The following is a 144,179-nucleotide window of genomic DNA, read 5'->3' as shown; positions in this document are numbered from 1 at the left end:
GATATTGCTGCATTACAGAGGTGCCTTGTGGAAACGACAAGGTTAACTGGCTGCTTAACTGACTGAGCCACCCAGGTGCTCAGGAGAGATTTCTCTCAGGAATCCTTGTGGGGTTTTTTTCTTTTTTTTCTTAAACAGTGTCTTAAATTTTATTTTTGTAGACAACTTGAATCAGGTAACTGACAGTAACTGATCTTATTTCACCAATTTTGTTGGCAGCTAAAAAAAACTCAGATTTATGGTTTGCCTGCAACCTCCTTACTAACCTCCTGGGTGCTGTTTGTTAACTGATTATACTCATGAGTTCAGATTGCCACTATTCTTATTTTCTCTTTTCCCTAATTTTCTCCCTTGCTTTTTTTTAATCATCATTATTATTACTATTTATCTTCATAGGATGGATTTGTAAGCAGCGTTAAATTATTTTGAAACAGGTGTGCGTATTTTAAAACATTGATGTTAACTGGGGTGCCCGGGTGGCTCAGTTGGTTGAGGATCCGCTTCCTGGTTTTGGCTTGGATCGTGATCTCAGAGGTCCTGGGATCGAGCCCTGTGCAGGGCTTCGTGCTCAGTGCAGAGTCTGCTTGAGATTCTCTCTGCCCCTCCCCCTGCTCTCACTCACACTCTCATTCTCTCTCTCTCTCTCAAATAAATAAGCTTTAAAAAAACACAACAAAAAACATTGATTAACTAACAGATGGAATATTCCTGCAACTGCACAATAATCTTAACATCTGAAACAATCCCCTATGTCACGTGGACTCCTGTTTTCATGTCCCGCATTTCTGTCTGACAAATGTCAAAAAACATTTGAAATGAAAGAACATTCGTGCATTTTAGCTTTTCAAAAAAGAAAATTGTCTTGTTCTCCATAGCATTCTACCTTTTGCCTCCCTCCACCTTTCTCCTCATTATTTTATTTATTTCTAGCTGACCCAAGGAAGATGGGTCCTTCCAAACCTTCTTCCAGCCTGGCGGGAGCCGTTGTCATGGTGGTCCTCCTGATCATAGCCGGTGCTGGCCTTGCAGCGTATTTCTTTTATAAGAAAAGACGTGTGCACTCACCTCAAGAGAGCACTTTTGAAAACACTCTCTATTTTAACAGCAGATCAAGTCCAGGAATGAGTGATATGAAAGATCTCGTGGGCAACATTGAACAGAATGAACATGCAGTCATCTAGTATCCTAATGTGATTTAGATATATTTGAATCTCATAACATTGTAACTAAAATGTTAAGGTCTTTAATGCAATGTGATTGTTTCCTTTAAAATTAGTACTGTAGTGAACTGACCTGTCCTTTTTCTTTGCCTGATTGAAGAAATAATTGCTCATGTTCTATCTGGCAAGGGATTTTCGCAGAAGAGGGATAAGGATTCTACCACTTGAAAAAAATAGCTCAGGTGAACACACAGCACAAGAATGCCTGCTTAAAATTTAAACATCACTGGTGTGTAGCCAGCGTCGACCACACGCAGGTTAGAAGAACCCCAAAGACCTACGCTTCCTAAAATAGTTTAAGGAGCTCCCAAAGAAATGTTACCTATTGAATTGTAATTCAGTAATCAGAAGACCGTTTTAAAAATCAAGTCCAAAAAACCTCAGGTGGCATGAAAATGTAGTCGCTGTTTTCTCTTACCGATCTTGATTTTTACTTCAGTATTCTAGAATTGTATTTGTACACGTGCAGAAAGAATGAGGCAGCTGATAATCTTGTTTTCGCTGAGCGGGTTTCCCAGGCTGAATCTTGCGTACGTGTTCTTTGTCCTGTTATATGTATATCAGGAACAAAAGATGTGAAATAAAAATGTAAATTTGCATAACTGGATGTACTTAGATAATGTGAAATAAACATCAAAGACAAGGTCTATTTTTAATATACGTGTATTTTGGTGATCTTGGTAAATGTTGATTTTCTTTTAAGTGTGACTTATTTATCTATTTACTTTGTACTTAAGTTTACTCTGAAAATAAACAATATGATTACTAGAGAAATTCTTTAAACCCTCCATCTATTTGGAGAAGATACATTGCTAAAACACTAGGTGATTTGCATAATTTCCCCAGATCTTCCCCTGTAACATTGATTCAAGTCAGAAGTCAACAAAGGTGCTCTTACTGAGAATTAGGTCTCTAAATAGCTTTCTCTCACTTTAATACTTAATAATTCATTTTTGCATTAAAAATGTTGCCTTAGATAAAGCTTCCTGTACATTGTGCAACACTTTGGAGGTTCCATATCTCACACAGGTACCACACTATCAGCTCATCCTTGCCTTTGGCAAGGGATTGCTCCTGGGCGGAAGTTCCTTACCGGAGGTCCCCAGTGGGACTCAGACGGTGTTAAGAGGTCTAGGAATGTCCAAAAATTGCATGCGAAATGCTGTACCAATTTGTGTTTGTGCCTTCTTTTTTTTTTTTCTGAGAAGAAAATAGCAGATTTTCAGGTAAGTCTGTAATTCAAAACAGATGAAGAAGCGGATCATTGGGTAGGAATATGATGGAGTTTCTAATAACCCAACTCAGATGAGTAACAGGTGGAAAGAGATAGGAAGTGAGAGGTAGGCAGCTGTGGAAAAGCTAGCTAAGCACCAACAATTCCCTCCCGTACCTGAAACAGTAGAAAACAAGTTGCTTTTTATTTTCTTGGTAAGAACGAAGCATATATATATATATATATATATATATATATATATATATATAGTGTATATCTAAATAGATAATTATATATATTATAGATTATATAGATACTGTATACATAGTATATAGTATATATAGATATAGATATAGATTATAGGTATATATACATATGCATAGTATATATAGTATCTATTATAGACATACAGTATATACTATAGTATATATATTATATATACTAAAATATACATATATACTATATATGTATAATATATATATTACATATAGTATATATATTCCTAATATATATATACATACTATATATTCTCTCTCTATATATCCTTTCCCTAATATATATATATATATACATATATATATATACACACACACATATTTTTTCCCTCAAGATACAAGGGAGAACTGGAAATATAAAATAAGGAGAAATACATAAGTGAGCATGTTTAAAAATTCTTTGCAAAAGTCATTATAACTCAGAGCCGCATCCTCACAGAAAATATTCTGGACTCCAAACATGTATCTCAGACTTAAATGTCTTACCTTTTCAAGGAACAGTCTGTATTTGGCAGAGTGCTGAGCATAATATTTCATGCTCACATTATCCACTCAAACATAGTTTGAGTCATAGTTAAGTCATTTGTATCTACACATGTATCCAAATACAATACTAAAATATCAAGGATATTTTGTGGGTCGGGGAGAGGCATCTAGGATGGACAAGAGCAGTTTTATACACTTTTGGTTGTTGGAGTTGAGTTGTTTCGTTTCTTAACCAGAAATTCTATCTGGTGGCTTAAGTGTTTAAGTACTCTCCTCAGTGGCTTGCTTGCTTCAGATTTGCATCAGAATCCAGCAGCTGGAAGAGTCTTAAGGATATTTCTTCCCCCAGTTGAGCTCAGACAATGTGAATAGTCTGTAACTTCAACTCTAAAATTAAAGTTGATATCTGTAGAAACTGGCAGACTCTTAATTCATTTTCAGTATTCGCTAGTGCATCTGGTTGTATATTTGCCCATTCGACCATCAGCTATTTCTGGATCATCTGTCACATGTGCCAGACATTGAGCTACCCCCTGGAGATTCAAATATGGGTAAGGAGCAGTGCCTGTCCACAAGACGTGCACAGCCTAGTGGAGGTCGAGACACAGATCATTTTATAACAATGCGGAAGATGCACTGGTAGAAATAGGCTTAAGATATTTTCTCAGCTTGGGACGCCTGGGTGGCCCAGTTGGTTAAGCGTCTGTCTTCGGCTCAGGTCATGATCGTGGGACTGAGCCCTGCCTCAGGCTCCCCACTCAGCAGGGAGTCTGCTTCTCCCTCTATCCCTCCCCTTGCTCATGCTAACTCTCTCTTACTCTCTCTCTCAATAAATAAACTCTTTAAAAATTTTTTTTCGACTTTATTGAGATGTAGTTTACATATAACTGTGTAAATTTAAGATGTACAACATAATGATTTGATATTTGTATGTATTGCAAAATGATGACCACAGTAAGGATAGGTAGCACATCCCTCACTTCACATAATTACAATTTGCAATACAAGTTGTCTAAGATATTAATGAAGCAGTGACAGATGCAGACATGGTTTCAGCAGTGCAAGAGCTGAGTTTTGTGGGTTTCAGGAGTTAATTTTGGGGGGCCCTCTTGAAGAAAGATAATACAAAGAAGTAGGTACAAAAGTGAAAATTTATTCAAAATGAAAAAAGAAATGAGAAATTACAATTTTTTTAAAGTTGGCAGCTACAACAAACATCCTAAATTCAGGACAATGATGTTTTATTTTTAATAATTAACTGCCTGATATACTTTGTATTTGTTTTCTAGGATCTACCATAACAAAATATCACAGACTGGTGGCTTAAAGAATGCAAGTTTATTTTCTCTCAGCTTTCCTACAGCTTACTGTTCTGGAGGCTGGAGTCCAAGGTCACGGTACTGGCGGTGGCGGGGCGGAGGGGTCCTCTGATGCCACACTCTCTGGCTTGCAGATGGCTGCCCACTTGCTGCCCCTTCATATAGCTGTCCCTCTGTGTGCACGAGTCCCTGGTGTCTCTGGGTGTATCCTACCTCCCCTTACAAAGATGCTGGTTAGATTGGACTAGGTATACTTTAAAGACCTTGTTTTTAACTTAATACCCTCCTTAAAGATCCTATCTCCAAATAGTCACATTCTGAAGTACTAAGGATTAGGGCTCCAACATTTGAATTTGGCAGGGGTGGGGCGGGGGCACAGTTCAGCCTATCACATACTTCAGAACACTTATTTGATTATCCCTCATGTCAGAATTTTCCAGGGAAACTGAACCAATAGAATCTATCTATCTATCTATCTATCTATCTATCTATCTATCTATCTATCTATCAATTATCTATCATCATCTATCTGTCATCTATCTTTCATTCATCTATATTTTTATCTACTTAGCTATCATCTATCGAAATGGAGAAAGATATATTTTAAGGAAAAGCCTCATGCAATTGCAAGTGCCTGGTAAATCCAAAACGTACAGGATAGGTGAGCAGGCTGAAGACCCAGGGAAGAGTTGCAGTTTGAGTCCAAAAGCAGTTTGCTGGCAGACTCGCTCAAGGAAGAAGGTCCATCTTTGTTCTATTAGGGCCTTCAACTGATTAGACAAGACTCACCCTCACTGAGGAGGGTAATGTGCTTTGCTCAAAGTCCACTGATTTAAATGTTAATCTCATCCAAAATAACTCCTTCATAGAAACATCCAGAATAATACTTGAGCAAATATCTGGGCACCATGGCCCAGCCAAGTGGACATGTAAAATTAGCCATCACACCCCTTTATACGGCAATGGTTTTGCAATATTTTTATAGAGAGAATAAAAAGATAATGCAGTCTTCAGCATGATAGAGCAAATATTTGAAAAATTCTTTGATAGTTAATAGTTTTAACTCTATAACTTGTTATTGATAATGTAGTATAAATTTTAGGACTGAGGTCAAATATGGGAAAACCTCTTGAATTTCATTCATCTATAAGCACTAATACTTCAGGGCATTTATTTTGAGTGTGTGCATATGTGTATAACGAATAATTGTAAATACCTCTGAATCTGGTGATAATCACTAATCAGTTTGTTGACATTTTTACAATGGCATATTATGAGTGCTTGGTGAGGTTGGTATTTTGTGTCAAACCTAAATCTTTTTCTAATATGTTCATATAATTCAGTTCTCTTCATTCTCATCATTAATTAAATTACCATATAACCCAAGAGTCTCTTCACTGCTTCAACTTTGAAATTAATCTCTTCCTGTTAATAAATTATTACTTTGGGAATGATCTGAAAATTTTCTTGTTCCTATTTGCATCTTGATGTCAGAATAATTTCTATTGGTTTCATTTTGCAATTTTCAAAATTTTCATTTTCAATTTCCTATTGGCTAATTTTTGCTTTGTTTCATATTCCCATTCATTTGACTTGCATTTTATTCTAATTCTTTAACAAATAAATTTTATTTTTTAAAAAATTTTATTTATTTGAGAGAGAGGGAGAGAGCACAAGAGAGCATGAGAGAGCACAAGCAGGGGGAGTGGCAGGCAGAAGGAGAAGCAGGCTCCCCAGTGAGCAGGGAGCCCATGTGGGGCTTGATCCCAGGACCCTGGGATCAGGACCTGAGCTGAAGGCAGATACTTAACTGACTGAACCACCCAGACACCACTTTAACAACTAAATTTTAAAATGACAAAATAAAGTATATTTTCTACACATCCAAATGTGCAGTCTGCCAGCACCTATACAAGAATTTCTAGTTGTTAAAAAAAAAAAAGAATTTCTAGTTGTTTTTTTGAGATGTTCCAAAAATATTTTTCCATGTTACAGGTAAAGTAGCATCTTTGATAAAGCTCTGTACCAGATTCCTAGCAAAAAAAAAAAAAAAGAGAGAGAGAGAGAGAAAGAGAAAGGAAAACCACAGAGTGTTTTTATATTGTACATGCTGCGTTACTTCACCGTCCATTTTGATTCGGCTTTGATGACAACTGAGATTTCTACTTCAATTTTTTTTTTCCCTGTGATAATTGAAGGAATTTCTGTAAACTAGCATCTGGTTTCAAATATTTTAAAAGTTGTTTCTTCTCTAAATCCACTTGCTTTGGCCCTGGGTACCTGAGGATATGCTCATACTGCTGAATAAATTCTGGTTCTCAACCAAGGCTGGACGATCTGATACAGTGAATGGTAGGTGCGTTCCCAGAAGCTGTGAGGTGGCTGATTGATGTCACAGTTTCATGAGGCTGAACCGCAGTACTCGGTTAATCCAACAGGAGTCTAAGTGCTCTGTAAAGGGATTTTGCAGAAGTAAATAAAGTCCCTAATCAGGTGACTTTAAGCTGGAGATATATCCTGTGTGGGCCTGACTTAATCAGTTAAATGATCTCTCAAATTGGGTTTAGGCTTTCCCTGGGGTGGGGGTGGGGGTTAGGGGCAAACTCCTGCTTTTAGGAAACTGTTTTGGCCCATGGAGTTCCAGCTTGCTCCTGATCTTCCCTTTCTGATGGCCTGCCTTGTGGACTTCAGACTTGCTTAGTCAGTCTGCCACGGTTACATAAGCCAATTCCTTATGTCTCTAGAGATGTTTGCCTACTATCTAGCTATCATCTATCTATCATCTATCTATCATCTATCTATCATCTATCTATCATCCATCTATCTATCATGTTAATATTTCCTACTGGTCCTCTTTCTTTGCCTGAACCCTGACTGATACCCTATTCCTATACTGACAACCACATAAATATATTATCCCATTAAACCAGCCAAATGTGTTCCAAACTCAACGTCCCTTTACCCCAATTCCCCAAAGTGCTCACAGTCACTCCCACACTACCCAACACAAGAAGGAGTTTGATGGAAGGGTGGTTGGAATAGAGAGTCTGAAATAATTAGGGTTCGAATATCTTACTTCTGCACATCTTACTTTTTTTTAAAAAGATTTTATTTATTTGAGAGAGAGAGCATGAGAGGGGAGAGGGTCAGAGGGAGAAGCAGACTCCCCGTCGAGCGGGGAGCCCGATGCGGGACTTGATCCCGGGACTCCAGGATCATGACCTGAGCCGAAGGCAGTCGCTTAACCAACTGAGCCACCCAGGCGCCCTGCACATCTTATTTTAAAAACACAACTGTGTGAAAACACGGCTAGGACCCTGTCCACTGGCTTCGAAGGGATGCGTGCAAGTGAGGGCCCCCCAAATTATGCTTCATTTGAAAGCTTCACTAGAGAACCACTCTGAATGTCAGGAGTAGTTTCTGAGAGAGGGGCCCCTGAAGAGGAGACCTGAGCACAGTCCGATAAGATGAGAGAAGACAGTTTCTCAGTGGGGAGGGGGAAGGTAGGAACAGATGCCAGACAGAGGAAATCTTGAGCAAAACCAGAGATGAGAACCCACTAGTTGCAGACAGGGAGTAAAGTGGGGTGAATGTGGTAAGGACTAGAATTTAGGGGTCACACCCTCAAACACTGACAGCAGGCAGTCTTCTGTTTGGTCCTCCCCTCGCTTCATCTGCCTTCAAAGCACCTTCTTTTTTTTTTTTTTAAGGATTTTATTTATTTATTTGACAGAACAACTGGCTTGTTGGCATAACAAAATTAGAGCCTGAAAAATCTTAATTTAGAAACCCTTGAATTATGAAGAATGTAAGGCACCTCTATTGGTGAGAATTTCTTTTCTGGTAATATCTTAGGGTAAACCTATTGCATTGGTTATAAATAGGCATCTCAATCCTGGTTGCACTTTATAATTGCCTGTGCCTCACCTCGGACCCGTAAAAGGAGAATCTGGGAGTCGCCCAACAGAACAGGGCAAACCAGCAAAAACTTCCTAGGTGACACTATGAACTGGATAATGAAGAAATAAGGTTTAAATAGTACAGGTTTGAAGGTGTTAATTACTCTTCAGCTTTCCCTAGTAGGTCAAAATTCTTGAGAACCTGAATACCGTAATAGTTCTCAAAATTAGCAGAGGGCAGTCGGTAAATTTCACAATGTATTTGCCCTTAAGATAACTTTTTGTTTTCTACTAAAAAGAAGATATAACCAAAAATAGTAATATTATAATTTGTTCTTGCATACTTCTGGTTTTTCTTAGAGAATTCATATTGTATCCAAATATCAAATAAGAAATTTTCCTTAAAACATTGTTTTTGGTAAAGCCTAAATAGATGTTGTCATAAAAATGTTTCAGGAGATTCCTTCCACTGAAACTTTTGTCCAAACTGGTGCAACACATATTTTGGCATTAGAATTTCCGTAGCATTCTATAAATAAGGTTTTTGATTTGGAAGGGCCCCTGACAGGCAGCAATTTTAAACAAAAGATGGCACTGACATTGGAAAGGCTCCCTGAGTTGGCTGGAGATCCTGGCTCTGCTGTGGGGGCTTTAAAATATTAAAGTTATTCATGGAGGCTCTGCACGATTAGATTTTGGCAAAGATCGTTGATCTCATTCAACAAGCTCTGTGGGTTGAGTGAAAACCATTTCTATCACTGCTTTCTCCTTATGGGTCTGATTACAGCTCATGTACACATAGTTCTCCCAGAGTTTGAGAGAACTCCACAGAGCAATCATGCTCTCTTTTCTGTTAGCTATTTGTTTTTGTTTTTGTTTTTTTAAGGACAGGAAAAGTTTGAGACTCCTTGGGCTTGCTCCTGATTGGGGGCTTCGGCAGAAGTTCTCAAACTGTTAGGGCATAAGAGCCACATAGTGAGTTTATTCAAAATACAGATTCCTCTGGGTTCATGGTTACGATTCCGGTTAAGTAGAGCTGGGTTGGAGTTCTGGAATCCGCCTTTCAGCCAGCATCCCGGGAGATTCTGATGGTCTCGGGCTATGATTTTGATGCACTCTACTTCGGAATCATTTTGCATCGAGATAGCATTTCCTCAAAGCTGTTAGAAATCTCACATAATCCCATAATCCGTGAGGTAAAAGCAGGATAGCCAAATAGCATGGGAGTTAACCAAATTTCAGTTTCTCCATTCTTTCTGTTAATTAACCAGGAACTGTCGATGCTAAAATCTTTTCTGCATGACTTTTCGTGAACTCCCTTATACTCTCTGCTCTCTACTGAATGTTTGCATCTCCCCACCCCAACCCCATTCGTATGTTTGAGACCTAATTCCCAATGTGATGGTCTTAGGAGGTGGGGTCTTCGGGAGGTGGTTAGGTGATGAAGGTGGAGCCCTTGTGAATGGAATTAGTGCCCTTATAAAAGAGGTCCCAAAGAGCTCCCTTGGCCCTTCCACCATGTGAGGAGACAGGTAGAAGGTGTCTGTGGATCTGGAAGCAGGTCTTCACCAGATACTGAATCTGCTGACAATTTGATCTTGGACTTCCCAGCCTCCAGAACTGTGAGAAATAAATGTTTGTTGTTTCTGGGAGCAGCCCAAATGGTCTAAGACATTCTCCCAATGGTATCCTGTGCCTATACCCCCTTTATAATTACCATTAATAAATATGTGTGAGTTGATGATTTGTCTCTCTTGTCCAGTCTTAGAATATTAACTCAGGGAAGGGAAAAGCCAGACATTATGTGGTCCTGGGCAGAACCTTAGATCCTTTCTATTTGCTACAGGAGAAAGCAAAGAAATCATCCCTAGAGAGACTCCCAGCTCATGAAAATGTCAGTTGCTGTGGGTCAGGGTTTGCTCATTAACATGAAGTACATGGAAACCTTCTAATGCTGTGACCATCAGAACTCTGTAATTTACCTTTATTTTCTTGAGAAGATGGAAAAAAACATCATCAGCTTCTTTGATAAAAATTGCAATGAATATTTCAAAGAGGATTCTGTCTCTTATTTTCCCTCAATTTTCTGGAAATCAGGAGCAGCCCTTGGCAATGAAGGTAATAGGGAGACTGATTAAGTCCCTATCATGCTAGACACAACGGCCTGCAACTGAGTAATTCCAGATGGTCCTAAAGTGTGCCTAAAGTGTGTTCTGCTGACTGCCATGTGCCACCTTAGGGGTGAATTCCAAGGACCCCCCCCCCTTGAGCTGTGGGGACAGAGGAGGAGATTTGAAATTTCTAAAAGAGAAGAAAGAAGGATGTGGGATCGATACTCTCTAGGTATCCACATCTCTGAATATGACGGTTTGCTTATCAGGCAAGATTTGACTCCCTTGAGGAAATACCGGGTTAAGAGATGAGCAAAATCTCTATGTGTTTTGTGTTATTGATCTTGGGTCTCAATAAAAAGTCCCGATTTTCTCTGGATGTGTCTGGACTTCTCTCTGGGCCTTTGTTTCCATATGTCAGTAGGCTGTAACTAGATACGGATTATGCAAGAACTGCTTTTGTCAGAAGAGTCTGCTTCCATATCCCATGTGCCCCGTCGGCTGCTGACAGCAATGGCTGGATGGTAGCCGTGCTGGAAACACCTGGACTCAAGCACCTGTGGTGTGTGTACCACAAAGCAGGTAGTGGGACTCCTGCTTTTACCATCCAGGGGGCCACACCTCACCCAGTGAGGACCCCCCAGGCCAACCTGGCAGAGCATGAAGAAGGAAGCGGATCCAGTGTGGGGCCTTCTTCACTTGAGCAGCTGACAGAGATTCTACTGCCAAGCAACAGAGAATCTGGCATAATCTCAAGAGCCTCGGCCAACTGGAACTTCAGAAACCACAGCTTTCCTCTGAGCTCCCCCTCAAGATGTGTATAGTCACTGTGCTTGTTTTGCTTCCTCCGTGTTCTTGTTTAAAAGCCAGATTTCTCCCTGGACAGGAAGCAAAATCTCAGTCTTCTGGGGTTGCCATGAGGGCAGAGAGGAACAGGGAGAACAAGTTTGGGGAGGTTAGGGCAGTATCAGGTAACCTTTCCTGAAGTCAATCTTTAGAGTATCCAAGCCACTGTGTTCTTTTGGACTGTCTTCAACTTAGCATTTTCCACAGTGCCAAGCCTCAGGATATCAAAGAACTCACAAAATATTCTCTCTCTCTCTCTCTCTCTGTCTCTCTCGTAAGCAGCAGAATGATTTAGCTAAGAGGACATTTCTGCCAACACATATCACATAGACTGAGACAATAAAAAAAAGGAAGAAAAGAAAAGAAAAGAAAAAATTAAAAAAAAGACCAAAGAGAATGAGAGTGAGTTCTTGGTGGAAAGAACACAGTCACTCCCGTTCCAAGAGTTCCTGTGATTGGCCAACTTAAGCTACTTTGGTGGCTGCCGTCACCCCTGTGGCACTCAAAAATGACTAAGACAATGGGAAACGTGGTACCTCAATGACCATAACAGGTACCACAACTGGGTAGCCAACAACATCCACAATCATGCATTTTTTAACTCTCACTTTGTTTTCTTCATTCAATGGTATTTCAGTTTCCATTGTATCTAATAGTAGTGTCCAGAAGTCAAGTGCTGTAAAGAACCACAACAGAAAAATGACAATAGTGTAAGCTACAAACTCAAAAGCTGTTGCTGGGACCTAGCCAGGGGTACATGGTCAAATAGACACACTCTGTTCTTCTGAACACACCAATCGTAACCTGACAACTTCCCCAAATATTTGACAAATCTGCAAAGGCGGTCACCCCCACACTTCTGGCAGGCCATTCTGTAGCTAGTACAGAAAGCAGAGTTACATCCGTTTGGTTGAGTGTTGAGGCCAAAACCACCATCACAGGGATGATCAACATCATCACCCATCACCCCTAAGGAGTCCTGTCTAAGACAGCAGTGATCACCACTAGGGCATGAAGAGTTGAGTCAGAAATGAAGATACCATCCATACTGACCATGGGGCTGAAGGCCACACCCAATATCACATGCACATTATGAAACCTTACAACTTTCAAGAAGGAGGTTGAGATAGTATGCAGATTACTGATGACAGAAAAATCCGGAGTTGAGGCCATTGTCGGCACTGTCTTGACAGAGCTTATAAAAATGCTAAAGAGGCCAACAACAAACTCAAGACAGCATGGATCCATTGAGTCATACATGCTTGTTGTCACAAAGCTTCCGAATGGCACTAAACAGATTTTACCCTTGGTGGCCCTTTTAATTTCTCTTGTCATATTTATCTTTAAAAGCTACAAGAAGAACTACACCCAACAAAGTGCTTAACTAATAGACTTTAGATGATTATGAAGGAATTATTGGAAGGACACTTACACAAAAAACGATTTCTGTATTAAGTGTGCTGGGAAATCTGGGGGACATTTCTCCTTCCTTTGTGATCTGTTAAGTCTGAATCAGGTATTATTTTATGCATTATTTTGATGCAATTTGAGAGAGATGCCAGATACTTAATAGATCTGTTACGAAATTAATGTATTATTAAAAGCTCTCTCCTCTTTTTGAAATTAAAAAAAAAAAAAAAGTTATGTCATGGACCAGGAAAGTGTAGTAACTCTGTCAGCATAGATGTAAGTGATCCCAAGTTCATCATGGACTTAGTTTATTGGGTCGTTTTTCAGCTTGATCACATCTAAAGAGAGAATTCTTGTGGATCTTGACTTTCTTCTCCCTTTTGATATGATGTTTATAGCCCATTCTAGTTAGAACTTCTGTGAAATGTATGGTGAGTAATTAGTTTTGTTTTTGTAAGTAGTCATTTAAAGAAAAGAAAAATAAGATCCTAGAAAAATAAGTAAGCATGAGAATGAATAAATACCACGTTCACGGCGTGCCTGGGTGGCTCAGTTGGTTAAGCATCCACCTTCAGCTCAGGTCATGATCCCAGGGTCCTGGGATCGAGTCCCGTGTCATTGGGCTCCTCCTCAATGGGGAGTCTGCTTCTTCCTCTGCCCCTCCCCCCATCCATCACTTGTGCTCTCTCTCTCTCTCTCTCTCTCTCTAATAAATAAAATCTTTTAAAAAATACCATGTTCATGCTGATAAATCTCAAATTTATATCTTTAGCCTTAACTTCTGCTTGGAACTTTTAACTTGCCTGCTTGACTGCTCTACTTGAATGTTTCATAGATAGCTCACATTTAACCAAATAGAACACAGCCTTGCCCTCACACTATTACTACTCTGATCTCCATTTTGTCAATGGCGACATGAGGTATCCAGCTGCTCGCTCTAGACAACTTGGAGCCATTCTTGCCTCACCTCTTTCCCTTGCACTCTGTATCTGTCACCAAGTCTGTTCAATTCAACTCCCCAAACAAGCTCTTGGACTTGTCCATGTTGTCCTCTTTCTACGGCAGCTCCCCAGTCTAGCCCCCATCATCTCAAAAGTAGCCTGCTCCCTGATCTCCCTGTTTCTGCTTCTGTTGTCCTCCATTTGTCCTCCACCTTGCAGCAAGTGGCTTTATTAAAATATGAGTCATATGATGTCTCTCCACAACTCAACACCTTTCAATAGCTTTTAATTTCATTTAGAAGACCGCTCAACATTCTTACCATGACCAGTAGGACCCATGTGATCTGGCCCTGGCTTGCCACATGCTCACCACCCATACTCCAGCCAACTAATCCTCTCTCAGCATTTCAGAAAGTAGAACTCTTTCACCCCAGGGACCTTCCACATATTGATCCCTCCACATGAAATGTGCTTTCTTCCCAGCTTCAAGAGCTAGAGCTATTAGACCCCTCAGGTCATTTTCATTAAGGTAGACTCCGACTCTGTTGGTCTTCAACTCAGCCTCCTGCTTGTTTCATAACACTCATAATTCTTTAATAGTTCCTTTATTTGTTTCTTTCTTTCTTCCTCCCCTTCCCAATGTAATGAAGGCAGGAACCAATGTCTAGTTTGATTCATCAGTGAATTTCTGGTGCCTTCTGCAGTCTTTGGCTCATGATGGTGTTCAATAACATTTGTTGACTCCACTGGATCAATGGAAGAATTTAAATAATAAAATAATAAAAGAGGGCATTGGGCGGAATCCAGGGGAGTGCTAAGATGAACATTGAGGTGCAGGATACAAACCTACCAGGAAATTCAAAAGAAGCAGTCAGAGAGGAAGAATTCTGCTAGAATATTCTGAAAGCCAAGCAAAGGATGCACTTCAAGAAGGAAGATAGGGGAGAGGTAGGCTCTGCCAGATGCTGCCAGATGTCAGGTGAGACATGGGTTAAAGCTGTCTGCTGGATTTAGCACTACAAGAATCATTTGTGACCTTGGCAAGAGCAGTTTCAAGAAGACTGGTGAAGGAGAAGAGACTTCAGGCACAAGTTGCTGGAAGGAAAGATTTCAGTACAAGTATAGGAAAGGACCTAGGAGAGAGGGAAAATGTAAGAGCCAGCAATGAGACTATGATTAATGGAATACAGCCTTCCTGGCATCCACTTCTGTGGAACCCAAAGCCCAGGTGGAAGAAAGAAGAGACTTCTCTAGAGTCGCAGTGAAAGTCACCTGGGGGGCTTTTAAAAGTATCAATGTCTTTGGCCCTACTCTAATCCAATTAAATCAGATCTGTAGGGATGGGGTCTAGATAAGATATTTTTATAAAGCATCCAGGCTCTTCCAATGAATGTGCAGACCATAGTTGAGAAATGCCAGTTTAAATAACTGTTTTTACCTTTCTTTCCTCCTTTTGTGTGTTGAAATAGCACTTGCAGTTGGGGGTAGTTTCTTTGCTGGGCAAACACTAAGTTGGGGTAGTTGACTGGTGTCAGCAGGAAGGGGTGAAGAAGTTAGTGGGCACCTTTACCTTTACCCAGTCAAATTGCTTTAAATCATGCATACATTCATTATAAAATGTGGTAGAATACACATAAAATTTGCCACTGTCATCATTTTTATGTGTGTAGTTCAGTAGTCAGTATATTTACATTGTTGTGGAACGAATCTCCAAAACTCTTTTATCTTGCAAAACTAAGACTCTATACCTGTTAAATAACTTTCCATTCCCCTAACCCTCAGCCCCAGGAAACTACCATGCTACTTTCTGACTCCATGAATTTGACTTCTCTACGTAGCTCATATAAGTGAAATCATTCACATTTGCTCTTTTGTGACTGCCTTATTTCATTTAGCATAATGTTCTCAAGGTTCATCCATACTGTAGCATGTGTCAGAATTCCTTTCCTTTTTTTTTTTTTTAAGATTTTGTTTATTTGAGAGAGAGAGAGAGAGAGCACGAGTGGGAGGGAGGGGAAGAGGGAGAAGCAGACTCCATGCTGAGTGCAGAGCCTGACACAGGGCTCGATCCCAGGACCCTGACACCATGACCTAGCCAAAGGCAGATGCTTAATCCACTGAGCCACCCAGGCGCCCCAGAATTCCTTTCCTTTTAAAGGCTGAAAAATATTCCATTGTATGTATAGACCATATTTTGTTTATCCATTCATTGGTCTTTTGATGCTTGGTTGCTTCTACTCTTGGGGATTGTAAATAATGCTGCTATTAGCATGGGTGTACAAGTATCTCTTCAAGACCCTGCTTTTAATTCTTTTGAGTAGTGCCCAGAAGTGGAATTGCTGGATCATATGGTAATTCTATTTTTAATTTGTTGAGGAACTGCCATACTCTTTTCCACAGTGACTATAGCATTTTTTATTTCCACCAACAGGGCGTAACAGGTCTAATTTCTTCACATCCTTGCCTACACTGTTTTCTGTTATTTATTTTTTGTTAGTAGCTACCTAAAAGGTGTGAGGTGGTTACATCATTCATTTTTACTTTCGCTAATTTTTTATTTTTTATTTTTTTAAAGATTTACTTATTTGAGAGAGAGAGCATGCATGAGTGGGGGGAGGGGCAGAGGGAGAGAATCTTCAAGGAGACTCCCTGCTGAGCAGAGAATCTCATGGGGGCTCAATCTCATGACCCTGAGATCATGACCTGAGCTAAAACCAAGAGTCAGACACTTAACCAACTAAGCCGCCCAGGTGTCCCAAATTTGCTTTTTTTTTTTTTAAAGATTCAGATCTTTCTTTCTTTCTTTCTTTCTTTCTTTCTTTGAGAAAGAGGGAATATGCCTGAGAGTGAGGAGGGGAGGGGCAGAGAGAGAGAGAGAATCCCAAGTAGACTCAATGCTTAGCACGGAGCCCAAAATGGGGCTCGATCCTATGACCCTGAGATCATGACCTGAGCCAAGATCAAGAGTGAGACACCTGGGGCGCCTGGGTGGCTCAGTTGGTTGGGCATCTGCCTTCAGCTCAGGTCATGATCCCGGAGTCCTGGGGTCAAGCCCAGGGTCAGGCTCCCTGCTCTGCCAGGAGTCTTCTTCTCTGCCCCTCACCCCACTCATGCTCTCTCTCTCTCACTCTCTCACTCTCTCAAATAAATAAATAAAATCTTAAAAAAAAAAAAAGAGAGTGAGACACTTAACCAACGGAGCCACCCAGGTGCCCCTACTTTTGCTATTTTTGAGAACTTCTTCAGTCAGGCTATAGTGGGTACTATTGGATTTTTCAATGGATCTCCACCCTGGGGGAGACTAGGATTGGGTAAACTGGACTTCAGCAAGGCCCTGACTCTCCTTTCCTTGTAGAAGTTTTTGACACCTTGAAAATACAGAAAACCTTACAGTTACAAATCATGTCCTCCAGTCAGGTTCTTCCTCTCTTGAGAAGACATGCGCACACAGGCTTGTCTAAAGTTTTCTGTCACTCTGAATCCCGGAGAGGTGTGAGGAGGGCAGATTCCATTTCCCAGTGCTGCTTGTTTCTGGGCAAATCTGTGCTGCTCATTTTATGTAAGATCAAGATAGACAGAGGCTTACAAAGCATGCGAGGGAATAGATAAACCAAGCCGTTGACCCCTTTCTCTGGCCCCATCTATAGAGGACAATGTTAGGCTGGGAGAGAAAATCATGATGTCTGCTGAGCTCAGGGGTGGAGGCTTTAAAAATGTATATATTTGTCAAGAATCTATGTACTTTACTATTACTCTATTATACCCGTGTTGACTTCAGCAAGCAGGACACACTTGATGAAAAAAAAATGGAAAGAAAATGTTAAGTTTGTGTTATGAAAGTTTTCATACCCAAGAGAGTTGAGAGTGTGGCACCTGATTGTACCAGATTTCTGCTTAGATTACAGAAATGTGAACCCCAGTGCCATTCAGGATCTAACTTTTGTTACAAGAGGTAGAGTTGCCCTTGCCTTTCTCAGAGAAGCCTGCACAGGCTAAGCCATTAGACCAAGGAAGTGCTTGAAGGCTTTTGTCTGCTAATGAGCCAGAATAAGCTGTGACTCCCCATGGGGTCACTTCAGAAGTCTTATTTATATGTCACCTGAGGAAACCTTGAGACTTGAAACTAGATGGCAATTTGTGCTCAGTGATAATCATTTTGTTCAAGGGCATTTCCTACCTCTCTGCTTCACTTGATTTCACACAGACCTCTCTATTTTACTAGTGTTCAAGTCTACTTGCCTTTTTTTGGCCCTCATGGAGCCCACACGGGATAAGAGATTCCCACAGAACACGCTGTATGTATCATAGTACTTACCCTGCTGCATGCTGTTGGACTGTTGGCCAGGCTTTTTACCGACAAACTGTGATTGTGGGCAGGGATCATGCTCCATTCATCATTGTCTCACCAGCATACGGTGATGTAGGCATGCTCAATAAATATCTGAGTATGATACGATGTAAATATGCAAATAACACCTAGTGCTCATTGAGCATTTCCTATGTGCCATGTACAATCATTGATTGTATTAGTATTTAATTTAATTGTATTAGTATTTAGGTGAACCCTCACAACAGCTCTATGAAGGAAAGTTTCTATTCTTATCCTCTCATCACTGAGAAAACAGATAGAAAGTTTAGGAAAGTCACAGAAGGTCACACAGCTAGCAAGTGGCTGAACCAAAAATGGAGCCGGGGCAGTTGGGCCCTTGAGTCAGTAAGCTGACTTTGAAAGAAATCAAAAAGGAAAGGAAGTAGGGAAAACAAGGACTTTTATCTGTCTGAACTCCCTTCCTGGGCAAGACAGAGCACACAGGTCACCAAAGGTGGACGAGGTCAGGCTGGAATGGAACTGGCCATGAGGCAGTTTCTGGGGAAAAAGCAAAGAGAAGGCCATCAACAACCCAAAGTCATCAGCAGCAAGGCAGTATTCACCAGAGACAGCCACCCAGAGCAGAGGGTCTTAGTGGTGGGGGTGCAAGGCAAGTGGGCTTCCCAGCTCCACCCACTCTTCCTTCTCCAGGATATCACTCTTCCCCCGGGCCATTGGAGTAGGGTGTGATATCAAGGATTTCAAGTTGAATTGCCAATATCAGCACTGAGAATGACCAGTCAGGTAATTCACTGTATTTGTTACATTTATCATCATCCTCGTGAATAAAGAGATAATGCATATACAGGTACTCAAAAGATTCAAGAGGATGGGGAACGCCCGCACCACCCACCCCTACAACCCTATCCCTCAGCCACTGGCAACCACAGTTGGACGTTTCTTGTATATTCTTCTAGAAATCAACCATATATATATAGAGAGAGCGAGAGAGAGGTGTGAGAAGGGCAGATTCCATATGTATGTATATACACACACACACACACACAAATACATATACACACACATACACACATGTTTATATATGCACAGCATTTCTCTGGAAGAATATATAAGAAACTTTTAAAAGTTGTATATATACACACACACATATATATGTCTATATATAGGAGTATCTACTCATCCATTTTCATCCTCCTAAGGTTTTCTTCCTTTTTTTTTTCCACACTGCTGTCCCTTCTCTGTTGTCTTTATTAGATGAGTTATGCTTCTTTTTTTTTATTGTCATTATAATGGAGTTTGGAGAGGCGCTCTGAGATAAACACACACCACGTGTAACTAGAAGTCTTGTTAAAAGGTTTTGGAGCACAGGTGGAGACGACAGGCCCAGCATTGGGCAGTCACAGATGATCTATGGGAAGCTGGGTCAACTCAAAGAAGAAAGCAATCCAACAAAATCCTGGTTTTAATAATAATAACAGTAATGTTCATTTGACATTATCAGCGCTAGGTAATGTACTTCACACGGTCTCTCTCATTTAATCCTCACATAAAATAGGTACTAAATCATCATCTGCATTTCAGAGATAAGAACACTGAAGCTTACAAAGATCCAGTAAACCGGCCAAGGTTGTAAATCTTATGAATGACAGAGCCCAGGATTTAAACTGACATCTGCCTGAAACCTTTCTCTTAACTCTCTTAAACATAGACTCTTCTGGCTAAATCTTGACCACCATGAATAGATTGGCTCATACTTTAGTTTTATGAATGAATGAACGTCCGGGAGAACAGGATGTGCTGAGTGCGGTTTTCCAGGGTCTGTCGTTCTCTTCAAATGGCATCTGACAAATAAGAAGAGTATTATCTTAGGAACTGGTTGATGAGAACCAGTTTTAATTCTACTCGAAGGCATCCCAGCTATGAGTTCTGAAGCCATCCCAAAGCACCCTACGCCTCCAGTATTCCCCTGGACTAGCCTTAATCTTTTTACACTCTCTTAAACTCCAAAGTCAAAAGAAGTTCAAATTGGACATGCTATGTAGTTTCAAAGAGAAGCTGAGTCTCCAGAAGTTCTTAATATAACAGGAAGCTGGGTTTCAATAATATTATATTGATATGATAGTTAATATCATATGTCAACTTGACAGGACCATGAGTTGCCCAGGTAATTGGTTACACATAATTTCTGGAAGCGTCTGTGAGGGTGTTTCTGGATGAAATTAGCATTTGAATCAGTTGACCGAGTAAAGCAGATGGCCCATCTTAATGTGGGTAGGGCTCACGTAGCCAGGTAAGGGCCTGAAGAGAAAAAGGTGAAGGGAGAATTCATTCTCTCTGTTTGAGGATTTCTGAGCTAGGACATCAGTCTTCTTCTGCCTTTGGACTTGGGCTAGAACTTATACCATCAGCTCTCCCGGTTCTAAAGCCTTTGGACTAGATGTCTTGGGACCTCTCAGCTTCCATAATCACATGAGCCAAGTCCTTAACAATCAATGAATCAATATCTAGCTAGCTAGCTAGCTAGCTATATCTATCCATCATTTATCTAAACTTTATCTAATTATCTCCTACCGGCTCTGTTTCTCTGGAGAAAGTGACTAATCTAATTGGATGGGTGGTCCCCAAAATACAGTGAATAGGGCCACTGCACTGCACATCTCTGGGGGGCCCCATTCACCTCATGGACTATGTGAATGATACTAAGTCAAGTTGAGACTTCTACTCTCATGAATCCAGGGCCCTTTACCAGCAGCCATGAGACCCCAACGAGGCTTCTCCTTATAATATAGAAACGCCCTCCCGTTCCAGGAAGGTCGAATCTAGGTATTTGCAATATACCCTTCACAGTAGGAATCCCGGGACATAGCAGTTATTTGAACAAAGGTGCTCAGTTCAGCAAGCAAGGCCCAGACATTAGCTGGAGTTTTTTGGTTTTTTTCCTTCATTTCATCTATAGAAGAGGAGGATTGTTAAGTAGAAAAAGAGATCAGAGCATGGGTCCCCATGATAACATTTTCTCCTTTCAGCACCTTATTATCTTGACCATGACTTTTTCTTTTTCAGTGGTTGAGCTACTTTCTTTTTAAACTAGTCCTCTCCTTCCCCAGCAGCAGGTCTCCTGATCACATCCATTTTCTTTTATCCATACAGGGATCACACAGTTCTAATCTACTTTTCCTCCTCTGGCTCATTCATTCAATTATTTATTGACTCATTCATCAGATATTTTTCAGCATCCACTATAGGCAATGTACTTTGTGTGAAAACCGGGATACAGCAGGGACAGGAAGACATAGTCCTTGCTCCTAGGGACCTTGGGGGAGTGTAGGAAAGACAGGATTTAAATAAATGATTTCATTATTGAAGCAAGTATAATGGAAGAAACTTACAGGAAGCCATGAAGGTACGTATTGCGGTCAGAGAAGTCTTGAGAAAGTTAAAAAGGACAGAATGAGTCAGAGTTCAGGGTAATTGCTAATTGGAGGGCCGAGGTGTGGGCAGGGAAGAGCGTGTGGGGAGAAAGTACAGAGGTGAGAAGGTATAGAGTGAGCAAGGTGGAAGGCCACTGCTTGGAGTGATCCTGCCCCATTTCTTAGCTCCCAGTCTTTACAAACACCTAGTTGAGATGATCTTTTTATTTTCCTTTAAATTCTCCAAAGTTTAATTAAAAAGGAGACCCCTGGATGGAGTTATTTTTCTCATTGGATGTAGTTCACTAAAAATGAAGTCCCTAATCAGAACGGAGAGATTCCTCCACCCCCACACACAACACAGGACGTACCCTGAACCACTTTGTAGTATTGTTGTTTGGGGCTGGGCTGAGGTCTCCCAGCAGAAATGAGGAGCGGGGAGATCAGAGAGTGTAGATCGTTGTATTTCACACGAGCTAGAACAGGAACTTGCACATAGCAGGTTCTAAACAGGTGCTGGCTGAACTGAATTATTATGTGTGGATTTCAAGGTTTCCTGGAAATTATCTCTGGAAAATTTACTATTAAGGGAACCATTTTTCTCAGTAAATGGTAAGGACAACTTCCGTTTTCTAACATTAATTCTTCTGGGATTATTTCTCCCAAACAACCGCTCTATTTCCTGTCCTATTCTGAACCAGAAGCTGGAATTTCAGTGCCCCTTTGCCCCAGGGGTTTTGCACAGAGATGATGAGATAAACATAGACATCACCACAGTGTGAGACAAGTAGGATAAAAGCGAAGTACCACCAGGCACCGGTGATGATGAGGATTCTACTACTACGGCATGGGAATCACGGGGGGCTTTTAAAAGAAAGTGGTGTCTGAGCTGGGTCTGAGGAAAAGCGACACAAACAAAAGGAACAAAGATTTGGCAGTGGAAGGGAGAGAGGGCCATTTCCACCTGAGAAAAATAGCATGAATACTAGAACCTGGAGAAGCTCCGGATAAGAGACGTGAAGGAAAGTGGCCTGGAGAAGGAGCTGAAGAAAGAGAGGCCGGAGATGGACTGTTCATGGAATTATTACTGTAGAGCTTGCAGAATAATTGCAGAGTGATGACAGTCCATTAATTGAACTCACATACCAAAATGCCATAAAGGCAGGTGATAGCCCCATCTTAAAAACGAGGAGGCTCAAAGGGCCCATACCATATCCTACGTGGGGCCAGCATTCTTTCCCCCAGGTCTGTCTGATTCCTATTATCACCACAGCCTGCTTTAAAGAGCTCTAAAACCATCGCAGCTGGAGGTTTGAAAAAGTATTTCAAAGAGCCCTCAGCTGGTGTGGAGTTCCACAAACAATAAAAAATACTTTCCAAATCACAATTATCACTCTTCTCAGATTTATATATTAGGATTCCCTCCTTTAAAAGAAGCATTTTGATGCTAAAACAAATAAATGAATTAGAGAAGGAAAACTATTGATGTATTCTAATCGTCTTTTTAAAATGATGATTTTTCCCCCCCTGTTGGGCAAAATTACACATATTTATTACAAAAAATGTAGAAAACATTAAAAAAAAGAAGGAAAAATCACCTATATTGCTACCAATGGAATTACCCATCCGTTGACACCAACATCTTAATCTTAAAAGCAGGCTAAAGTGTTAAATCACGATTTTGCCACTTTTCTAAAAATATTCTAGAAACTTCAGTGGTTTTGGTTTGTGGAGCAAAAAATATGTTCGAGGGTTATGTACCTGAGGAACTATTACTAATTTATATTAATATTCTTGCCATGAATATATTTGACATAGTTATGATCTCTGTAACATTTTACACAAATGTGTAAAAATAACTTTTTCTTATTACACAATGTGCCTAATAACTGGATAAATACTGGAAAGATTTCTTTCCATCCTGAGAATAAAACCCACCAAATAATAATCACCAAACAATTTATTTTGTAGAATTCTTGTGAATGCCATTAGTTAATACAAACAGTGTTGAATTATTCTTTCTGGCAATAGTTGAGTTCAAAAAAAAATTTTAAATTGTCATTAACTTAAAGGCTATTCAAAAGATAGAAATTTCAGCATATCACTAATTCTGAAATACCCATCCGTTGACACCAACATCTTAATCTTAAAAGCAGGCTAAAATGTTAAATCAGGATTTTGCCACTTTTCTAAAAATATTCTAGAGACTTCAGTGGTTTTGGTTTGTGGAGTAAAAAATATGTCCGAGGGTTATGTACCTTAATATCCTTTCATCTCAAATTATAAAGGATTAGTTCTTCATTTGAGGAACAAGCAAAGAAGACATTAAATTAAAAAGGGACACATTTCCAGTGTGTTAGACTGGCGCTGAAGATTCTGAATAAATATTAGATGTTGAATATATCCTTTGTCATATTTGTGGCTAACCCCAGGAGGGCTTGAAAACAAGTGAAGCTGGGGTGTGGCTGGAAGATGGAGAAAGATGTTGTAAGACGTTCTACCCTCTCCACTTCCCCAGAAAAGAGTACGGGTGAAAAATACAGCCTTTTGGATGTGAACTCTTGTAATTCCCCATGCTTCTCCCGTTGACACTTTATGTATGCTCCCCAGGGCTCCCCAGCTCCTGGTATTCACCTCCTTCTGGTGCCCCTCCCAGTGTGGGTGGGACACGTGACTCCCTTCTGAAGGGTGAAATAGGAAATATCCCTCTGTGATTCGAAGTCATAAGATGGCCAACAGTTGTGTGAGTCTGAAAGGCCCTCCTTCAACCCGCAAGTCTTCCAGAGAAACCCCATCATTGCCCGACATCCAGGCTGCAGCCTGATGAAGCTCCGAATCGCAGAGCACACGGGGGCCGTGCCTGATGCACAGAAACCGTGAGATCATAGAGACTCTTAATCTCAGGAAACAAACTGAGGGTTGCTGGGCGGGGGGGCGGTGGAGGGGTGAGGTGGGAGGGAGGGGGTGGCTGGGTGATAGACATTGGGGAGGGTATGTGCTATGGTGAGCGCTGTGAATTGTGTAAGACTGATGAATCACAGACCTGTACCCCTGAAACAAATAATACATTATATGTTAATAATAAAAAAAAATGTGTCCTGTTTAGAGCCTTGATTTGTGTGACTCTGGTATGCAGAAATAGGTGACTAATACACCTATTTACACAGTGATTCACCCACAGTGAGTCAGAAACTCCTTATGAAATTAAGTGGTCAGCGGCCCTCTTCAAACCCACTCTCCATTTCCATTAGCTTTTTCCCTGTCTGCAAATGTCACTTCCAGAAACAGAAGATGACAAGACAGATGATTGTCTAAAGGGGTACCAGCATGTGCATGTGAACCTGAACAGAACAAATGAACAGAAGCTTTGGCGAAATGGACCTCACAGGGGTCAGGGCTTGAAACTGCAGGGACAGGCCGCCAGGCTTCCTGCAGTGACTTGGAGGAGAACTTTAGTGTTTAGGCGCCTTCCTCTGTCTTCCTGCTGCTCCGACTTGAGTGGGGAGGCCCTTGGCTTCCTGCTCCCTAGGTCACTGGGGCCACGTTCAGTGTCACTTCTGCCTTCCAGACAGGATGCTCCCTTCGGCATCCCCAGCAGACTCCTGCTCACATTCACCTCAGATCTGGGTCACACACCTCACTTCTAATGAGTCTGGAACAAAGTGAGGGGTTTTCGTTGGGTACTCTGTTGCCTTGAATAGATGGAAGGAGGAAGGACGGACATGGGGTAGACATTCTAGCAAAGTTCTGCCACTTAAAGCTTTGTTCTCACAGAAAGAACCACGGAAAGACAGAAAAAAGGAAGAGAGGAAATAAAAACAGCAGAAACTAAGGACATGGGAAACAAGCTATAAATGGGGATTCATCAAAGCCAAATGGGAAGGTGAATTTTTAAAATGACTAATAAAATAGATTCATTTCCAGCAAGACTGACACAAGATAATGAGTAAAAATGATGAGTTTTAAAGTCATGCATATAACATAATCCAAATTAGGTTAAAATAATAAAAAGAGATACATTAAAAGGTAACATATAATACAGAGAGCACCTTCTTTTTTTATATATACTCTTAGGTATTTTCTATAGCTTTTTTAAATTAGTGATCATAGATGGGTTTTATAAAGAGAAGAGAAATATCGTTTGAAAGTTGCACATAATAAAATGTATGTTTTATTTATTTTTACTATCAGCTTCCAAATCAAAGATGGCTTAAAGGTCTAAGTTCAAAACAATTGATGTGTTCTAATTGTTTTTTTTTTAAAGATTTTATTTATTTATTTGACAGAGAGAGACACAGCGAGAGAGGGAACACAAGCAGGGGGAGTGGGAGAGGGAGAAGCAGGCTTCCCGCTGAGCAGCGAGCCCGATGCGGGGCTCCATCCCAGGACCCCGGGATCATGACCTGAGCCGAAGGCAGACGCTTAACGACTGAGCCACCCAGGCACCCCAACATGTTCTAATTGTTATTAATACAGTGATGTTGGTAATGTCACAGAATCAGAAGATGTGCAAGATAGTCCCTACCCCTTAGGGACTGCCATCTCAGCGGAATATTCTGCTTTTCCTCTGATAAATCGTTTAGAGAACACATAGCATTTGTTTCAAATGCCTGGTAGGTAGTCCTGTTAAGTATTACACAGGAGTAGAGCCCAAGGTTCTGCTTACATTCTTTCTGCCTCTGAGAGTTTTTGGACTGAAAGGTTTTGGGGAAGAATCGAAAAATCAGAACGTAGCAGATTATTTCCTTGTTGATGGGCTCTCACCTGATTCATTTGTGCATCCCACCCACCCCATGCTGTGCTGTAAAAAAGTTTGCACTTACAAATAAAACCAAGGGAACTCATAGCACCAACTTCGATATGGATAGGCCTGGATTTCTGGTGATACCTACCAGCTGTGTGACACTGGGTATTTCTGAAATGGACAGTGAGAAGTTCATTAGGTTCTATTGATATAACAGGAGAAAATATACATGAAGTTGCTTAGCATAGTGCCTAGGCATAGAAGACACTCAAAAAGTGTTAATGAACATTTATTATTATTATTATTTAGAGAGGTTAGTGTCTTGGAAAAGAGGGAAGAAGACCATGTAAAGGGGCACATGGGGAGAAACTGGGGCCAGAGGCAGCTCAGAACGGTAGGACCTCCTATTCCTGCCAGAGCTGGCCCCACAGCGGGTAGGCTGGATGCTGAAGAAGCGCACATACATCCCTCCACCAAAGACAAAGCCTCCTTTCCTCAGGAAATTTCCTGGAAAATTGGTGAAATAAATATAGAAATCCATGATAACTATGGAAGTGAATGATGATCCCTAAAGTTGTACAATGCCGAATATGCAGAACTATACAGGGCAGCCCTGAACTGGACCCACCAGATGGCTCTATCCTGGTTTCAGTCTTTGACGTTGCTGCCATTTATTTTAGCTTTCCTGGTGGGCCCCTTTAAATTCTTTCTAGCTCAAGGCAGGGTACACATATAAAGACATTATAAGACCTGTAGAAGTTTGAAACACAGGCCATACCAAAAGACAAAGAATCGGAACTGAAGGAAAGACTGGTCGGTCCCACCTTCTCTCTCACCTCTCGTCCGCTACGCCTTCCCGTGAGAGCACGAAGTGTCTGTATATTAAGACATACTGCATCAGATGAGCGTGGTCCCAAATGGGGCTAAATGCCTTGTAACTATCAATCAGGAGTAAATTAGCTCCTTCTTCGTGCAGGGGGCTAGCTAACATCTGAAACTCATTACCCCTAGAGGTTGGTTTGGTTTGCAGATACAAGCATGTTTAAGAAAGGCTGGTTTCAGGCAGGCTGCGCACCAGCAGTTAAAGTTACAACCCAGAGTCAGGCCCAGAAAGTGACGCCACCAGGTTCTGCTAAGTGTTCTGTTCCCTTATGACTCCTACTTTTTTCCTGCCGGCCCTCTATGGCTTGGCCGGACTTGGACCCTACATCCTGGGCTTCTGCCTGCCCCACCTGAAGGCCACCTCACCAGGGACAGGGACAGGACCGTGGCTGGTGGCTGACTGTGGGGTGCAGCAAGCCCTGGGGGCAAACAGAGCAGGCTCTGCCATGTGACATTGGTAGACAGTTCACAGGTTTGGGGGGTGTCGTGCGGCTGTGCGTAGGCTGGGGCAGGTGGTGGGAGCAGCTGAGAGTTCCTGCAGGAGGTAATGGCCTCGGGCCCTATTAGGAGGGAATCTGTAGCCATGCGGAGCCGGAGACTAGAAAACAGGCCTTCCGGGGTGGACATCGGCACAGAGGAATCGGGAAAAGTTCCCAGAGTCTCAGAAGGGCCACTGTCCTGGGGCCCCAGGTTAGAGTAAATCAAGATCCGGCCCTGCTGCACCCCACAGGTCATGCAGTAAAGACTTGGTTAGGGAGGACAGATTTCAGAACCTGCCAATTAGGGCAGGGCCGGGAAGCCAGGGCTTAATTCCAGAAACAAAGTCAAGCGGAGGTACTGAAATGTACCACATGACAGGAGCACTGGGTAATATGCTCAGTAGGTTTTGGACAACTTTGCTTTAGACACCTCCCAACCGATTCCTGAGACAGATAAGGCAGAGGTGGTCCCCCCGGGGGTGGGGGAGTGGTCACAGGCGATGAGCCTGAGCTGCAGAGAGCTTTCTCCATGCTCCTCTGCCCCAGCCCACTCCCTTCTCTGACCTGATTTGGGGCCCTAGCAGGGGAGCCCTGACCTGCTCCTCACTCCTCTCTCTGCTGGACTAATGATTTTTTTTTTTAAAGATTTTATTGATTTATCAGAAAGAGAGAGAGAGCACAAGCAGGGGGAGTGGCAGGCAGAGGGAGAAGCAGGCTCCCTGCTGAGCAAGGAGCCCGATGTGGGGCTCAATCCCAGGACCCTGGGATCATGACCTGAGCCGAAGGCAGACGCCCAACGATTGAGCCCCCTAGGCGCCCCTGGACTAATGATTCTGAGCACTGACTCCGCTCAGCTCACCAGAGAGCTCAGGATAAACATGCCAGGTCCCTTCCCTTGTCAGTTTAGGTGAATCCACGTGCTGTGATGTGTCATTGAAGAGAAGCTGGGCATTTCTGGGAGCTTTTGCCTCCCCTGTTCCTATGAGTGTTACAGCATTCTCTTAGGTTGTCTCCCACTGTTGCTCCCAGTTTTCACATTGTTAATGACAGAGAAGACGGATTCTCCCAACCGCTTTCTCTTTTCATTTCCTCCGCCCCCCACGCCAAGCCCCACTCCCTCCACACCCCCTCACCCCAATCCGGGAATTGAACTCAGAACCCGGTCCCTTCCCTGCATCCTTCAGCATCACTTTGTCTTTCACGTACCATGTGCCATGTACACGCACTCTGTCCATTTTGAAATCGTGTGTTTGAACTTCTCTTACCTCCTCCACAATTTAGCACTTTGTTCTCTCAGTCATTGTTTCCCTAATAATGTGTTGGGGTTTCACAGGGCCTTGCGGGCCTTACATAATCGCTTCTACCGCAGACTCTGGGATCAGAATATATTTGCTAATTCAAGTTCCCCACTTCCATTCACTTCCTTCCCAGGTAAGAACTTTATGCCTCCAACAAAATACTTTTCTTCTTGTTTGAAGACCTCTTTTTACAGATTTTCAAATGCCTTAAGTCTTTTAAACCTCTGCACCTTATATAATTAAGGCTTTAAAGAGCTTATCTTCTCAACAAAACTTTGGCTTGAGCATGGCGAAAACAGTTACAGAATCAACTGGAAAGGAAAAAAAAAATCTTGATCTAACTCTAAAGCCTTTCCATTCTGCAAGGTGAAATCCTTTGACCTAGATCTGTCCCTTAAAAGGCAAGTGACTATAAGAAATTCTAAGATTTTCTCAGACTTTTAAGAGCATTGGTAAATATTGATATAAAAAGTCAGGTTCATTAGCCACTTTTATTTGATTTTCCTGAAAACCTGCCAGACAGAAAGATCTCGTTGTTACCCCCAGAGCAGCTCTCTCCATAGCAACTGAAAACTTCTCTGGGTTGAAATAATCCTCTCCAGCTTCCAGGGCACAGTCAAGGAATTTTAAAAACAGAGGACTTTGTAACCACAAAATACTCTCTGAGATTTAAAAGGCCACGGAGCTCCAGATAAATAATCATTTATCTTTCTTCTAACGGTAAGCACCGCGTTTAGAAATGTTTGTCTCATCTTCTGTCATTTTCCAAATGCTAACATAAGAATCTTAAACTCTCTCTCTCTCTTTTCTTAACTGTAAAAGTAATCCCAATATCTCTGTTACTACCCCCACAGTCATCATTAGCTCATCTCTGGGCCAAGATGTGACATGAGATGCTGTTAACATTTTGCATTCCTTGAGCAATCGGTTGAAGAGATTAATTTTTTTGCAGAAAGTTGATTGGCTCTCAAGTTGTCCTTCATGCCTTCAGTGACCATTGAGTATGTGGATTTATCATGGCTCTTGTGATCTTGAAACCCTCGGGCTTTTCTTTTTTTCTTTTTTTTTTTTATTTATTTATTCATGAGAGACAGAGGGAGAGAGAGAGAGAGAAGCAGAGGGAGAAGCAGGCTCCCAAGGAGCAGGGAGCCCGATGTGGGACTCGATCCCAGGACCCTGGGATCATGACCTGAGCTGAAGGCAGACGCTTAACCATCTGAGCCACCCAGGCGCCCTAACCCTCGGGCTTTTCTGATAGTTCGTCCTGGTAATAAACAAAAAACTAAAAAATGACCAGTGTTCTCTGGGCATGACTGTTTTCTTCTAGTGCCCTTCCTTAACCAAACCGTCTCATTCCATGTGATATGGGTAATTTATTGAAATGTATTTTCTGTTTATTTTCATCTACTTACTTGAGCGATGAGGACCACCCAGCCCTGGGAGTTCTACTTTAGGATGGGATAAAGAGAGAGTATTTCCTGCCTGGGTCCTAGACTGGTACCACCTTGCAGGGTGAACAGAGAAACTTCTTCTTCCTAATTCTGCTCCTCTGGTGAGTTTAGAGAGAGGCAACCCCACAAACTTCTTGGCTGTTCTACAGTTTGCAAAGTCCACAGCCCTGAGCACAATCCCACAAACTTCTTGGCTGTTCTGCAGTTTGCAGTGTCCAGAGCGCTGAGAGTTGCCCGCTGTTTGTGGTTATAAATGACCTACAGACGCCCCGCTGTTCAGAACCCGCTTGCCATTGCAAATCAGCTTAGCCACCCCATTAATGAATCCTTTCAAAGACGGTGCTGGCGCAATAATTAAAGCCTTTCCTTTTCCCCTTTAAAAGTCCTCCGATTACAAGTTGACACCGACAGCAAGCCACCCAACTCCATCACACACCGACTGGAGGTAAAGGAAGGGTGGAAATGAGCTTCTGGACAAAGCTACCAGTATTGGGGGTGCCATTGTTCCTTGTCCTCGGCCTTGTTCCCGCTACTGAGACGGAAAGATCCTCCACCCAGGCTAGCGGCGGCACCTGGAGCCCCGGCCACCTGATGGAAGTACTAGGAGCTCTGTCTGCTGGTAACCCCCCACCCCTGAACCATTCGCGAAGCCTCATCAAAACATTGCTGGAGAAAACTGGCTGCCCACGGAGGACAAACAGAATGCAAGGAGACTGCAGTCTGGTTAGTGCAATAGGATATGGGATCAGGTACCAGGGCGGGTTCAAAAAAGAGTGATGGCTTCTCTAGCCCTTTACTTCAGTAAAGCAAACTCGAAATGCAGTTTCCACGTGGGCGGGGCGGGGCGGTGTAATACGCCCACTGCTAGGGTGCTGCCAGTCACTCAGGGTCCTCCCGCGAGCAATTCAAAACAGGGAGAATTTTCATTGGCTAAAATGGCAATGCTTAGGGAAGCCTTTCTGCAACCCTCCAGCATGTTGGGAGGTATTTAGTTGCAAGTGTGAACTTTTAGTTCTCTTTTCATGTGTGTGTGTGGTTGTGGAGCACTTGTGCATCACTGGTTAGATGCTATTATTTTTTTCGGGAGCAGAGGGATAGTAATAGGATATTTGTCTAGCACTGAATTTTTCTTAAGTACTTTATCCTGGTGTGTTCTAGTATGTTGCATAGTGGGTCGTTCATGAACTGGATAATCATCCTCTTAAAAATGACACATCTGAGGGGAGCCTGCATGGCACCTTCCGTTAAGCCTCCGTTTCTTGGTTTCAGCTCAGGTTGCGATCTCGGGGTCATTGGATCGAGCCCCGCGTCAGGCTCTGTGCTGAGTGCGAGTCTGCTGGAGGTTCTCTCTCCCTCTCCCTCTGTCTGCTCGTGCTCTCTCCCTCTCAAATGAATAAATAAATCTTTGAAAAAGAATGACACATCTGGTCTGGCGGAGCTAAAATGAGGCCTGTGGCTGGTGGGCCCGACTCCCAGCTTTGCCTTGGTCTGCCCCCACGGCTCTCAAACCCTGTCCACACCTCAGCATTGCATGGGCAGCTTTCACCGAATACCGCGCGTTCCGCCTTCTTCCTTCCTCCATAGAAGAGATTTAATTTGCTTGGGATGGAATTTTTATAAAATTCCTCCGCAGACCGCTTTCGTGTAAAATCCACATTAACATAAAGTCAGCATCTAACTAAAATCAGAAAGTCTCCATGGGGGAGGGGGGCGAGCCCATATTGTCAGAGGAAAGCAAACAAGAACAAGCAAAAACACTATTCACCATCCCTTTCCTGATTGACGAGATTTTTTTTCAGAATGAACCTACAATTAAATAAATAAATAAAGACATAAACAAATAAATAAATAAATAAGCAAGCAAATAACTGCCTCCAGAAAAAGAAAAGAAAAGAAAAATTGGCAGACTTTCTCAATCATGCTTAGTTCTAGAGGAAACATTTCCTGGCCAAGTGTTTTGTTTTTTGTTTTTTTTTGTGAGTGTTTTTGTTTTTGATTTTGTTTTTCATGACAGAAGGATCTTACTAATAGAATTTTTTTCTCTGCTCTGTGCAAACAGTACATAATTCGATAATTAGTGAAATTCCCAAAGGCTCCCAGAGAAAACATGTGTTATAATAGGCAACTCATCTGTAATGACATCAATTTATATATATAGCAACATAAGACTTCCCCACGGAACTAACTCGGAGTCATATCTTATTAATGTCCTCTGAGAATTTGCTTCAGGGAAATGTTCTCCTCTAATGACATCAAGTGCCTTATTAAGGCCGGTTGAATATTAGTCTAGCTAGGGCAAATGTAAACATGCAAAATTATTCTGGTTTTTTGGGGGGGGGCGAGGTTGTTTTGCACTTTTAGTTTTCTGTGACATTATCAAGCGTTTGGCCAATTTAGCTTCTGTTTGAGCTATTTCTTTTCTTAGGAAGTGAAACACTTGTCTTTAATAGCCCTCTTGTTGCTGCTATTTCTCAGTGGAAAAGACAGGTTAAAAAGAAGGGGGGGGCAAATTTCCACTTCACCTGCTCAGAGGGCTTCACTTCACCTGAGTCCCCCATAAGCAAGGATCCCATGAAATCTCTCCTTGTCATTCGTAAAAAAGCCGGGGAGAAACAGTGTCCTATTGGTTTGACAAACAACTGCATTCTGGCACAAACCACAGCTCTTCTGCTGGTTGTTGAATCTCTTAATGTCTTTTTAGGGACTTTGTCCATTTAGAGGCAGGATTTGTATTAGAAATTCTGTGGTAAATAAACTCTTTCTTTAAAAAAAAGGAAATTCTATAGTGAAAAGAGGGCAAGGGAGTAAGTTCATATCCCTAAATGTCTGGGGAAAAAAGAGGGAAGTGGGTGTTTTAAATTTGTGGGGAGAAAAAATGTTCCCAATTTTACTTCAGGTTTAGGTAAAAACTGAATGAGTGTGTGTGTTGTGTGTGTGTGTGTGTGTGTGTGTTTAAATCAATCTGCAGTATCTGAAAGCACTGTGCATTTAAAAATAAATCCATTCAAGCTTTAGCCTTTGAAAATGGATAGTCTTGAGCTTTTTTTCTTTTTTTATAAGAAGGGTTAAAATGGAATTTTAATGAATTTAATGAGGGATTAAGTAACTCTAAGAGAATAAATTCCACTTCAGTTTTGGTGGGAACCATGACCCTACATGGGTTCCAGACGTGGTGAAGGGATAAGAACCTGGTGTCTGGGGTCAGCCAGCACTGGGCTCAAATCCTTGTTCTGGTAGCTTCTAGCTGTTAGGACATGTTGAACCTCAGCTCCCTCATCCATAAGACTCCAGGGCTGGTTCTCTCCTCAGGGAGCTGTGTGTGAGGACCACATGGCCATGTGTGAACAAGCTGGGGCATGACAGCTCAAGCTCTCTCTGTGCCCTCACATTTCCTGTATATCATGGACATGACCAACCCCTTTTCCCAGGGACCCTGGAGCGGTGCTGCTGAGAAATAAGATATTCCTCAGCATCCCCCTCCTGCCCTGCCCCCAGACTCCCTACCCCCCACTCTCCCAGGAGCTTGGGGGTTTTTATCCAAGATCTCTAGAAGATTCTCAGACACCTTCAAGGTAGAGAACCACTGCTTTAAGGTCCTGCATTTAATTCAACCCCCCCCCTTGTCATTTCTGTCACAAGATAAACAGGGGACAGCTCAAACTTTATCTTAACTTGTTGATCTAACAGGTTTTTCTTATCTCAGGAAGACTTATCTCTGTCAGAAATGCCACAGAATCTGCTACAGACCCACAAAAAGCCAGTGCCTGCCATTAGCCAACAACCTTCCAACTCTTGGTTTGGCAGGAAAAGGAAGAAATATAATTTCCTTCTTATAGTCAATTATAAGACACCCCCCCCCAAAAAAAGACCTTATAAAAATCTAAGAACTTGAAAAAGGCCAGTGGATTTATCCATAACCCAGAATCGAATTTAAACATCTTTGGATCTAAAATCTTTAAAGTTTGTCTACAAAGGTGACAGTTGCCCTATTAATGCAGAAGAAAGATTTCCTACTGCTTTTTGTCGCTGGGGCTCTTCTAGCATTAGTGGTGAACGAAACTGAATGAGGCAGCTGGGGAAGGCGATCTGATTTGACTCTAGGAATCCAGAATCTGTGTCCCCCCCCCCCCCCCGCCCCCGCTCCAAATCTTATGCCTCCACCTGACAAGATTAAAGGGAAAATCAATGGATTATTCCTGAATGAGTCCATTCTTCTTTAACAAAGAATCACTTCACCAGAGTTAGCGACTTGAATGGATCTCGATGCCTAGGGGGTGGAAGTATTTGCAAAATTGTGCTAGACATCCTCTCCCAAACACAACCCAAGCCACTGCTAAAAGCTCTAGCCACTGAAACAAATGTAGTGATGATGAATTGGAAAGTCCAGTCCCCCACCCACCCCCATAGTGCTTTCTGTCCTGTCAATGTCTGTTAGTTCTTCTGATGTTCCTGACAGTAGACTTTCCTCAAGCCACTGCCTTCCATACGAAGGTAACTTCTTGCAAGTCAAATATCATTAAAAGGCACAAAGTTTTCAGCCCACAGTCATTTGATTCCCAACTGAGCTTTATTCAAGCAAGCTCCAGAAAATTGAAGCAAGGTTTAGGTAACTTCTGTCCATTCAAGATGAGAGAAATCTCATTCGTCATTCAAAATGAGATGCTCTGCAACTATTTAAACATTTTCAGTCAGAAATCAATTTACTTTCCACGTTCTACGCTTTTCACAAACCGTATCTTACCTTATTTTCTGCTGCTCCAGGCCACATCCCTCCTATTCCAATCCTAGTGAGGTACATTGAAAAGGAACCACAAATGGAGAGGTGTCTCAGGCACCTCGGATGGGATGAAGGGTGGCCACGTACTCTGCTGTGTGCTGTCAACCAAACCCTGGCCACATGTGCCTGGTCTGGTGGCCTCGTGGAAGTCCCATTTCTTGTCCTACTGGCACTTTTTTCCGACCTACCTAGCCCTCCTCAAACAACCTGAACAGCACTTGACAGTTCGTCAGCAGGAACTCATTCAATCTTCTCATTGTACGATGTTCTCATTGATTTATATTCGAGCCTTACCCATCCCTTGGTCTCCTTTTTTTTTTTTTTAAGATTTTATTTATTTGAGAGAGAGAGAGAGAATGAGCACAAGCAGGGGAAGGAGCAGAGGGAGAGGGAGAAGCAGGCTCCCCACTGAGCAGGGAGCCTGATATGGGGCTCGATCCCAGCACCCCGGGATCATGACCTGAGCTGAAGGCAGACACTCAACCGACTGAGCCACCCAGGCGCCCCCAATCCCTTGGTCTCCTAACTGACCTCTTTTTCTATCAAACAGGAGAGAGAGAAAATTACTGGTTGAAGGGGCTGCACATTAAGTACATAGGTGGGTCTACAGCTTATGTTCTTCGTGGCACAAAACAAATGAATAAGAGAATAAAACCTATCATTTGCAGAGGAGGAATTAAGATTGGGCAACCACTATTAGCTTCGTGTCCTTAGGTACATTACTTACCCTTTCTTTGACTTGGTTTTCACATATGCTATAGATATACCTTCCTTATAGAAGGAAGACATAACTCGTGATGGATTCTGTGCATTATCCCTGCATACTGCACAGAAATGTACCCATTATTCACTATGTGTTAAATAATTGGGTTATTGGTATTCTTAGTGCTTAACAGTACACAGAAGTATTTGGTGGGTTATCAAATAAGCTGAGGACATTTTGTTTTTCCATTTAAAATCATGGAATAATATTCTTACCATCAAAAAATTCATTATCTGACATTTTTTCCAGAACAAATTAGATTTGTTTTTCTAAAAGATTTTATCTATTTATTTGACAGAGAGAGAGAGTACAAGCTGAGGGGAGAGGCAGAGGCAGAGGGAGAAGCAGAATCCCCGCTTAGCAGGGATCCCAACGCAGGGCTCGATCGCAAGACCCTGGGATCATGATCTGAGCTGAAGGCAGACGCTTAACCGACTGAGCCACCCAGGCGTCCCACCAATTAGATTTAGGTACTGAGGAATGCTTGAATACCTAAGGTGCTTGACACTGTCCTGGGCACATGGCTTCCAATAAAGGATAGCTGATTATTACCAATAGTTTGGTTTTAGGAGGTTATATGTTATTACAAAGAATGGCTTGATTACACTTTTGTTTCAACTGATTCACCTCCTTGAGTCTTGGCATCAGTCCTGCCAACAGCTACCAACCCATGAACTTTTCTTGTGGGCTAATCAAGAACCAGAAAAGGGCTGGGTTGGTTTCGGTGGTGGAGCTTAATAGTCACGTTGAGTTGGTCTCGTTGGGAAGCCTGTTTGCTGAGTTCTTCTTATCCCAGCGCAGTTGAGTTGGGGAGTGAACGGAATCTGTAGGGCTTGTGAAGAATGTGATGAATGCTTTGCTTTAGAGACAGATGACATGTTTCTTCCTGACTCAGACGGTATGTCCCAGATGTTAGCCAGTGGGACGCACAGCACGCATGGAATTAGGACGCCTGGAGCTTCCACCTCAGAGAATAGATTAAAAGATATTCTAGTACCTTGTCCCACAGTGGGAAAAAAATCCCTCTGGGGGGCTCGGGACAGGCATCCCTCCATGCCTTCACTCTGAGGCTGAGGCTGTGCAGTGCGCTGCTCTGGGATCCTAGGAGAATTCTTAGGAGCACCTCACTGTCTTTGAAGCAAGGCAGCTCCTGTCTTGTCAGGAGAGCTTCTGTTCCACAACCCTGTGTGTATCTTTTTTTCTCATTGTCCCATCACGTTACCCAAAACACCTTCTGCCACGCAAACTTCCCAGATGAGCCGAGCCAGGCGTCAGGGCCGTGGGTGTGAAACAAAGAAAGCATCGTGGAAGTATTTTTAGCAATTATCTTAGGTAGGGTAAAGGTGAGGCAGATGGTGTTCATTCATTCCATTTCACGCCTCAGAAGCACTAGGCATTGTGCTCGATGCGGAGGATAGAACTGCGCACAGACAAAACTTGGTCCTAATGGATCACTTCTTCTCAAGGGAAGAGAGAAAACAAACATGGAGAGCAAGCAATTTTAGAATACTAGTGCCACGAAGAAAATAAACCTGCTTTATGCCGGAGCTGTCCCTAGCCCCTTGTGACTGTTGGGCACTTGATACATGGCTCGTCTGAATTGAGACACAGTGGGAGGTGCAAAGTACACACCAGATTTTGAAGACTTAGCCTGACAAAAAGAATGTCAAATGGCTCCTAAATAATTTTTAAAAAATTTTGATGACATGTCGAAGTGATCCTATGTTGCATGTATGTTTTAATAAGGTACATTATTAGATAAGTTATTAAAATTAATTTCACTTTCCAAAATGTGGCTCCTGGAAAATTTAAAGTGATGTGTGGCTCACCTCTGTGGCTGGGGTCCTGTTTCCATCGAACAGCGCCACACTGGAGAACATGGGGCAAGGGTTGGGACTTCCTACTTTGGATAGGGTGTTTGGGAAGGCATCCCCGAGGGGGTGTCACTTTAAGCTAGATCTGAGAAATGAGGGGGAGGAAGACCTGGAAGGTGGTGGGAAGGAGCTTGGTGGGACTGATGGAAAATCACAGGGGCAGAAAGTTAAAGAGTGGTGGGGCGAGGCTAAAGGGAAGGAAGGGAAGGAGGTAGGCAAGAACCAGACTAATGAGAAAATTGTGTAAAGCTTGGATTTCATTCTAAATGCAATGGGGCATTCCTTTAAAAAGCCAAAGAGTCAACTGGTTTTACTCCAGGCAGCATATGGACAACCGGAGATAGAAGGACTACTCTCAGGGAATAAGGGCTCCCCAGGAGGGTATCATTGATGTATAAAAGTCCAACCTGCACTCTCTTATTAGAAGCTGACTACTGGGGCTGCCCACTTTCCCCTCGTATTCAAAAAATAATAAGCAGGGGAGGATCGATGGTCGTTAGCGTTCTAGGACTATTTGCTAAGCTTTGTTTCTACTTGTGTGCTATTTTGTGTTTTTGGAACAGTGCTTTGAACCAGATGCCCTGTTACTAATAGCTGGAGGAGATTTTGAGGAGCAGCTCCGAGAGGAAGTGGTCCAGAGAGTTTCTCTTCTCCTCCTCTATTACATTATTCATCAGGAAGAGATCTGTTCTTCCAAGCTCAACATGAGTAATAAAGAGTATAAATTTTACCTACACAGCCTCCTCAGCCTCAGGCAGGACGAAGACTCCTATTTCCTTTCACAGAACGAGACAGAAGATATCTTGACACTCACCAGGCAGTACTTTGACACTTCTAGAAGCCAGGTAAGAAGGGCCAAGGTGCCAACTGGCTTTGCTGCTAAGATACAGTCTCCGAGCCTTGTTCCCTGTCACTTATTTATCCCTAGGACAGCCAAGGACTTTCAAGAGAGGTATTTGTGAGTTTTAGCTATGGGATGTTAAGTGATGTCATTTAAAACTCTGAGTATAAAAGGGGGAGATGGGATGACTAATTATTGTAAAATGAGTTCCAGCCAGAAGGTGGGTGGGTGGGTGGGTGGGTGGGCAGGAAAGCCAGGTGACGGGGCAACTCTCTTCTCCTGAACACGAAAGTGAGTGAGTCACGGCTCCTGATCAGTCTCCAAGGACTGACCCACGTAGGGGAGGGCATCATGCCTATTTGCCTTGCTGTCTGGCCAGGGGAAAAGAAGGCGGGGCCATTTGAGAGAGAGGAATTTATCATTAGTTACCTCACTGGAGAAACAGCTTGCAAAAGTATTATTCATGACCGTCAGCACAGACAATATCCCTTCTGCAGCTTTTGATTCGTGCTGCTTCGGTTCAAGGGGTCTCTGGAAGTGGTTTTCTCCCCTCAGGGCTCCCACTGTGAGGAACCAGGTGTCTGGTCTCTTCTGGCCTTCCTTACTGTTCCAGCAAAAGCTGGCCTTTCAATTACCTTTATTAGCTTTGCAGTGGGAAGTCTGAGTGGATGAAGTGCTCTGAACATTAAAAAAAAAAAAAAACAAAGAAGTTTTTTAAGCCACATTTTCTTAAAGAATCGAGCAGCCGCCCATGCATTTTGAAGAGTGTTGTGAATCATTTTTTTTTCTCTTGAATTTTTCATTGACATGTGTCTTTGAGCTGCTGTAACAAAAATACCATAGACTGAGTGGCTTCTACACAAGAGAAATTTCTTTCTCACAGTTTTGGAGTCGGGTGAGAGCCCCCCCATCCTGGTTTACAAGAGACTATCTCCCCGCATGGTAGAAGGGATAATGGAGTGCCCTGGGATCTCTCTTATAAGGGCACCAATCCCATTCATGTTGGCTTCACCCCCATGACCCAATCACCGCCCAAAGGCCCCACCTCGTAATACCAGCAGAGTAGGTGGTAGGATTTCAACGTATCAGTTTGGATGGTGGGTGGAGGGGGACACAAACATTCAGTCTATAGTGATGTGTATAGGTGTGTTTGATTTTTTGACCGCAATTCTGGGTCCTGGGAGCCCCGAGGTACCTGTGCAATCATGCTGTGGCCTAATGACCAGCAAATACGTCCTCCCATTTGCCGTAAAAACGTTTAATTTCTCTTGTGATTGGCACACAGATGGAAAGACTCTTTCCGAAGGACTGTGTGGGCATCACTCTGGTAACTCTCATCTCATGAATCTCAAAATAGGGCCATATTTTTGTTTCCACTTCCAATTGAGAAAATGGTTTCCTTTCTAGAATTCAGTTTCTGCTTAAATAAGGAAAGAGGCCCACATATAATTTCGTCGGTGCAACATCTATACAAGATCGGTTCATATTAGCCACTAGGATTTTAGTCATCCCATCTGTTGCTGCCTTTTGATGCAGATTAAGTGAGAATGAGAACCCAGCACTCAAAAGCAGATGGTGTGTATATGTTCAACGCAGATTTCTGGTTATCCAACACATACTGCAAAGACCTGGGCTTCCAAGTGTATGTGAGATTAAACATTCCTAGAGCAGAATAAAATAATTCAATATTATGGGTAGGCCTACTTTCTCCTTTTATTCATTCAAGAAGAATTAAGAGCTCTTGTTGGGTTGTAACTCTTGCTAGGCCTTAGACCAGTTGTCTCCTGGAGGATGGCACTGTCATCCTTTAGCCCATTTATTTGGGCTGGAATTCCCTTAGGAATCCTTAGTCAGTCAATCCAGACTTTTACAGGAGGCCAGTTGGCCTCTCACTGGAGGATGCCGCTCTCTCCAACTAGAGAGTGTGAGGTCACAGAAGGTGCTGGTAGACCAGGCCTACCACCACCAGCATCTCTAGGTCTTGGTCTGCACAGGATTCAGCCTCAATAGGTGAAGCCACTAAGAGCTGCTCCGGGTAGGCCTTCACCAGCTCAACAGAAACAGCTCTACACCCGAGTACGCTAACCCAGCCACCCTCCCTGGTGGCCCAGAATGTACATATCCCTCCATTCCTTCATTCTCTTTTGTCCAACTATTGTTTAGCTCCTTGACTCAACCTCTTGCTCCCAGTGCTCTCTGCTCTTTCCACTGTTGGCTATTACCGTGATAAATAGGGATCAGTATAGACTTCTCCACTAACTCCGACTCTTATATGGAGGAATGGTGGATGGTATTACCGTCCTACAGTTGATAAATCCAGAAACCTGAGCCATTTTTAACTCTTCAGACTCCTTCACATTTTCTTCCAAGTCCTTTGTAATATTCCTCAAATACATCCACTTCTTTCCATCTCCAGTGCTACCATCTGAGGTCAAGAAATACCTTGGGTTAATCAATAACTTCTTATTCTTTTTTTTTCTTTTTTTTCATTTTTTTTAAGATCTTATTTTTCTTATTTTTCTTTTTTTTATTATGTTATGTTAATCACCATACATCATTAGTTTTTGATGTAGTGTTCCATGATTCATTGTTTGCGTATAACACCCAGTGCTCCACGCAGTACGTGCTCTCTTTAATCAATAACTTCTTAACTATACTCCTGCTTTTAAATTCTAGCCCTGGAAATTTATTCACTACTTTGCCACCAGAGTGATATATTTCTATAACATACCTTATTGTATTATCCTTTTTTTTTATAACATTAATGGCTCCTCTGGAGCCTTTAGGGGAAAAGTTTTCATAACGCTGAGTATAAGCCTCTTGCCACCTTCTCCAGCCTACTGTCTGTCAGATGCACAACTAGACACTGGGTCCAACAATAGTAATGCTAAGATTAGCTAACTCTGTCCTATGTACCAGCTACTATATTAAGAATTTTTCATGCATTAGCTCATCTAATCTTAATAACCTTTGTGGTGGGCAGCATTGTCCTTTTTTACCGATAAAGAACATGAAGGTTAACAAAGTTAATCATTTTGCCCGAGGTCACGCAGTTACAAATAGCAGAGATAATATTAAAGTCTTATCTGTCTATCCCAAGCACTATGCCGTGGCACTTGCTTTGATGATATGAAAGTCCAGTAACGCCCCATCCTGTGTTTCCATTTATTTCTATATACAAGAGGAAGAGTATTGAAAAGCATACGCTGTGGAGTCAGATCTGAGTGCGCACTGGGACTCCGTTACTGGTCTGGTGATCTGTGTAAAGGGTATCCACTGCACAGAGCTCTGGGAGAATGACAGAGCATAATATAATGGACTTAGCATAGTGTCTGGCACATAATACGCACTCAATAAATGTTTAAATGAGTGAATGGATATACTAGTGGAATGCAAAGCAAGATTCTTGCCTTTCAGATGCCCATAATTTAATTGAAGAAAATTGATGTGCAAATGGAAAAGATCCTATGTCTGATGGGAGTTCAAAGAACACAGACTGTGCTAGCTTTGATTTGCACTTAGCACACATTGAACTTGAGACTAAAGGCAGGGGTGAAAAGAGAAGTTTTCTGTGCTGACACAAGGCACCAGAGCCAATGTGAAGTCAAGGTTGGGAATATAGATTTGGAAGTCATTACACTGCAGGCTCTTCTTAAAGCTGGAGAGAAACAATTCACCAACTGGAAGGTCGTGAGCAGTAAGAGCAAAGGATCTTCTTGGAGAAAACACATCTCTGAGGGAGTAATGAGAAAGGTTAGGTAGATAAGGACCAAAACGATGGGAGTTAGAAGGTCCAGCGTCAGGGCGAATAAAAGAAACAAGAATTTTCCAAACAATTCTGAGATTAGAGAATGACGGTATTCATGTTCCTACAAACAATTCAGACCTCTTTAAGGTAAAGAACTATTTCTTGTGTTTTGGGGAAATCCTAGCGATATTTTAAACCAAATAACTTCAGAGGTTCAAACTTTTCTTTTGACTGTGTATCTGATTTCAGTGTATGGAAACCAAAATGCTGCAGGAAAAATCTGGAATAGTGAGCAGTGACGGTGCTGATGAAAATACACTTCCTCAGTTGGCGGCGACAATCATCGCTTTGTCCCTCCAAGGTGTTTGTCTGGGGCAAAGGAATTTGCCTTCCCCAGACTATTTTACAGAATATATTTTCAGTTTTTTGAATAGTTCAAATACTCTCCACCTCTCGGGTAAGGATGCTTTTCATGAATTTAACTCCCAAGTCATACCTACTAAATGAATTGTGCCCAAAAGAAAGACTGATGCTTTTTGATGACTAAATTTGTTCGGGTATGTTCTAAACACCATTTTATCTTACCGTGTAGTAAGACAGCTCAGACCTTTTCAAGGCAAACATGTTATTGTCTCTATGTGGCGATGAGGCAAAAATAGGGACTTGGATCATTTGATGGTGGTATTGTGGATTCAGAGCCAAGGGAGAGATTTTTACGACCTGCTCTAAGTACTAATGAACACTTTTCGACTTAGTACATAGCCCTGAGCCAGGGGTCACAAAATATTGCATAAGAATGATGAAATAGTATGCCAAATGGTGCAAGAACCTTGGTTATGTTTGCTTGTAACTATAACAGTAAACTATTTAATTTTAAATAAAAGTCATGTGAACTATCCTTTCTGGCTACATTCATGACTGCCAGCTTTTTGGAACTCCAAGGTAAAATGGGATGCTGGGAATGGAATCAGAATGTTTGTTTTGCACACTTCTTTGTCCTTGACAAGACATTAAAAATGAAATGAATTTTAATTTTTTGGTAAGATTTATTTATTTTAGAAAGAGCGAAAGAGTGAGGGGGGAGGGGCAGAGGGAGAGAGAGAATGTCAAGGAGACTCCCTGCTGAATGTGGAGCTGACTCGGGGCTTGATCCCACAATCCATGAGATCATGACCAACTGAGCCATCCAGGTGCCCCGGAAACGACATTTTTAAAAATCTGTATCAAATTTGTACACCAAGGGCTCCAGGAGTGTCGCATAAGAGCTGGTGCTGCTCCTGACGCACTTCCTCTTGCGAAGTCACAACATAAAGGGATGTGACTTTACCAAGGGACCAACAACACCCGTGATCTGGATAAACCCCCCCAAGTCTGAAGGGATCGAGAGCTGGAGCCATACAATTCAGTGTTAAACTTTCCCTGGACCTATTTGCCCAACAATTTGAATGACAGATGTGGTTTTCTATGTATATTCCATTGTATATACATACCACATCTCCTTTACCCATCCGTCTATCAATGGACACTTGGGCTGTTTCCATGATGTGGCTATTGTAAATAATGCTACAATAAACATAGGGGTGCATATAACCTTCTGAATTAATGTTTTCATATTCTTTGGGTAAATATCCAGTAGAGTTACAGGATTATATAGTGGTTCTATTTTTAGTTTTTTGAGGAATCTCCATACTGTTTTCCACAGTGGCTGCACCCATCTGCATTCCTAGCAACAGTGCCCAATGGCTCCCTTTTCCTCCACATCCTTGCTAACATTTGTTGTTCCTTGTGTTTTGATTTTAGCCATTCTGACGGGTGTGAGGTGCTATCTCATTGTGGTTTTCACTTATGTTTTCCTGATGTCAGTGATGTTGAGCATCTTTTCATGTGTCTGCTGGCCATCTGGATGTCTTCTTTGGAGAAATATTTGTTTCTTTTTCCCATTTTTAATTGGATTATTTGATCTTTTCGTGTCAAGTTGTATAAATTCTTTATATATTTTGGACACTAATCCTTTATTGGATTTTCATTTCCGAATATCTTCTCCTACTCAGTAGGTTGTCTTCTAGTTTTTTTGATGGTTTCTTTAGCTGTGTGGGAGCTTTTTATTGTGATGTAGTCCCAATAGTTTATTTTTGCTTTTCTTTCCCTTGCCTCAGGAGACATTTCTAGAAAAATATTGCTATGGCCTATGTCAGAGAAATGACTACCTATGCTCTCTTTTAGGATTTTTATGATTTTAGATCCCACATTTATGTCCTTAATCCATTTTTAGTTTACTTCTGTGTATGATATAAGAAAGTGGTCCAGTTTCATTCTTTTGCATATAACTGTCAAGTTTTCCCAAGACCATTTGTTGGGGAGACTTTTTCCCATTGCATATTCTTACCTTCTTTGTTGAAGATTAATTGACCATATAATCATGGGTTTATTTCTGGGCTTTCTAATCTGTTCTATTGATCTATGTGTCTATTTTAGTGCCAGTACCATACTTCTTCGATTATTGCCACTTTGTAAGTATAACTTGAAATCTGGAATTGTGATACCTCCAGTTTTTTCTTTTTCAAGATTATTTTGGCTATTTGGGGTCTTTTGTGGTTCCATACAAATTTTAGGATTTCTTGTTCCAGTTCTGTGAAAAATGCTGTTGGTATTTTGATAAGGATTGCATTAAATCTGTAAATTGCTTTGGATAGTACAGACATTTCAACAATATTTATTCTTCCAATCCATGAGCATGGAATATCTTTCCATTTGTTTGTGTCATCTTCGATTTCTTTCACCAGTGTTTTATACTTTTCAGAATACAGATCTTTTACCTCCTTGGTTAAATTTATTCCTAGGTATTCTATTATTTTTGGTGTAATTTAAATGGGACTATTTTCTTAATTTCTTTTTCTGCTCTTTGATTTTTAGTGTATAGAAATGCAACAGATTTCTGTGTATTGATTTTGTATCCTGCAACCTTACTGAATTCTTTTATCAGTTCTAGTAGTTTTTTGGAGGAGTCTTTCGAGATTCTATATATAGTGTCATCTCATCTGCAAATAGTGGAAGTTTTACCTCTTCCTTACCAATTTGGATGCCTTTTATTCCTTTTTCTTGTCTGATAGTTGTGGCTAGGACTGCCAGTACTATGTTGAATAGAAGTGGTGAGAGTGGATATCCTTATCTTGTTCTTGACCTGAGAGGAAAAGCTCTCAGTTTTTCCCCATTGAGGATGATGTAAACTGTGGGTTTTTTATATAGGGTCTTTATTATGTTGAGGTATGTTCCCTCTAAATCTACTTTGTTGAGGGTTTTTATCATGAGTGGATGTTGTACTTTGTCAAATGCTTTTTCTGCATCTATTGAAAAGATTGTATGGTTTTTATCCTTTCTCTTGTCGATATGATATATCATACTGATTGCTTTGCAAATATTGAACAACCCTTGCATAACAGAAATAAATGCCACTTGATCATGATAAATGATTTTTTTAGAGATTTATTTATTTGACAGAGTGGGGGAGGGGCAGAGGAAGAGGGAGAGAATCTCAAGCAGACTCCCCACTGAGCATGGAGCCTGATGTAGGTGTCAATCTCACAACCCTGAGATCATGATCTGAGCGAAGACCAAGAGTCAGATGCTCAACCAACTAAGCCACCCAGTGTCCCAGTAAATGGTTTTCTAATGTATTGTTGGAATCAGCGCGCTAATATTTTGTTGAGGATTTTTGTATCTATATTCATCAGAGATAATGGCCTGTAGTTCTCTCTCTCTCTCTCTCTCTCTCTTTTTTTTTTTTTTTTTTTGGTGTCTTTATCTGGCTTTGGTATCAAGGTAATGCTGGCCTCATAGAATATATTTGGAAGTTTTCCTTCCTCTTCTAGTTTCTGGAATAGTTTGTGAAGAATAGATATTAACTCTTCTTTAAATGTTTGGTAGAATTCACCTGTGAAGTCGTCTGGTCCTACACTTTTATTTGTTGGAAGTTTTGTTTTGTTTTGCTGTGTTTTGTTTTGGGGGGTAAGGGCAGAGGGAGAGGGAGAGGGAGAGAGAATATTAAGCAGGGTCCATGCCCAGCATGGAGCCTGGTGTGAGGCTTGATCCCATAACCCTTGAGATCATGATCTGAGTGGAAATCAAGAGTTGGATGCTTAACTGACTGAGCCACCCAGGCACCCTGGAAGTTTTTTGATTACTGATTTGATTTCAGTGCTAGTAATCAATCTGTTCAAATTTTCTATTTCTTCCTGATTCCATTTTGTAGGTTATATGTTTCCAGGAATTTATCCATTTTTTTCTAGGTTGTCCAGTGTGTTGCCATATGATTTTTTATAGTATTCTCTTCTAATCCTTCATATTTTTGTGGTGTCAGTTGTTATTTCTCCTCTTTCATTTCTGATTTTTTTGAGTCTTCTCTTTTTTTTTCCAAGAGTCTCACTGAAGGTTTAGCAGTTTTGTTGATCTTTTCAAAGAACCAGCTTCTAGTTTCATTGATCTGTTCTATTGGTGTTTTTATTTTCTATTTTATTTCTGCCTTAATCTTTGTTATTTCCTTCCTTCTCCTGGTTTTGGGTTTTGTTTATTCTTCTTTTTCTTGCTCTTTTAGGTGTAAGATTTGGTTATTTACTTGAGATTTTTCATGCTTCTTGAGGTAGGCCTGTATTGCTATAAAATTCCCTCTTAGAACAGCTTTTGCTACACCTCCAAAATTTTAGACTGTTCTGTTTTCATTTTCATTTCTCTGCACGTACTTTTTTATTTCTTCCCTGATTTCTTGGTTGATCCATTCATTGTTTAATCTCCATGCATTTGTGCTCTTTCCAGATTTTTTCTTGTGGTTGATCTCTAGTTTCATAACGTTATGTTCAGAAAATATGCATGGTATGACTTCTATCTTTTTGAATTTGTTGAGACTTCTTTAGTGTTTATATGTAACCCATTCTAGAGAATGTTCCATGTGCACTTGCAAAGAATATATATTCTGCTATTTTAAGATGGAATATTCTGAATATATGTTAGATCCTGCTGGTTCAGTGTATCAATCAAAGTCACTATTTCCTTGTTGATTTTTGTTTGGATCATCTGTCCATTTATGTAAGTGGGGTGTTACAGTTCCCTACTATTTTTGTATTACTATCAATTACTTTCTTTATGTTTGTTATTAACAGTTTTATGTATTTGGATGCTCCCATGTTGGGTGCATAAATATTTACAACTGTTATATCATCTTGTTGGATTGCCCCCTTAATGATTTTATAGTGTCCTTCTTTGTCTCTTGTCACAGTCTCTGTTTTGAAGTCATTTTATCTGATATAAGTATTACTACCCTGGCTTTCTTTTTTAATCCTTGTGCATGATAAATGCTTCTCCATTCCTTCACTTTCAATCTGCATGTGTCTTTAGGGCTGAAATGAATCTCTTACAGGCAGCATATAGATGTGTCTCACTTTTTCATTCATTCTGTCATCCTGTCTTTTGATTGGAGCATTTAGCCCATTTACACTCAAAGTAATTATTGATCGGTATGTATTTATTGCCATTTTTTTTTTACTCATTTTATGGTTATTTTTGTAGTTCTTTTCTGTTCCTCTTTTCTCTTACTCTCTTTTGTCTTGATTAGTTGGCTCTCTTTAGCAATATACTTGGATTCCTTTCTCTTTATTCTTTGCATATCTATTACTGATTTTTGATTTGTGGTTACTGTTCAGCTTGTAAATAACATGTTCTATACATAGCAGTTTATATTAATTTGATGGTTGCCCAAGTTTTAACCGATTCTTTACTCCTCTCCCTGCCCCCACATTTTAGTATATGGTGTCCTTTATATCCTTTTATTTTGTGAGTCCTTTGATTTTCATAGATACATTTATTTTTATTGCTTTTATGCTTCCTATTTTTCTTGCTCTTCCTTATGGTCCTTTCCTTGCCATGCAAAGGAAACATTTCTTGTAGGGCTGGTTTAGTGATCATGGGTTCCTTTAATTTTTGTTTGTTTGGGAAACTCTTTATCTCTCTTTCTATTCTGAATGATAACCTTGCTGGATAGAGTATTCTTGGTTGCAGTTTTTTTTTTTTCTTTCAGCACTTTGAATATGTAGTGCCACTTTCTTCTGGCCTGCAAAGTTTCTGCTGAAAAATCAGCTAAAATCCTTATGGGGTTTTTCTTATATGTAGCTGTTATCTTTTTTCTTGCTGCTCTTAAAATTCTTTTTATCACTACTTGTTGCCATTTTAATTACTATATGTCTTTGTGTGGACCTCCTTGAGTTGATTTTGCTGGGGGTTCCTTGTGCCTTCTGGGTCTAGATTTCTTTTCCCTTCCCCAGATTTGAGAATTTTTCAGCTGTTATCTCACCATCATTTCTGAAGAATTGTTTTGTTGGATATAAAATTTTTGATTGACAGTTTTTTCTTTTAGCACTTTGAGTATACCATTCCACTACTTTCTGGTCTCTGTTATTCAGATGGGAAGTCAGGTACTATTTGTATTGTTGGTTCCTTGCATTTGATAAGTCATTTTTCTGTTGCTGCTTTCAAGATTTATTTTTTTCTTTGACTTTCATCAATTTTGCCTCAATGTGTCTGGGTGTGGATCTTTTTATATTTATCCTACTTGATGTCTGCTAAACTTTTTGAACATGTAAATTAAGGTTTTACATCAAATTTGGATAATTTTGACATTATTTCTTCCAATATTTTTTCTACATGTTTCTCTTCTGTGATTGTCATTACATATACGTTGGTATACTTGCTATTGTCCCATAGGTCTCTGAATTTGTTCTTTTTTAAATCTTTTTCTCCCTCACTCTTCAGACTGGATTATTTCTATTAATCTATCTCCATTTTCAGTAAATCTTCCTTTTACTATTTCAAATATGCTGTTGAACTCCTCTAGTGATTTTTTCATTTCACTTATTGTAGTCAACATCAAAATTTCCATTTGGACACTTATATAATTTTGAATTTCTTATTTCTCCTATTTGTTGACTTATTATTGTCACACTTTAATTCTTTAAATATGATTTCCTTTAGTTCCTTTAGCCCACTTTTAATTAGCTGCTTTGAAGTCTTTTTCTGTTAAATCCAACATCTGGGAATACTCAGAGACCTATTTATTGACTGCTTTCTTCCCTGATTTTGGGCCCCACATTCCCATTTTTTTGCAAGTCTTATAATTTTTTTTTCACTGAAAGTCAGTTATTTAAAATGAAACATAGAAGTAATTTTTCTTGTCATTAATGATAACATTCAGGAAAATACCAGAGACATTGTCTTCACAAGCAAGAAGATGGATAAATCCAAATAAATTCACCATTATATTTAATTATTCTCTGTATCAATCAATTTAAAGCCTAGAGCTCTACTAAGGGAAACTAAACTGTAATCTATAAACTGGCAACCATACCATGGTAGCATTAGAAAACAAAGTCAGCGGGGTGCCTGGGTGGCTCAGTTGGTTAAGCAACTGCCTTCGGCTCGGGTCATGATCTCAGGGTCCTGGGATCGAGCCCTGCATCAGGCTCCCTGCTCCACGGGAAGCCTGCTTTTCCCTCTCCCACTCCCCCTGCTTGTGTTCCCTCTCTTGCTGTCTCTCTGTCAAGTAAATAAATAAAATCTTAAAAAAAAAAAAGTCAGCTTGTCTCTACAATCTCAGATCCCTTTTATTTCCTTTCTGGTTTCTGCCTAAACAAACCCTTAAAAGGAAAATAATTTTATTTACATAATCAAATTAAAGTTATCGTTAATCTACTAAGGATGTATATAGTACCTCAAGGAAATAAATTTCCTAGGGATTAGGCCAGTTCTATCTTTTGTTTGCATTTTTATATGGACCATCTAGAAAAAGAAATAGTTGGCTCAAGAGAAGGTATCTCTTGGGAGGAATTGCCCATTGTATCATCCCTAGGAGATAAAAATGGTAGGAACATCTTTGTAAGGCTGATTTAGCTCCAAAGCTTAGTCAAAATCTTGTGAGACAATCAATATTCACATGAAGTATAAGTGTTCTTTTATTATTGTCCAGAGTAACATCTTGACTTTTCATTAGAACCAAATTTATCTAGCAAAATATCTATGCTGTGGCCATAAGAAATTGTGATTATCCTGAGATTGACTTATCTTTATTCTATGTGACGCCAGATTTTGTGTGAAATTTCTAGAACTAGACCAACTCCTCAACATTCTCTGGACCAAAAGTACCTGTATCAGAAAAGATAAAATCCATCAACTTCAAAGGAAACAGAACAACCTATCAATCTATGATTGGGGCTACCCTAATCTATCCATGGGCCAAGAGTCAGATGATGGTTCAGCTTCCTGGGATGAGGTATGGTCGTTATTCTTATACCACCAGTTGCTACTGTCAAAGTTGTGGAAGTTCTATAAGAGTTGTGGAAAATTTAAAGGATAATGTGTATTTCCTTAAATGTAAAAATATTCTATTTCTACAGTGGTCATGGTTTTTTTTCTTCTACAAATAGATCTCTGTAGACATAAACATGAGGCCAAGACATGTAGGAAAAACATATAGTGTATGTGTGTGTGTATATATATTTTATATATATATATATAATATATATATATGACTCTTTCCGCCCTTGTGTCTGTATTAAATGCACAAATAATTAATTCAGCAAACATACTGAGCATTTACTACCTGCCAGTCACCGTCATGGCCATTAGGGATACAGTGCTGAACAAAAATATGCACAATTCCTTTGGTGCTTACAGGGTAGTAGGAGTATACAAACATTACATATATACTTACAATGACGGATGAATGCTTTAAACGTAGATTAGGTTATGAAGAGATTACTTTGACCTGCGAGTAACAGACAAATATTTGTATAGTAGGTAGCACTGAGAAGTTTTTTGAGAAAAGGTGATATATGAACTTATAAACATATTTATATCCATTATTACCTAAAGTTGTACTCCAAAGTACATTCACTAGTCTATCTTAATGCTCTTTGAAAAGGAGTGCTGTGGTCAAATTGGTTTGGGAAATACTAGAAATGCATATTACTCTGTAGCTTATTAAGTTATCTGGGGAGGTCCTTTAGCAAATAAACTTCTTTAATCTTATTGAATCCAGCATTTCTCAAAACTTGACTACAGAATTCTTCCCAGCCCTAACCATTTAAAATCCTGATAAATTGATGTTTCACAAACATGGCTTATGTTTATTGAGTATATACTATGTATTAGAGCACTGTTTCACCTGCATTGCCTCATTTAATTATTATCACAACTATATGAGGTTAGGGTATATTACTCCATACTACAGATGAAGAAATCAAGACATGGAACTAATAAATAATTGCTTCAGCTCACAGAAACTAGGATATACACATAGGTTGTCTAAAAACATACTCTGTGCTGGTAACAGCTGTGCTATTGTTTGGGAAATGTTGATTTAAATAAAACTATTTTTGTTATTTGTATCTTAGGTGAGCAAGGTATAGTCAGTACCTTAAAAGGGCCAAATCCCTTACAGATTCTTAACAATGCAGAATGTTGTTCCTTTGAGTTATATATACATGACTGGGCGGTATCATATATTCCCTCCAACCCTCCGAAGTTTGTATCTCTTAATCCCCTTCATCTATTCTGCCCACCCCCCACCCCAAACCCTCCCCTCGGGGAGCCACTAGTTGGTTCTCCATATTTACGAGTCTGTTTCTCTTCGTTGTTGTTGTTTGCTTGTTTTGCTTTTTAGACAAAAACAGATTATTAAAATATTAGATATTTTTAAAAGTAAATTTCTGTTACTTCTGCTGTATATGTGATATATATGTGAGATATATATATATATATAAGATATAAAGACATGTATGAAAGTTGATTCTTTCAAACTCATGCTAATTGTATTCAACACAAAGTGAAGAGAGCTGATGCCTATGTTAATCTTTGTTTGCCAGGTCTTCTTAGATGCTTCTTCAGGGCTGGCTTATAGAAGGGAGCAAATTTGCCTAATGAGACCTTATCTTCATAAAGAATGAAAATTGTTTCTTAAAATTTGGGAACTACCTACTTAAGGCATGTGACTTCCAAGAACAGTAATAGTCATTTCCTGTGCTAACAATGCAAATGGTTCTTCTCTGTCCCAATATGTCACTGTCCTTGTGACTCTTGATAGGACCCTAAGATAGACCAGATCTGAAGATCCTGCTTATGTTATTTAGACCAGTGGTTCTCAAACCAGTGTTGTACCTGGGAACTTCTTGGAAATGCAAATTCTCAGGTCCCACCCCAGCACCTGCTGAATCATAAACTCTGAGAGTAGAGCCCAGCACTCTGTCTTTTAACAAGCCCTCCAAGTGATTCTCAAAACTGAAGTTCATGAACCACTGCTTTAGAATGTTTGTAAAGTTATCATAGAAGTCTGATGACATCAAAACAAGGATACACATAATTTGAAGTTTTATGCAAAGGAATAAAGATATTTTAAAGGCTATTGGCTGGATAATCTAAATTTTCATTCTAGTTTGTTCTTTATTAAAAATATTGGGGTTTCAGATATATAGAATATAATGAATCACCATTAAGGACATTTGTGTTAGTGATTTCAGAAGAAATTTAAAACAAACAAATGACCTAAATAACACAGGAACAGCAAATAAAGATCAAGGGCACAGAAGCTTTTAATAGAATATCCTTACTCTAGGAGAAGGTAGTCTAAGACCAGAACGATTCAATTTCTTGGCAGTGAACTGGTGAAAGATGCATAGCATTCTGTTCATGTTTGTCTCTGCACTGTTTTACTTACCAGTCAAGCACTTTTCAATGAGAATGTTTATTACAAAGGATTCATCATCAAAAGTTTGTTGCCAGTTTCCCTTTGTTGTTGTCAGGATATTTAATGGTGAAGTAATTATATTCCATTAGTAACAAATGGTACAAAAGAGAATATTGTCTTTGGCACAAATTATTTTGACAAAGGGAAAAAGACAAACCCAGGTTTAGCTTTCTGTCGTTGCTTTTTGTAGTAGAAACCTTTTGGAGTTTTGCCCAGTCCTTTTCTGAGAAATTCCTTCCTCACTCACAGGCGTGAGGCTGGCAGCCGTGTCTGAACAATCTGATCCCACCTCCTATCTCGTGGGCAAAACTGATTGAACCAGAGGGACGTCTGACCCCAGAGAGCCCATCTGTGGCTTTGCTGAAGCAATCAGATCTCTGTCGGGACTTGCAGACTCCACTCAATCTTGGGTTTGTGGGCTGAGAGGTCACTTCAGAGTTGGGGCTTATATGACCTTGTGTTTACTAAAGGAGAGAACACTGGACCGCGAAAGGAAATAGATACATGCAGCAGGAAACAGAAAGGAGAAAATACTTGGCCCCAAACAGACAGAGTCAGAAACATCTTTGGTTCTGATTTTTCTAGCTTCAAGTTGAGTTCCTCTTGAAGTGTGGCTGCCTTTTCAAACTCAGAGATCCTTAGCATCCTTCCAATACAAACTCCTCTTGGTTCTCACTGATTTGAGTGGATTCTCTTCCCTGCAACCAAATCTTCCCTGATCAAGATAAAACATTTTTTATTCATGGACTCATCCCCCCAAAAATGTCTGTTGGGAAAACCCAGCAAATACGTCATCATTTTCTGATCAGCAATGTGCCTTTGTTAAAAATCCCTACATTCCCCCACAGAGCAAATCACACAAGCCTTGTAAAGTACTGGTTTCTTCAACTACCATATTGATTGTGACTACAGCTCACAAATACGTCGCCCTAGGGTTTGATTTCACCATTTGTGCTGCTGGAACTATATACACATTAAAACTTTTAAATGCCATTTTTGATACACACAGTCAGCCCCGAACACTCCCGAGATGCACAAATTTCCTTGTGGCAATGTTGAGAGACCTGTTGCCTTTGTTGTTTACGAATAACCCTTACCTCTCATGAACATGTCTATACAGCATAGAAAAACAGCAAAGGAATCATAATGATTTCAATTGTTTTGGTGGAGAAGGGAGGTCGGTTACAAAGGTGTCCGTATTATTTAGTGTTTACACACATGCTGGTTGACACAGCATTCACTTTTTTTTAAAAGATTTTATTTATTTATTTGAGAGAGAGAATGAGAGAGAGAGAGAGAGCATGAGAGGGGGGAGGGTCAGAGGGAGAAGCAGACTCCCCGCTGAGCAGGGAGCCCGATGTGGGACTCGATCCCGGGACTCCAGGATCATGACCTGAGCCGAAGGCAGTCGCTTAACCAACTGAGCCACCCGGGTGCCCAGCATTCACTTTTTAAAAACATTAACTTTTGCTTTTGAAAATACACGTTGCCCACACAGGCTTAGCCAATCAGAGAATATTAAAGACAACGATCTCATTACCTCAGAGCTCCTGTTTATCATATGAAATCTTGACTCTTGAGACAAAGCCATCCCCACTGAAAAGCAAAAAAAAAAAAAAAGAAAGCATCAAGGTTGCCTTAGACTGCTGGTTAGAAAACCATTCGACACATTGTAAAATACAGTGCATGTTTTCAGGAAAGAAAAAAAGGGTGCAAAACTCATTCTAATCATACTCAAAGCAAAAGTGAGGTGCAGCTGACTTTGATCAGAGGTTTAAAATAGGGGCGCCTGGGTGGCTCAGTCGGTTAAGTGTCTACCTTCAGCTCAGGTCATGATCCCAGGGTCCTGGGATCGAGTCCCACATCAGGCTCCTTGCTTGGCAGAGAGCCTGCTTCTCCCTCTGCCTGCTCTGCCGGCCGCTCCCCCTGCTTGTGCACTCTCTCTCTGACAGAGGTTTAAAATAATCCTTGGAAATTATGATTGCAGGGGAAAACAGGCACGAGTGGCTTCTTGTGTCCTTTTTAGCCATTTGGTTTGGCTCTGACTTCTCAGGAACGGCAACTGATGGAAAATTTGTTTGCTGGAATTACTAACCATGTTTTCCCCACGCAGTCTTGCTTCTCTGCGGGGCAGCTGGTGGAGATATTTCTACAGAACAGTCTTTCACCCATTTCCAAGGAAGACTTCAAACGAATGAGTCCTGGAATCGTCCAGCAATTACTCAGCTGCTCTTGTCAGCTGCCTGAGGACCAACAAGCAAAGCTGCTACCAACCACTCTGGAGAGTAAGTGGTGGTGCTTCCTGGAGAAAGTTAGTGCACACAGTGTAGTAACAATAGTGACCGTAGGATATGTATTCTATATACCAGGCACTGTTCTCAGCATTTTACATTTCTCAACTCGTTCAGTCCTCCCAACAACACTATGAGCTAGACACTATTATTATCCCCATTTTACAGATACAGGAACAGGCACCTAGAAGCCAAGTGACTTGCCCAAGGACACACAGCTGGTAAGTGACGGAGTTGGGATGTAAACCCCGGCAAGTGGGCCCCAGTGTCGTTGTTTTCAGCCACTGTGCTACGTTACCTTTCACTGAATATTTCCTATTTTGCATGTAAGTCACAGAAATTGATTTTATCCTCCCTGTATGACTCAGTCATGGACCAACTTCAAAGTTCCTAGTTGAGAAGTGGCAGGGTATAAGAGAAGGAAGATGAGCGATGGAATCAGAGATGCCAAGTTGAGTCGTGCCTTCTGGCCCCAGCCAGCTCAGTCATCTTAAGCCCTCTCTTTATTTCCCCAAGGCTGGCTTTTATTTTTTTTCCTGCACGGTAGGAAAACAGTGATATCACACAGCTCTCCAGCCTTTCACACATCATGACACACGTTAAAAAAACAAAGGCATGCTGGGGTAAACCAAAGAGCTCCTCTGGGGTGGAAGTGGCCATGGGGGGAGTTGTCAGCCTCCCGACCAGGCTGACCCCCCGGGAAGTGAAGGCTGGATATTTGCACTCCCCTATAACCCACTGAATCACCACAGTAGGTGAGCTCCAGTATCAGGCTTCACAGGGTAGCTGTAAGTTTCAAACGGGATAATGTGGACAAAAATGGGTTCTGTCACTTAAAGCACTGTATATTTAAAAGAAAAAGAAATCGTGGCCAAAAACATCCAGGATGAATAGCAAAAATGTGACAGTTAACACATGCACGCTGTAAATATTGCCAGTGATCAGAGGGCCTTATGTAGGCTTTTTCGGAGCATTTTTCTTTCTATCTGAGATAGTCTTGCAATGTCCATCAGGGATGAACTGTCCAGCACTTCTAACACACTGTGAATTCTGCAGCATCAAGTGGCTCATTTGAAGATTTTATGTGAACAAAGACCTGCCAGAACCAAATATCTAAGACTCCATATTCACTGAAAGGAAAAAAGCTTCATTAAACCTGAACAATGAAATAATTCAGCACCTGGTGGTCAGCGTTTGCTCAGAAATGGAGAAGGGGAACAGACCATGGCACCTAGGAGCCTCCATGAGCATATTTACATGCCCACCCCCGGACACTGTATCTGTTACATGTGGGTCCCTGCAAAATGGCTTTCTGAGCTGAAAATCTGTGAGAAATGCTTGTCTTTCTAATGAAGAGCTAGACCTCCCCTGGGGAATGGTCTTCCTGAGAACAATTCAGAGAAATCACACTTACCAGAGAACCCATTCCTGCGCTCAATTTAAAAAATGTTGCATTGTGTCACTTAAGGGGAAAGGCATAAATAACAGAAAATGTGGGATGAAGACAGAGGCTGGGGAGATGTTAGGAAGAGAAAGTGTTTTGCGTGCTAGAACCTGACCCTTAAGCACCACCTGCGCATGGGTTTCCAGGAAAGAGTGTTACGGCCCCGTATAAATTAGATTTCAGACTTGTTCAAGGGAGCTGCTCAAGAATGGCTAGGAATTTAATGACTAGGTCAAGTTCTATTGTAAGGATGTATAAATGTACATCTATATAGAACCCGTCTGCAAGCTGCCTGACTCCAGTCAAGATGCCATGACACTTCTGTGAGGACCTAGGGGGATTAGCAGAGTCCTGTGGCCACGAATGTCAGATTTTATGGTTTTCAGGCTGTCTTCGCCTCACGATCAGGTGAAATCTGATTCACAGAGGACCTGAACAGATTTCTCAGCTCTCAAGTTAGAAAGGGTCCTTTCCCCTCCAATACCATACTGTAGTTGCCTTTTAGGACAGAGGGGAGAGGAGTTAGAAGAATCAAAGGGCTGCAAATTTTCCTTTTGCCTGGGAAATGCCACACCCTAGTTTATCCTTGTGAATTCTCGACATTTCCTGAGGTTTTGTAGCTCTCATAAAAATGTGGCAACTTTGAACTTCACTAGACGTCCTTGGAGTGTCTGTAATTTATATATGCAGTGAGAAGACTGACATTCCCATATAGAGTCTATCTTTGGAAGAGTGGGGTATGAACCTTGGGTTAGTATCTCCAGGGATGTATTTATAACATAGGTATTTTTATTAGGTCGGAACAAAATAAAACCTCTGAGTGTATGTCTGTTCCAAACCATTTTTATTATTTAAAAATTTTTTTAATTGTGGTAAAAAATTGAAATTGAGATGAAATTTAATCATTCTTAAGTGTATAGTTCAGCAGTACTTTCACATTATTGTGCAATAAATTTCTAGAACTTTTTCATATTGCAAAACTGTAACTCTGTGTGCATTAAACAACTGTCTTATAGAGATTCCCTAGACGTGAAGGGGTGGGGTAAGAGTGGGAAAATTAAAATTGGAAAGTTTTTTGCTTCTTTTGAGTACACTGCCAACTCTATTTTAATATTAGACTCCTGTATAATTTAGAACTTATAATTCAATAAAAGTCTTCTTAAAAACAAGACTATTACTATGTTACCAGCTAGTATCATTAATACGACCTAACGTCGGGGTGAACCTTCCAGAAAAGTACAAGAATGATCAAAATAGGATATTTTCTATTTTAACTAATTTTAAGATGGATGTTTCTCAAAATCTACCATAGGCTTTAATTAGTATGATAACTGGGTTGTTTGATTTAACTTATTATCTGTAGTCACTAATGATGGTTTAATTTTGTAGTTACCTTCCTTCATTGTTTCCACATCAATTTGCTGTGGCTTATTAGTAATTTCTAAATAAGTAGAAGACAGAGTATTTGCTCTGAATATTTGCAACCAAAGGGAAGTGGTGGCCTGGAAAACTCTTTATCCCCAAATCATTTATACGGTTGACCCTTGAACAAAGGTTTGAATGGCACAAGTCCACTTATATGCAGATTTTTTAATCTATAATACCGTACTGTAAATGTATTTTCTCTTATGATTTTCTTTTCTTTCCTTTTAAATTTTTATTTTAAGTAGGCTCCATGCCCCACATGGGGCTTGAACTCATGACCCTGAGATCAAGAGTCGCATGCTCAACCACCTGAGCCAAGCCAGGCACCCCTCTTACGATTTTCTTAATGACATTTTCTTTCCTCTAGCTTAACATTGTTCAAGGGTCAACTTTACTTGACCCTGAAAGCCATTTTTTCCCCTCTTTTTTCATCTTTTCTCTTTCCTTCTTTGCTTCTTCTTCCCTCATACATATTTGCTTTTGTTTGAATAATCTTAAAAATTGCACTTCCTGAATATTTTTTGAAAATTTAGAAACCTAGAAACATGGGATAAATTTAGGCGTTCTAAAAAATGATTGTGATAATTTAAAACGTGGGCTGTCCAAATTCATATTATCAACTGTTACACATTCATTGATCAGTTCTTACTACTACAAGCACTCATCTTAGGCACTGATGAGTTACGAATAATTTTGAGAATTTTTGAAAGAAAGTACTCACCTTCTACAGAAGCATAGGTCTTTGATGGCCCCACACCATGTGCCCCCTCTATACTCTGCTTCCTTGACTTCAGAAGGTTTAAATGGGATTAGAAGGAAATCATTACCGGTATATGGCAGCCGATGTTGTGGTTTAACGTGAGCGAAGTTCATTTCTTTGGCGGTGGGAGGTAAGCTATGTCCTTGCTTGCCGTGGTGATTTCCGTAAGGGGTAGTTGGGATCACTTCAAAGCAACAAGGTTAATGGTGAAAGTCTTTTCATTCTTTTCCTTAAAAATGAAGACCTTTTACACACTCGACCACTCATAGAACAATACCATATCCCCATCAGATGTATTGTAAGATGGGTTTTTCTGGCATTTTCTCTGGCTGGGGTACCACTAGCAGATGAGGAGCTCTGACTGCTTCGCACTCTCCGTTTGGCTTAGAATATGGCTACAGCACGGCGGCCGTGGCCTTGCTCACACTGGGCTCCATGCTCGGGACGACGCTGATTCTGTTCCACAGCTGTGAGGAGACCTACAAGCTGATTTTACAGCTCTTTGTGGGGCTGGCCGTCGGGACACTTTCTGGTGATGCTCTGCTCCACCTTATCCCTCAGGTAACACTGTTCTGTTTTCCATGGAGCGTTTCTAGTTTCCATTTCCATCGAGTCACTGGCCATGTCGATACACAATGTCACAGTGACTCGGCCAGTGTCCTTGGAAATAAGTATCATTTCCCCAAAGCACTTAAAGGGGAAAAGAGAGAACCAGTCCTTAGGTTCACATGTTATTCTTATTTTTTAAATAAACCAAAAAAGGTAAACAGATGCAGATTCCTATTAAGAGAAATTCAGGAAGTAGCCACTAATTATCTGTTAAATAAAAATGAATGGGCTGTAAGATGTTGTGCTGCGTTTTCTCCAGTTGGTCCCCAACGCTCCTCAGACCCTTTCTCTGTCCTCTGCTCTATTTTTTTTTTTTCCTGCCCCAGAAGATTGCACCTCCTCAGCTTGGTCACGGGCTGAATTGTTGTTTGCCAATGGGAGGCACAACAGAAGAGCCAGGGTGGGAGGAGAGAGGGGCAGGCGTGTTTCTTCCCCATGCCCTCCTGGCTCTACACTTGTTCTAGAAGTCGCTGATTACCTACAGCACTACAGCTCCCGTGGGAGGACTCCTCCCCGACTCCACCTCCCACTGAGCTGCAGAAATATTACTTCCAACCTTTGCCCTTTCGGCCCTAAGAGTGAGAATGGTTTCCTGGAGTTGCTAGCTTCTGGGCATCTCATTAGCCCTTGCTCCTCCTCTTGCTGCCCGCACCTCTGTCATCACACCATCAAGAAGCTCTCTTCATTGGAACCATCAAAATGTACTCCTTTTTTTGCCTCATAACATCTAGATTTTCCATAAGAAAAATGTAAGCACCAGGAAGCTGGCTCTTTGCTGAATTCCTCTGAGGCTCTTTATTTGTCAGAAGTGAAAGGACAAAGACCTGAGATGCAAGTGTTCAGGCAGAAGGGGCTCCAGAGGAGGTTATTTCTTCCCTCTGAAATCTCTCAGGATGGAGAATGATGGGCAAATGAGCCCCCCTCTTGCAAAGCCGGAGATGTTAAAAATTTCCACAAGCCTCTGGCAATTTCCTACAGGGTCACTCTTGTTGCTCAAAGGCTCAATAATTATTAGATGTTCTGAAAATCACAAAGTGAGCATTGGAAAATGAAACAAACCATTATTTGTTTTAATTTCCCTTGTAATCTAATTTGCTGGAAATATTTCAGGGCTTATTGGCTTGAGGCAGGGCCTGAGGCCTTTTCCTAGGTCTCTTTAGTGGTTGCAGAGTTGCTCACTGCCTGAGATTCTGCAAAACAGCAAAAGCTTCCTGTGCCTCCCCTCAACGGGGGCATGCAGTTCTGCGCAGGAGGCGTGGACTTGGGGGGACGGGAGGGGGAGGCCATCCGCTGGCTCTACAGAGACATGTTCAGAGAGGAGCTTAAAAGATTAGCTAGGTTTCCTGAAAATTGGAAGGCAACTGTTTTCCTGGAAGGAAGAGTTGTGGGGAAAGGAAGAAAGGTGCAGTACAAGTGTTTGGAAAGCTAGAAAAATCAGTGGCTCCTGACTGTGATCTGTGGCTGGTGGTCAAAGGGCTACACAGAAACAGGAAAAACAAGACTGTCATGATTTCCTTTTCTCAACTAGCAACATGTATTCAACTGAAAGGTCTACATTTTATTCTGAGATTGTAGGGTTTTCTTCTGTTTTGTTTTGTATCCTTGACATGCCCATTATTTTGTGAAATAATAGTAATTATAAATATTAGATGGGTATCCTTTAATGTCTTTACCAAAAGGAAAAGTTGACTAACATGTATTGGTTTTTAGTTACGTTCATAAACTCAATGTATATACTCGATGCATATGTACGCTCATACATGTACTCATGTGCCTATGTGTGTCCGTACCTACATATATGCATGTATGTTTGAACACATACATGTACAGTATGTATGCATAGAATTTCTTTTTCCTTTTTTTACTTTGGCGGTCAGTAACATCCTAAATGAAACCACTGAGCTGTTTCCCAAACTGCCTTCTCCTGGGGAGGGAATATGATACATACTGATTTACTAGCTCACAAGAAATCCTGAGGTCAACCAATGGGATGAGTCAACTAGAGGAAAATTCCTCCTACATTTCTTGTATCCTTTTGCTTCCCAGACAGCTGACAGTGTTACTGGGTATATAGTACGCACTCCATGGAAGAAGGCTTTCAGGCAGATTTCTCACTTATCTGAACATTTATTAAAAGTTTTCTGCAATTGCAGTGAGGCATGGGGGGAATGAACCTTGGATGAAATGTATCTTTATCTTTCTTCTGGATACAAAATACATTGATCTGTTTTGAAGACTTGCTGTGCAAACAGATAGGGATTGAACTCTTGGGGGAAACAAAAGGACTGAGAACATAGGAGAATTTGGTTCTCCTTTCTTTTCTCTTGTACACATTTTGTTTGACCCTGATCAAATCATATAGTGGAGGCAGTCACACAACTAAGAGCAAACTGGGCTTTGAATGATTCTAGCAGTTGTTATGGGGTTCCCCAGAAGGAAATGTGAATATATTCAATACTGGACCTATTAATCAATATTTAAGTCATCAAAAGCTATTTCTTTGTGTCTCTCCCCCTCACCCCCTTTTTTTTTATAAAGGTCCTTGGTTTACATAAGCAGGAAGGCTCAGAGTTTGGACATTTCCATGAAAGCAAAGGCCATATTTGGAAACTGTTAGGATTAATTGGAGGCATCCATGGATTTTTCTTGATAGAAAAATGCTTTATTCTTCTGGTATCACCAAATACTGAGGTATATTTTAAATTTTATTTATCTTTTGCTTTAAAGCTTCACAGTATTCATCTTTTATTTCAAAAGTCCTTGTTGAAAAGTAATTGACATCTTCATAAAATTCTGTAGGTAAGGGATGGGGCTCTGATTTCCAGAATATACAGATCATACTGTTGCTGGCCTGTTAAGGTATTTGTTAAAACCCGCTATTTGACCTTTTTGGCTAGTTTAGAAACAGGAGACTATTTCATGTCTGGGAATGAAGGGGCCCAAAGGCCTAACTACTAATCAGCATTTTGGATGTGTTTCCTAACCAAAAACAAATAAACATGCAGACAAAAACTTTGAAAATTCACAAAATTACCCATCATTTTCTATCCTAAGAACATTTAAAATTATAAAAACAAGGAGCTCAGAAATGGGATTTGTGGCAGATCTCTTTTTTTTTTCAGCTGAATAATTGTATCCATTGTGCCTGTATTTGATCAATTTCTACGTCTGTGATGAAACGTAAAATGCAGTATGGTTTTTTTTAATGGATTTGTTTTGCTCTTTCACATTATCCTATCAGACAATAGATTAACTGGTGGGATGGTTAAAAAGGTAAATGCTTGCAAACAGCTCTAGGAGACCAAAATAAAGCAAATTCTCCTCACAAAGTCCTGGGGCTCTCTAGTCCTCCGTAGTTTTCCACTTATTTTCTGGCTTTCTCCTTGTTCACATAATTTATAATGTCTGTGCTCAGGGAAAACTTTTGCAGTCCTTTAAAATATCCAGCACTTGTCTATTATTATTCCCAAATTTATCCGAGATTCCAATTCTGCACATCAAAAAATAAGATGGTTTTATGGATGGACAGAGGGATGACGGATGGAGAGGTGATAAAACGGCAGTAGTCAGATGTTAATGGTAGGATCTTGGGAGTGAGGATCTGAGTGGTAACATTACAGTTCTTTCAGCGTTTCTGTCTATTTGAAACTTTTCATGGTAAAAAAATGCTGTCGAAATTTTCTTTTTTTAATGAACAAGGGTTTTTCTTTGTCCTGGAGACAAAGCCAGAATACTATAATAATTCAGAAATTAGGAATGCAGGTGCCTGGGTGGCTCAGTTGGTTGGCGACTGCCTTCGGCTCAGGTCATGATCCCGGAGTTCCGGGATCGAGTCCCACATCGGGCTCCCTGCTTGGCGGGGAGTCTGCGTCTCCCTCTGACCCTCTTCCCTCTCGTGCTCTCTATCTCTCATTCTCTCTCTCTAAAATAAATAAAATCTTAAAAAAAAAAAAGAAATTAGGAATGCTTGCCTTGATCACAGCCCCTACCCTTGCACATTCAACAACTTCACCTCCACAGAAGGGGTTCTCATCTCAATAAACACAAAAGACAATAATAGATCCTCTTTGTCCACAACAGATTAGCGTTCTCGGCCTGGGAAAATTAAACGACAAAGTCAACATATCAACCTGTGTGTAGTAATTAGAAATTTAACCAGGATAGAGATGAGTGAAATAAATTCTGGCCATCCAAAAATGTGCAGAGCTTATTCAGATTGTCCTTGGACTTGTCAGGGAACTTAAAACGAGCTTTAAGAACAGAATTTCAAGACTCATCATATTGAGTAAAATAAAAGGAAGGCAAATGTTTTAGAAGGTACAAGTGCTTTAGTGGATGAATACACTTCTGGAGATATTAATTTCATAGTTACAGGGTGTAATATAGTTTCAGTTATCATCCCTTTGGCATCCCCATCAGAAAGAATGCAATTTAATTTTGTAATAAATATAATTTTTCAGTAAAAAGACAGTATAAAAACTACCACTGTTCAAATCTTTTAAAATCATAACTAGACATTTAAAGTTTCATTCTTAAGGCACTTGGAATATGAACGATGTTTCAGAGCAGTCCTGTGCTTCTCCAAGGTGAGACATTTTAGCAAGTGTTTATCACGATGAAATTCTCTCAGGGCTTTTTTTTTTTAAGGATTTTATTTATTTATTAGAGAGAGAGCACATGCCAGGGGAGTGGCAGGCAGAGGGAGAGGGAGAGGCAGGCTTCCCGCTGAGCAGGGAGCCCGATGCGGGGCTAGAACCCAGGACCCTGGGATCATGACCCGAACTGAAGGCAGACGCTTAACCGCCTGAGCCAGCCAGGCGCACCCCGCCCCACCCCATGTTTTTTTCTGTGCCACCCACCACTTTGGACAATAAGGAAAGTGTTAAATGGAACCATGGAATTGACAGAGGCTACACCTGTGTTTTTCTGGCTTCGGCACTAATTTTAAAACATCCTCATCCAGCAGGGTGTGTCCTTGATTAATGGGCATGTGGGCCATTCCCACCATCTTGCACTCAACTCTGAATTAAGTGACCAGTCAGGCAGAGGCAAATCTGCTTCAACTATCCAGTTGGTAGGTTACTGATCTGAGGTATTTTACTGATTTGATTACCTTCTTTCCTTTATTCTTTGATGAATAGATGAAAATCAGTAGGATAGATAAAGCCACTCCTGATTTGCCTTTCTTAACCACGATAAGTAGTTTGGAGAACTTTGCCAAGCACCCAAAAGCTGTTTTAAAGAGCAAAAAGCCTTTCCACAAATTCAAATCCTTGCTATCTATACCACTTTGAAACATATACGATCAGCTCGACATAATGTATATCTCAATCATTTTGTTAACAAGTTTTCATAAACCATTTGACCTTTAGGTTTTTCATCCTGAATAATCCTTAGCCATGGCTAGATGGGGCCAAATAAATGTTGAGCAAGGAATTCATGCATCTAGGAGTGGGGTGATCATTTTATACTGCAGGAAAGAATGGATTCTGTCCCACAAGGTGTCTTTTAGTAAGTGGTTTCTGTTACATTGAGGTTTCCAGGACAAACATTCCATCTGAAGTTGCAAAATACACCTCCAATCAGGTTTAAAACTATGTCCCCGCTCTAATTCTCAAAGTAACAAGTAAAGGGACAGGAAAAAATATGAAAGTAACAAATAATAGAAAAATTGCCTCCTCTAACCATGGCCTTGGGGGAGGTGTTTACAGTTCAAGGATAGATTCCTAACCTAGAGATAAGTAAGCTGAGCCTGAGACATTGCCATAGCAAAGAGAAGTCTGCTGGGAGATTGCGGATCTAGGGCTAACTCAAATATGAACAAAAACAAGTCATTTTAAAAGCCTTATTATGTTTATTGCTTAGTTACTTCACATGTGGCTTGGAAGAAGATAATTTCAGGCTGAGATTAGTTTTAAAATCACTTTCAGGCTGATTTTACTTTATTCCTTCTGTTTCAGTGAAGGGTTTCAGAATCCCAAGATGCATTTAAGCAAATCTTTGATGCTAACTTAGTGAGTTTTGAACTCTTTGAATATGCTAGCTTACTAAGAATATACTCACTATTCCTTTTGTTATTTTAGCTGCAGGATCACCCTTAAAGTGAATAAAAATAATATGAACTTTTAAGATTGTTTGGTTCAATTTCCTGGTTTTTCAGGAAGGAGCGGACCTCATAATTCTCAGCAATCAAGGAGTCCTGAAGGCTTGCCTCTAAATTCCTTTATGCAGTATATAGTTTTTTGGGGAAAAAAAATTCTAGATTATTTGAACTTCTGTCTTTTAATAGAACTTTAGAACCTTTTGATTTTAATCAGGCTTTCGATGTAATGTAACAAAAAAGAATCACATTGTTTTCTTGTTCACTCTTACCCTGTATCCTTCGGGACCTACCTTAATTCTCAGCCACTTATCCAAAAATAGCCCATTATTGCATCTTTTGAGTAGATGCTACTGTTCAAATATGTGAGATACAAGTTTACTTTCTGTATTTCACATTTTTTAAAAAGATGCTTATGCCTCACATTAAATTTGTCTCAAAGTTTTTTTGGAAGTTTATTTATTTAAGTGATCTCTACACTCAATGTGGGGCTTGAATTCACGACCCCAAGATCAAGAGTCGCACACTCTTCCAACTGAGCCAGCCGGGCACCCTTGTGAATGTGCCTTTAAAAGGACATGTTCAATAGGCAGATACAGGTTTCCCTCACTATCTGAAAGTAGAGCATTCTTATGAAACCTTTTGTAAGCAAAATGGTATAAAGTGAAGAAGCAGTTACCAACAATTTACATGGAAAAATGTGTGAGCATTCCCAGACACAAAACATGACCTCTCTTAGGACCGTTTGATACCTTAGGACACATTTTGCTAACAGGTGCACACAATAAATCGAGATAAAGCACAGATGCTCACAGATACAGGTCGAAGCTCTGGTGGCTTGATGCTGAGATGCTGAGTGCAGTTCCCGGGGAAAGCGCTTGGTGGCGCCACTCAAGGCAGGGGTGCGCGCTGCCGCTTTAGCCTTGCTACAAAACGGACGCTGAAGGCTGTTGGTGCTTTTGGCTTTTTTTCGTAAAAGCAAAGATCCTCTTCGGATTTCTTTCAGTTCATGAAAACGGGTCTTAGTGTAGGTTTTTCGTAAAAGCAAACGGGGTGTGACATGAGCTTAAGAAAAGCAGGGGCTACTTATGAAAAGTATTCTTTCACATCATGGAATGAGAATCCGAGGCCCGGCGAAGGGAAGTGACTTTCCCGAAATTGATCCGTGAGTCAGTCTCTGAAATAAAATCACATAATCTTAACTCACAGAAGTCAACTGCAAAATCCTACTTCTCTGTCCTATGAAAAGTATTTAAAAAAAAAAGCTTAAACTGTATATTTATCTTTTGTAAGTCTGTTGATGTACTTTCTTCCTCAGTGAGATTCTTCTACTCGTGGGCAAAGCAGAATATTATATTCTCAGGAATAATGGGAGGCATTGCATAAGTTTGTTCTCTATGCACAATACACGATGTCCTTTAGGATCAGAGAATGAATCCTAGACCCACAGTCCACCATGCAGAAGTGTCAAATTAGGTCAAGAATCAAGAATCGTTTTTTCTACAGCTTTTGGGTTTCATAAAGGCTTATATAATTTAAGAGCCTGAATTACAGACTGTCTCGGTAGCCTCTAGCTCTGTGTGGAAGGTTCTGATCTACGTAAGAGAGCTATTTTCGTCTAAAGGTACACAGGGCCAAAAGTTTGCCCCCTAGCCCTTCGGCTTCACCTTCTATGCTTGCCTATGAAATTTCAAAGTTCTGATGTACCCTAGAGTATTCAAATGTTTAAAAATCAACATAACTCTCCAGAAGTTTCATTTTTACACCACAATGATGAGCATTGCTAATCTTTCATCAGTTTTTTTTTTTTTTTATCTAAAATAGAAAGGCCCAGAAGATTCACAGGCAGCTGAAATTCCTGTAGGCAGTATGACAGCCTCCGACAGAAAATGTGAGTACCAATTTTCAAGAGCTATACTTTAAATATAGAAAGTACCACAGAACAAGGATTATGTCTGTTTGAAAACAATGTGTGGAAATCATATAGATTTCTTCCTGGGTTTGTATCTTATTATTACAGGCTTCATGAGAAAATGTTTAATACTCATTCCTATTGGTCTTCCACACACACTGCGCATTAACATCAGTTGTACTCCATTCTTTAAAAATGATGTTTTCCTAAACTGTTTAAAACGGATCCTCTGAGAACTGCAGTCAGTGTAAATCCATATGCAGTTGTCAAGGCTTCTGTAAAATCGTGAGCGCAGCATACAGTGTAGACTTGCGGAATCACTATGTTGTGCACCTAAAACTAATGTGATGTGTGTCAACTAAATACCAATTAAAAAAAAATTCATGCTTACATGATGACTGAGCCTTTTACTTCTTTCTCTATGAAGTCTGGAGACTTCTGTCACAGTCTCCTGAAATTTAGCACAAACATCTGTCTCATGTGTGATGTTGTCCCTGGGACAGTGGAGGTCAAATCAGAGATAACTCATCATTCATATTTTATTCTACAACTCACTTGTTCGTATAAATTTCAACCAACCTTTTTCTTTCTGTGATTTTTCCCTATTTCTGAATTTAATGTACCAATTTTGTATATGACTTTATTCCTTTTGGCTTATGTTTTTGAATAATTTTCTGAATTCTTTTGGTCTCTTTCAGTTTTCATCCGTTGCTTCCAAATCTCTGCCCAGTATTTCTTACTGATAGTACCCTTTTGTGACACAAACTTCTCAGTGTTTTAATGTTAAACAGTCATGATTAGTTACGCCCATTCTACCATAATAGATTAGTTACCTCGTAATAAAAATAGCTAACATTATATGCCAGGCATAGTGTTCAACACATCATGGATTATCTTATTTAATACTCCTATGACTGAACAAAGTAAGAACAATTATTATCCCAGTTAAACAAGCGTAGAAACCAGTTGTTAGAGAGGGTAAGTTACTGCCTAGGATTACATAGCTAGTAAGCTCCAGCAGAACTAACGAATGCTAATGGACCAACAATTTCGTGTTAGTCATTCATTCATTCATGCATCCATGTCTTCTCTCACATTCTTTCATTCATTCAAGAAATTTTTGAAGATGTGCTGTGTTTCAGGCACTGATGCATGCACCAGAGAATAAAATAGAAAGATCAGAGAATACATTTATCCCTAGTTTATCCCTAGTTTGCAATGTGGTTGGGGATATAGATACTAAAGGATCAAACATCATTGTAACAAAATGTGTTATATATACTAACCTCGGTAACTTATTTATTTGATTCAAAATATGTGATTATGTAGTCTGTCTAATTCTGCTCTCAGGACACGGCTAGTAATATTTTTCCTTCTAAATCTTTAGTTCACAAAGAGATTCTAGAATGCCTGGCACCTAGTAGGTCTGCAGTGGTCATTTCTTCACTATTGTTTTTGCAAGAAGGGAAGAAGGGAGAAGGGTACGCCCCGTCAAATTAGGAGTGCGGTGGTCGATGCTAGATCAGGGAGAAAGGATGGTCTTATTCAAGGATTTTGGAGGTCTCAAATCTTTCTACTTCAGATATCAAGCTTGGCATACAGAATGCACAGTGAACAAATCCAAATTTGATTACTCAACTGCCCTTTTGTCAGGGACATATTGAATTAGCTTCAAATATTTGATTACTTGTTTCACATTACCTCATTGGTGGAACTCAGCTTGTATTTCAAAAGACAGGATGTGAACATCCTACCCACAGTCTGATTTAAATAAACAAAAAGCAACATGAGACAAGGTCCAGCCCCTGTTTCACCATGGAAAACCTCAGATAAGTTAGAAATGTGGAAATGAATATGACTGCCAGGGATATAAGCAAAGATAAAATATTATTGATAATTCTAAGTACATTAGATTACCAATGAATGCTGGTCTTATCTTCCACTGAATAATGTGTACATTATCTTAAACATTATATACAGTGTGCTTATGAGGTTTACATTACAAATATGTATATTTGCCTGTGGCTTGTTAATGTCCCTGATCTGACATTTAGAAACCCATAATCAGAGGTAATAAAATAATAGACAACGAAAATAGGTCACACTGTTTCTTAGCAGAGTATGAATTGAATAAAACTTTCCATTTGAATATATGCTACCTGTATCAAAACTACACTAAAGTGCATGGAAATCACAATATATTTGCATGCTGCAATGTTGCCAAATGTATTGCTTTAAATTGTTTTATTTCCACAAAGAAGAGCTTTCTTTCTGAAAATTGGCAGGAATGGCAAAGCGACCTGGTAGGATTATTAGATTCTGAGAGGTTCCAGGCCATGCCAATAAGAACTCCCTGAATTCGATCATTTGATATTTATTCTGTGTTTATATGACCATTGCCTGAAATTTTCTCACTTTTAATAAAGAATAAAATGAATTAGTAAACCTAGACTAACTAAAAAAAAGACTAACTAAAAAGTCTTATAGTGATAGGTCTAAATAAACCATGAATTTTAGAAGTGAAATGCATGGGACATGTTTGCACTGTAGTCAGTCTCGTGGCTGATAGTTGGGGCTCTATCTGCCATTTACTTGACTGAAGTTACTTATTATTTTTTTTAATAAGTAATTCTTTTTTTTTCCTTTTTTAAATTTTGAATTTAATTCCGGTTAACATACAGTATGATATTAGTTTCAGGTGTATGATGTAGTGATTTTTTATTATGTTATGTTAATCACCATACATACATACATACATCATTAGTTTTTGATATAGTGTTCCATGATTCATTGTTTGCATGTAACACCCAGTGCTCCATGCAGTACGTGCCCTCGTTAATACCCATCACCAGGCTAAGCCATCCCCCCACCCCCCTCCCCTCCAGAACCCTCAGTTTGTTTTTCAGAGTTCATAGTCTCTCATGGTTCGTCTCCCCCTCCGATTTCCCCCCCTTCATTCTTCCCCTCCTGCTATCTTCTTCTTTTTTTTTTAACATATAATGTATTATTTTTTTTTAACATATAATGTATTATTTGCTTCAGAGGTACAGGTCTGTGATTCAACAGTCTCGCACAATTCACAGCGCTCACCATAGCACATACCCTCCCCGATGTCTATCACCCAGCCACCCCATCCCTCCCACCCCCCACCACTCCAGCAACCCTCAGTTTGTTTCCTGAGATTAAGAATTCCTCATAGCAGTGAGGTCATATGATACATGTCTTTCTCTGTATTTTGTGGTGTCAGATGTGAAATGAGTCAAACTGTATTCCCCAGACAAAATAGAAAACCGTATTATAGTACAGTGCCCCTGTAATATTGGACCACATAACAGAAACCAGGAGGTAACCTTTTTCTATTTTTACTGAGTGTGTAATTATTAGAATATTGGGTTCAGTTCTAACAGCAACAACTACTTACACCAGGCACACAGTGCATAACGGCTGAGTAATTGATGAAGTCTTATACAATGGAAATTGATTTGAATAGCTATTCCTATCAAATGGCATCCCTAGGTGGTTTACTGTCTTATTAAGTGTTATCCCAGGAGTACTTTTTGAATGTATTAGTTGTCCAATTCCATGAGCGGGTTATGCTAATATTACAGTTTTAGGTTTTCGAAAACAGAAATTCTGTCCATTAAAACCTTGGACCCAATTATGATTGAAAACATGATACTAATCATTTCAGTGAGTCTCCACTAATCAGATAATGTATATTATGTAATGGAATCCCATGAAAACAACTCCTCTTTGTTTTGTTCAATGTCCCACTGGCCTAACACTGAAGGTTATTTTTCGGAAAGACAAGGACACTAACTAATTGTACCAAAGCTAATTTGGGGGCCGGTGGAGTTGACCGTGGTTCTTGCTGGTCACAGGTGGGGAGTGAACAAGATATTTGGGGAGGACCATGAGTGCCAACCAGAAAGGGAAACTCAATGAGCAGAAAATGGCGAAGTGCACCCCAGCCGACTAATGCCAGGGACAGTCTGACCCAGAGGAAACAGTTTTGGAAAATAGCTTCATTTTAATGAAATCCTATGGGGACAGTCTTCAATTATTTTAAAGTGCTTTACAAAAGATGCACACGCAGAGGTCACTGGTGGTATTTTGGAAGGTTATAACAATATCATGTTTATTTTTTTTCTTTTGGGATAGCTGAACAAGGTGACAGAATAGTGAATGCCATGCGTAATTCATCTCGTTACCAGTCAGATCCATTGCGAAAACAATGACCTGCAGCCAAATGTGTCAATTACCATATTTGGGTCTCCAGTCCTGACTTATTTGAAAAGCTGAAACAAAGCGGGTTGCTTAGTTTGATGCGATTTAAGAATGTCAAGGGTGGATGGGGAAGTTGGTTGTGTGTGAAGGGTTCCATGAAATGTCTGGTGCCCTGTTAATGCTTCTCACACCTTTCTTTGGTTCTTTAGGCAAAACCATTAGCTTGTTAGCAATAATGATACTGGCTGGAGACAGCCTGCATAATTTTGCAGACGGCCTTGTGATAGGAGCGGCCTTCTCATCTTCATCTGAGTCAGGAGCGACCACCACACTTGCAATCTTGTGTCACGAAATTCCACATGAAATGGGTAAGTCACAGAGCAGTGTGGCTGTCTCCCGCTTGTTGAGAAAGCCAGAGTGTATTTCTAGCTATGGTCTGTAGGCGCCTTTTTCCGACACACAATTGAAAGGTGAATACTTTCCATTCATAATCTATTTAAACGGCAAGAAGAAGATAACTAGAAAAACAAATTCTGTACCTTGGGATAAAATTCACTTAGACTCTTTCTGATGTTTCCCCAGGGCCAGAAGTCACTCGTTTTGGACTCTAGAGAGTTCTTTATGGAAGAAAGTCATTTAGAGAAACCTCGTTTTAAAGAACTTTGGCAAAGACTTTAAAATCTGCATATTAAATGTGGGAAAAACATTAAGAGAGGAACTTTCCCCATTAGGTCAGCAAACAGGCCAATGAGATAAAATAACATTTAAATTAAAGCCAAACCATGGTTTCGTCAACTTGATTTATATAAAATGTCTAAGGCCAAGCATAAAATTGAAACGACAGGCGTCTGGTAGCAGATGCGCATCCATTTTTTCTGGATAATCTTAATAGCCCTGTAATTCAAATTCTGCCTCCCAGGAAACAAGAGAAGACAAAATAGACATTTCCAAAAGAGGCCCAGAAACAGCAAGGACTGGCTCCAGGCACACGCGTGCCCTACAGAGGGAGCTCTGGATAATCTCATTGCCCCCCACAGCCAGGTCTACATTGTCCCTTTGGGCCACCCCAGCCTCTGGTGTTCAGTGTCTCCTGCTGGAAATCCTGTCACCCAACCCATCACCCATCCTTCTTTGAGCAGTTTATCCAAGGACCTTCCTGAATCCATTAAAATGTACCTGGTCTGGGTGCCATATACTGTGGCCTTGCCTTTAGCTATTATACTAAAACCACAGAGGAGTGTGACAGTCTGTGGCAAACCAGCAAAGATGTTTTAAGACCTATTCGTAGGGGGTGCCTGGATGGCTCAGATTGTTAAGCGTCTGCCTCTGGCTCGCGTCATGATCCCAGGGTCCTGGGATCGAGACCCGCATCGGGCTCCCTGCTCCGTGGGGTGTCTGCTTCTCCCCCTCCTTCCTGCTCGAGCTCTCTCTCACTATCTCTGTCTCTCTCAAATAAATAAATAAAATATTTTAAAAAAAAAGACCTATTCCTAGGACCAGTTATGCCACAGAACTAAGAAACTGAGTTGCCAGACTGTCTCTTTATTGAATTTCAGCCCTTCCCTATGTCCCAAAAAGAGACTCTCAGAGCACAAGGTCATTCTTCTTTAGGAGGAAAGGTGTGGGGAGAATACGGTCATTTTTCTATAATCATCAAGGCAGTAAAACGTTTTCTAAAGGAAAAATTTTTTTCCTAACCAACTTTTGCAATGATTTTTAAATCTCATATTAAGTAGTTCTCTGTTTCCCCACAGGAGTTCTCTCAGAAATAAAGGATAAAAGCCAACGTAATGTGATTTCGCCTGGCAAGTTTCCAGGCAAAAACGTTTAAAAACCCTAGAACAGCAAGTGCTTTATTCTGCATTTATCTAGGTTGAAAATGTCACAGGGTGTCAGGACCTGAAGAATATGTCACAGTTCTCCCCGCATATGCTAGATTCAGGACTAGTAAAAGGAAGACAGCTCTTGAAATGTAACTTCCTAATGGTATAATGAGAATCCTAGAGAGATATAAGAAAATGTTTTATCAACGGGTCAGTCAACTTTACTTGTAAAATTGGTCCCAGTCACTGAAATTTGAAGCAAACTAATAGCACATTACTCCAGCAAAGTCATCATCATTTACACAATGATTATATTTTCTTTTTCCCTTAAATTTCAGGAGATTTTGCCGTGCTCTTAAGCTCTGGACTTCCTATTAAGATTGCCATCCTTATGAATTTTATAAGTGCTCTCACTGCCTTCATAGGACTATACGTTGGCCTCTCAGTATCAACTGATCCGTGTGTTCAAAACTGGATCTTAACAGTTACTGCGGGAATGTTCTTATATTTATCCTTGGTGGAAATGGTAAGCTTTGTGGCTTTTCCATGTTGTTTTTCTAAACTCTGAAAATGTAAAACAGAGACAAAGCCATAAAATGGAAGGATAAATGAGAAGAGAGGAATATATTTAATAATATTAAAGACTAAGGAAATATTCTGTGTAATCCAAGAAAGTAAGTTGTAGGCAGAAGAAACATAATTTGAGATACAGAAAATATTGACATCCTTTTAGTGAATTTCAGTGGAATGAATGAAACCTGTCGAATTGCCAAAAAGTGATCATCAGTTCATTCTGCTCCAGCTTTGCATCTCTATATGGTGTCTAGCCTTCTAGCTGAAAAATGAAAAGTGCTGTAACATAGCCACCTATTTTGTTTACGCATTGGAAAATAGTTAACCGAACTTGCCATTACTCAGCTGTTTGACTTAATTAACCAACTGTATTTTTTTAAAGAAATGATTTCATCCTTATTTTTTGCTTTAAGTTTTACTTAAGTTTTACTCTATCATGCTGGTGACAAGAGAAAGATGATAGTATAGAGCCTCTCACATTACAACATATATTTCCTAAAGATGTCCTCACTGACACTAATGGAAACTCAGTTACCACTTTTCATCCTCTCCAATCTGATGAAGGAATTGAAGCTGGGAAATTTTACCTTTTTTTTTTTTTTTTTTTGCCTCTTAAATTCTGGAATCTGCAAAATAAACCAGTCTTTTTGACGTCACCTTCTATTAGACTTGGGACGATTTGGATGTGTTGAGGTAGAAGTCCGAATAACTATCTTTTCTCATGTGTTGGAATCATGCATATTAAAATGATATAAATGAATGAAAGAAATACTGAAGAGTGAAAATCAATAGGAAGCCCATCCAAATGGAGTAAAATATATGATTACATGAATGCTAGAGTGGAAAAGTGAAATAAGCAATCTTGAAGGTCATATGTGGAACAGGACCCTTGGGATTGATTCATGATCTGGAAGAATCTCGCTATTGTCCCGGAAGTAAGTGAAGAAAAATGTTTCATGGGGAAAAAAACCTGAAAGGCAGGAGCCTTTACTGAAACAACCAGGTAACAGTGAATTCCGGAGGTAGAATTCAATAAGGGGGACTCCTCAAATATAACACAACCATTTAAAACCCCAGTCTACATACTTCTGACTTTTTGGTGCTTTTGCTTAATTCTCATGAGATTAAGATAGAGGAGGTAAACACCAAAAGGTACTTCCCTGTTTAGAAATGTTCTTAGATATTATTTATGATACTTCAGGGAATTTCCTGATCTTGACGGTAAAGACGATACTAGGGGAGCAAGGTCAACCCACCTCTTCTGAACCCCAATCCTCAAGCCAAGGTCAGTATCACAGAATGCTGTGAGGCTTCCAGTTTGAGAAATCTAGATTGCTAGCCTTGCATGGTGGTTTCAAAAGAACACTGTCACTCATTGCTGAATGCGGCAAACTACCTTTTGTCTAAAATGTCTGTATGTCAGTCCTCATAGTCACTCGTGAGTCTCCTGATTTTCATTTTCCTGCTTCTGAATTCCTTTCTCTTTATGATTCAGTTGGGGACAGTTGCTGTATTCTTTGGAAGTTTATTCTGTTGTTTTGTTTTGTTTTTTTGTTTTAAGTCTGGATCTCCCTTCAATTATGATGGATGTATATTTATCTAGTTAATGCTTTTTCTTTGTTAGAGAGTCTGATCTCCCAAAATGGACCTGAGAACATTATCAAGAACTGTTTGTCGTGGAGAACCCTAAGCTAAATATGTCATTTTCCCCTCAGCGTTTCTCCCCCTGGCTTTGTTAGTGTAAGCAATCGCTTGTAAGAAATGTGGCAGATATCCTATGAGATTCCAACTAGAATGAATCTTGACCTTGTTGCAAATTCCTATTGGCCAAGGAAAAGCCGGCATCCTGGCAAAAAGACAGGAAAGAAAATACTCTCGAGTTTCCTGGGGCCACTTCGTATAATCCAGGTCGCCTGCTCTCACGGCCTTTTGAGTAACTTCTAAACAAATAGGACTCTTTCACATAACAGCAACTTTAACTGTTGCTGGGCTCTGGGGCTGTGCCAGAGAAAATAGTCTTCTGTCATTTAAAGGGAAGAAAACAAGGTTTCAAGATTGTAAAACAGCAAAGAAAATAAATAACAGTAACTAAAGGGTAAGGTTGGGGGGGGGGGAATACTTTCATGCACTGGTTATTTACTAAATGCTGGAAATTTACCAGGCACCTTCTGAGCAGGGCTAATGTGAAAAGATTAGCTACATTTTTGCCTTGCTTGTTTATTTCAAAGAAATTGGGCATGTTATTTCAAACTCCCAGAAGAAAAAGAACTAGGAGCAAAAATGGGACCATTAGTAATGAAGTCAGCAAGGCAGAAAGGCTTCACTAGGGAAATCTACCAGCCTAAATTCTCCTAAGTGGTATTGCCTTATCCAAGCACACTAACTCTCAGAGGCATTGAATGGTTTCTAAAGAAAGTTAAGAATGAATGCAGGCCTGGGTGGCCAGAGGAAACTCATTCTGTTATAAAGATCACTGTCCTAGGATGAGTTTGTCCCAAGCAGAGGCTAAGACAAAGGCATTTGGGAAGGCAGTTCACCCTGGAGGTGATCCCAGGAGCAGGTGGAGTGGAGCAGAAAATGACAAAGTCAAGAAAAGTTGTATTTTTGTTAAGTCGACCACCACTATGGGCAATCCACCACACGGGGCCTTCTGGGTGTGGGGAGGCTCCTATTCCCATTGTTCAAAGCTAGCCCCACAAACATACCCCCCCACACACACCCCTTTCAGGTTATACATGTTTGAGCACCAAGGGAATTCCCACCGCAGTCCCAAGCCATCACATTGGAGAAGCCCAGGGCAAGAGAAGGAGGAATGCAGGGTGGGCTGAAGCAAAGTTCTGTGCAAAACTAATCAACACGCCCTTGGAAATGGTCTCTGCAGCAGTGGGTGAGCGTCAGAGATGAGAAAATACGAGGGACCCCTTCAGGGCAGGAGCCAGCCAAAAACTCAGAGAAGACTCAATACGTGATAGTTAGTGGAACATGCTCCAAACCCAGTGGTCTTAAGGTAATATTTGATATTCAACCATCTCTGTCCTCCAGCACCCAACTTTGATTCTCCTCACTTTTCAGGCAGCACTTTGACTGACCCAGATTTCTTTCCTAGAATGGCAGCCCAGGTGTTCCCTGAGGGGTCTGCTTTGTCTTCGTAGGGCCATGTTTCCTGTGGTTTCCTGTTCCCCGTTGTCGTCAGACATGGAAGTACCAAGAGATGCTTCAAGGAAACCCTGGTTTCTAGACATGTTCCTTGCTTCCTCCATTGTGTAGCCATAACCTTACCTCCTCATGGTAGCCAGTGGCAATGACTCCCACCAGTTTCACATTTGTCTGTGCTGGTCGATCTATTGGCAGGAAGAGCGCAAGCGTACTCACAGGTTCAAGTTCAGTGGAAATGCTCCCTGGTGTATTCTCAAAAACAAAGGTCTGTGATCTGACAGTGCTAAACTCTCCAGGAATAGGAAGCACAGATTCTATCAGTGTAAGAGTTGGCAATGATAGTGTATCATTGTTTCACAATTTTCTCTTGTTTCTGCTATTTTTATGATTCCCTTCCTTCTGTTCACCTTGCATTAATTTTCTGCTTCTTTTCTTCCTTTGTGACGTGGAATGACATCTCATTGATTTTAAATCTTTTCTTCTTTTCTAATCCAAGCATTGAAAGCTATAAATTTCCCTCTAAGCCCTACTTTGCTGGATCCCATGTCTTTTAATCTGTTGTGTGTTCAGTACGGATCCCATTGAAATGCCTTTAAATGACTCATGTAACTTTTTTCTTATGTAAATATGGTGCCTAATTGCTCAATGTTTGTAACTTTTATAAGTAGCTCTTAGTTATTTTAATTTCTTCACTGGCAGAGAATATACTCTCTATTATTTTAGTCCTTTGAAATATTTTGAGGCATGTTCCATGGCCCAGTGTATGGTCCATCCTGGTAAATGCCCTCATATGCATTTTGAAAGTCCATGAGTGCAGCATTTTTGGGTGTAGAGTTCTGTGAATGTTAGTTAAGTCAGACTGGTTGACGGCTTTATTCATATTCTCAAATTCCATACTGATTTTTTTTCTCCACTTGTTCTGTTAATTAGGAGTGATGCTAAAATATACACCTATGTTTGTGGGTTTCCCTATTTCTTTCTTGGTTTTATCAATTTTGCCTCACACAGTTGAAGCTCTGTTATTATATGCATGCATATTTAGGGTTGTCCTGTCTTCTTGATTGAATTGATACTTCTATCGTGCGGAAAGATCCCTCTTTACCTCTGAGAAAACTCTATGTCTTGAAGCTTCCTTTGTCTGATGTTCATAGAGTCACACCTGCTTTTCTGCTTACTGTGGGCACAGAATATCTTGGCCATCATTTGTCTTCCCCTGTCTATAGAAGGTAAGGGGTGAGGTCTTGATAGAGCGTTTGAAGTGTAATGTAACAGAAGTGTCTGATCCAATCAATAATCCCTGGGATTAATACGTTAGAATCCATTCATCTTGTCTATCCACTTTCTCCCAGTTGTATTTATAACCAGATCTATCGGTTTGGTATCTTTTTTGTATTCCCATGTTCCCTACAAAGATTTCATGAAATATGTTCTATAGATAATGCTCCCTTCGCCAAGATACCCATGTCCTCTTCTTGGGGACCTGTGAATACGTTGTCTTACATATCAAAAGAGACTTTGCAGATGTGATTAAGGTTTAGGACTTTGAGATGGGGAGATTAGCCTGGATTTTCTGAGTGGTCACGTTCTAATCACATGAGTCCTTAAAAATGGGAAACCTTCCCCAGCTGTAGTCAGAGAGAGATGTGATGGTGGAAGGAAGGTCAGAAAGATGCAGCACTGTGACTGACGATGGAGGAAGGGGGCCAGGACCCAAGGAATGCCAGCCACCTCTAGAAGCTGAAAAAGGCAAGGAAACAGATTCTGCCCAGGAGCCTCCAAAAGGAACACAGCCAGGCTGACACATTGATTTTAGCCCTGTGAGACCCTTGCCAGATTTCTGACCTGTAGAACTGTTAGATAACAAAGTTGTCTTGTTTTAAGCCACTAGATTAGTGGTCATTTGTTAACAGCAGCCAGAGAAAACTAACATATCCCTACTACTACTCCTTAACTACTAACCTTGGGGTAGATGTGCTTGGGAAGAGAGGCCGCTATGTAGGACGGTCCCATTCTACTTGAGAACCAAGAGTTCCTTCTAAGAAAATTCTCAGAACTAAATAAAAAAGTCCAGAGGATTTCTCATATTCACCTTGTCTAAAGTCTACAGATTTTCTCAACTAGAAGGAAAAGACAAGCCCTGGAAGTATTATTTTTCAGCAGTTTGGGCAAGAGAGACTTGATTTTTGATAAATATGATTTGTTATTTAAAGAATAAATTAACTCATTTTAAAGAACATAAGAGATTATGGCAAGGAAAGGCTTATTTTGGATCTGAAACAAGTTTCAGACTTTAGGCATTTTTCCTAAGGTTTTAGATGCTGCAAAACTGTTTCCATAACAACGAGCCCATAGCAACTTCAAGGGGCTATCACCACAGATAGAACTAGAGAAGTCCCTAGAATTGGCAAAACTGGACAACTGCCCAGGACCCCAGTACATGAATAGCACCCAAGCTGACAGTGGAGAAGTTGTAACTCTGAAAGGTAGGTGGTAGAGAAGGAAGAGCTGAGCTCACCAGTTTACGTCAAAACAAACTGAGACGAAACTTGGGTGCCCCCTCCATGTACATCATGGCCATCTAGTTGAGAATAGACCTTCTTTCCAGCCCCCTCCTCAACCAATCTCCCTAACTATGTAGTTCTCTGGATCTTTCTTCCTTCCCTCTGTGCTTTTTTGTTTGTTTGTTTGTTTGTTTGTTTGAAGGGATGCTCTTTTAAAACATTTCTTCCTCTTCCAGATTATTACTAATGCTCCTTCAATCTTGATTTCATTCAATCTTGATTTCATTTAATCTTGAAACTGCAAGATTGAAGAGCAGTCACTTAGAGTACCTTGTGTATCTGTCCCTTTTAAGAAGTGTCTTCTTGAAGTAATGTCACAGCCAGACTTTTGCCTGGAGGCTTTTCCAATTTCCAGATAATTTTCCTTGAGTGAAAGGCAGGATAAGAATATTTTGATTCCAAACTTAAGATCCTCTGCTTTGAAAATAAATCCACACACACACAAAGTAAGATCTGTGTGTTAAACCCAGTCAGTAAATAGGATTATCAGTAGTCAGATGAAGAGCATCCATTGGCTTCTCTATGTTTATTTTAATTCAGTGACTTTAATAGCTTCAAGATAGTGAATTGTGTGAAAAGAACATAAATTGACTGACAAAACAGCCAACTTTCTAGCAAGGCTTCTCAGCCTTTCTTAATCACATGACTACAAAATTAAACTAAAATAGACTCCTATGCTTTTAGGATATTGATCCTATTTCCACTTCCCCATTATTCTTTATCTTCCAATTTATTGATTTTGATGGAATCATGCTTTCTCAGAGAAAGCTAGATATGTCCAATGTAATTCAGTCAATAATCTACAATCACCAAGTTGGTTCTGGTAAAAGAGTCCTTTCTCCCTCCAAAAAACTGGTAAGCTATCTTTTCTTTGAAGTTTGACAATACCTAGGTGTGATACCCTTCAAACAATATGCTTCCATAAAAGGAGATATTTTATTTGAAAGACATATAAAATAACCTTGATATACATATTTTCTTTCAACAAATATTGTACTTGAAATCAAGGAGTGCAACTCACATCATTTAAAAACTCTTTTTCTGTGGAAAAAAAATGACAAGCATTTAAAAACCATTTCAGGCAGCAAAAGTAATATAATTTAACATGCAAAATTACTTCTTCACAAAAGCAAGAAGTATGAATCATTCTTACCAACAATTTTGAAAGATTTTTATTCCCTTTCTCTATAAATCAGTCAAACTCTATGCTTAGATATTTTCTACTAAGGAAATGACTAATAGACCCAATTTTGATAAATGTTGTGCCCTGAGATTTTTTAAAAAATGACTACCAGAAACGTTTATATTTTTGTTCCTTGTATTTTTTTCCCCTTCTAGCCAGTCTCTTAAACCATGCACACACATCTTCCAAAGTTATCCATTTCTTAGGAAAATACAAAAGATGACTGATGACTCTCTTTCCTGAGCTATACAATTAAGAATTTGGCCAACTGAATCACTTCCGCTAAGGAAAAAACGGAGAAGTGAACTATTAAATACAAGTTAAAAGCAGGTAATATCCTTGTCTCTTGGAATTGTGTGTGGTCTTTGTCTTACAACGCAGTTTTCAAAAGAGATTTTTCATTTATTTTCTGATGTAAACTGCTTCATAAATTCCCTTGGGAAGATAAAATTGGGAAATTAGAAGTCTATAGTATCCTTGTTTGAATTTTTTTTAAAGATTTTATTTATTCATGAGAGACAAAGAGAGGCAGAGGGAGAAGCAGGCTCCCTGTGGAACAAGGAGCCCGACGCGGAACTCGATCCCAGGACCCTGACCTGAGCCGAAGGCAGACGCTTAACCAACTGAGCCACCCAGGTGCCCCTCCTGTGTTTGAATTTTTAAATAAAATATCTAATGCTGAATTTTAAAAAATAACCTTAAGATAAGCCTCCTCTTTGGTACCTTCACCTTGGTGATCCCAGATACACTGAAAGCTGTAGTCCTTGCTTTCTTTCCTTGCAAAGGAAGATTAAAACTGCTGTATTAGGTTGTTTTGTGAAGAGAGCTACTAATTTAAAAAGACTTGAATTCAAAACAGGACTTGTGTCAATGGGAACAAATCTCCCAATTTTAGGATATTGTTGAGTCAACATAGTGATCTGTGTTGAGGGTGTTATTATTAGTAATCAAATATGATGCTAAAATCGAATGCACTTCTTTTTTTTTTTTGTCATATAGGATCTGTGAATTTTATTTCAAGACAGTATTATTATTATTCCGGCAACTGCTTTTACCCCCATGGAATTTTTAATTCCGTTACAATTAACATACAGGGTTCCATCAGTTTCCAATGTACAATATAGTGATTTAACAATTCTATATATCATCCAGTGCTCACCTTGATAAGTGTGCTCTTTAATCCCCTTCACCCTTTCACCCATCCCCCACTCTCTTCCCCTCCGGTAACTGTCAGTTTGTTCTCTCTGTTTAAGAGTCTGGTTTTTTGTTTGTCTCTCTCTCTCTTTTGTTTATTTTGTTCGTTCATTGTTTCTTAAATATCACATATGAGTGAAATCATAGGGTATTTGTCTCTGACTGACTTATTTCAGTCAGCATTATACCCTCGAGGATCCATCCATGGTGTTGCAAATGGCAAGATTTCATCCTCTTTTATAGCTGAGTGATATTCCATTGTATGTATAGACCACATCATCTTTATCCATTCATCTTTGGATGGATGAATTGCTTCCATAATCTGACTATTGTAAATAATGCTCCAATAAACATAGAGGTGCATATATCTCTTCAAATTAGTGTTTTCGTATTCTTTGGGTAAATACCCAGTAGTGGAATTACTGATCATATGGTAATCTTATTTCTAACTTTTGAGGGATTCCGTACTGTTTTCCACAGTGGCTGTATAGTTTACTTTCCCACCAATGGCGCACAAGTGACCCTTTTTCTTCACATCCTCACCACACTTGTTGTTTCTTGTGTTTTCGATTTTAGCCATTCTGACAGGTGTGAAGTGATATCTCACTGTGGTTTGGATTTGCATTTCCCTGGTAATTAGTGATGTTGAGCATCTTTTCATGTGTCTGTTGGCCATTTGGATGTCTTCTTTGGAAAAATGTCTGTTCATGTCTTCTGCCCATAAAATAGAACATACTTCCAACCTCCTTTACATTGCTGTCAAAAGAAATGACTAAGAGAATGAATTCAAATAAAACAAAAGAGAAAATATATAATAACAAAAGGATAGATTAGGTTGAAACCACCAGGAGATTATTAGAGGTAAGAATTGATAGAATATTTTTCAGCAAATAGTCCAAAGAAAATTTTCATCTTCCAGAATATTGTAGAAAGAGAAATCCAGCAGGGCCCTCCTGAGATTCTGTAGCCGATAAAACCTCATTCTGTGGATAGCCAACCTTCCCCAAACCAATTGCAGCCAGGGAGTCAGCCAGGTTCCTTCAAGGAAAGGAGACACAGACTTCCCTCCATCATGTAATAGCCGACAATCACAAAGAAATTTGAAGTAGTCCACACTGCAGACTATGAAAAAAAAGGATTCTAATCCTCTAGAAATGGACTATGTTATGGGTTAATTTCTTAATCCCTTTAGGCTGCTATAATTAAAAAAACAGACTGGGTGGCTTGGACAAACATTTCTTCTCACAATTCTGGAGGCTGGGAAATCCAAGATCCAGGTGCTGGCAGATTTGGTATCTGGTGAGGATCTGCTTCCTGGTTTGCAGATGGCTGTTCTGCTGTGTCCTCACATGGTGGAGTGCAGGGAGAAGCAAGGTCTCCCAGGACTCTGATAAGGGCACTCATCCCATTCAGGAGGGCTTTGTTCTCATGACCTCATCGAAAGCCCCACTTCCTAATACCATCACACTGGGGCATAAGGTTTCAACATGCAAATTTTGAAGGAAAGAAAACATTCAGTCCATAATATCTATGCTTCAGGACTTTGAGATCTAAACGTAACACATGTTTCTCACTGCAAAGTGATAATAATGAATCCTTACCAGGCAATGAATGACACCTCTTCCTATCACATAATTTCTTGGATATAATTAAATCCTGCTTATTGTAATATTATAATAAGCTAAAGAGTTAAAGCAATTGTGAAACCTTGGAGTGTGTGTGTGTGTGGTGTTTATTACGGTAAAGATACACATAACATGAAATTTACCATTTTAGGGACGCCTGGGTGGCTCAGTTGGTTAAGCGTCTGCCTTGAGCTCAGGTCATGATCCCAGGGTCCTGGGATCGAGTCCCACATCGGGCTCCTTGCTCAGCAGGAACCTGCTTCTCCTTCTGCCTGTTCCTCCCCCTTCTTGTGCTTGATCTCTCTCTCTCTCTCTCTGACAAATAAATGAATAAAATCTTTGAAAGAAATCTACTATTTTAACCATTTGAAGTGTATAATTTAATGACATTAAGTATATTCACATTGTTGTGCAACCATTATTTAAAAACTTTTCTCACCTTCCCAAATTGAAACTCCATACCCATTAAACACTAACTCCCCATTATCCCTGCCCCTACTCTCTGGTAGCCACCTGTTTACTTTCTGTCTCTATGAATTTGACTACTCTAGGTACCTCATTTAAGTGGAATCATAGAGTATTGGTCTTTTTGTGACTGGTTCAGTTTACTTAGCCTGAGATCTTCAAGGTTGATCAATGTCAGCATGGGTCAGAATTTCTTTCCTTTTTAATGCTGAGTAATATTCCATTGTGTGTACACACAACATTTTGCTTATGCATTTATCCATCAGTGGACATGGAGTTGCTTTCACCTCTTAGTTACTGTGACTAATGTTGCTATGAACATGGGTGTACAAATAGATCTTGAAGTTCCTGCTTTCAATTCTTTGATGTATATATCCAGAAGTGGAGTTGCTGAATCATGTAGTAATTCTAATTTTAATTGTTTGTTTTCCACAGTGGCTGCATCATTTTACCCTCCCAGTATCTCTGCATCTTCACCAACACTTATTATAGTCTGTCATTTTGAAAATAACAATCTTAATGGATGTGAAGTGGTATCTCATGGTTGTTTTCATTTGCATTTCCTGAATGATTAGTGATGTTCTTTAGCATCATTTCATGTGCTTATTGACCATTTGTATATATTCTTTGGGAAAAAATGTGTATTCAAGTCCTTTGATAATTTGGTTTAGATTTTTGTGTGAGTGAGTTGTAGTTCTTTACATATTCTAGATATTAACCTCTTATCAGATATGTGATTTACAGATACTTTCTCCTATTCCATGTGTTCCCTTTTTACTCTGTTTATAATATCCTTTGATGCGTAAAAGTTTTTCATGTTGGTAAAATCAAATTTAAGCTATGTTTTCTTCCCTGAGCTTCTAATGACATATCCAAGAAACCATTGCCAGATCCAGTGTTATGAAGATTTCTGCCTACGTTTTCTTGTAAAGGTTTTATAGTTTTAGGTCTTACATTTGGGTCTTTGATCCATTTTGAGTGAATTTTTGTATATGGTGTAAGGTAAGAGTCCAATTTCATTCTCTTGCATGTGGATATCCAGTTTTCCCAATTCCACATGTTGAAAGGGCTGTTCTTTCCTTACTGAATTGTCTCTCGGCACTCTTGTCAAAATCAATTGCCTGTGTTTGCAAGAATTCATTTCTGGACTCTTTATTGTGTTCTATTGGTCTATATGTCTGTCTTTATGCCAGGACCACACTCTTAATTATTGTAGCTTTGTGGTTAAGTTTGAAACCAGAAAGCGTGAGTCCTTGAACTTTGTTCTTTTTCAAGATTGTTTTGGTTATTCAGGGTCTCTTGAGATTTTTTAAAATTAATTTTAAGATGGGTTTTTCTATTTCTGTAAAAAAAAAATCATTAAGAATTTGATAGGAATTGCATTAAATCTGTAGATCACTTTACCTACTATTGATATCCAAGCAATATTAAGTCTTCCAATCCATGAACATGGGATGTCTTTCCCTTTATTTGTACCTTCTTGGTTAAGTTTGTTCCTAAGTATTTTATTCTTTTTGATGCTATTGCAGATGAAATAGTTTTCTTAATATCCTTCCTTTTCAAAGTGTTCATTATTTGTGTATAGAAACACAGCAGATTTTTGTGTTGATTTTGTATCGTACAACTGCTGAATTTTTAATTGCATTTTAACATCTCAGAAGTAGAAAAGGTATTGGCACTGGGCAACAAATTTTTATTTATCAGAAGGACGTGTTTCATAAGCAGTAATTTTTAAATGTAATATTATAGTGAATACAGTTGTTTAAATTAAAGACATTTACAAGTCAGAAGAATCCCATCATTAATCACATGAGCTCATTTCTCTCATTTTGTTTTTTAACTCACTAGAGACAGAAATCTGCCTCAATTTTATCCATTTTTTTCTCTTCTTCCTCAATTACAGTTGTATGAGTAGATAAACATGCATTGATGAGAATATATAAAGAAAAGAAATCTTTATTTTTTCCAAAAGTTAGAAGGGATGATGTTAAATTCTTAAGGAAGACTGTATGACAAATTTGATCTTTGTGTGATTTTTTCCTTTAGTAGAGCAACTTCCTTGTTATATTTATGAAATCAGTGACAGTGAATGCCAGATACAATCTTGTTTACTCATTAGGACTAACATAGGTTGCTTACAATTCAGTTCATCTAAAGTTTATTGAAAGCATGAGATGATCACTTCTATGAAGAAACAACCTATGTATGGCTTCCTGTTGTCAACAGTCTGGGAGAAAAGCAAAAAGGTCATGCGATTGTTTCTGTGGTTAAATACTTACTAAAACAAGTAAGTTGGTCAGCTGACAGATGAGAGAAGAAAGACAAACAAAAATCAGGCTATCTATTTTTATTGGATATATTAAGGCCAATAGTCTTTCTAATTTACAATTTTTCAGCAAGTTGTGATCTCATGGATGACTTCCTCAGAAAATTTTCTTGGAGACAGTATATGTATAAAGGATCATATAGACTGAGTGTTCGATTTTGCAAACACTGTGTGAACTTGTGGGTGTCATTAAGAACCATAATAAACTTATCTACCTACCTATTTAATGGAAAAACTCCTACATGTCTCTTTGTAATCATTTTTTAGTTAACATGTTATTTATGAATAATTATCAAAAAACCCTTCAAAAGATCAAAAGAAAAATTAATTGATTGCCTTATTAACAATGTCATAAATATGTGGACGAGTGAATATTCAAAGCTAATTTTTTTCTCATGCATTTGACAATATACAGATGTTCCAGTGCCTCTTTGTAGCAATGATGATCATTTGAAAAAAACCTAGATATATTAGTGGTATAAGACTGTGGAAAATATTTGGAAAAAAATCCTTCTGTCCTGAGTATAAATAGAAGACTTTGAAATGACACTATCTAGTTTGACCTATGCCACTAAACAGTTCAGTAACTCAAAATATGCTTTAGTTTTTCCTTCTTCTTTTCCTTTTTTTGTTCTATTTTTAGAATAATAGGAATGTGTGAGTGGAACAGAAGAAATACAAAATGATCCATAACCATTGTAATTCTTCTCCCAGTGGGCCTATACTTCCTGCTAAGAGTGTTTCTTTAATTTGTCTGGTGACGGGGTGCCTGAGTGGCTCAGTCGGTTAAGCATCTGACTTTGGCTCAGATCATGATCTCAGGGTCCTGGGATTGAGCTCTTCTTCGGGCTCCCTGCTCAGCAGGGAGTCTGCTTCTCCCTCTACCCCTCCCCCCATCGTGCTCGCTCTCTCTCTCTCTCTCACACTCTCTCTCTCAGATAAATAAAACCTTTAAAAAAATTTATTGACTTAGATAATCAGCTTTTTTTTGGTCCATCCTATTTGCAATAGTGGCCATTGCCCATGTATGGCTGTCTCATCAAGCACTTGAAATGTGGTTAGTATAACTAGGAAATGGATGTTTTTTAATTAAAAAAATTAATTTAAAAATTACTTTTTTAGAGCAGTTTGAGGTTAATGACAAAATTGGATAGAAAGTACAGAGAATTCCCAAATAACATCTGACCTATACATGCATACCTCCCCGACTCTCAACATCCCACACCACAGAGGTACATTTATTATAACTGATGAAACTATTTGACATTATTATCACCCAAAGTCTGTAGTTTACATTTGGAATCATGTGTGGTGGTGTACATCCTATGCATTTTGACAAATGACATATACCACACTTGTAATATCATATAGAATATTTCCCCTGCCTCTGTATTCTGCCTCTTCATCCCTCCTTTTCTGTTAACGCCTAGAAACCACTAATCTTTTTTTTAATCTCTGTAGTTTTGCCTTTTCCAGATGTAATGTAGTTGGAATCATACAATATGTGCCTTTTGAAATTGGCTTCTTTCACTTAGTAATATGCTTTAAGTTTCTTCCACATTGTTCTGTGGCTTGATAGGTCATTTCTTTTTAGCACTAAATAATATTATCTGGATGTAGCCTAGTGCATTTATCCATTCTTCTACTGAAGAACATCTTGGTTGCTTCCAGGTTTGGGCAATTATGAATAAAGCTGCTATAAATATCCGTGTGCAGGTTTTTGTATGAACCTAAGTTTTTTATATATTTAGGAAAATACCAAGGAGTGTAATCACTGAATCATATGATAAGAATATGGCTAGTTTTCACGTTCTGCATGGAGCACTGGGTGTTATGAACAAACAATGAATCATGGAACACTGCATCAAAAACTAATGATGTAATATATGGTGATTAACATAACAATAAAAAAATTTTTAAAAAAAGAATATGGCTAGTTTTATAGAAGATTTCCAAATGTCTTCCAAAGTGATCATACCATTTTGCATTCCCACCAGCAATAAATGAGAGTTCCTATTGCTCCAGATCCCTGTCAGCATTTAGGGTTGTCAATGTTTGGATTTTGGCCATGCTAATAGTTCTGTAGAGATATCTCATTGCTGTTTTCACTTGAAATTTGCTAGCGACATATGATGTTGAACACCTTTTAATATGCTTATTTGCCATCTGTGTACCTTCCTTGAAGAGGTGTGTCTATTCAGGTCTTTTAACCATTTTTTAAAAAACTGGGTTGTTTCTTGTTTATGTGTTTTAAGAGTTCTTTGTGTGTTTTGGATAGCAGTCTTTTATCAGATGTGTCTTTTGCAAAATTTTTTTGCAGTCTCTGATTTATCTTTTCATTTTCTTGACATTGTCTTTCACAGAGAAGAAAATTTAATTTTAATGAAATCAGTTTATCAGTTATTTCTTTCATGAATCATGTCTCTGGTATTATATTTAAAAAGGCATCCCTGGACCCAAGATCATCTGTTTTCTCCTTTGTTATCTTCTGGGAGTTTCATGGTTTTGTGTTTTCCATTTAGACCTATGATTCATCTTGACTTAATTTTTGTGAAGGGTAGAAGTTCTGTGTAGAGATTCATTATAGGGTTGTTTTTTTTGTTTTGTTTTGTTTTGTTTTGTTTTTTTACATGTGGATGTCTGATAATTCCAACACCATTTATTGAAAAGACTATCTTTGTTCCATTTTATTATTTTTGCTCCTTTGTCAAAGACCAGTTGACTATATTTATGTGGTTCTATTTCTGGCCTCTTTATTCTGTTCCATTGATCTGTTTTTCTCTTCTTTCACCATTTCCACACTGTTGTGATAATTTTATAGTAATTCTTGAAGACTGATAGTGTCAACTCTCCAACTTCATTCTTCTCCTTCAATATTATGGTGGCCATTCTGGGTCTCTTGCTTCTTCATATAAACTCTGGAATCAGTTTGTCAATATCCATGAAATAACTTGCTAAGATTTTGAATGGGATTGTGTTGAATCCATAGAAGAACTGACATCTTGACAATATTGAGTTTTCCTGCCCATGAACATGGAATATCTCTAGATTTATTTAGTTTTTCCTTGATGTCTTTTACTAGAATTTTATACTTTTCCTCATATAGATTTATACTTGGGTATAGCACTATTTTGGGGGCTAATATAAATGGTAATGTGTTTTTAATTCAAATTCCACTTGTTCATTTTCCTCATATGTAAGAATTGATTTTGTATATTAACATTGTATCTTGTGACATTGCTATAAGCACTTATTAGTTCTAGGATGGTTTCTTTTTATGATTCTTTTGGATTTTATACATAGATGGCCTTTTTTGGTATTCTTTTCATTTCCTTTTATTCTCTTACTGCACTCACTAGGACTTCCAATTCGATGTTGAAAAACAGTTGTGGGAGGGAACGTCCTTGCCTTGTCCCTGATCTTAGCAGTAAATTTTCTAGTTTCTCACCATTGGGCATGATGTTACCTGTAGGGTTTTTTTGTTACAGATGGTCATAATGATTTTGAGGAAGTTTCTATCTTTTCCTAGTTTGCTGGGAGTTTTTATCATAAATGGGTGTTGAATTTTGCCAATGCTTTTTATGCATCTATTGATATCTTCTTTAGCCTGTTGATGTTGCAATGTAGATCACAGTACACAGTAATTGATTGTGGAATGTTGAACCAGCCTTGTATAATTGGATATATCCCAGTTGGTTATGGCATATAATTCTTTTTATGCATTGTTGGATTCGATTTGCTAATATTTTGTTGAGAAGTTTTGCACCTCTGTTCATAAGAAATGTTGCTCTATAGTTTTTATATAATGTCTTTAGTTTCCATATTAAGACATTGCTGGCCTCATAGAATGAGTTGGGAAGTACTCCCTCTGCTTCTAACTTCTGGAAAAGATTGTAGAGAATTAGTATGATTTCTTCCTGTTTGGTTGAATTCACTGGTGAATAACCTTTTTAAAGGTTATTAATTATTTACTCAATTTTATCCTGCTTGCTATTCCTTGAGCTCCTTGCATCTGTGATTTAGTTCCTGACATTAATTTGGGAGAAACTCACAGCCATTATTGCATCTGATATTGCTTCAGTTTTTTTCTCTCTTTCCTTTTCTGGTATTATATTACACCTTTTCCCCCATGGTTTGGATATATTGTGTTTTGGGGGGGGGTCTTTTTAGTCACTTTTCTCTCTGCTTTTTAATTTTGGAAGTTCCTACTATCATAATTTCAAACTCAGAGTTTTTCCTCAGCCATGTCTAATCTACTAACAAGCCCTTCATTCTTCATTTCTCTTGTAGTATTTTTTATCTCTAACATCTTTTTTTATTCTTTCTTAGAATTTCCATCTCTCCGTTTATATTATGCTTGATTGCTTATGTTGTCTACTATTCCCATTAAAGCCTTTACCATATCAATCATAGCTTTTTGTTTTGTTTTAAGTTCCTGGTCTGATAATGCCAACTTTCCTGCTGTATCTGACTCTGGTTCTGATGGTTGTTCAGTCTCTTCAAACTGTGTTTTTTGCCTTCACGTAATTCATGTTATTTTTGTTGAAAGGATGACTTGATGTACTGGGTAAAAGGAACTGTGGTAAATAGTCCTTTAATAATATAGTAATAAGGTAGGGGAAGAGGGGAAACATTATATAGTTCTTTGATTGGGTCTTGGTCTTTTGGTGAGCTGGTGCTCCCAGATAGTGAAATTATTGTCTCCTCCCCCTGTAGGTGGAAGAGAATGGCTAGAGGGGGGTGAATTTGAGTATTTCCCTTCCCTAGGTAGGATAAACTCTAATAAAACCCCAGCAGGTTAGGCTCTGATAAAATAGTTTCTCCTAAGGGAAGTCCTTGTTAAGATCAGAATCCTCTGGCATATTTCAAAGTGGCTCCTTTATCTTCCGCCAGATAAAAGCATGAGGGGATTTCCCCCCAATACTCACTGTGAAAATTCAGTAGAGCTCCTGGCAGAAAAATACACAATAGTGTGGATTAAGACTTAAGACTGGGTCCCCCTAGCCTTTTTTAAATTTTAGGCTTACCTACACTAAATCTCTAGTAATTTGACAATTACAGTTTCTTTCTCTACCCTGGCACTGGTTTCCACAAAAGTTTCTGCTTGTAGGTTTCTGCTCAGGTAAGTCTGATTCTCTTTATACACTTGTCTTTCTCTCCATTGTTCGTGCCAGCCATTTGATCTCGCTTTTCTGTCATTTCTGAGAAGAGTTGGTGATTTTTCAGTTTCTTCGTCTTTTTACTTGCTGTTGGGTGAATTAGTGACTTCTAATCTTGTATGACATACTGGAAACCAGAAGTCTTTGATATTAAATTTTTAAGTGTATAGTTTGCATGTGCAAACAGATAATTGCAGATTTGCAAGCCAAATCATGACTTTCACTCACAAATTTCCATCTTGTTGTCAGATGTGGGTCTTCTGCAAGGACACAATTAAGCTCGTTACAAATGTGACAGTAAGAGCAGTGCATGGAATATGTGCCCCTAGAGAGATTATGCATTATTACAACAGCCTATAAAATAAGTTTCTGAGGTTTTCTCTCTCATCGTATTTCTTAGGAACAAGAGTGGCTCCTTTTAGCAAATGTAAATGTATATACCCAACTCAGTGTGCACAAAGGGTTTAAGGGATCTTCTGAAAAGAAGATGGTGTAAGTCAGTTATCAAGGGAGGTTCATGAATGGAGAAGCAAATCATTTCTCTTGAGAGTTGATAATGCCAAAACTATGCATTCCTGAGAGAGGAAAAATATTCAAATTACAGTCTTAACCTTCAAAAGAGACATCGCCAAATATCTTCAGCAAGTGAATGTTGAATATTTATATTTAAATTGTAAATTTTTCATAATGAAAGGACTTTGATTTTTTTTAGTGTTTTTTAGAAGCATTGGTTGCTGAACTTTCTTTTTCAGTATGTACATTTATGATTCATACTGAAAGCAAATGTTGAAATATCTAATGAGAGATCTTTAACACCAACAAGAAACCCGTTTCAGATTACAGATGGAAGTAGACAGAGAAGGCTTTGCATGGCAAGACTCTGAAGCTTAGATGTGTTAAGAGAGACCAAAAATCTTAGTTCTAGAGAATGTTTTATAGATCATCCTCCTGTGTGATACGTCTTCCCTGGTATATAATTATTACATAGCACATTGACATTAGAATTTTTCTAGTTTCTTTCCTGATGGGTTCTAACGTTCTCTGTGAGTATTCCTTTTAAAACTTTAGCTTGACTATGAATACAGTTATGGAGACTGATTCAAGTGTAAATCATTTACTTAATATAACTTTCTAAAATGTTCAGAAATTCTAATTAGCAATTGACCATTATACCTACATCTCAGTTCATTAGAATTATAGGGGTCATTATCTGCAGACAAGTCAGTCACTGTGTAGTCTTGGTGCATCTCAGGGAATTTGTCTCCTGTGTCTGATTCAAATTTGAAAACAAAACAAAACAATGGCATGATAAAAGGCTATCTTTTAGGTAAAGATTTTCTTTTTTCTTTTCCTTTTTTTTTTTTTTTAATTTTCTTGCCAGAAAATTACAATTCCTTGACTGTCATGTTTTGGCATCCACTGATTTGAGTTGGGGAACTTGCTAAACATTTCAGGTAAAAAAGAAAATTACTTTCTACCTCAAGGTTTCCAAGTTTCTGGCCGAAATCTAAAAAATATATCTCTTGTCTCTATCTCTGGGCAAAGGTGTTTTGCTAACATTTCTTCTCTTTCTTCCTGACCTTTTTCTTCATTGTTAACATACTCTATCCATCATTTCACCCCCTCTAGTCTTAGAGTATAAATCAAGATCTATAAAATTGTTCAATAAAAGAATTTAATTGCCCTAGAGGAAAAGGGGACTTTTCTCTCTTGAAATCCAGGGGGAAATGGGAAGTAATAAAGCTGATGTCAGGAATATTTAAAAAAAAAAAAATATATATATATACCCTTAAAAATTAATCATATGGATCTTTATTTTCCTTCAAAATTTAGTGGCCAAAATGATAAAAAAAAAAATATGGGCAGATTCAAAGTAAGTGAAATGCTATAATCAGACATGGTTGAGATTTGGCATTTTATATTTGTATCTTTTGGAAAGACTTCTTGTAAGACTCTCTGGTATTTTGGTGTATATCCAAGAGATATTATGATTTATATGTTCATCCATAATCATTCAAAAAGGAGCCAATATTGTCTCAAAAGCAAGCTTGGCTAGATTTTCTTACCAAGCCCATTTATGTACAGACATGAAAAGTTCAGATAGACCATCCAAATTAGGATGATCCATATCAGAATGAGACTCTCAAACTTTTTTCTGAAATGTTGATTTTCATTGTTTGTCCATTTTTATAGGCTTACAAAGTTAGTCTTTCTTTAATAGCTTTTGTCAAGTACAGGTTGTCTGCCTTAAAAACAGAACCAATAACATAACTTTTATAACAAAAGCAGCATGATATCTATATGTTGCATAATATATTTTCATTATGTTTTCATCACATGCAATGACTTTTATGTCTAGTTGAACACCGTTAGCATTGATATTTACACTTTTTTCTAATTAGGTAGAAATGTGTCAGTCATTATAGGGATGAATTTCAGGTAGAAAGCTAGTCTTTACAGGCCTTTATATGTCCTTTTTAGAAGGTGGAGGAGAGACAGTAAAGTATCCCCCAAACTGAGAAAGCATGGTGAAAACAGAAAATGAAGGAGACCACTCCATATAGTTCACACAGAATTTTATTCAGGGTAATTTACTGATGGGGGGATAGGGCAGGCAGTGATCCATGGCAGCGGCATAGTTATTCTCTGCAAAATCCAGACCTTAGTGCACAGATTATATAGAGGGGACACTCAGAAGGTCATTGTCATGAGATTCACATGCACCTCCAAGGACTTGCATGCCCCTAATTGACAGCTAACCTTTAAATAGATCTTGGGCATCACCTGTGCATCAGGAAGGGGAAAGACAATGTTATCTCTAACAGATTCATGGGAGGTCAAAATAAGCTTCCCCCAATCCCAGCCTCAGTGGGCATTTCTAAGGTATGTATATTAATCTCCAAGGGGGCCAGAACACGTAGCCCTAAGAGAGCTCACTGAACAAACATGAACACAATGGAGGGCCAAAGATAGAGTCTGTATTGTCTGCATTCCTACAGTCCTCTACAGTAACGAGATGAGCTGGCTTCTTGTCCTAGTTCTGACGTCACATCTATGTGACTTTGAGTAAGTCATTATCCTCCTTGAGCCATTGCTTCCTCCTAACTAAAAGGAGTTAATAATTTTGTCTCTTGCAGGATTATGAGGAGTAAATGGGGGTGCAGGATATAAGAAAGGGCGTGATAAAACAGATGTAAATGAAAGTAAGCACTGCATAGACCTTCAACCAGAGCATCCTGAAGGACCTCCAGGAAAAAATGAGCTGCTAGGAGGCACCCCTACATGGATGGCAAGATATTGTACAGCCAGTTATTTTGATTAAAAAGTGAAAAGCAGGGATCCTGCTGCAAAACTTCCCAAGAGATATTGCATTTATGTGAATGGTGGCTCTTGGAGCTGTAAAATATTCATGGTGTTTTCTTGGATAATGCCATCTACATACTCAGAATCAAGGATTCTTGGTTTTCTTACTGGGAGTGGGGCCACTGACAGAGCTTGGAAACTCTTCTAAACACATTTATTCAATTTTATCGTGTGTTACACACTATAAGCCAACAGCTGGTCTATAAACTTAGGCTGGTGAGAAAATAAATCAAACAACGGTTTTTTAAAAATTGTGGCATTTTTTAATTTAGTCGGGACAGAAACTTGTTTGAGATTATGAAGGAAGTCCAAAGACACTAACTTAATCTCTGCAGTTTTGTATCTTAAACATTTTGGCTATTAAATCTACCTAATCAAGACCTACTTCTTTCCAACCAAAGACCCTGAGTAGATGTTTGAGGCAAAGATGGAACTTAGAAAATGAGCTTTCTAAAATGTCGGTTAAGAAACTGATGGTTTGAAAATGTATCTCAAGTTCTATCTGTTGAACTAGAACCGTTTTCACCACCATGCTTTGTAATTTGGCTGAAGTATTTTTCTCAACAATTCACTAAAAACAATCACGATGGTTCAGTCAATTATTCATATTTTAGGAGTATTCGCCTAAAAAAAAATCTTTTTAGAAATTACTTCTACTTCATCCGAGATGAACAGCCAGGTGGCACCAGACACAGTAGACATAAGACGAGATGTTAATTCATCCACATCTTGAGGATGAATATTAATTATCTTGCTTGCAAAATAAGGAGAGGGAACTACACAATGTCTTAGTGTATTTGGAGATAAGGTTAATCAAAGTTTGAGCCTTTATGTGACCAGAGATGGCATACTTATGTCTCACAGATGGTCTGATAGACAAATGATTGAGACAGAATGAAACTGGTCACCTATGTTTCCTGGCCTTGAAGTAAATGCTTGAGGGAAATTGCTTACAAACTGTTGAGACTCAGATGTATTGGGTACCTCCAATGCATGTATCTTGTTATTCCCTCAAGAGTACCATTGATTGCTAGCTCTTTGGGAATAGTCTATGGATTTTCAAAATGTCATTGTAAATTTATAATAGATAGTGAACCATATAGGATTACTCTAAATTAGTATGGTTAAGCTTGTGTTTATACAGGGCAGAAAAACATCAAAAGGACACATAATTTGTTTATGGTTATCCACCCAGGACAGCATTTCTGGATCCTACCTTGCCTTTTGGCCCACTGCTCAGTGTTAGGGTGTGAGATAACAGGTCACAATAATCCTAATCCTCATCTCGTCAATTTCTCTAATCAAAAGGGAGAAATATCCATCTCAAGCATACCCAAAGAGAACAATCAGGATGCTCTTGTACAGACATTAAATAAAAAACAAGTCAACCCAGAAAAAGAATACATCAACCTTTTGACTGCCATAAATCTAAAACACGGGCATATTTTATAGGTTTTACCTTTTTCTTCCTGTACATAACTCAGGAGTTCTCAACCAGAGGTGATTTTTTTTATCCCCGCAGGAGACATGTGACAACATCTGAAGACATTTGCGGTTGTCACAACTGGGGTCAGAGGTAACAGCTGACATCCATCAGGTAGAAGCCAGGGATGCTGCTGAACATCCTTTAACACACACAAGAGCCCCCATAACACAGAATTATCCAACCCAAAATGTCAATAATGTCATGGTCCAGTGAAGTCTTGCCTCCATGTTGACCTAAGCCAGTTTTCCAATATAAATGACTATGTCATGCAAGAGATATAGTCACTCTCACCTTCTTAGGATGAGGGATTCAAAGGAACATGAGACGGAAACCCCACGAGGATGAAAGCTCCAGCATGGGGAATACGGTCCATGGTATTCTAGCCTTGTAAGGTGACCGACTGTCGCTACATCTGTGGTGAGCGCACAACGTATAGAGATGTGAAATCACTATGTTGTACACTCAGAACTAAGATAACAATGTCAACTATACTTCAATTAAAAAAAATAAATACAAAGAGATAAAAAAAAAAAAAGGAACATGTTGAGGTGCTTTTCCCCTGGACGCTCACAAGAATATTTTCTTCTACATGGTATTAAAGCCATTCCACTAACCAAACAGCTGCCTCTTGCCTCTCCAAGAGTAAAACACAGCCCTAGGGCATGATGTCTTTATCATTCTAAAGGTCAGGAAGACCTTGGTGACCTCTTTGGTGATCTCTTTGAAAGGAAACAAATATATGCTTCGTAACAACAAGTATATTTAGCGGCTTCATAAACCTAACAGAACAGTCAAAAATAATACTTTAAATCTACTATCTATTTACATTTAAGCACTCTCTGAAAACAAAAGTAAGGGTTGGGTTGGCTTTCAGCTGATAACTATGTCATTTTAAGACTTCTGGCAACACTAGGATCCTTCTAACCACAGTTGAATGACTTAATTTATCTTACATTTTTAAATTTTGGTCAAGAGTAGGTATTAAGCATTTTGTAACTGTTTTGGGAATTTGAAAGGTTATTAAGTTCTGAATAACAAGAGTCTCTCATGTTTTCCCACCAAACTTTTCCCAGCAGTGAGTATATCTGGATCTTATTCTGGTTTTTTATTCTTTTTTTAGCTTCCTGAAATGACTCATGTTCAAACACGGCGACCCTGGTTGATGTTTCTCCTGCAGAACTTTGGATTGACCCTAGGTTGGCTTTCTCTCTTACTGTTGGCTATATATGAACAAAATATTAAAATATAAGTTAAAGAGTCTCAAAATCCTTCAAAAGCAAATTTATACGGCCTAATTTTGTTTCTTTTGTTGTACTCTAGAGTGGCTGGTAAATCAAGCATTTTTATCTTCGAGGAAGGGTGTGTGTCATTTAGTTCATTAACTTATTAATTCGATGATGCACTTTTGTTTTAGGATATAAATGTCCGATTGTCCTCAATTAACATTTTGGTATCAGTACCATGATGGAACTCCTATTTTTTTGAGTAATTAAGAATTTCTAAATTAATGCTGGTAAACTTTCAAACAATATTGTTTTGCTAACAAAGAATGTAGTGTTTGAAGTGGACAGACGCCTGCTGGGATCAAATCGGCGGCAACTTCTTTGATGTCAATAATATTTTTCTTCTTGTAAGATGATAAACCATAAGCAAAATAAATGACAAATAACTGTAATAAAGTCTCGTGTTAATGTGATGATTTGTATGACCCTCTCTTATTGGGTGTCATTTCTGAGTCAATTCTTGCAAAACCGGTATAACATAGTTCACCTGGAAGCATTACCCACTGGCTCATAAATGCTTATAAATCAGCAAATTCAGGAAGCCTAAAGGATAATAGATCAGCATTCTTTCTAACCACCAAATGAAATCTGTTCTAGGTAAGGAGAAATGGGAACAAAAAGGGAAGTTAAGAATATTTTTTAAGTCATAAAGCTAGAGTCAGGCAGTAGATCAATGCATAAACTCTCACAAATTCCACAGCCTATGGATATAATATTACTGATGATGCGATATAGTTTATATTTTCTTGAGTAAACCTAAATGTTATTTCAGTAGGTAAGTTCGTGAAATGTGCAAGCTGCATTACTGATAACCCAGCAAAATTATTAAAATAGAAAATATCCCTGGCTTTAGTTATTTTTCTTGGAAAATAGAGGCCTAATATTTTTCTTATTTTCTTAATGATATATCTTGACAAGGGAAAAAGCCCACTTCACTGCCAAAATTACTCATGGCACTCGATCAAATACGTCTCTTCTGCTTCTTTCTTACCAGTACATGGATACTCTTTGCCACGTCCCACCCAACCACCATCTTTTTCAACCACCTTTATTTGATTTCAAAATGAGGCTGGTTTCTTCTTCAGTGGTCTTTAGAGCTTGATTTAAGGGGGCCTCATGATAAAGTGCAGTAGTTCACAGATGTTGGCCTACATTAGGATCAACTGGAGGATTTATTCAAACACAGAATGTTCGTCTCCGTACGGAGAGTTTCTGATTCTGAAGGTCTGGGTAGGGTTTGAGACTTTGATTTTGAACGACCTCCGGGTGACACCGATGCTGCTGGTCGGAGGAGGGGGTCCCCCTTTGAGCTCCACTGGTGTGGTAGAAGTCAGGCACACCTGGCTTCAAGAAAGAGCAGGTGCATGACCCTGTTGCCCAAATGCTGTGTGATTCTAATTAAGTTGATTAACACTGCAAACCTCATGCCAGACCAGCGTTCCTAGGTTGCAACTCCTTTCCCTTTGCGTCCTTGCCTTGGAGCATCGGATCAGTTACAGGAGTCACCGGATGAGGAGTCCACAGGGAGGCACTTTTATTTAGATTTGCCTTGAAGGTAAGCAGACCTGACATCAAGTTTTGCCCTTTTTTTGTTAAAGAACCTAGTAATTTGGAGCTGAACAAAAACACCTTTGTACAGGTCACCACTGCGTGGAGGTTGCATACAAGAAGCACCTGGCACCATCTGTGTTTTGGTTTCTATGACCAAGGTCTGATGTTGACATTAAGCCTTAATTTATGCCAATTTAATTAGGAAAGCTCTGATGGATGACTTTATTCAAAATTCATGTTTAGAGTAGTTTGGGGCGAACTAAATTAAAATGTTCGATGTGAGCCACTCCATAACCTTCAAGTTAGAGTGAGTTTCGTCTGACCTCTAGGATGAGGTTGTGGGCATGGGGTGGAGGGGCTTGAAGGGAGCCACGTGTTGGAATGAGTGGAGGGACATCCCCAGTAAGCATTTTGCAAGCCTACAACTAGTGCCCTGATTGTAAGCCATCAGTCCTGGCCATAGAGGTCACCTGTAGGATAACCCTAAGAATGGTGTGATGTAATGGCTTCTGAGGGCACATTTCTAGGCTCACCACTCCTTGCTTCTGCTACCTTAGCTGGCTCTTTGCTAATCCACTGAGTAACCCAACAGCCTGAGATGGACCTCCAGCCACAAACAATCTTAGAATTGCTAGAAATTCTTTTTCCTCAAAGTTGAGTGGTAATGATAAAACTATTATGACAATTATTTGCCTTCTAAATATGGACAGAGCCTAAATTTGGCGTGGCTGAACTTCGTCATCCCGGTAAGTCGTCTAAACCATGTGTTACTCACAAGATTTGTTGTAATTGGTGTTTTCCTTGAAGCCAGATTTCTCAATAATGTTAGAGTATTTCTGTTTGTCAGGCCTAAATTTAGGATTCCACTGTATTTCTCCTTGGTGACTGATTTGTTTTGTAGTCACTGAGCTAGAAATGGCCCACGAGCAAAATCAAAGAGCCAATCACACAGAAATCTTACTTGGACAGCCATCACCCACTGGCAGCCATATTTAGGGGAAGGGGAATTGGCACCATGTCGCTGTGATGCTAAGTGTGGGGCCAGGAAAGATGGGTCCAGTGCTGTGTACTTACCAGGATGAGCGTGTTCTATGTATGTGCCTATAAATTGTGGCCAATACCATTCCTCCCAGAACCCACACTTTGGGGGTGAGACTGTGCCTCTTTCTGTAAGACACACCCGTCAGGACACTGTACATTTACCCTTTCCTTTTTCCTTCAAAGCTGGAGGGGAAGGGTTGTATCACGAGGCTGCTCATCAGTAGGGTCGACTGGACTAATCAGGTTGGGACTCCGGTGTGATCATTAAAAAATCAGGCTTTACACTGGAATCTTGGTTCAAATCCCAGTGCTGCCATTTAATAACCTTATAACTTCCTGGAACAACTATCTCTTCTCATGTAAGATAAGGCTAAAAGTAGAACCTAACTCATAGGATGGTGGTGAGTTTCATATGAGATACTTACTGCTCATGAAGCACTTAGCACAATGCCTGGAAAACAGAAATGGCTCCATAAAAATGAAATTACCATCAGTACCGCCTTTGTTGTCAGTTTCACAGTTCACCTCTCCGAGCTGTACTTTGGGTGAAAGAAATGTCTTATCTTGGTGAAGAATGGAGATCCAGGCTTTTTATGTAATGTCTGCAATCCTCTAGTGATGCCTCCAAGTCAGTCCCCACCAATCCTTCAAAGCTGCCCGCGGGTTGTTTCACCTTTACTCACTTCCGGAGCCAGAGAACTGGGTCTCCCTCCGGTCGGCCCCACTCTGCCCATCTCCCTGGGAAGGCTTCGTCCACGTGTCATAATGCTTGCACTCAGTGTGAGCCCCTCTCTCTCTTACTCTTTATCTCTCGTAAAAAAAAGTAAAACCTATTATATTCTACCACCCCCCGCCCCAAAGGATGTGGAGGTTGAATCATGGAGCCTGATGGCGAGAAACTTGTCTGAGGTCATGGTTACTGTTACAACTCAATTTCAACTCAGGGAGAGCAAAAAGTAGTTCAACAGATCACCCCTGTTGCCAGTGGACCTGTTGAGGGAATGAAACCAGCCCTAAAAAGAGTCCAGCCCCATCAGCGTAAGCGGGACGTCTGGCCACTAGAGGCCTGCCCCGTCTATACAGCCAGATGCCCTCTGGCTGGCAGCACACACAACCTGCACTGGACCCCGAGGGCACCATGGGGCGTGGTGCTCCATCTCCCCCAGACGCTGCACATACCCTCAGTGCCATAACTCCCCTCAGTGTTGGGGAATGAGGCCCACATTCTCATAATTTTGCTTACATAGGCAAAACCCAACTGAAACCGTAGGGAGTTTGAGAAACTAAAGAGACATTCCCAAATCCAAAGTGATCTTACCCCATACCCATTGCTTCTTTGAAGGGCCTACCTATGAAATGTATTTGCACAACCAGACTGCACCTACCCACCCACCCGCCCTGCTCCTGCTGCAATAACCACATCTCAGATGTGGATATTTGTCATATAGACCTTCCCCTTGCACATTCCTCAAGGCCCCACCCCCAAAACACACACTCCTTAACCTGCTTTGCAAAGCCTCTTGTTTCTCAGAAGTTTCTCTTTCATTATATAACACTCTCCACATCCCTAATCATACTGAACAACATCAAAAAATTTCCCTCTTCCTCTGCCCGCCGAAAAAGATGCTTTGTCCAGCTGCCACCCACCTGGGCTCCCACTGATTCCCATCTGTACTCTTAGCTTCACTCAAAATTTTGGAAAGTATGTAGGACTTCTGTTTTCTGGGTTAGCTTGTCTCCTTGACTCAGCATTCCCTCAAATATCAAGCAACGAAGAGTGCCCACAGACTCAGCCCGCAGGGTCACATAATGCTGGTGCCGGAACCGAAGTCAAATGTTTAATTCAACTCTTTGATTTTATAGTGGTGTCATAATGGCAAACATATTTATAGCACTGTGTATATGTATAGCACAGACACTGTTCAAAGTGCTTTATGAGAGTCATGGAATTCTCTTAAGAACCCTGAGAATGTAGGCCTAATACTATTTTCATGCCCCCTGTTACAGATGAACAAACTGAGGCCCAGAGAGGTCAGTTAACTTGCCCACCCTTACAGATCTAAAGTAGCCTGGCTCCAGAATCTGTCATCTTAATCCCTACATCACATGGCCTCTACAGAGGGGAAACTGAGGTTTGCAGAGTCTGAATGATTGCCTGAGCTCTTATCTCTCTGTAAAGGAGTTGGCGTAGGACTTAATTCAGATCTGTGAGTCTAGTCCAGCCACCTTAACAATCCCCAGCCCTCCCTTGTCCTGCCCAGTCAAACTCTTCACCGGCAAGACCTTAGTCATTTGAGGTTGCCTTTACTACCTAATTCGTGTTCATTTCTCCCCATGAGGATTTAGAGTCTAAGCAGCAAGGGTTTTTTTTTAATTGAGATATAGCTGACATACAACATTATATTTCAGATGTACAACAAAATGACTCGATATTTGTACATATCATGAAATGTTTACCACAGTGAGTCTAGTTCACATCCATCACCACACATAGTTACAAATTTCTTGTGAGGAGAACTTCTAAGATCTACTCTCAGCAGCTTTCAGATATACAACAGAGTATTATTGACTATAGTCACCATGCTGTGTGTTAACATCCCATGACTTACTGATTTCATGACTCGAAGTTTACACTTTTTGACACCTCCGTGTGTATCTCCACCCCTATCCCCCTGCCTCTGGCAACAACCAATCCATTCTCTGGAGCTATATATTTGTTTGGGGGGGTTTCTTCTTGTTTGTTTTTAAGATTCCACTTATCAGTGAAAACATACAGTATTTATCTTTCTCTGACTTTTTTCACTTAGCTTAATGTCCTCGACTTCCATCCATGTTGTCAAAAATGGCAGGATCTGGGGTGCTTGTGTGGCTCAGTCAGTTAAGCGTCTGCCTTTGGCTCAGGTCATGATCCCAGGGTCCTGGGATCGAGCCCTGTGTCAGGCTTTCTGCTCAGCAGGGAGCCTGCTTCTCCCTCTCCCTCTGCCTGGCACTCTGTCTGCTTATGTGCTCTATCTCTCTCTCTCTGTCAAATAAATCAATAAATAAAATCTTTTTTTAAAAATGGCAGGATTTCCTTCTATTTATGGCTGTATAATATTCCATTGAGTGTGTATGTATGTGTGTGTGTATAATGGAATATTATATGGAATATTAATATATATGTGGAGTATATATATTATATATATATAAAGGAATACTGATACATATGTGGTGATGTATACACCTTGCATCATTACATATATATCAATATTCCTTTATATATACAGTTCATGTCTAATACATATGTATATATATGTATATATATATATCACCACATATATATCACCATATACAGGTATAAATACAAATCTCAAATTTTCTTTATCCATTCATCCATGATGGACACTTAGTTTTCCATATCTTGGCTATTATAAATAATGCTGCAACAAAAATGGGGGTGCAGATATCTTTTTGAGTTACTGTTTTCACTTCTTCAGATAAATACCCAGAAGTGAATTGCTGGATCATAAGATCATAAGAAGTGTCTTTTTGGGGAATCTCCATACTGTTTCCCGTAGTGGCTACACCAATTACATTCCCACCAGTAGAGCATGAGGGTTCCTTTTTTCTCCACATCCTCACCAACCCTTGTTATTTCTTGTCTTTTTAATACTAGCCATTCTGACATATGTGAGGTGATAGCTCATTGCAGTTTTGATTTGTATTTCCTTGATGATTAGTGCGATTGAGCATCTTTTCATACACCTATTGGCCATTTGGAAGTCTTACTTGAAAAATGTCTATTCAGGTCCTCTGCCCGTTATTTAATTGGATTTTTTTGTGGGGGGGGAGTTGTTTATTTTACCATTGAGCTGTATGAGTTCTTCCTCTACTTTGGATATTAACCTCTTAATAGATATCTGATTTGCAAGTATTTTCTCCCATTTGGTAGCTCCCTTTCTGTTTTGCTGATGGTTTCCTTTGCTGTGCAGAGCTGCTTAGCTTTATAAAGTCCCGCTTGTTCATTTTTATCTAGGCTTTTGGTGTCAAATCTAAAAAGTCCTCACCAAGATTGATATCAGGGAGCTTCCCACCTATGTTTTCTTCTAATAGTTTTAAGATTTCAGGTCTTATTTTCAAGTCTTTAATCCATTTCGAGTTGGTTTCTGTGTATGGTATGAGACAGTGGTTCAGTTTCATTCTTCTGCATGTAGCTGTCATTTTCTCAAGACTTTATTGAAGAGACTGTCTTTTCCCATTGTGTATTCTTGCCCCCTTTGTCATAAACCAATTGACTATACATGCATAGGTATATTTCTGGCCTTCAGTTCTGTTCTTTTGATCTATTTATCTGTTTTTATGCCAGTATTATACTGTTTTGATTACTCTGCCTTTGTAAAGAGTTTGAAATCAGGGAGCATGATGCCTCCAGCTTTGTTCTTCTTCCTCAGGATGGCTTTGGCTATTTGGGGTCTTTGTGGTTTCATACAAATTTTAGGATTATTTGTTCTACTTCTGTGAAAAATGCCATTGGAATTTTCACGGGGATAGCATTGGATCTGTAGCTTGCTTTGAGTAACATGGACATTTTAACAATAATTCTTCCAATCCATAAGCATGGAATATCTTTCAACTTATTTGTGTCTTCTTCAATTTCTTTCATCAGTGTCTTATAGTTTTCAGTGTACAGGCCTTTTACATCCTTGGTTAAATTCATTCCTAAGTATTTTATTCTTTTTGATACAATTGGAAATGGATTGTTTTCTTAGTTTATCTTTCTGATAGTTCATTACTAGTGTATAGAAATGCAACAGATTTTTGTATATTGTGTTGCTGTGTATTTCCCTGTTTAGGTCTGTTAATATTTGCTTTATGTATTTATGTGCTGCTATGTTGCGTGGCTAAATATTTACAAGTGTTATGTCCTTTTCTTGGACTGACCACTTTATCCTTATGTAATGACCTTCTTTGTCTCTTGTTACCATTTTTGTCTTAAAGTCTGTTTTGTCTGTTGTAAGTATAGCTACCTCAGCTTTCTTTTGATTTTCATCTGCATGGAATAGCTTGTTCCATCACTTTACTTTCAGTCTGTGTGTGTCCTTCCTTCTGAAGTGAGTCTCTTACAGACAATATATAAATGGAATTGTTTTTAAAGATTTTATTTATTTATTTGTCAGAGAGAGAGAGAGACAGAGCACAAATAGGGAGAGGCAGCAGGCAGAGGGAGAAGCAGGCTCCTCGCTGAGCGGGGAGCCCGATGTGGGACTCAACCCCAGGACCCTGGGATCATGACCTGAATCGAAGGCAGGCACTTAACTGACTGAGCCACCCAGGCGTCCCTAAATGGAATATTTTTTTACCCATTCAGCCATCCTATGTCCACTGATTGGAGCATTTAGTCTATTTACATTTAAAATAATTATTGATAGATACATACTTATTGCCATTTTGTTAATTGTTTTCTGGCTGTTTTGTAATTCCTTTTTTCTTCTCTTGCTCTTTTTCTTGGTGATTTGATGATTTTCTGTAGAGGTCTTTGATTCCTTTCTCTTTCTCTTTTTTGGACCCACTATAGGTTTTTGCTTTCCATTACCATGAGATAGATAGATAGATAGATATACACACTTATAACAATTTATCTTAAGTTAGTAACAACTTAAGTGTGGATGCATCTAAATCTCTACAATTTTTACATTCCCTCCCAACATTTTATTTTTGATATCACAACTTACATCTTTTCATCTCATTCATCAATTAACAAATTATTATAGTTTTAGTATTTTTTACTTACATTTGTCTTTGACTTTCATATGCCTTTATAAGTGATTAATCCATCACCTTTACATTAGATTATTCTAATTTTACTATACATTTACCTTTACCAGTGTAATTTATACTTGCACATGTTTTCCCTTCACTAATTACTACCATTTTGTTTCAGCTTAAAGAAGTCCTTTGAACATTTCTTGTAAGGCCTGTCAGGTGATAATAAGCTTCTTTAGTTTTTATTTGTCTAGAACTCTTTATCTGTCCTTCAATTCTGAAAGAAAATTTTGCCCAGTAGAGTATTTTTGATTGGCAGGGTTTTTTTTCAGCACTTTGGATATATGGTGCCACTTTCTTCTGGCCTGCAAAGTTTCTGCTAAAAAATCTGATGATCTTATGGGGATTCCATTGTTCTTGACAACTTATTTTTCTCTTGCTGCTTTGAAGATTTTTTTCCTTGTCTTTGAATTTGACACTTTAATTATAATCTGTCTCTCGGTGTGGGTTTCTTTCGGTTTCTCTTATTTGGATCCCTCTGGGATTCCTGAATCTGTATGTATGTGTCCTTCCCCAGGTTAGAGAAGTTTTCAGTCATGATTTCTTCAAATAAATTTTCTGATCATTTCACTATCTCCTTTCTTTCTTGGACCCTTATAGTGCAAATGTTGGTTTGTTGGTTTGCTTAATGGCATCCCATAAGTCTGTTAAGCTATATTCGTTCTCTTTTCTTTTGATGCTTCAAGTGAGTTAGTTCCACTGTCCTGTATTTGAGTTCACTGATCCTTTCTTCTGCTTCATCTGACGTTGAACCTTTCTTGTATTTTTCAGTTCAATTATTGTATTCTTCAGCTCTGTGACTTCTATTTGGTACTTTCTTATATTTTCTCTATCTTTGTTAAATTCTGTTTGTTCATCCATTCCTCTCCCAAGCTCTGTGAACATCTTTATGACCATTATTTTGAACTCTTTTTCATATAAATCACTTATCTCTGTTTCATTAAAGCCTTTTCCTGAGGTTTTATCTTGTTCTTTCATTTGGAACATATTCCTCTATTTCTTCATTTTCCTTGACTCATTATGTTGGTTTCTGTGCATTAGATAAAACAGTCCTCTCTCCCAGTTTTGAAGGAGTATACTCATGCAGGAGGTGAAGCTTATTGTTCAACCCTGCCCTAGCTCTTGGTTGTCTCTCAAACTTTTGTGATTGTCCAAGCAGTCTTCTTTATACTTTAGTGATTCCCAATAGTTGAGGGTGTGCCACACCTGTCACTGTCCCAAAGGGGAGGATCTCAGTCAACACCTAGATTCAGGCTGATTAGAAGCCAGATCCTCAGGTAGGATCTAAAATATGCAAATTTATCTCGTTCAAAGGAAGACTGGAAGGCAAGTGTTTCTGTCTGCTCCCTCTGGCTGAACCCAGATGTGAGAACCGTTTGCTTTGTTGCCACCATCCCATTGAAACTATGGACACAAGTCACACTGGCCATCACAGACTATCAAAGGATGTGTTCTCTGTGTAGCAGACACAAAAGCTGGGGTGCCAGACATAAAAACTGAGGCTTCAGATGTGTGCACAAGCTCCCTTCTGGCATATGCCAGTGCTCTGGAGCACAACAGAGAGAGATCACAATGATACCACTCACATTCTGAAGTCTCTGAAGAGGATTAGTGTCAATCCTTCTGTGTGTGTTTAATTGGAAGCCTGCCCTCAGGCCACAGCTACAAAGACAAGCTAAGAGGCTTCTTGAATAGCAAGACTGGTTGCCTCAGCCTGTTGCCTCTCTCCTGTGCTCTGTGCATGAATTGGAGCTGGGTAAGAACTCTTTCTCTCTTTGTTTCAGTCCTGGGGGACCCACCAGCATAAGCCACACTGGATACCAGAGCCAGGCCATCTAGAGGTTTGTCCTGGGCAGCGGCTGTAAAAACCAGGGCGCCAGATAAATACAGAAGCTCCTTTCTGGGAGATAATGGTGCTGGAATGAGGCAGAGGGAGAGTGCTAAGATCGTGCCTGTCAACCTCTGTCTTTGAAGAGTATTTCACTAGATCCCTAGCTGTGGGTTAAATTGGATGCCTGCCCCTCAGGCTGATGCTTTAAAATAAGCAAATAAGTCTCTTTCACAAAAAGTCTGGGCACTTTTCATTCAGCTTCCTCTGCCCTGGGCCCTGGCATGGGTGAGGCTCTGTGTAAGCTATTTAAGAACTGTTTCTTAGGGCTTTTTCTGCCCGCGGTGTCTCAGATTCATTCTTAAGGAACTGAGAACTTAATCTTCCAAAATGTCAAAAACACCATCTTATGCCCCACCTCCCACCCCAGCTCCTGCAACACAAATGCCCAGCACACCAGGGTTTGTGGGATACAATCCATACAGTCATCTCGCCTACAACAACTACAGGCTGGGAGGGAACCCGGGCACCAACAGCCGGGTCACGGCATCCTCTGGTATTACGATTCCAAAACCCCCAAAGCCACCAGATAAGCCGCTGATGCCCTACATGAGGTACAGCAGAAAGGTCTGGGACCAAGTAAAAGCTTCCAACCCTGACCTAAAGTTGTGGGAGATTGGCAAGATTATTGGTGGCATGTGGCGAGATCTCACTGATGAAGAAAAACAAGAATATTTAAATGAATACGAAGCAGAAAAGATAGAGTACAATGAATCTATGAAGGCCTATCATAATTCCCCCGCATACCTTGCTTACATAAATGCAAAAAGTCGTGCAGAAGCTGCTTTAGAGGAAGAAAGTCGACAGAGACAGTCTCGCATGGAGAAAGGAGAACCGTACATGAGCATTCAGCCTGCTGAAGATCCAGACGATTATGATGATGGCTTTTCAATGAAGCATACAGCCACTGCCCGTTTCCAGAGAAACCACCGCCTCATCAGTGAAATCCTTAGTGAGAGTGTGGTGCCAGACGTCCGTTCAGTTGTCACAACAGCTAGAATGCAGGTCCTCAAACAACAGGTCCAGTCCTTAATGGTTCATCAGCGAAAACTAGAAGCTGAACTTCTTCAAATAGAGGAGCGACACCAGGAAAAGAAGAGGAAATTCCTGGAAAGCACAGATTCATTTAACAATGAACTTAAAAGGTTGTGCGGTTTGAAAGTAGAAGTGGATATGGAAAAAATTGCCGCTGAAATTGCACAGGCAGAGGAACAGGCTCGAAAAAGGCAGGAGGAAAGAGAGAAAGAAGCCGCAGAGCAAGCCGAACGCAGTCAGAGCAGCATGGTTCTTGAGGAAGAGCAAGCTGCTGGTAAGAGCGAGGAGAAGAAGGACGAGAGCCTCCCGATGGAGACAGAGGAGACACACCTTGAAGAAGCGACGGAAAGCCAACAGAATGGTGAAGAAGGCACGTCTACTCCTGAGGACAAGGAGAGCAGGCAGGAGGGGGTGGACAGTATGGCTGAGGAGGGGACCAGTGACAGTAACACCGGCTCCGAGAGCAACAGTGCCGCAGTGGAGGAGCCACCCACAGACCCCACACCGGAAGACGAGAAGAAAGAATAAATGTTGCCTTGTCTTATGTGTTCTAAATACTTTTTTAAATGAAAAAAAATGTTTTTTGAGTTTTAATGGTGTTATGTGGTTTGTGTATTAATATCTTTCTTGTCCATATCGCACCACCAAAGGCTTTTGGACCATTTAGCATCACAAGCCAAATGGCACCGTCCCCTTTCTTAAGCCTTTGTGAAGATGTTCTTTTCTTTGGATCTTATTCCTAGCCCTCAACTCCTGAAAGCCTCAGAATTTAAATTAATCGAGAAAACGCCCACCTCTTTTAGAGAGTTATCCTTTGATGCTGCACAATTTACTCTTACAAATGCCTTCCTACAGCTCACTGGGGTGCTTACCAAAGCCATAGCTTTAAACCTCCCAGTCCCTATCAACAGCTTCCCGAAAGTCCCCTTTCCTGTATACTTCCACAAAGAGTAGTTTCTTGAAAACGTAATCATGTGTGAGTATGTATTTGTTCATTTACCCTTTTTTATTTTTAATCAGTGTCGGATACCAAGAGTTGTGTTAAGGATTGACTACAACTAAGCTTGGATCGTATTGATCCAGAAATAGTCTCCATTGTTCAAGTAGTTACCAGCTTATGAAGTAGGCATTAAAATGAACATGGCACATACACATTATGTATACTGCTTTTTGTTGTAATTCATATTGGGTGTGTTCTGATAAATTCATCCTTACTGTACAGAAAAAGAAAGTTACTTTTTTACCAAGTTTTCCAAAGACAGAATAGGTCACAAAGCTTAAGGAATTGAATATTCTTGCAGTGGACTAGACAACTTCAAAACGATGAGCCCATTCCGGGAGGAAAACAGCTGGGAATTCGTTTCGTCCATGTGAAATTTTCTTCAATAATCAAAACTCAAAACCTCAAGGCTCAGGATCCCATAGGTCAGAGCCTACCTTTTTGATAAACTCTTAGTAAAGTCTTGGAGACTAGAAGCAAGATAGTTTGTGACACGTGTGCTTCCCAAAAACTAGAATAGATTTTTATTAAATAGTGGTATATCTGATGGTATATGTTTCTTAAAGGTCCAAATGTAATAAATAAGTGGAAAAAAGTGAAAAAAAAAAAAAGAACTGTTTCTTAGCTCTCTGTAGTCTTGTGGGCGGGGCGGGCGGGGGGCGGGCAAGTCCCATTAACTTTCCAAACTAGATGTTTTGGGGGCTCATCTCTCAGGGAGAGCTCTTAAAGTTGAGATGCCAGATGTGAGGTTCAAAACCTTCGTTCCTCAGGAAAAAGGTTAGGATTTTGAGTTCCCTCCCCGCTAGTTTTAGGGCTTTCTTTTCAGAAGAAATTATCCCTTCTGTAGTTGTAGATTTGTCAGTGGGAAGAGGATCCTTCTATATCCACATCTTGAATCAGAAGGTGTTTATTTATCTTGTGATTTGGAGCAATAGAATAAGCAATTGCAAAATGTTAAATGTGCAAGGTCACCTAAAGTGTTTACTATGGATTAAAAAACTCTTAAGTTTTAAATGCATTGCCCTTCAAAAAAATGCAGAGAGAAATACCTGTCTCTCAGGTCAACTCGGAAAGGATCGATGCTCTTTGGATACTAAGTTACCCAGATCAGCAGTTACAATAAATGAATATTAGGAATAGTTGTCAGAAATTGTCTACATATTTTTTCTGCTTAAGAGAGATAGTATTCTGTTATAGTATTATGTGTGACGAACCCAGGTAATGAGTACAATACTGAGACCAACACTTAGAGTTCATGGAAGTAAGTTTTGCCTTTTTTTTTTTTAAATGAAGTGAGGACAGAGGGCATAAACAGAATTATACTTTAATAATAATAGTAATAACTATTAATTATTGAACTTCTTTATACAAGGCACTTGCTTATTGCTTTACCTATAATATTTCTCTCATCATTTACGTCCCATGTTAAACCATTTTGGAGATGAGGGACTTGAATCAGAAAGTTTAAGTAGCTTAATGAAGACCACACGGCTCATAAATGGCAGAGCTACTGTGATTCCATGGTCTTGGGTCTTCCCCATTACACACACTGCCTCAGACAAGAAACTCAAAAGACAGCACTAGAAGAGGTCATTCCGAAGTGCTGTGTGGGAATCCACTTTCTTACACATCTGCTTCCAACAGTGGAACAAGCTACTTTGGAATGAGGGGGGGGTTCCCCAGTTGGGAAAGGCTATTATTAAGGCGATGTGGAGCTAGATGACCTCTAAGCACCCCCAACCACCACCACCACCAAGAATAGGAGCTGACAGCCGTGCAAAGGCATTTTGTTGGAAGGAATGGAAATTGACAACATATTTGTGTTACAAAGGCTCAAACTTCATAGTATGTAGAACTCAGGGAAGAGAATCACTTTCCCAGCTATTTTTGGAGCTATTTAGGTTTGCCAACTATATCTGAGGGTTCTTTTTTCAAATATCCAGGTCACTATCATAACACTTACCAAAAATTTTGAAGTTAACTCTTTCCTTGTCTGTGTTTTCCACTAGACTTTTAGTTCTTCCAGGGTAAAACGATCCCTCTTATTCATGTTTATACTCTGAGAACCTAGCATACTACCCCACAGGTGCTAAATAAAAATTTGTTAAAATGAACTGTCTGAAAAACAAATCAGAGCACGTCATTCCCTTATTCAAAATATTTTGTTTCTCCCTATTGCTTTCAGGAAAATGTCTGAGTTACTTAACATGGACTAACTTAACAAATCCGTGACTTGTCGTCTTTCTACTTCTCCTGTTGGGTTTTCAGTCCCTCTTTCTTTGTGTTTTACGTTCCAACAAAATCAGACTACTTGTATATTTTCCTCGTAGTATTGTTGTTTCTCACCTCCATGAGTTTGCAGCGTGGTCCCCTCTATCTGGCATGCCTTGGGCATGAATTCCTTCAGAAGTTCTTCTCTCATTCTTCCTCCTAGGTCTCACCAAACCCAGTGGGATTCTATCACCATCTTTTCTCCTTTCATTGAATCTCTATCATGGTAATCATGGCTTTGGTGTATCACTGTTTAGACAATACTCTTTCCCACCAGAAGGCAATCTTCTTGAGAATAGATACTACATTTTGTTTATCCTGATATTTACAGAACCATCATCTTTACCTGGCCCATAGAAGGCATTTAGTAACTATTTGATGAATAACTGAATAACTCAATTAAAGTGCTTTGGCAACTGAATTGAAAATTCAACCAATATTTCAGTTTTTAAAATGTTTTCAAAGTCTATTTGAAAACAAACAGAAAACCTCACAGAGATGCCAAATTGCTTTGTCTTCATAAATAAGAAGCAGATCTAATTTACCTAAAGGCACTGAAAGGAAGAAATCATCCCCATTTGCTTCATATGAGCTGATTATCTGGTTGCTTCATAGATTCATAAGTTAGCTGAGATGTGTCTAGAAACGTAAAACATGTGTTTTACGTAAGTATTTATGGTGACAAATGTTAATCCCTGGTGGAGTTGTGCAAATCTTTAGGCTACAAAGAATTACTTTTACGAATTTTTTATTTTTTTATAATGGTATATAATTCTTTTCTCAATGTTGTTTTAATGAAAGGGTTTTAGGAAGCTTTGATTATCAAGAGATTATGATTATCTCTTAAATTCTTCTCCTGGGATAAAATTTATACATCACCCTCCATAACTGAAACCTGATAAGTAGAAAAGATGAGACCAATCTAATGAAATGCCAGCCTAATCTTTTAGATGGGGTCACAAGTTAGGATATTAAAAGTATTTACCCATAGTTGTACAAGTATTAGTTTGGTGTTTTTGTAAATTATTATTATTTTTTAAAGATTTATTTATTTATGAGAGAGAGAAAAAAAACATGAGTGGGAGGGGCAGAGGGAGAAGGAGAGAGACTCCCAAGCAGACTCTGTGCTGATCGTGGAGCTTATTGTGGCGCTTGACCTCATGACCTTGAGATCAGGACCTGAGTAGAAAACAAGAGTTGGGTGCTTAACTGACTATACCACCCAGATGCCCCTTTATTTGTTTTATTATTGTAAGTTATTTTAAAAAATCTTTTAGTTATTATTCTAATAGTGTCACAAGGTAGTTAAAATTGCCTTGTGCTATTGACTAAATGTTGTTTGTGTCCCCCTAAAATTCATATGTTGAAATTCTAACCCCCAAGGGTAGTATTTGTAGATGTGGCCGTTGGAAGGTGATTACACTCTCATGAATGGGTTAGTGTCCTAAGAAATGGAGCCCAGAGAGCTCCCCTCACCTCCACCCTGTCAGTACACAGTAGGAAGACAGCCATCTATGAATCAGGAAGCAGGCCTTCACCAAACACTAAATCTGCCTGGGACTTGATTTAAGATTTCACAGCTTCCAGAACTGTGAGAAATAAAATTCTGGTATGTATGAGCTACCCAGTTTAAGGTATTTTGTTATAGCAGCCGAAACAGACTAAGACACTTTGGTTTTCAGGAAAGGTGATGCTAGATTCTTTTGTCAAGCTCAGAGGCTATAGCTAGCTCCAGAACTCAACAGTTGGCATACCACTGTTCAGAAGTTTCCTTTCTGACTAATATGGGAAAAGATAGGTAAAACACGTGACAGGATCTCTGTTTAGGTATCTTTTTTTTTTTTGAAGATAGTGATTCTAGGGATGAGGGTTGGGGGAGCGTCCCATATCTCTATCATATGACATAACGAAAACACCCCTCACACCACTGCCATACCGTGACCACCATCTTCATTGGTTAAGCACTGACTGTGTACAAGGCACTGTTCTAGGTACTGTAAGTATCACCTCCTTTAACCCTTAGTACGACTCTGAGATAGTTATTCTTTGTTTTTTAAATTTTTATTGTTATGTTAATCACCATACATTACATCATTAGTTTTTGATGTAGTGTTCCATGATTCATTGTTTGTATATAACACCCAGTGCTCCATAAAGAACGTGCCCTCTTTAATACCCATCACCAGGCTAACCCATCCCCCTCTAGAACCCTCAGTTTGTTTTTCAGAGTCCATCATCTCTCATGGTTCGTCTCCCCCTCCGATTTCCCCCCCTTCATTCTTCCTGAGATAGTTATTCTTACGTGGGTACACTGATGTTTGTAAGAAATTGGTGAGGGGTTGACATCTATCTTTTAGGGTTAGTGTAAGAAGTACAGGAGAAAGCGCACTTGAGAGTATTTGCAAACCGTAAACATCTAAACAAATAGTAGATAATTTCATTCTGGACAATTTATTTAAAGAAGAGACACACTCAAATTTGAGCTCATGTCATAATATTTGTCTGATTGTCTAATTATGTCCTGAGTCAAGACTATTGTTGATCTGATAAGTCAGTACCTTAAAAGTTAAATAGAATTCTTCTCTGAAATAGACATGCAATATGAATATATACAACTTAATGTACAGAATCAGAGAACGGTTGGCCTGGAAGGAAACTTTAACGGCTTCCAGCTCAATCCTTTATTTTACAAAGGTGGGACTTAAAATACCACGAGGCTAGTACAATGTGGCGTGACCAGAACTATGTTGGGGAAACATAGGTTCTGGACGACAAAGGATCGGCAGCAAAGGAACGAGAGCTATGGGAAGAGGTTTGGAGAAACTGGTTTAGTGTTGGGGACAAGGAGTGGGGGAGGGAAAGCTGTCCAGACACAATGCTGGAAGGGGTGCCACAGGCTCAGTCCTAATTCCAGAAGCCTTCTTTCCATTTAGCATCGAAGAATCAAAGAATCAAGGCAGCAGAGTCGGGTGGGCTGGGGTTGGAGGCTCTGACCGGGATAATGGATGGGTCATTGCATCTCAGGGTTAGACCAGCGTGTTTGAATTTCCACACCACCTCCAAGTCTCACTCTACTATTGGCTCATCAGAGGATTCAGAAATCCAGAAAATGGAGGCTGGGGAGTCACACGGATCCTGGCCAAGGTGTTGCAGAGCTGAGCTTAGAACCCAGCCCCCCTGACTGGTCCTCTGTCCTCCACACTGCCTGTCTGATTTGAAGCTGTGTTCTGCTGTGGTCTTCCTTCCAGGACCTCCACTGTCTCTTTCTTCACCAAGATCTTTCCTTACAAAAGGATTAACAATATTATTGATGTCACCCTCTAACTGAAAGACTGAGAGGTTTGGGGGAATCATTCTACATCTGCATCCTATCACATAATGGGAATAGCTGTTCCTCCCCCCACCCCACCCTGTACCACTGCCAGCCCTAGGACCACCACCTTCATTTGTGAGGCACCAATGTGTACCAGGCACGGTGAGGGTATCTACTACTTGGACGTAGTTATTCCTACGTGAGTTCACTGATGTTTAGACAATATACATGCCACATATGGGTATCATTCGACAGTTCAAATGAATTTACTTCTTTCTATGGTCTGTCCAGTGATTGTGAAATTTGTTTATTAGTTCTGGCTTCCGTAGCCTGACATATTGAAAGAGCATGGGCTCTGAAGCCTGCCTCTGACACTATTTGTTGTGTTAACTTGAGCAAATTCCTTAACCACTCTGAACCTCCATTCCCATCTGAGGCAGATGCAGCACTTTCTGCCTTGCAGGGCTGCTATGACATGTGTAAGCAACGTAACATAGTTCCCAGCATATAATAAGCCGTCCATAAATGATAGCTATCATTGTATTGTTACTTCTCTTAGGAATATTTTGATCAGCCCAGTTATAAGAAAATGAGTACAGATTAAATTGAGTTCATTCAAAAGCAATAGGAATATTAACACTAGCACAATTTGCCAAGCACTTTCTATATTTTGGGCACTGTTTTATAAATAATGACCTGTATTATCTCATTTAACCCTCACAACGACCTTTACTACCTAAAGTTCATTATGAAAATCAAGGAGTAAATACTGGAAGTAGTTAGCATCGTAACTGGCATCTAATGAGCTGTGTGTTTATTAAAACAAAAAAAGATAAATACTATTATTTGCCTCATTTATCAGTTAGGGATATTGACTCACAGAGTGTGTGACTTGGCCCAAGTCACACAACTAGCAGGAGGTGAAGCTGGGACCCAAATCCTGGCAAGCCAGTTTCTGCATCCCTCACAGTGAAGTGTCACAGCAAAGAGTACTGGTATTTCCCACAGAGTAGAAGGTTGTACCCCATGATGGACATGAGGGTTATCTTCCATAAACTGGTGGAGTTGTCTTCCATGTTGCCTCTTTCCCTCATTTCCTTAGATAATGATTCCTTCCAAGCCCCTAACATCGAGTTCTCTCTGTATCTTCATCTGCTTGGGTGGTCCTTTGTCTCTCAGAAAACAACTCAACCATAATGTTTCTTTTACTCTTTCTGCTCACATAGGGACCATGAAAAGTCACCCCTCTCTCAAGAGACTTACAGTTTTAAAACAGCACCTTTTCCATCCACACCATATCTTGCGGGTCAAGCCAGATCAGAAATCATATGCCTTTTTGTCCCCTTCTCTGAGTTTTTCTAGAATGTTCCCAATTCCCCTTTCGCACGAATCTCTATATCCTTTGCTCAAAGTCTCAGGAAACACATTCCTACAAATGTGCATTTGTGTTCCAGGAGAAGTGTGGGGACATGTTTACCTCCTAGCTGCCTGGGTCTAGTGTGGCAGAATGTATGCTCCTTGTTCGTCCAATCATTTTTACCTTTTCTTCTGCATAACCTATATTGCATGTGTTCACACAGAAATCCTCGTTTGTATTCCAAGTCTGTTATTTTGATCTGCATGATAAGACAATCACTGTCATTTGAATCCATAGCTTGCGGGGGACCTCCTTTGCTTTTCAAGTACGATAAGTTCTTAAACACAAGCGAGATGAAAAACATATTGTGCTTCCCTCGGGGACTATTTAAAATGTAAAATATAAATATTTCTCCTTTGAATGTACTTAACTTAGCAAGCCTGTGTCTGGTTTGTGTCCTTTCAGTCATCACACTGACATTGTGTTTGCTATTCCTTCATTTGGCTGAGTCAAAATGAGCTGGAGAAGCGAAAATCAGCCCTTCAGCCTCCTCTGTGGAGCCGAGCACGCGAAAGCTTGCCAAATCTCCCTTGATCACATAATGCCTTTCAGATAAGGTTAACTCCGCAGTAGGCCCTGCCTCGTGTTCATGCTTTATGGTGACAGATAGGCTGGCGCAGGGTCTCCTGTTGCAATGAATCCATTGCGAGGAAAAGCTAAGAGGACAGTCAGCCATTCAGGGAGCCACACATCCCCTTGCCAGGCTCCGCACCTGGGGCTCATGGTCTTGGTGAAGATAGTGGACACTCAGTCCTCCAGGGACAGCACCCCTGGGGGCGGGGAGTGGCTTCTCAGTCTTCCAGCCAATGAAACGTTTCCTCAAGCCCAATCTCACGAGGAAGCCCCATGAGGATGAGCATTTGGGGGGTGGGGTGAAATATATTTCATATAAAATTTGCCATTTTCACCATTTTTAGGTGACCGATGCAGAGGCATAACGACATTCACAGTATGTGCTGCTGTCCTCACTTCCTCATCACGCTTCTTCCACCACCAGAAACTCCATGGCCATCACGCAATGACTCCCCATGCCTGCCACAGCCTGGGCAACCTCCAGACCTCCTTCTGTCTCGTTGACTTGCCCATTCTAGATACTTCATATCATTCGTTATACGATCTTTGTCTTTTTGTCTCTGGCTTATTTCACTCAGCATATGTTTTCAAGGTTCATCCGAGTTGTAGCAGGTGTAAGAACTTCGGTCTTTTTTTTTAAATTGAAATATAATTAATATACCGTGTGATATTAATTTCAGGGGTACAGTATCATGATTCAATGACTCTGCGTTTCTCAGTACTCATCATGATAAGTGTGCTCTGGATCCCCTTGATCTCTTTTGTCCTCTTCATCTATTTCTTTTTATGATGAAATAATATTCCATCATATGGATATGCCGTACTTTGTTTATCCACTCACCTGCTGATGGACACTTAGGTTCCTTCCACATTCTACCTATTGAATATGATGTTGCAATGAATATTATCATACAAGTGCCTGTTCGAGTCCCTACTTTCAGTTGTTTGGGGTATACACCTAGGAGCGGAATTGCTGGGTCATTTGGGAATTCTATGTTTACCTTTTTTTAAGAACCATCAAACTGTTTTCCACAGTAGTTGTACCATTTTACATTCCTACCAGCAATGTGAGGGTTTTAGTTTCTCCACATCCGGGCCAACACTTACCATTTTCCATTTTTTAATTATTATTATTATCATTATCATTATTATTATTGTTGCCATCTTAGAGGATGTAAATCTCGTCGTGGTTTTCATTCACATTTCCCTAATGACTAAAGATGCTGAGCATCTTTTCATGTACTTATTGGTTATTTGTTATCTTCTTTGTAGATACATCTATTCGAGTCTTTTGCCTTTTCGAAATTGCATTGTGTTTTTGTTGTTGAGATTTAGGATCTCTTTATATATTCTGGAAATATGATCAGGTATGTACCAGATATATACTTTGCAAATATTTTCTCCAATCTGTTAGTTGTCTTTTCACTTTCTTGATAATGTCCTTTGATGCACAAAAGTTTTTAATTTTGCTGAAGTCCAATTGATCTACTTCATCTTTTGTTGCTTGTGTTTTTGGTGTCATATCTCAGAGTCTGTAGCCAAATCCAAAATTATGAAAATTTACCCCATGTTGTCTTGAACTTTTTTGAAGACTTATTATGTCTCAGGTACCTTTCATATAAAATCTTATTGAATCCTTATAGCAAATTTATGTGGTATTATTGTCCCCTTTGATTGATGAAGACATTTAAGCTTAAAATAATAATTTGCCCAAGATTGTGCAACTAGGAAAATGACAGAGCAGACATTTGAAAAGTGCTTCTAAATTCCTAATAGATACTAATTAGGGGGTTCAGGAATGAAATATCATCACTTACAAAATTTCTCACGAATTCCCCCAAATTGTAACTTATTCTTCAGAATACTTCCAGCATTCTTTATGACTTTACTCATTATTATGGATATCTAAAATGTTGTGTTTAGTAAATATGAAATATTAAGTTTAGTAGTATTTATAGGGTATGGCAAATGTTCAAACATTGGAAAAAGCCAGCAGAGTTGGTTAGTATTCAAATAATGTAATATTTAGAGCTCCTAACAAGATTAACAGAACTACAAAAACATCTTGTGTAGAAATTGCCAATTTAAGGATTTCTTTGCCTCTACATCTTGTTATTTCTCAAAACATCATCCACAGGATTTAAACAAAGCATACAATGTGTATAAACTTATTAATATTTATTTTATGTGCCAGAATGACTCACGATTAGCAGCAGGTAGAGCCAGAAGCACACACTTATAAACAGCTACAAGTAAGACTGACTGATTAGATCATAAATATTCCCCTTCTATGTTGATTGCTAAGCTTTCATTTTTGCCTAGAGAATTACGTTTTCCCCTTTCCCCCAGTTTCTCAGCTGATTTTTTTCCTCGGGATGTAGAAAAACATAAATTTTCTGAGAAATGACAAAAAAGAGTTCTTGCATAGAAACACTAATTAGAAACTGATCTGGATTTTCCCCCTCAAAACCCATATTTTTCCTGTGGCTACATCTGGCAGCCTCCCAAGGGAGGCTAAGAAGGAAGGGGAAAAGGGAAAAGACCACTGGGTTTTATGAGTAGGAGGTCTTCCCATATCATAGGTCCAAAGTGTTTATTTGTTTCCTATGGCTTTGTTACAAGTTACCACAAATGTGGTGCCTTAAATTAAGGCAAATTTATTCTCTTACAGTTCTGGAGGTCAGAACTCCAGAATCAGTGTCACTGGGTTAAAGTCAAGGTGTCAACAGGCTGGTTCCTTCTGAAGGCTCTGATGTTTTCTTGCATTTTCCAGCTTCTAGCAGCCACCTACACTCCTTGGCTTGTGGCCCCTTCCTGAACATCAAAGCAGATCACTCCAGTCTCTGTTTCCACTTCAGCTCACCTTCTCCTCTTGCTCTAACTCCAGCTCCTCATCATTGCTCTTTAAGGACTGTTGTGATTACATTGGGCCCATTGGGTAATCTGGGATAATCTCCCTCTTTTAAAGATCTGCCAACTAATCACATCTTCGAAGGCCCTTTTGCCATAGAAAGCAACATTCACAGGTCCCAGGGAGGAGGAGGAGAACTAGAAGGACTCAGCTCTGGGACCATTATTCAGCCTCCTGCATTGGGCATTGTGGTCTACTCTTCAAGTAAGAGAAAAAAGGCAGATAGGCATGGCCAGGACCCGACAACAGGTGACCTACCTATGGCAGGACACTAAAGAATGTGCCCAGGTGCCAGTGAGGCTTCATTGTACGAGGGGAAATTCAAGGTCTAACAGAACTCAACAAGCTCTTATCCCAATCAAAGTCAAGAGCTCACAAGAGGTCTTAGCTGAATTACAAAGGGTTCACATGGAAAGAAAGGAGGCAGGGTTCCAGATGGCTGATGCTCCAAAGTTTAAGTGGACAGCCATCGAGCGGAATCTGTTAGTAGAACCAGAGATCCTGCTTAGGCTCAGATTTAAAAGAAGATCTAGTCTCCTGGAAGGAAAACAGACAAGAATGAAGTGTGTCTTCAGGGTTTGCAGGAGAACCAGGAGAAGCAGTTTAGGCCTGCACTCGGAATTCAGAATGTGGAAAAAAGCAAAAACATAGATATTTGGCCCGAGTGGGTTAGGAGAGTGTAGGTTTTAGAAATGATGTTATCCCAACCTGGTATGATGAGTTTTGTGTGGGGTAGGTAAGTGGGGACTCAAGAAAAGTATGAGGTTCTCTATGGTTAGAACTAAGAATAAGCTCAGGCAAATCAGATTTGCAGAAACAAAGATTTAGTTATTCCTCAGGTTAGTGAGCATTTATATGTGGCATGCATGTATGTGTGCACACATAGGGGCGTATGAATTTTAGAAAGTATATACATTTGATTTATCTACTCTCCCAAGTGATACATAGCAAGATTCCCTGTAGCTTCCTGTTGCCAAAAACAATATTGCAATTAGACTCAAATACTTCTCCTTATGGACCCATGTGAGGATTTCTTTGATAGTACTCCTGCAACAGGATTTCTGGATTATAGGGTAGGTATAAGTGCTTGGTCACTCTGTGGAATGACAGCACCAGTCTACATTTCCCCCAGCAGTGCATGAGGATTCAGATATCCCCACATCCCTGTCAACCTTTGTCACTTCTAGCTTTCTAATTTTGCCTTATTAGGTGGTATGTCATGCCTCTGATCACCTGTCACATTAGCCTTAGAAGTATGTGACTATCCTCTGCTATAGATTGCTTCTTTATATCCTTTGTTGACTTGTTTATTGGAATTGTTACTTTTTTCTTGGTTGATATGAAAATGTCTCTTGTATTCTCAGATATTAATCTTTTGTTGATTTTAGCCATTACAGATCACTTTTCCATTCTGTGAGTCTATAATTTTATCCACAATGTTCTTCACATTTCACAACATTTTTAAGTTCCATGTAATTGAACTCGTCAAGTTTGAGCTTTTATTGTTTGAGGTTTCATTTAAGAATTTTCCCCATTGGAGGGAAAACTGAATGAGAAGAAGTCGGAGAGGGAGACAAACCATGAGAGACTCTTAACTACAGGGAACAAACTGAGGGTTGCTGGAGGGGAAAGGGGTGGGGGGCAGGGTAACTGGGTGATGGGCATGAAGGAGGGCCCGTGATGTGATGAGCACTGGGTGTCATATACAACTGATGAATTATTGAACTCTACATCTCAAACTAATGATGTACTCTATGTTGGCTAATTGAATTTAAATTAAAAAAAAAGAATTTTCCCCATTGAAAGTCACAAAATTATTCCTCTACATTTTCAAGTAACTTTAGGTCTTCAATCCATTTGGAGTCCATCTGTCTGGCGCTAGCTAGTAATTCAGGTTTATTTGCATCTGACAGTAGTCCATTTTCCTAACACTAGCTACCAAATAATCTGTTCTTTCTCCATTGATTTGTGATGCCACTTGACTAGTAAATGCCCCTATACACATGGATCTGCCTCTGACCTCTGTTTTCTGTTTTACTGGTCTACTTTGGTGCCAGACTGTACTGTTTTTATTACCATGACTATGGTATATAAATAAGACATGTATGTCTTGCTGTCTTGCTCATAGATTTTTTTTTAAAGCACTCATAATTGGAGTATTTTTTATTTTATGTACAATGAGTTGACATTAAAGTAGGTACCCTGGTTATCTGCAGTTAACGCAGGTTATCTTGGATGACCAATTCAAGGAAGTTCACTTAATCCAACTTAATGAAGCCTATATCCTTCGCGTACTGACGGAAACACGGGCGGCACGGACTGAGGCCGTATTTCTGGACCAGACCGTGCCGGTTTGAGCAGACGCGGCAAGAACGAGAACCCTGGCCAAATTTCCTCGGATGGCTCCAGTACAGCTGCTGGTGACCCATCTTGCTCTCTCGGATGCAATGAGGCAAAAGGCTCATAGATTTTAAGAGTAACTTAACTCTCAAAGACCTTCATTCTTTTATTTTCTTTTTTAAATTGAGATATAATTCACCTATGGTATAATGTACCCTTTTAAGGTATACAATCCAGTGGTTTTTAGTGTGTTTGTAACCATCACTATACACTAATCAGAACCTTTTTCTCACCCTAAAAAGAAACTTTGTACCCACCAACAGTGACTGCATTTCCCTTTCCCCAAGCCCCTGGTAACTTGTAACCTACCTTCCATCTCCATGGATTTACCTCTTCTGAACATTGTACTTAAATGGAATCGTACAATACGTGATCTTTTGTGACTACCTTCTCTCACTCCGCATAACATTTTCAAGGTTCATCCATCCAGTATGTATCGGTAGTACTGAGTTTTTTTATGGCCAAGTAATATTCCACTGTGTGGATAGACCACATTTTGTTTAACCATTCACCAGCTGATGAATATTTGAGTTCTTTCCACTTTTTACTGTCATAAATCATGCTGCTATGAACACTCATGTACATATTTTTGAGTGAACATAGTTTTCAACTCCCTTGAATGTATACCATGGAGTCAAATTCCTGGGTCATATGGCAACTCTGTGTGTAACTTTTTGAGGAACTCCCAAACTGTTTCCCCAAGTAGATGCACAATTTTACATCCCTGTCAGCAGTGTATGGGGGTTCCAATTTCTCCACATTCTTGTTTACTGTCAATCTTTTCTATTGTAGCCATTGTACTGAGTATGAAATATTACCTCATTTGGTTTTGATTTCCATGTTTCTAATGATTAATGATGAGCACCTTTCCATGCACTTGTTGGCCATTTGTATAATTTCTCTGAAAAATGCCTATTCAAATCCTTTGTCCATTTTTTAATTGTGCTACTTATCTTTTTACTGATGAATTATAAGAGTTCTTTATATATTCTGGGTACTAGACCATTACTAGATTTAAGTTGTGAATATTCTCTTCCATTCTGTAGTCTGTGTTTTCACTTTCTTTATTGGTGCTTTGGAGTGTTCCTGTGTCTGTTAGAGGCTACTATATGTCTTCACTGTTCAGTCCAAAACAATTAGAATCATTCTTGACTCTTCTCCTTCTCTTTTAACCTACATCCAATCTGTAAGGAAGTCCTATTGCTCTGCCTTGGAAGTGTGAACAGAATCTGACCCCTTCTCAGCATATCCATTCTTACCCCCAGCAGCGCTCCTATCTTTACATGGAACGTTTCTTAGGGTCCTAGCTCTTTGCCTTGCTTCTACACCAACCCTCAAATTGTCTCTTCTCAGTACAGTACCAGAAGGATCTAGTTACAGTCTAACTCAGATTGTATCACTCCTGTGATCAAATCCTCCCCAAATCGCTAAGAGTAAAAGTCAAACTCCTTGCAGTGGCTTAGGACACCTGCAAGTTCTGCCCCTCCCCATGAACACTTTTCCTGCCACTCACTCCTCACTCAGCTCTGCCCCAGCCACACTGACCCTTTGCAGTCTGTCACCTCTGGGCCTTTGCACATGCTGTTCCTCTTCCCTTGATGCGTTTCCACAGGTGACCCCAGGATTCTGATTTTTTTTCAGATGTTTGCTTCAATGCCATCTTTCAGTGAGGACATCCCTGTTTACTTTATTTAAACATCACACCTTATCCTCATCACCACTTCCCCGTCCCCTGGTTTATTCTTCTCCATAGCACTTGTCCCCTTCTAATTACTCTATGTGGGGCTTGTTTTTGTTTCTGTCAGTCTCTCTCCACCCCCACTTTAGAAAGTAAGTTCTGTGAAGGCAGGGATTCCAAAGACACTAAGAGGCACAAGAGCCCCCCAGGACTTTGTGAAACTTTTCTGTTTGGAAATCAATACAGCAGCAGTTCAAAGCGTCCCTCTCTCCTACTCGGTGGCGATTTGAGTGAGGTCTTTCCTGTTCCTCTGGGCAGGGCTGCATCCACCCTAGTGCTGTGACTTCTGCAAGGCTAAGTTCATGGCTCATTTGTTTTTATTTGTTTGCTTTTTAAAAACCAAAAAGTGAGTAGATATCCTGAATAAAAAATGGAATCACTGAGTCCTTCCAAAATCAGTTCCTTCTCTCCTTTTTCTCTATAGGCAATTCCTGATTGGAGTCTGACTTCCCTTCCCCTCCTAGAACACTCAACTGCTCCTCAGCAGCTTCTCACAGTCACTGGAACCCAGGGGTGAGGGGCCCTAGAGCATCAGCTTCAGGATAAGTTGCCCTCTGTTACCCAGCAATCCTGCTTCCTCCATCGAGGCCATTCCCTCACCCTCACTCTCTGTATGTAGTGTCTTTTTAAATTTGTTAGTGTAGCGTACATACCAAAAGCACACAAATTATAAGTGCGCGGCTCAATGAATTTTCACCAGGTGAACACATCTATACAACCAGGACTCAAACCAGGAAATCAAACACTACCCAGAAGACCCCCAGCTGGATTTGTCACACTTTTAGCAGATGAAGGAGGCCAGGGCAAGAAAACAAGCAGATGGACCATAGAATAACATGTTTTGTAGCTTTAAAATAATATCGTAGCTTTTCAAAAATGAGCTCCCACTGACTGTGCCTGATATTCCTGAATTTCCAAAATGAGCGCATCTGATCTCCGTGCCCGTATTTGGTATACAATTGGGGCACCTGGGTGTCTCAGTCAGTTAACCATCCGCCTTCGGCTTGGGTCATGATCTCAGGGTCCCGGGATGGAGTCCCGCATCGGTCTCCTGCTCAGTGAGGAGTCTGCTTCTCCCTCTGCCCCTTCCCCCAACTTATGCTCTCTCGCTCTCAAATAAATAAATAAATAAATAAATAAATAAATAAATAAATAAAATAAGACCATAGCTTTTCAAAAACAAGCTCCCACTGAATGTGCCTGATACTTCTGAATTTCCAAAATGAGCACATCTGATCTCCGTATACATACATATTTGATATACAATTTATACCAGCATTTTAGCTTTTTTCTTCATTTTAAAAATACACTTAACATTGTATTGAGTGAGAGCTCATTTTGAGTGGATGTGGTCAGTGTGTCTTTTGATCCTGCAAGTGGATGGCTCCCAGGACAAGTGCAGCATGGCACCATCCCACTTTACTCTGAGATAGCAACACTCTCAAAATCTTGTCACCCCTGCCCTCCAAGCCTTGCCTGGGACCCAAGCTCTCCCTACAGTAAGCAAAGTAGACAAATATCAATGCCCCAGAAGTGCTGAGAAAGCCTCAAGTTCAAAATATCCCCCTGGGTTCATTGAATTCAGCTTCCCTAAGTTTTACTTTCATTATCTACAACCTAGTCCTAGAGTCCTGGAAATATTCATAATAATAAGGCAGTGGGAATTTAATGAAATAATATAGTTGTGATAGGCAGAATAATGCCCTCCTCCCACAAGATGCCCACACCCAGATCCCAGGAATCTGTGAATCTGTTACCTTGTATGTCAGAATGGACTTTGTGGTTGATTATGGACCTCAGGATGGGAAAATGGCAAAGGGGAATTAAGATGACAGATGGAATTAAGGCTATAAATGAACTGCCTTAAAATAGGGAAATTAGCCTGAATTATCTGCCTGGGTCCAAGTGTCGTCAGAAGGACACTTAAACATGGGAGAAGAGGCAAAGGAGAAGGTCAGAGGGATGTAAAGAACTTGATCCACCGTTGCTGTCTTTGAAGGGGAGGAAGTGGCCCTGAGCCAAGGAATATAGGCAGTCTCCAGAAGCTGGAAAAGGCAAGGAAATAGATTCTCATCTAGAGCCTCTAGAAAGAAACACAGCCCTGTTGACACCTTGAGTTTAGCCCCGTGAGAACGTCAGGTTTATAATCTCCAGAAGCGTAGGATAATAAATTTGTGTTATCTGAAGCCACTAAATCAGTGGTGATTTGTTATTGCAGCCATAGGAAACTAATATTTAAAGATCCTAATCAAGGGCCAGGTACATAATAAATTATCCATAAATACATGTTGGTTATGCAGGGTAAATAGGGAAAAGGAAGCCCTAATGCTTCTAAAAGCTTTAATATTTCATGATTTTGTCCAGGGTTGACCCTGTATATGTCATCGAGGTCCTTTTCCTAACTCACGTAGAGATTCACAGAGCTGGATTTAGAAACTAACATAGTTCCTCCTCCTTTTTATGGTCAGGGCCAGAGTTGTCGTGTCTAAGTTCACCCCCGACAGTCATTGCAACTGTTCAGTAGCCAGGTGTGTTTAGTGGCTCCCAGGCTGGACAGCGCGGACAGACAGCATTTCCATCATCATAGAGAGTTCTAGTGGTCAGTGCTGGTCTAGAACACAGTAAGTGATAGATAAATATCTGAGGAGAAAAGAAGGAAAGAAATAATGATGGGAAAGAGGAAGAGAGGAAGGTGGGGAGGACAAATAAAATTCCAAAACGATGTCAGGAGAAATGATCCAAGACTTGGGGGGGGCGGGGGGCAAAGAGCTTACCAAGTACGATGTCAGGAGAAATGATCCAAGACTTGGGGGGGGGGGGGGGGGGACGGGGCGCAAAGAGCTTACCAAGTGTCCTTTCAGCAAAGGGCTGGCGATTCATTTGGAGATGATCTGATTTTGTAGCTCTGTGTACCTCTGATTGACTTTTTAAAAAAATTTTTTTATTGTTATGTTAGTCACCATACAGTACATCATTAGTTTTTGATGCAGTGATCCATGATTCATTGTTTGCGTGTAACACCCAGTGCTCCATGTCTGATTGACTTTTTATTACCCAGGCAATTCTACATCTCTGTGAAGGAAGAAGTTAGCATGCTGAAAACTGATAGCAATGCCAATGATTCTTGCCCACAACAATGCAAATAAATGTTGTTTCACTAGAGAAACAATTCACTTCCTGCTGGTATGAAAGGCAATCTCAAGCATTACATCTGATTGCCACATAAGATATTAACACATTGTACTTCTATTAACAACTTTATTTCAGTGTTGGTAACTGACTATGTATCTCTCAGTTCTTCAGTCTTTTTTGACATAGCCTTAGTATCTTACCGGTTCCTTTTCCTGATTTTTGAGTTGGTTAAAATCTTGGACATGTTCTTTTTTCAGATTTTATTTTTAAATAACCTCTATACCCAATGTGGGGCTCGAACTCCCAACCCCAAGATCAAGAATCACCCTTCGTGCTCAGTCTCTCTCTCTTTCTCAAATAAATAAATAAATCTTTAAAAAAGAAAATTCACCTACCAAGCCAGCCAGGCATCCCATGTTCATATATGCATGAGATGTATGTTTCTAACATTTAAAAAGTTACACCTTATGAATTTTGGAGGTTCAAGTGCCATGCTCAAGTGGGCTCCACATGGACGCCTGGTAAAATGTACCACTTGGAAAGCACACCTTAGGGGCTGTATAAGCCCAGGCTTGCCTTTTTGTGGCTCCCAGAGTGAATAACAAAAAGCAGTAGAATCTTAACTTTGCTGACTCTCTGTTCTTTAGGTTCTTTTGTCCTCTAATGTTTTTGGGTTTTGGAGCGCATGTATGTTGTTTCTGATTCTAGTTCATGCATGTCCACTCTGTCACTTCCCATTGGTTGTAGCAATGATGAAGGATTTAGTTTTATGGGCTGTTTGGTGTTTCTTAGCAGATGGATGATGAAGAGCAAAGAGCACCATGTTTTACAATTTTTGAAAATTATACTCTAGCAGGGCAAAGGGAGTGACAAATAAAGAGATACTCTTTTGCTAGAGGTCCTTTTTGAGATACTGGTTCCTGTACATGTTATTAAAGAAAATCAGAGGGACGCCTGGGTGGTTCAGTCAGTTAAGCATCTGACTCTTGATTTTGGCTCAGATCATGATCTCAGGATCATGAGATTGAGCCCCGTGTCAGGCTCCATGCTCAATGCAGAGTCTGCTGGAGATTCTCTCTCTCTCTTTCTCTCTCTCCCCCTCTTTCTCAAATAAATAAATAAATCTTTAAAAAAGAAAATCAGAACCTAACAGTAGGGTGGGAAAAAGAGATTTTATTCAAAAATGATTGCACTAGAACTGGGCTCAGTTCTGAAGGCAGCATGTGCACACATGCAAGTAGACATTTATGGCCCAGGAGCAGGGTGGGGGTCACTGGATGCAACATTACTAAGGAAACAGAGGGATAAAGGATTCCAGCTAACTCAACTTGACAAAATTTTGCTAAAGATGGGCTGTGTCATTAAACATCTCGTGGGGGAAGTTGGGAGATCAAGAATTTGATCAGACATCAAAGTGATCAGTTATCCAGAGCATGAGAATTCCTCTATCCTGACTTAGCATGATTTTTGCTAAATTCAGGCAATGCGCTGACAGACCCAGAAGTCCAAAGGTTGAGGCCTAATTGAGACGAGGGTCCAGAATAGCCTGTTTCAAGTTTGCTCAAGGAGAGAGTCTTCGTTAGCCTGAACAAAGATGAGAGTTTGGGGTGGCATTTGGAAAGAAGGAAGTTGCTTTGTACAAGAACTGAGAGTAAGTATTAAGGGCAGGGGCGAAAGTGGAAACCTTTTGAGTTTACTTTTTTGTTTGAGATGGTAACAAGAAGAGTCTTTTAAAAGAACCCCGTGTGGTCAAGATAGTTTTTTTATTTTGTTTGTTTGTTACTTTTATATTTCGAAATGTTAAAAGAGGCAAGAAGCCATAAGAAATCAAGAGAATATAGCCAAAACAGAGATTTCTTTGATGGGTATAAAGAGAAATAGGAATAAATACAGTGGTGTCAGGGAGGAAAGTCCAACCTCTACCCTCTTCCTTTGAGAGCCCGGGGAGCTGCCAATTAAACTAACAAAAGACAGATTCACAAGAGAAAAGGCACACAATTTTTTTAATATTTACAGGCATGGCAGTTCACAAAAAGAAGTAAAACTCAAAGAAATGGTTAGACTCAGGGGTTTTATACACACTTCACAAAAACAACAGGGACTGGGCTTCAAGATACGAGATATATTGGGGAAGTAGTAGGAAATATGTGAGAGAACCAATGGAAGAGAAAGGTTATTTCAGTAAGATCTGTTTATGCAAAGTAATCTTGATGTCGACTCCGCTGTCTCTGAGGAGGTGAGTTGCTCTTCTCTTTCTGGGCAGGGTGGGGAAGAGAGAGGGGAAGGAGGAGGGAAGGAGGGGACACCTTCACACTTTTAGGCAGAGAAGGGAAGGACAGAGAACTCTTCCCGCATCTGTTGATTCTGAATTGTCTTCGGCTCAAAATAATCTTTATGCCAAAGTGGCATATTTTGGGATGACATATTCTGATTCCCTTCGATGGCTTTCTAAAACTGTATTAGGTTTAGATGTGTGAAGGTTAATAAAAATTGAAGAAAACAATTATCCATTCATTTATTCATTCATTCAATACATTTTTTATTGAGGGCAACTGCTGTGCCAAGCAGTTGGCCAGGAGCTAAAAATAGAAGGATGATATTCTTTGCTCTTTAAGGCTTTCACACAAGCAGGAGACAGATACGGAAGAAAATTAAATGAACTACAATGCCATACGTACTGCAGTATAAGTACATGATACCAAAGAAATACAATAGGATTAATGGTCTATTTTGGTCTGAGGAAAACATATCAAACAATGCAGGAAAAGATGAATATTGCAGTTATTTTCCATAGCTTCTGACAAGCCCTGAGTGCAATCTGAAATAAGTCACTCTGTGACTCAGTAATGACAATTATCAAGTGGCAGACTTAGCTAGTAAATTAGAATTCACCGGAAGCCATGTTCAATAAACAATTCATTTTCAGGTGTTACCTTGGTTGAAAGGGCATGTCTATTTTACTAGTTGCTAATTTTCTTCAAAGGAAAGTAAACCAACAAAATGGTAGCTAATTGTATTCATAGCCAGTCATATGTTACCGTAAAAATATATACAATTGGGGGTTTAGGGAATCCCGTGGCATCTCCAAAGTCTCCTTCAGACTGTCTGTTCCATGAATGTATGTCCTGAATACCTGTAATCTGACTTCTAACCCAGTCTGGGGAACTTTGGAGAAAACGTTTTTGAACTGAATTTTATGTAGCGACATCTGTTCCCTGGGGGAAAATGCATTAGCCAGATTTGTTTACTTATTTCTATGCCTCCAGTTAATCTTTTTCTTAGAAGTTACCAATAGCTTGCATGCAAATTCTCACGAGAACTCAAATTTACATAATAGGCTCTTCTCAGCTAGCTAAACTTACCTGAAGTCTGCTATTGTTTTCCTGACTGCTTGATATCTCTCAGCATACCTATTATAACCCATTCTCCAACCTATTACCAATAAAGTTTACCCTTCTTCAGCTGTCAATCAACAGGCAGGATCTCTTTGAATTAAATCAGTTGCCCAGGGCAACGCTGAAGTGCTACATATTTCGAGGAAATCAGCATGACTCTTTGAAGTAAAAAGGGGTAATTTTCCATTCTTTGTGCCAGTACAAAAATCAAGCTTTGGTGTGACAATAATATTAAATGTGTTGATCTTCAATCACAGCCCGACTCAATGGCTACTAATGCCAGAAGAAAGGTTCTTTTGTATGAAAATTCTTTCTGTGTCTTTGACCATCCTAGCGTGTGTGAGGGCAGTCCGGGTGGCCATGCAGGTGGCCCTATTAGGCGATGACAGCTGTAAATGGCCATTTATTCAGAAAGCCAAGCTGCTCACTCCTGTTTGTGGAGAAGGCAGCAATTATTTAAAATTACTTCTCAAAATCTTATCTCTGGCTTCATGTGCTTCTCTTGTAAAGGCTAAGTTCATGTTAGCCTGTGCAATTTACAAAAGGATTTCCAGAATTAATTTTTGTCTGGCGCCATTTTTTCTCGTGGGTGTTTCTGTCAGGCTGCTCTGTGATTCTCGATGAGCATCGCATCCTCTCTCCCACACACCGGCCCTTTTACAGACCGGGAAATAAACCGTGATGGCTTCAAGTCCACAGAACTGGCAGAGTTGAGAAAGAGGGCCCAGGGGTTCTAATTACAAATCGCACTTGAAGTGGGCCTAAGGATACCTTCTAGAGCATTTTGTTTAATCAGCTGTACACAGAAACTTGTTGCCATGTTACAGAGTTCTCAAGAGGATCCTTGAAGCCTAAATATATATGTATTATGTGGTTGACATTTCAGAACACTATTTCCTTCCCCCTCAGCCTCCATCGCTAGTGAGCCTTAAGGAGACAATGAGCCTTCCTTCCTTCTCTCAAAATCGTCCCATCCCTTTCCTTCATAGTCCTTCAGTCTGTTCGCCTTCCTCCTGAGCCATTGGAACGGCCACTGAAGTAGAGCTGCCCCCAGTTTTCCCCCTCCCCCAGCCAGGTCACCCCACCCAGAGCCATGCAAGAAATAACCTAACCATGTTGACTCTCAGGCTCCCCATCCCTAAAACTGGAGTCCACAGTCTTGGAGGGGTTTGGTGACTCCCTCTCAGGGATCTCTTACTTTCTCTATAAACAATGAAAAATTTTGTGTCATTATGCTGATGACAAGATCTAAAACTAAGTATTGAATCATCTGAGTGCCTATAACCTAGGGTTGACAACGTCACCATCTGTATTTGTCTCTGTGTTCACTTGTCCCCTACAGAGCTGGTCAAAAAAAAAAAAAAAATTTAATGTAGTTTTTCTTTAACTTGGGGTGAGAACTATAAGGGACTTTAGATTGAGTGAACTAGTGAAGCAGGTTTTTTAGAAAGGCCATTTAGACCCCAAAATGGCGATTTTCAAAGTCGAGGCACATTTTACAAATTTTTCGAGGATTGAAGATAATCATGCTCAGTGGTAGAGGATTCTTGTCGAATTGTCTCCACCGTTAAAAGCCTCAATCGGATGGGCGTTGGTCATATTTGCATTTCACAATACAACACGGATCTGTCTGCTTCCTCCCGTTAGTTGGTCTTCTGGCTTTCTGGCTGCCGAGGCTGCGAGTTTCAGAGCCGTGTGCTCAGTGCCTCAGGGCCGCAGAGTTTTATGACGTGTTGCCCCACTGCCGAGCCTCAGCCCGGCCTCCCACGCTGTTACCTGTTCTCAGAGTCTGGTCACTAAGTTTTTCAAACTGTCAGGTGCACGTTTCAGCAGAGCAATCACCCATTTGCTGGCTCCTCATGGCCGTTGCAGCTCCAGATCATGTGTTTTCTCTCTTATTTCCTTCTGCTTTTAAGATCCCTGAGGCTTTTGTGTCTTCCTTCCCAGGAGCGTGGCAAAGTTTGGCTTGATGGGGAGGGTAGGGTCAGGGAGCATGTTTAGTTCTTTGGGGGAAGCATTATTGACTTGTTTATCCGGTAGCTGGGAAAGCCTTCTCATTTGTGGTTTCTCCTACTCCTCCCTCTTGCCTTTGCCTGCCTTCCAGTACCTCCTCTCCTGTCTCTGTCTCTCTGTCTCTGTCACACGCATGCGTGTGTTTGTGCTGTCCGGTAAGTCATGTAAATTACTTTTGACTCCTAATTCCTCTCCTACATGACAATGCCTTGAAAAAAAAAATGAAAGCAATTGTATAACATGTGAACTGGGTCAGGTGCTCTGCTATTAACTTTCACACACTGTGTCCAAGACACTTCGAAGAAATCCACCTCTGCCATTCAGGCAAAAGAGGGGATATCTTGGCTCCTATCTACAGATCAGCTCCATTTTTCCCCTAATCCCTTTTGCATTTTGCACCCCAGGATTTCAGCCATGGGAGGGAGACGAGCCATACTCATACTGGTTGGAGTGCAAAATGCTGGAGGGCGGGATGTTGGCTTCACCTGGGCCACGTACCCACCCTGGAACCAATCAACTGGGTCCAGGGACAGGCATGTCTTCTTAATGTGGCAGCTCCCATACGGCCCCAGGGAAGGACCTGCAGGGGGTAGGAAGGAAGGAGGGGCTACTAAGCAAATCATCTCAGGGATCCATTTCCTATATGGCGTAGTATATGAAAATCTCAGTGATCACAGGAAGTCAATATTGTTATTCCCATTTTACAAATAACAAAAGATTTTTGGAGACGTTAAGCCACGCAGGTGATAAATGGTTGGTCAGATTGACTTCTGCATCAAAATTTATCCCGTTTCCAATGTGACATGACACAGAATAATATTTGTTTGGAGATGAACATTGAGTTTCTTTAGTAAAATAAAGGAATTCTTAACCAATTGTTACCCAGTATCGCTCACTGAACTTCGCTAAAAGTCATCGTTTTCTTACTTATTGGTCATATTATCCCAATAATATGACATTAGAGCTACAAGGGACCACGGACATCTCTGCCCGAAACCCTGCTGGAATTCCAGTTGCCTTCAAACTCCATGTCAGCAGCCTGACTCCCCACACTCCCGTCACCCGGTTCCTGGGCTACCTGAGTTCCTCTCACTCTCCACTCTCCTCACCAGACCCCAGATATCATACCCCTCCAACTGGCTCCTTTGTAAAATCTTAAACCCAAACCTTGCACTCTCTGACTACACCTTCCCCTCATTCTGGCTCTCAGGCATTCCCACCACACCCGCCATTGTCTCAATGAAGCATCCAACACTTTGCCCCCAGTTTCCCTCCTGCCTCCATCTCCTCCAGCCTCCGCTTACCTCCCTGGGACACTTCTTCACGTCAGCTAGTCTTTACCACTTTCCTCTAGCCATGGTCTTCACATCATGCTGTGGAGCGATTCCCCAATCTTGAACCAATGGAATTGTTTGTGTTCTCCACTCATTTGTACTCTTCAGAAATAAAATCACCAAGAGCACAGATTGGCACCATGAAGCATGAATCTCTGGGCACTCACTGTCCCATTCTCCACAGTGCCTATTTCAAGACTTCACTGTTTTCTCAATTCTTCTACCCAATAGCACCCTCCTCATGCTCAGCAGGTGACCTTGCCTGCTACTTCAGAGGGGAAATTGAAGCCTTTTTAGTAATAATCTTCTCACCTTCCAACCTGGGAACCTGTGACCTTTAGTAAATGTTTTATCACAAAGGAAGACCTGACCCCCTCTCTCTGGACTCTGGGGGCCAACTCCCCTTCTTCTCAGAGAGCACAGTCTACAGATTTTCTTCCTGCTTTCCTGAATCTTCCATATCTTTCTATCTATAGCTCCTTTCCCTCAAAGGTAAAAACTACTAAGTTTGACCCAACAAAGCAAAACAAAAAATATAACTTCCATCTTTAGACTGCTTCTGGTCTCTCACCAGTAGGATACAAACTCCTTGAAAAGAAAGCGGATCTCTCCTCAGCATAATCCCTGCTCTTATTAGAAATATTTATTAATATGGGGCAACTGGGTGGCTCAGTTGGTTAAGCACCTGACTTCGGCTCAGTTCATGATCTAGGGGTCCTGGGATCGAGCCCCACAGCAGGCTCCCTGATTAGCAGGAAGTATAGCCTGTTTGTCTCCCTGCCCCTCCCCCTGCTCGTTCTCTCTCTCTCTCTCTGTCTTTCAAATAAATAAATGAAATTTTTTTTAAAAAAGAAATATTTATTAATATTTGATCAAATGAATGAATGAATGAATGTACAAATTCAAATGCTTTGATTGATAGGTAAGGAAACCGAGGTCAGCTCATTGTCCAGACTTATATAAAGCCAAACCAGGTTTTATGAGATATTTGTAAATGATAGGTATTTAGTGTCTCCAACACTTTAGTCAACTGGTATAAGAATAGATATTCAAATACAATATACAACATGATTTATACCTAGTCTGGGATGCTTTTGAGATACTCATTCTGGAGTTGCTAAAGAAGAACATCATGTATGTGTAGAGTAAGCTGATTGGGGATTTACTAGAGTGAAGCAACTGCTCACAAGTAGTAGTTACTAAGGAAAGACTCTTGTCAACACAGCAGCCAGAACCTTTTAAAATCTATGTCAGATCATGACACTTCTCTGCTCAAAATCCTCTATCGCTTCCCACCTCACTCGGAATAAAAACCCAAGCCCTGACCATCACACCCAGGGTTCTCCAAGGTCTGACCTTCCTTCTCCAGCCTGATCCCTCCGTTCCTCCTGGCCCCCTGAACCTGCCGACCTTGCTCCCTCCAGAACCTCTGCCCTCCTTCCTTTGCCTGGAAAGCCTGTACCCTGGGGAGCCACCTAGTACACACTCCCTCACCTTCCTTTGCTCAAAAGTCACCTTCTCAGTGAACTTTAGGAAGCTCTCTATCAGTCAACAGAATTTAAAGGATGACGTTCTCTGCGTAGAGAAAACCATTTGGGAGGACATCTCCCTGCTGTGTTATGGGAAGAGATGACAGCTCCCAGAGGCTTAGGAAAATTTCGGACAGGCTTTGCCCTGGAATGGCTCATCTCCCTTTCTGCCTCTGAATGCCTCCCTTCTCCCTTCACAGAAGAAAGGAAGCTGGTGGGCTGATGCTTCCCTTGGACTAGTCGAAGCCTCAGCACTCAGCCCCTGACATTCCATTTCCAAAAGTGCCTTCCCATTTTGCTCTTTCCTGCCCCCACCCTCCCATCGAAACCTCCTTTTCCTCAGAGTGACTGAATTTGTGGGGTGTATTAAATCTGTGGGCACTACAGATAAGAAGTCTGCTATGTTTATTCTCTGCACAGTTTGTTTGCGTCTCAAAACCTGAGCATATTAATTCCAACAAATAGTGAATTGGTAGATGATCCAGGGAAGCTATTTTTGACTAGGAAAAATCCTGTGGGGGCCTGGGCCTCCTTTGGGGATACAGTCTGTCACTGTGACAATATAACAACAGCAAGTGGATACTTTACTTTCTAGAGTTGGTCAAACCCTGATATGTGAGGAATTGTTTTTAAAGTTTCCAAAAAAACATGAGTCATTGCTATACTGAGATTTTAACAGCAATATGCCCTAGCTAATATTATTCAGTTTGGCATTTCACATATATATTTTTTTTTCAAGTGGTCTTTTTTTTTTTTTTTTTTTTTTGTAAAGCCAATACTACAGCATTTGAGCAGGGACCCTAGTCCTGCATTATTTTTGGCTGAAAGTGCTCATTAATTTCAAAGGGTAGTACTTGGTGATCATGACCTTAAGGATGTGTTCTCTTTTTAAAGGAAATGTTTGGCCATGGAACTGGACAACTTATCACAGGCACTTAATTTAACATGGAAACCCAGCTGTTCTTTTCTCTGGAAGTCTTAGTAACTGTTAAGGAAGGTAAAGTGGGAGAATTGGAACCCAAACCTTGGTTCATGGGCCAAAACTGTTTTCAGAAGAAAGGCCTCCAATTGGCTGAAGAGAGAGCTCAACACACGATGGACACCCCCCAGAATAAGAAACCAGAATTCTCAGGGCACCTCAGACAACTACAGCCCAGCCTCCTTGAGCTGTCCTTACTTGGCCGGTGGCCAGAGGAAGATTTGCGGAACTCCTGGGAAGCATGCCCAATGCAGAGTTCAAAGCTCCCTATTTGAACAGATTCCGAGTAGCAGTAGATAAAAGGCTGTCATCATTTTAGAAAAGACTAGGGTGCTTTGCTTCGTGGCCTGATCTCCGAATATTTCAGAATGTGCTGGTCTCCCTGTACCTAGTATATCCCTGTCTATTTGTCTTTAATCAGCAGCTTTACCCAAGCTGTATTTTGGGGGTGGGTTTCACAAAATATCATAGCTTTAGAAATTACAGAGTAGTCAGAACAAAGGCTTTATGTAGAAAGGAGCTGTTGTTATAAATTGTATATAAATTCCCATTCACCAAATAGGATTCCAACTCGGTCCATATGCAGATTTCAGATTGGATGACTGGTTTTGAAATGTTGCAAGGGGGAATACTAAAATTCCTTCCTTCAAATTTTAGCTTGATAGCTTAAGAGATTCCCTTACCTCACCACCATTCTTTAAAGGTAAGCAAAATATAATTTTGGCTTTAAATTTATGAGCTACTTTGGGGTAGTATTTAAGGGAATCAGAATGATTCTTTGTGTATCAATGAGGATTAAGAATATAATAAGACAATCGGAAACTTGTCCTTCAATAGATACTGTGGTAGCTCCTTGAGGAAAATTACTATGTCTTTTTGAATGGTTTCCCTAGAGCCTAGCACAGTGCCTGGCAGGTTGTAAGTGCTCAGGAAAGTATGTGTTGAATGAATGAATGAGCGAATGAATGAATGAACAAAGGACTAAACAAACACTGGGGATTCATTTTTTTAGAAAGTATAATCTTTGGGCGTTTGTAAGAGGAAATCCTTACAATATTTTAAAACAATATCGGAAAGTCTATATGTTTAGGAAGTTCAGATAAGTCACTTAAAGAGAAACTGGTAAACCTCTGAGCAGTTAGAACTGGTTGTGCATAGAGGAGAGATGGAACACAATATAGCTTGAGTCAAAGTCCATTTAGGCCACCCAAGAAATGGGAAATTGGATAGGTTGAGAGTGGTCACATGGAAACTTCTGACAGTTGGGTAAATATCGAGAGTTCCTAAGTAAAGGCAACTGGGAGAAGGTGAATATGATTTTACAGTCTGCCCCTGCCAAACACACATGGGAATGCACATCAGGGGCTAAGTCAACACCTCTTTGAGTTTCAAAGTCCTAGCTCAGGGTTCCCCTGGAATCCCTGGGAAATGCGCCTGGGCAGGTTTGCAATTTGCATTCTCTCCTGCTCTTTTCATATGGTGACTGTCTGAACTGGCAACATCAACTCTTTGAGCTCTTCCAAGAAGACCTTAACTCGGGCAGCCTGGGATGGGCCTCCATCCGACAGGTGCTTGATTGCTGCCCAAATGTCCCATCTGCCACTTTGGATGAGTCTCTCATGGAGTCAGTGACAAACAATTTCAGGTCTGCACACTTCATTTATCATCTGTTGTTTACCATACATGTGACTGACTCAAGCCCATCACCATCCAGGCTTAGTGGGTTGGTGGTACCTGGGGTTTCTGTACATGGAAACGCATGCAGTACCAGGTCCTACCCAGGCCTTGGGAGTGGGAACTGTGAGGAGGACAGTAGGGCTGGGAGGGCGCAGCGTAACTCTGAAGAGCCTCTGACTAACTGTTGTGAGAAGCAGTATTGTAAAGGGGGAGTTTATTAAGATGTTTTATACTGGCATCCTTGAGATTTGGTCAGAGGCTCCAAAATCATTTTCGTATGTTGTGGCATTTGATCAACACTGGGAGCACCTTTTAAATTCCTTTTCCTTTCCGTGTATCCCTCACACAAGGCACTTATTTACTTTTCAAAGCCTTTTTGGCCTCTGTCACTATTCTGACATTAATGAATGAGTCCATTGGCTTGTATTGATTACTTGCTGTGAGGTCAGCACTGTGCTGGCCCCTGTAAAAACCTTGCTACCTGCCCAGTTTTGAGACTCGGTCTCTTCAAAGAGATTATCATCTAAGTAAAGAAATAGAACTAACATGGCAGAGCACAAAGTGCCACAGGAAATCAGGGAAGAGGCGCATCTGTGAGGGATGGGCCAGTCTAAGAAGGCTTCAGGGGAAGCTGGAGCTTGGGCAGGGTAGAAGGAGGCACTGGAAAGAGAACAAAAGCAGAGCCTTGAGGAGAGTAGCCCAGTCATCAGAGGCAAGTAGTGTGTATACGCGTGTTGGTGGGGCGTGAAGGCTTGGGCTGTGTTGGTTGAGTCCTGGAGCCCAGGCAGAAGTTGCTACAGCCTTTCAGGCATGTGGTAATGAGAGCTTGGGCGAGGGTGTCAACAATGAGAATGGAGAGTAACTTGGGTCATTGAAATACGTGAAAGGAAACGAAATAGGAAATCCTTTATATTGACTGAATGTCAGAACTATTCATTATTTCTTGTTTTTCCTTCTCCCTACAATTTTATGCTCTAAATATTCTTAAACATGATGTTTTCTGAATTCCTGAGTACATTGAAGATTATATCCTTCTTAACCAATCTTCTAGCTGCAGCGTATAATAGAAAATAGAATGAGGGGATACAGTGTCAAATCACAGGAGCCTATATTCCAGCCTGGGCTCTGAGTGGTGTGACCTTGGGCAAGCTAGTGAACTTTTCACCAACTCCAAATTGAGGACAGAAATGTTCCCTAAGACAGGTGTGAGGATTAAAGGTAGGTGAAGATTCCTAGCATATAGGACCCCTTTCCTTTTCTTCCTTCAGGAAGCTCATGAAAATCTGGAGAGCACCTGGCCTGTTCAGTCCCAAGTTGTAGACCGTAGATTTGCCAAATACCAGCCATATAGACTTTACAGGACACACTTGCCCTTCACCTTGCAATGCCATTTATCCCAGTGCTTACACAATATCCTCTCTGGATCCCCAACTTTACATACTTCATTTTTTCGCCTTTCCCTCTACCCCAATAGATATTAGAGTTTGCAACCTAAAAAAGCATAAATAAATAAATAAATAAATAAAGGCACACGCTTTTGTAACCTAGAAGCAGATATCCCTGGTTCCCAGTGGGTCTTCTTACCAGGCCTCAGTTTGGCCTTCCCTATCAAAAATGTCTCTGTATTTGCTGCAGTTATCTTGTAAATGAACTCATCTTTCCCTAAGTGGGTGACTTTTTTTTTTAATACAAAAATAGAAAGCATAACTTAAGCAATAACAGAGTTGAGTGTTAAGCTTATTACTTTCTGGAAATACACTAAATAGCAATGATGTAAAGAACAAGAAACAAACATTGTGTTTGAATTATTTTTTAGCCTTCTGATTATTTCAGATTATCAGCCAGGTCTCCTGTGTAACCCTTACCTACCCGCAGGCTAGGCGGGGAAGATGGGCTGCTGAAAGGGTACTTGAGATGGGAAGAGAGAGCTTGTTTCACATTAATCAAGAATGAGTTCTTCTCGCTAAGAATACCATACCATCCATAAGACTTTGAGTCACAAGCCAGATCAGATTTTGATGTGCAAAGCTGAATATCTAGGGTATAAGGAAGGAAGGATTCTGAGTTCAATGTCAACTATTGGTTCAGTGTCCCTAAATTGTAAGAGAACAGGTTTTTATTGAAGACTTACTGTGTGCCGAGTATTGAAAATTCCAAGGATGTTCCGAAAGAGCCTAAGGGCTTGTGTAAGTGGCAGAAAAATGCTCTTATTGTCAAAGCTGGCAGAGTTTTGGACAGGCTGCCCTAAAAGGCCAGAACACTGCTTAAGTGGGAAAATGGTCTTTATATGGGAAAACACCTAACAGGCCATTAGATTCTACAAATACATTTCAGAGCTAGTCCAGATGAGAGAAGGAGAGAGGCTGGCTTCCTAGTAGCTAAGACAGGGAAAATATCTGGATAGAGAGAGGAGTGGAGGTTGGTGAGACCTTTCTCCAATGAGAAGGATGGCACCAAGAATGTCCCTGTGCTAAATGACTTGGGCGTAACTGTGACACCCAATATTCAATTCCAAGTTATCTCCTGGTTTTCTATGTTGTGCTGATGTCCATTATTATCCCAGTTTTTAATAAGCCTCAACTATAATAAATATATGTTTAAAATAATTTTCTTTGGAGAATGAAGGAGGAAAAGATATCCAGAAGAATTGTGAAAGATTTTATAATGGAAAAAAAAAAAATACTCCGTGTCCAGAGCACCCTTCTGTGTGACCTCCAGCTTTCGTTGTCTTTTGGGCTATTTTATAACTCTAGAAAGTAGAATAACAGTAGTGATACAAATGATTCTGTTCCTAAAAATGCAAATTATGTGGGGGTGCCTGGGCGGCTCAGTCAGTTAAACGGCAGACTCTTCGTTTCAGCTCAGGTTGTGATCTCAGGGTCATGAGATTGAGCCCTGTGTTGGGCTCCACGCTCAGTGGGGAGTCTGCTCAAGACTGTCTCTCCCTCTCTCTCTCCCCTGTTACCCCTCCCCCTGCTTGCATGCACTCAAGCTGTCTCTCTCAAATAAATAAAATATTTTTTAGATGCAAATTATGTAGAGGTGCTGTTGATTGTTGCCATGTGGTATTGGCCACTTTTACTTTGCTCTGTACATTTCTTTCAACATATATGTGTATATTTTTAAACATTCTTATTTGAAGAAGTGGTAACCTCTTACTGGGTCCCTCATCATTAATAAATTAAATCTTTGGCAAGTGTTTATTATACATTTGTACCACCATCACAATTCAACTTTAAATTTTTAATTTTTAAAAATTTTAATTTAAAAAAAATTATTTACCTATTTATTTTTGCAAGAGAGAGAGAGAGAGAGAACGAGTAGGGGGAGGGACAGAGGGAGAAGCAGGCTCCCAAGGAGCAGGGAGCCCAACGCGGGACTCAATCCCAGGACCCTGGTATCGTGACCTGAGCCGAAGGCAGACGCTTAGCCAGCTGAGCCACCCAGGCATCCCCCAAATTTTTAAATTTTAACTTTTAATTTAAGTAGAGTTGACATATAGCATTATATTCTTTTCAGGTGTACAACATGGTGGTGATTCAACATCTATATACATTATGAAATGCTCATGGGAAGTGTAGTTACCATCTGTCATCATACAGCGTTATTGCAGTACCACCGACTCTGTTCCCTATGCTGTGGCTTTTATTCCTGTGATTTATTTATTTTATAACTGGAAGTTTGTAGCTCTTAATTCCCTTTATTCCTCCCATCCCCCACCCCCCAACCTCCCCTCTGGCAACTACCAGTTTGTTCTCTGTATTTGTGAGTCTGTTTCTGTTTTGTTTGGTTGGTTGGTTTTGTTTTTTTTTAGATTTCACATATAAGTGAAATCATAGGGTATTTGTTTTTCTCTGTCTGACTTAATTCATTTAGCCTAATACCCTCTAGGTCCATCCATGTTGTCCCAAATGACAAGATGTCATTCTTTGTTATAGCTGAGTAATAGTCCATTAGAGGTAGATATCGATATCTCGTATCTTTTTTATCCATTCATCTATGGATGGACACTTAAGTTGCTTCCATATCTTGGCTATTATAAATAATGCTATGAGGAACCTAGGGATGCATATATCTTTTCAAATTGGTGTTTTCGTTTTCTTCATGTAAACACTCACGACCCTGAGATCATGATCTGGGCCAAAACCAAGAGTCAGACGCCCAACCGACTGAGCCTCCCAGGTGCCCCCACCCCAAAATTTCTTTTTGAAATAAATTAACAATGTCATGCCTCTGGGAGGAAAGGGAGGAAAGATATCCAGAAAGGGAGGCAAGGGTGGTGTGGTTCTCCAAGGAGCTTCATCCCTCTGAGGAGTCTCAGTGAGGGCAGCGCTAGAGAAGTAGAGGTTAGGGTTCTGCACAGGAAAACCTCAGGTTTTTCTTCTGACTCTTCATTATCATCTCCTTTTCTTTGTGCAGCCCTCACTCAATCCTCCCTGGGAATTACCACCCCAAATCGGCTTCGCCCTAGTGGCAAATGTATGAAGGCTTTATGAGAAGAATCTCAGCCACAAATAGCAAAATCAGAGGTGCCCTTGTAGCCGGATAAAAATAATAAGTGTGAGGTCACACAGACTTGACTTTTCATCCTAGCTCCCAGTTCTTCAAAATGTAGTAAATTCTTCACTTCCCTAGAGATTTCTCAGAAATGAAATGCTGAGATAACAATGCTAACCTTAGAGGCTATTGATTGGTAGGTAGGCAGGTAAACAAAGATAATTCCTAGAACTTGGCATATGGTGGATATTCAGTGTGATTTCCCCTTTCCCTGAGAGAGCCAGCTCCAGAGAATGAACTAGATCTGAGAGGCTATAAAAAGATTTTAGGAAAAGGAAAGATGAGATTTCCAAACAATTAGGATTTGGGGCTTGGGTTTTTCCATCTTTCTTTCATTAGGTTTGTACCTGTCCAGGAACAGATGTAGTTGGTTCTCAGGGGCAATAGATTTGTTCTCTAACGTCTTTCTGCCCTATTGCAGTGACAAAAGAATCCTGATCCATCAGTAGTCTGTCCTCCATCGGTTATTGACCAACTCTCTGGCAAAGATACCAGGCTGCTGGCAGCGTAAACTTTGAGCAACTACATAAAAGAATCACAAACTAAGGGGGAGTACAT

General features: G+C 40.1%; 3 protein-coding genes and 1 pseudogene across 7 annotated transcripts in view; 3 read left to right on the top strand and 1 right to left on the bottom strand.

Annotated features, from left to right (window-relative positions):
• MRC1 (mannose receptor C-type 1) overlaps positions 1–1,863 on the top strand; it is a 107,479-nt gene extending 105,616 nt beyond the window's left edge. The window contains exon 30 of the mRNA XM_025892019.2: positions 931–1,863. Within this exon, the coding sequence (XP_025747804.1) occupies positions 931–1,181 (251 nt within the window). The 3' untranslated portion in view covers positions 1,182–1,863. The remainder of the gene's footprint in view (positions 1–930) is intronic.
• A 27,590-nt stretch (positions 1,864–29,453) lies between these two features.
• Positions 29,454–98,442, top strand: SLC39A12 (solute carrier family 39 member 12). Of its 5 annotated transcripts, XM_073885548.1 has the most exons (14): positions 29,465–29,583; positions 29,718–29,864; positions 30,281–30,415; positions 30,698–31,037; positions 38,292–38,573; positions 42,567–42,774; positions 50,462–50,628; positions 55,214–55,385; positions 59,409–59,581; positions 62,168–62,320; positions 67,554–67,620; positions 72,078–72,236; positions 74,030–74,217; positions 97,903–98,442. In XM_073885548.1, the coding sequence occupies exons 4-14, from the start codon at positions 30,777–30,779 to the stop codon at positions 98,029–98,031; spliced, it is 1,959 nt and encodes a 652-aa protein (XP_073741649.1). In that variant the 5' UTR covers positions 29,465–29,583; positions 29,718–29,864; positions 30,281–30,415; positions 30,698–30,776; the 3' UTR covers positions 98,032–98,442. The 5 variants fall into 5 exon arrangements, with proteins under 5 accessions (XP_073741650.1, XP_073741649.1, XP_025747802.1 ...); XM_073885549.1 differs by lacking the exons at positions 29,718–29,864; positions 30,281–30,415 and having other exon boundaries at positions 29,454–29,583; XM_073885551.1 differs by lacking the exons at positions 29,465–29,583; positions 29,718–29,864; positions 30,281–30,415 and adding an exon at positions 35,642–35,689 and having other exon boundaries at positions 30,939–31,037.
• Positions 98,443–108,622: 10,180 nt separating this feature from the next.
• LOC112839129 (SWI/SNF-related matrix-associated actin-dependent regulator of chromatin subfamily E member 1 pseudogene) lies at positions 108,623–110,534 on the top strand (annotated as a pseudogene).
• Positions 110,535–122,996: 12,462 nt separating this feature from the next.
• LOC112839130 (small ribosomal subunit protein uS14-like) lies at positions 122,997–123,309 on the bottom strand. The gene has a single exon (XM_073885554.1). It carries the CDS (start codon positions 123,294–123,296, stop codon positions 123,126–123,128), a length of 171 nt encoding a protein of 56 aa, XP_073741655.1. The 5' UTR covers positions 123,297–123,309; the 3' UTR covers positions 122,997–123,125.
• Positions 123,310–144,179: the final 20,870 nt, after the last annotated feature.

Source organism: Callorhinus ursinus, unplaced genomic scaffold (genome assembly GCF_003265705.2).
Source record: "Callorhinus ursinus isolate GAN/ISIS: 27379988/994484 unplaced genomic scaffold, GSC_fseal_2.0 scaffold63, whole genome shotgun sequence".
Taxonomy (NCBI): domain Eukaryota; kingdom Metazoa; phylum Chordata; class Mammalia; order Carnivora; family Otariidae; genus Callorhinus; species Callorhinus ursinus.
This window is presented reverse-complemented; position numbering and strand designations above follow the sequence as displayed.

What these genes read in the sequence shown, in the direction of transcription:
- SLC39A12 (XM_073885549.1), top strand. Translation starts at nt 30,777, where the DNA reads ATGAGCTTCTGGACAAAGCTACCAGTATTGGGGGTGCCATTGTTCCTT. An exon ending in TGCTCCACCTTATCCCTCAG is followed by an intron (nt 59,582 to 62,167) that starts GTAACACTGTTC and finishes TTTTTTATAAAG; the next exon opens with GTCCTTGGTTTACATAAGCA. An exon ending in CGAAATTCCACATGAAATGG is followed by an intron (nt 72,237 to 74,029) that starts GTAAGTCACAGA and finishes CTTAAATTTCAG; the next exon opens with GAGATTTTGCCGTGCTCTTA.
- LOC112839130 (XM_073885554.1), bottom strand. Translation starts at nt 123,296, where the DNA reads ATGGGTCACCAGCAGCTGTACTGGAGCCATCCGAGGAAATTTGGCCAG.